This window comes from Monomorium pharaonis, chromosome 5, assembly GCF_013373865.1.
Source record: "Monomorium pharaonis isolate MP-MQ-018 chromosome 5, ASM1337386v2, whole genome shotgun sequence".
Classification (NCBI taxonomy): domain Eukaryota; kingdom Metazoa; phylum Arthropoda; class Insecta; order Hymenoptera; family Formicidae; genus Monomorium; species Monomorium pharaonis.
This window is the reverse complement of record NC_050471.1, coordinates 19,321,028-19,431,967: the sequence shown is the minus strand read 5'-3', so window position 1 is coordinate 19,431,967 and position 110,940 is coordinate 19,321,028. Positions and strand designations below refer to the sequence as shown.

Here is a 110,940-nt window from a genome sequence, read left to right as displayed (position 1 = left end):
TCAAAGAGTGGAACATACTATGGATAAGTATTTTCGCCGGCAATAACACTGAAAAATATTCCCTCTTGATGTAACGATTTCACGATAGCTTAGGCGCGATGCTACGATAATTATGCTTAAAAATTAATGTTTAATATCATGTATTGTTAATACAACGAAGGATTTTCTTTTATAACCATAGAAAACTTACAGTTTCTTCTACCTTTAATTGCATTATTAATTACGACAGATTTTCAGTGACTTATAATGTATTAACGATAGAAGAAACTCGAAGTTCTCTATCATATACAAGAGAAAATCCTTTGTAGTTAACCATACTAACGATACTTGACATAACATTGATCTCTGATTACCTATAATTACCGTAGAAGTCGCATCGAATAATTTATCCTGAAGTCCTTAGATCAAACGTGAATATTTTTCTATCGTGTTATTTTACAAAGAGTGTATATTAGGGATAGTATTTCGTGCATTTTGTAATTTTCTAATAAGATGGTTACGAAAGGAGAATGTATAAAGAATCAATCGTGATAAATCTTCGTTAATTGAATATTCCATAAAAAACGAGAGAATTTGATGCGGCAAATATTATATTATTTGCAGGTTCCATACGTTTCCATCGCTTTCTCTCTTTCGACTTTCTTATTTACAAAAGTTTATTACGATTTAAATTTGTCTTATTTTTATTAATAATTTATAATCTCGTCATGTAATCGCGAGTGTGCGTAGCAGCCATCGACGCGAGCTTAGGCGCGGTGCGGCGAGACGTGGGAACGGCGACGACGCCACGCTTCTCCTTCTTCCCCCCGCCGCCGCCGGCAGCCAATGCTTGAGACAGTAGGCCGTGCTATGGCTCGAGCGGCTCGAGCCCTTCCTTCGGCGCGCAAGGCGCGCTCTCATTCGCATAAATTAAAAAATTTATATCTTGATTATTGATAGACCTAACCAAGACTATATTGGATTTTTATGTTCATCTCGATCCCGTCTATCTTTCCATGAAGTATTGCACACCAGATTTGGGACACCCTGTATATATCGTTTTATCATCAATATTTTTCCGTCATATATATATATATATATGACGGAAAAATATTGATGATAAAACGAAGCTTAAAGAGATAGAGATAGAGATAGAGAGATAGAGAGAGAGAGAGAGAGAGAGAGAGAGAGAGAGAGAGAGAGAGAGAGAGAGAGAGAGAGAGAGAGAGAGAGAGAGAGAGATCAATTAAATGTACTTTATTGAATAATGCTCGAATATGTTTAATCATATATTGAATGATTTAATTACATCAATTTCTAATTTACTTTCATTTTTTTACATTGTCTTCTATTAGAATTAGACAATGAGCAATCATTTATAAAATAAAATACATTTTGCAATAAATTTAATGACCAATGAAATTCAAAATATCTAATGCAAATTTGTATTACATTTGGAGTAATTTTATAAAATAATCGTGTTTTTTAAATATATGTTAAGTATATTAAGTAACCAATACCTGAAACTTTAGATTAGAACAAAGTTTACACCTGTTAGATGTGTATGAAATTTTCGTTTTCGAATAAACTATTTGTTTTATGTATTAATTCATTTAAACTAATACAAATTCTTCCACTGTTTCTTCGGCAATTTGTTTAATATCGCGGATGTGGAACATTTAATGTACGAATGAAAAAACAAAATTTCTCTAATATCTTACTAATCATTATTTTATAAACAATTTTCTCAATAAACCGAGAGAGAATGATCTATGTATTGCGATCTATAATTTTTTTGTAATGCATCCGCAACTATAACATAATTTTTTTGAATTTATTATATGAAATAATGAAAAAGCATTGAATAACATACTGTGTACATTGACATTTATATTGTTGTTATTTTGCAACAAGTTAATATGGTATGGTTAATAATTAATCACAGATTGTACTTAATTGATTAAAAAATTTATAAAACTAAAATAAAAACTTGTACCATTTTCTTTATATCCCACAGTCCTTTAATATATTTCAAAAATTAAATTTATTTTAATAATTATAAAAATATTAAAACAGTGCACATTTTTACCGACCGATAACACGCTACGTACTAACTAGTACGAGGATAAACCAGGGTAAACTATTAGAAGGCGCTGAAACACTAGGACAAAAAATAGTATGGGAGTTTGAGTACACTGGTCTCTCCCCAACAGGTCACATCGCATTGTACGTTCCGAGACAACTCTCAAGATCGCATCTTCTAATTCGTTACTTCCCACCGAAATCTTCGCGGTAATCGTTCCTAATACCGACAGAGCTGATCCATTCAAGCCCTCATAATTACAATTTGTTATCTCTCTAATCGATCCCGGCGGAATAAATTTCGCTTTAATTAGACTTATTGGGCTCGTGGTATCGAGCTGCGAATTAATTACAATATTACACTTAACATCGCCATCGCCTAATAGTATCTCTGTTCGTCTTACGAATTCGTTGCTCCCGCTCCGTTGTTCTTCAGCGTTTACGATTTGCGTGTCCAAAGTCTGCTCCCCTCCACCGCTCGTCGTCGCCTTCTTCTGTGGGTAATCTCGTATATGATGTTCCGTTGATCCGCATTCGTAACAGGAGCCTCTCTCGCGCTTAGGCTTGTCGCAATTCCTCGCAATGTACCCGAATCTGCTACAGTTATAGCATTTATCTTCCCGCGGTTGTCAGCTTTCTCTCGGCGTTGTTTTGGTTCGTTGTTTGCCGTCCATCTCTCCAGTGACGGCCCTACCTCCTTCGCGCCCCAGCCGATTCTTAAATTCTTGTTTCAACGTCACTTTATCAAACGCTCGCAACAGCTGCTCTTTCCTCTGGAAGAATTGTATACGGGCTTGATTGCATAGTGCCGCTTAAAGTATGCCGTCAATCACATAATCTATCATCTCTTCTTCTTCGATGGGCACTTGATTGGTCAGTAAAACCTTGTCGTTGAAATATTCGCTAAACGTTTCGTCAGTCTTCCAAACTCTTCGCTCAAATTTCTTTCGCCAGTCAACTCTCGTCGGTCGATGGTCGTAAAGAATTTTCATGCACTCCACTAATTCGTCTACCTGTATCTCCAAATGCTCCGGTCACGAATAGAACCACTCTAAGGCTGTCTGCTTAAATTTCATTCCCACAAGGATACGTGCCAAATGGTCATCTAGCTGGTATGTTGTCCGCACCGCGGTTGGAACTGCTGTTGCCATTTCCAGAATGTATCCGCTCCCGAAAATTCGCCTAATAGCTCACTAAGAGCATTAATAGAGGGTCTCGTCGTTTGGAACGAATTCACGCTCAGTGCACGTGTTCTGGTCGGCGATCCCTTCTGCCGTAAACAATCGAGTTCTTCTCGTAAGCGATCTATCTCTTGATCATCTAAGCGCAACGCTACTCCAGCTTCCGTCCCCTACGCCGTAACGCCCGTTCGCAACAGGGGCCGATTCCCGCCCGTCGGTCGAATCTCACCTGCACCGAGTTCTTCCTCCGGGTATTCGTCCTCGAGTCCGTTCCCACGATCCTCTCCTGCCACGAATTCCCTCCATGATCCGTCCGGAACATTTTTCCAGAGCCTTTTCTCCATTTCGGCTTTGGTACCTCTTCGCGGCAAATTTAATTGCTTGAGCGTCTCCTTCAACTGCGTTACTGTGAATTTCTCACTTTCCATCATCTTGATACCACTCACACGGCAATTTATGCTCTCGTCCGATCCACCGATCACACCACGAGTCACGCTAAGTCCGTTCTCTTGTGGCCTCTATTTCCGCGTTTTCCACCGATTCACTTAATACAGGCACCTGAGTTCAATCCCACTTCTGATAATTGTAGTAAGAGGGATGAGGAGAATGAATATATGTAATGCAGAAGAGGTGCGTAAGCAGATACATAAGCGACATAAGCAAACGTAAAATATGCACAAGCAAGCACATAAAGATTTCGTATCAACTTAGTCTTTATTAAAACATGTTAACAAGTCGGGCGCTGGGAACAGACTAACCGTCTCGCTCCGCGTCTTCGCATCGTTCGTTTTTCGAACTCGGAATCGACCATCCTTGAAGTCATTGTTTATTCCAAACTTCTAAAGTATTATTTATCTTAAATATAAGAGTCTCTACCTCGCTCGGCCAACCTGGCCCTAGTCATGCTTACTACAAAACTAAAATTTTTTATGGTAAAAATATCGCAATTATATCCTTCCCATTTTTTATTTTATAGCCACTTTTTCAAGAAATGTTTTTTACGTGCCTTCGATACAAAATTTAATTGCCAACAAAAAAAGTGTCTTGTACTTTTTTCATAAAATGCAGTTTTCGAGACATATGCAATATAAGAAAATACTTTTTCTTCAAATATAACCGCAAAAACGAAAAACTAAATAATGCTTAACTTCCGTCAGGGATATCTCGGTGACTATTAATGAAAAATACTTTAACAAGTGCTCATTTTGTTCGTTATAATGTATACTTTAAGTTTTTGTAAGCGTATAATCAATTCTATTGAGGCAAATATTAGTTATAAACAAAAATGTAAAAATTAAAAATTTTTGTAAATTTTCGTTATTTATTTCCACCGTTTTTTGCTTATTTTTTTACTTTAAAAAATTGTAAAAATTTTTTTAAAATACATATCCGATGGAAAATTTAAGTTTCTACAAAAATATTTTCTAGCAATTTTTTCGTACTTGCCTTCGTTTTCGAGATATTTCAACCCACATAGAAATTAGCATCCAGTGAACGGCCAATGGATGTCCACTAAACCTCCACAGATTCATGGGACGTCCATATCCACGATGGAAGTCAGATGGACGTCCATTCAAGATCCAGTAAACTTCCATGGCTCAATTGGATGTTTACTTCCATGATGAAAGTCAGATGGACGTCCATTAGAGATCCACTAAACTTCCATAGCTCTATGGGATATTTACCTCCATGGTGACAGTCAGATAAATGATCCATCTTACTTCTATAATAAATTTCTGTCAAACTTAAAAGATATCCATTATGTACGTTACGCGGATAATTAATAGGTTTGACGGAGTCTTGATGACGACAAATGGACGTTTCGTGGATCATTAGTAGAGGCTTCACAGAGCCTCGATGGACGACTGATGGACGTTTCGTGGAATCGAAGCTCCACTACTAATGATCCACAAAACGTCTGTCAATCATCCACCGAGGTTCTGTAAAACCTTCACTATCCGCCGCTACGTGTGTTTCTTATGAATAAAATGCACTTTTTAAGTGAATAAAAGGGGCTCGTCAAGAGTGCAGAAGGAAGTAAGATTTCGCCATCGATATGTAGTACAAGACTGATGAACTATATCAGTCTATAAAAAAGATTGATAAAAATGAGGACAAAATAAAAACTTTTATTTAAAAAAATGATATGTTTAAAAAAATATTTATAAGAAACATAATAATACATTTAATCAAGAAATATTCATACTCAATTTTAAGTATAAAATATTCTTGAATAAAGGTACTTTTGCATTTTGTTAAGAATATATTTTTTCATACGTAATGATCCACGAAACATCCGTCAGACATCCATCAAGGCTCCATAAATCTTCCATCAACGATCCACACAACGTCCAGTAGACATCCTTGACGACGTCCAATGGAGGTCCAATGGACGTACGCAATGCGGAATTATGGATTTCCAGTGGCTCTGTATTGGATGTCCAATGGACGTCCACTGGATGTTTCAAACTTCCATGACAGACGTCCAATGGACGTCTACTGGAGGTTTTATTTCTATGTGGGAAATTTAGTGAAAACCTACCCTTTTTCTCTATATCTCAAAAACGTACCCCTGAATTTAATAGCATCTTGCGGCTTTTCCACTTGGTCCAATGTACCATAACAATCAAATAAAATTGCTTGAAGGAATTAGTTGTTAATTAAACCTTCCAGTCACTAGTCTATAAGCATGACAGATACTGGAGCCATGTCTTCCAATCTTTTGAAGCTTTGCAAATATCGCATGCATTGTTAATTTCCAGCAATATGTTTCGAATACGGCTGCTTTGTAGATTATATGCCATGACAATACACATTTACAACACACATAACCTTAGAAATTTATCACTAATTGTAAGTCGAAAAAAATTCTTTAGTATCGCACACTATCCTTATCCTTTTTAATTTAAAAACCACGTAAAAATAGAAGTGTTTCTCAAACAACAAAAAACGACACTGTTATCACACTTGGGTACAGCGTACCCTAGACCTGATTCTACCGACTACCAAAATCAAACCGACGCGTTTCGTGAGTTCGCAATAGGCGTTATAGAGAATACTTCAATCTTGCAACAAATAGCGTTATTAGTATCATAAGCAGGCTATAAGTAAGACTTATTGGACTTCAAAATTGATACCTTTGCCTTCGTTACCCTACTCGTATGCACGTCTCGCATACGGTAACTCTGGCAAAATTACTGATGTTTCTTCGCCATCTTGCAACACGCATACAACACGCGATACGCAATAATCAAACACTAACCTTAGATGGATCCAAAATAGTGTCAAAAAATGTTTTTGTTGTCAATTCTGGCACACGAATCTTTGAGCGTAAATCTGCATTATTACCATTGTCTTCATCAAATTTTCGTGCCCTGTAACGTTTTGAATTATCCGAACGCAATGTTCGCTGCAACAAACCTTGCGTATAATTATTTATAAAATCAACGAGAGCAAACTCGCTAAATTCATGATGCATGACGTACTGACTCTCCAACTGTAATACAAAAGAAAAAATTATAGAGAATATTACAGAAAAAACAATCTAAAAAAATATAAAAAAATTTACTGGATCAGAAATTCAACCCTTTCATATCTCTATATATCTTATTTACAAAAATTATAACTTTTAAACAAATAACCCTATTGGCTTTTACTTTTGTCTTAAAAAAAGCTCAAGCTACATGTACAAATCATTACACACTTTGAAATATTGTTTTCAATAAAATATAAACATGTGAATTTTGCGAAAAATTTAACTTTTGGATAGTGAAGAATAACGCTATATTAATCACTATATATCAGAAATTCTTTAAATTAATGGTAATTATATACTAAAGTATTATTTAATTGAAAGAAATTCAAAGAGATTAAAATATCATTATAGCAAATATTGTAACAGTTTATGTGTAATCAAACTACTCACAATTTGTCTTTCGAACTTTCGAAATACTTTTGTCGTTCTAAATATATTTTAGTTTCAAAAGTCACACACACACACACACACACACACACACACACCACACACACACACGCACGCACGCACGCACGCACGCACGCATGATGTATTAAACAATTAACTTAGCTACGTTATTCTCTGATTTAACTTTACACTGGTGTCGATGAGATAGATGAGATAATATGTAATGCAAAATTGTAGATCAATTAAATATTGTTGTAATTGTCAAGTAATTTTATTGATCAATTCAAAAATTTCCGAACAGCACATATTAATTAGCGAATAGTAAGCCAATATTGTATTAAAATTAGGTGGCACTCACTTGGACACGGTTCAAATGGCCACGATGCATTTGCACACTGTGCATTTGGACAAAAAAGAAATTTTATTAAAAGTACACCAGTTATATGCACACGTAAAATTTAACAACCGGGTATTTACACACAAAAAATGCCCACCGTTCACTTGGACACGTAAAAGTTGCACACCATTCATTTGCACACCGCTCACTTGCACACCATTCACTTGCACACCGTTCACTTGCCCACCACTCATTTGCACACTAAGAACGACTTAAATGGTGTGCAATTGAACGGTGTACAATTGAATGGTGTGCAACTGAGCGGTGTGCAAATAAACGGTGTCCAAAAGCACCGTGTCCAAATGAAAGGTGTGCAAATGATCAGTGCGCATCTTTCCGTGTGCAAATGATCAGTGTGCATCTTTTAGTGTGCAAATGATCGGTGCGCATCTTTCCGTGTGCAAATGATCAGTGTGCATCTTTCCGTGTGCAAATGATCAGTGCGCATCTTTCCGTGTGCAAATGTTCTGTGCGCATCTTTCCGTATGCAAATGATCGGTGCGCATTTCTTAGTGTGCAAATGAGTGGTGGGCAAGTGAACGGTGTGCAAGTGAATGGTGTGCAAATGAATGGTGCAACTTTTACGTATCCAAGTGAACGGTGGGCATTTTTTCGTGTGCAAATATCTGGTGGTCAAATTTTACGTGTGCATATCATTGGTGTACATTTTTAATAAAATTTCTTTTGTGTCCAATTGCACAGTGTGCAAATGCACCGTGTCCATTTGAATCATGTGCAAGTGCACCGCTCCCTTAAAATTAGCCAACAGTTGATCAATAATAGGCCCATGAACTGTGCTACTATTAGACAAACCACTCCGCCCCCTCCCTTCACCCCCATCCCTATCACCAGGACAAGGGATATATAAGGACGGTTACAATCGAAGACAGCTCAGTATCGAAGCTCCTAGCCCTGATGATGCAAACTGCAACGTTTGCGAAACGTCAGCGCAACGCTATACCAGAACGCAGCATGTATCCGGAAGCCCTTTCTATTGGAAGCAACGTCAATGGTCCTAAAAGCTTTAAATCTAAAATATTTAAGTGCTGAAAATTTTCGTTGATTTTTTTACTTTTAAATGCCATGTGGAAAATTTGGAAATGCAAAATGGCGGACCTAAAATAGCAGCCAAAACAAAGAAAAAAGCCATTATTTCTAATATAAAATAATATTTGCACATTATTTGACTTTGAAAAGGACCGATTTAGATGTGTCCTAATTTTAGGCAATGTTGTTAACTCTTAAAATACACCCTGTGTTAAAATAACCTAAAAAAAAATTAAAAAATTAAAATTTATTGATATTTATTTTGAAACAATTAAATTAATTTCAATCTTAAATGTTTAAAAAATTCACCTAATTTTTAGTTTAAAATAATTTATTTTTTCGTCGCAGTAACCATTAAAAGTGGCTTTGGGTCCTTTTTACCCAGTGTGTATTATACTTATGTGTCATACAGAAAGTGTGTATTTTAAGAGTTAAAAATAGTATAATTTTTCTAATCTATAGCCTATAAGATATAGTATTTCATATTCCATAAAATAAAAAAATATTTTGTTTTTAACAACTTTGCTCTGAGGTTACCATATATTCTATAAAATCACGGATTTGTGATTAATTCTGTCACTAAGGTACTTATAAAAAAGTACTCTAATTATAAAAATAAAGTAAAATGGTGGCCATATTGATATAAGTGATAAGTATATACGTTACGTAACCTCAAAGCAGAATTGTTAAAAACAAAATATTTTTTCATTTTTGGAATATAAAATACTATATCTTATAGGCTACAGATTAGAAAAATTATGCTATTCTTAACTCTTAAAATACAAACTTCCTGTATAAGACATAGGTATAATCATAAACTTACTATAATAGACTGCTTATGAAGGTAGTGGGGGTATAAGTCACTGAGAAAAGGATAACTCGTTAATAAGGTTCTATCTCTTTCTAATACAGATTAGTGGGGAAGCATAGCGACCAATAACGGTGTCAGAGCGAGAGCGTGTCATAGTATGCATGTTGTCGATGTGAACTTCATATAAGATCGGATGATCAAAACGGATATTTTAAGGTTAGTAAATCTAACGTGTGAATAATTTTATTAAAACAATTGAAATAATGGTGTTGAGTTGCTGCGTATGCGAAGTAGAATATAAAAAGGACCTTCCTCGCTGCTATGAAGTTACGCCCTCTAGAAAAAGATAGCAACCCATATTAACGACAGTTATCCTTTTCTCAGTGACGGATACCCACTATTTTTCACCATAAGCAATCTATTCTAATAAGTCTATGGGTATAATACATACTGGGTTAAAATAATCCAAAGTCACTTTCAATGGTTACTGCGACGAAAAAATAAATTATTTAAAATTAAAAGTTAAGTATTTTTTAAACATTCAAAATTAAGGTTAATCCAATTGTTTCAAAATAGATATCAATAAATATTAATTTTTATTTTTATTTTATAAATGTCTTTTCAGGTTATTTTAACCCTTTTATAGAATATAAAATACTACATTTTGTAAGCTACAGATTAGACAAATTTATGCTATTTATAACTCTTAAAATACACACTTCGTGTATGAGACATAGGTATAATACACACTGGGTCAAAATGACTTTTAATGGTTACTGCGACAAAAAAATAAATTATTTTAAACTAAAAATTAGGTGAATTTTTTAAACATTTAAGATTAAGATTAATCCAATTGTTTCAAAATAAATATCAATAAATTTTAATTTTATTTTTAATTTTATAAATTACTTTTCAGGTTATTTTAACCCAGAGTGTATTTTAAGGGTTAACAACACTGCCTAAAATCAGGACACATCTGAATTGGCCCTTTTCAAGGTCAAATGTGCAAATGTTATTTTATATTATAAATAATGGATTTTTTCTTTGTTTTGGCTGCCATTTTGGGTTCATCATTTTGCATTTCTAAATTTACCACACGGCATTCAAAAGTAGAAGGGTCAACAAAAATTTTCAATACTTAAATATTTATTTATCTCAAAAAATAAAATGTGCAGGGAGGGTCGTTTTTACAAAGAACCGGGATATTTTTATAGCCCAAAGCTAATTTGATTTTATCTCCTAATTTAGCAGATGAAGGAATTGACTCTGGACACTGATTTAATGACCATAATTTAATTTAAAGTCTTAAAAATCTAGAGAGACAGTAGCTGGCGTTAGAACGTTATTAGTTTCCGAGCAATACAGACATAAAGTAAAAATGGGGTACGTATACTCCAATTTTACGTTTATGTATGTATTTGTTCGGATACCGTCATACAAAATATAGTTTTTTCGTGTTTACATTTCATTTGGATGGACACTCGCTATAAAATAATCAGTACTACGGCTGCGTTTGTACGAGTTACGACGTTTGTGTATGTAAAAACCACAATGGGAACAACACAGTGGCGAATGGCATTTTGAGTTATAAAAATATTTTAATAATTTTTTTTACTTTAATAGTATATTCTACATTTAAGGGTAGAGCGCTTGGAATACGTTTTTAACTCAGTACAACATTTGATGTAGAAAAAAATATAATTATTACATTATCATATCTTTATCTTAAAATATTTTCAGATTACGTTATTCTCAAAAATTATTTATTGTTTTCTAAATTATAATATTAAACATATTAAACATTTATTATAACTGAGCTCTTTGATAAATTTTACACTGAAATTAATTATTGATGAGATAGATGACATACCGCGTGATATGGAGTTGTACATCGATTGTGTTGATGGCATTGCAACAAAGACAATGTCTCTTACCGCCTAAGTACCAGCAATTATGTATGTTGCTAGTATGGCAAAGAATAAAAACTAATATTACCAAAAACACACTTATTGAACAATTTTATTAACCCTTAACTGGCACTGTAGACTACCAGACGTCTTAACCTAGTTCACTTCCAATTTTCTCCCTCTTAAAGCGCAGAAATGGCACTTTTGCTATTATCTATTATTAGTTGAAGGAACATTCTTTCACGTGGTATACCTCACGTAATCTCAAGCGCATCGGTTCGGTTGTGGTATTCAAACGAATCGGAATGATGCCGTCAGAGACCCTAGTGTGCCAGTTGTTGTTTTGGAGGGAATTTTTTTTAAATTTTGTTTTTATCAAATTTTTCATCAGAACGTTGAAAAAAATGAGTACATTGTTTTCAAAATTTTTAATTTTTATTTTGAGGTTATGTTATTCTGGTAGATTAGAGGGCGTATAATTTACAGTCTCGGCCCATACGCCAACAACTACTCAAAGAGAATATGAGTGATCCAAACAATAGTGAATATAAGATTCAATCTGTACAGACTTCTGATTATTCAGAGAAAGAGTGGCCGCAAAAATGGACCAAAAATGGTCCCTTTTTTCGCCCTTAAATTTAGACTTCTACTTGGTACTAAAATTTAGTACCTAAATAATGGTCTATAATGAGTCATAAATCCTCAAAAAGTTTTAGGTTAAGCCGCCTTTTTATTTAAGATATGGAGGGTCAAAGTTGTTGATTTCACCAACTTGCGTATTCACTGTTTTAAAACGTTGAAATAGAAACTTACATAATAATAGGTTCAAAAAACATATTCTTTCGCTGTTATGTGATTATTTACAGGTATATGCAAATATATAGAGTGAGGAAAAGTACCGGAACCCCAAAATATTTCCAAAAATATATTTTTTATAAAAAAATGTTTTAATCAAAAATTGTAAGGTTTCAAAAAGATTATCATAAAGCAATAATAATTTTTGTTCAGGTGAAGGCGCCAAAAAGATATAACAATCACCTCCATTTTTTTTAATGGAATACCCTATTTTTTATTGCATCCTTTTCTTTTTCTAATTAATTGAAACAACTTTTGTTTAAATTATTTTTTTATTTTACTAATACTTTTTGAGGTATTCAAGAAAAACTTGGTCATTTTTAACAACTTTGACCCTCCATATCTTGAAAATAAAAAGCCGGCTTAATCTAAAACTTTCTGAGGATTCATGACTCATTATAGACCAGTGCTCGGAATTAGTTGCACATTTCGCCTCGATTCCTGAGGCACCGCCTGCTATGCCCCCACTACCGCTGTAGGCTCGACGGCCGAGCCGCCGAACGCGCGCGTGGCCTTGTGTCTCAGGAGCGTTCTACGATAGATATGCCTGGTCTATTCGCGTGATTAAAAAATTTTCTTGCGCTGTGAATAATTTTTTTATTTTTACAGACAATTAAAGTTATTAATATTATTTTTACGTTTATAAACATATTTGTATATACATATAATGAGCATAATATAACACAATGTAATAATTGCAATTTTGTCAATAGCTTTCCACATCACCCAGGAGGAAAAATATTATTAATAACTTTAATTGTCTGTAAAAATAAAAAAATTATTCACAGCGCAAGAGAATTTTTTAATCACGCGAATGGACCAGGCATATCTATCGTAGAACGCTCCTGAGACACAAGGCCACGCGCGCGATCGGCGGCTCGGCCGTCGAGCCTACAGCGGTAGTGGGGGCATAGCAGGCGGTGCCTCAGGAATCGAGGCGAAATGTGCAACTAATTCCGAGCACTGTTATAGACTATCATTTAGTACCAAGTAGAAGTCTAAATTCAAAGGCAAAAAAAAGGCCATTTTTGCGATCACTTTTTGAAATAGACGTTGATTTGGAAAATGCCACTTTAGAGCAGCGTCTTTTGGAGTCACGCGCTCATGACCGACCGAGTTCGAAACTCAAGGGCAAAGATATCATTTTCCTTTATTTAAAATGTAATATTTAGTCATATTCAATAAATTAATTTATAATAAGAAAAAAGCATTTATTGATATAAAAATCAAAATTCGTCACTTTAATTCTCAAAATAAATACCTTTTTTAAAACAATCACTATTTTACTTTTTTTTAAGTGCTATATTTCAAGAATATCCAGATAAAATTTTAGCTCTTAATATTGGAAAATGAAAAAGTTAAAAATTTTTAAGTAAAAAAGGTCATTTTTCAAGTTTCTTTATATTTTATTTTTTTTAACATAACTTAATATAACATTTCATGAAGACAACATAATTTGTTATTTAAGTTGATAATTGAAGAGTATCTAGAAATTTTGGTAAGTAAAAAAAACTCAAAAGTTCTCCTATTGCAAGCGTTTAAATGGTTGGGGTCTCAAACGGCCCAGTGTGCCAGCTATGTTATTCCCATGAAGTGTGCTAGCTAAGGGTTAATAAAGCTAATTAATAGTTATTAATATTGATTGAATTACATTTTAAGTTTTAATTACATTAGTAAAAAAAATTGCAAGTGTTACGTACGCGTGAACATATTTAAAATGATAAATTTTAATTTCAATAAATTAATTTAAAACTCAATGTTAAGCATTGGAATGCAGCAAATAGTAGAAGAATATTGATTTCTTATTTGGTTTCCAATGGTACCGGGCGCAGGTCAATATCAGAATCACAATCGATTAAGCATAGGATTACACCCTGAGACAAAACCTTCCTCCTCCACTAGAAAATAAGTTTGCGTAGGGGAAAAATGCTGGAAGAAATTAGGTATAAATAAAAGAATCAAAGCGCTTAAGCAGTAATCTGAAGTCTCTTCCGATCACCTCTGCTGAGTTTCTTATCGACTCTGTTAGTCTGCAATTAGTCTGTAGCGACAGCCAGGTCTTAAACCTTAGGGTTTGTTGTTTCAAAAATCATTTTCCAAACAAAAAGTAATTAACTCAAGTTTTCCGTTAAAGATTATTTAAAATTCCTACTTAAATTCTGCCATTTGTATGGCAAAAGATCTAAATCTAAACTCTGTCGCTGCCAAAGTGTGGAGATAGATCTTTCGAGTCCTGTCGCTGACATTAGTGTGACAACAGATCACCTGAATTTTGTCTCTGCCAAAAGCATGGCAACAAAGAATTTAAACCTAATTCCTAAATTTTAGATGCCCAAAAAGGGTATTAAATGCGAGAAAATTAAAAAATAAAAATATCAAATTAATCAAGCTATAATCTCAAATCGTAATCCGTTGTTGTTAATAGCAGAATTAGATAAACTTCTAACCCCAACTTCTAATGAAAAACCCTTTAAACTTAACAAATATAAGCTTATTAAAATTGATCTTTCAAATTCTTCAAATCAACTTAATCCGAAAATCATACATAAGCCAACTCAAGTTGGTAAACTGCAAAAAAGTTAAAATATAAACTTTAAAAAATTGACTTTCCACATTTCAAAATAATGAAGAAATCAGATCCTCGTTATCAAGTTCACAAAATTCGTTATCTTTTCGGTGAAGATTAATTAACTTCACAAACTTGTCCATCCCCGGACAAATTACTTGAATTGTATTGAGGGACAATAATATCAGTACGTGACACAAGTAATAATTAAAGAATCCCAGCTAGCAAAATGACGCAAACTTTGCGCAAAATTTGCCGCAAACTCGAGCAAACCTTTGCAACAAAATTACAAGGTGTGTCCGCATTAAGCTTAGCTTTTGTTGGCAAGTCTTGTTGTAAATAATATGACGCATATTTTATGCAAATAACAGGGTAAAATTTGCTAGTAAAGCATAATAACAAATTTGCAGCAAGAACAAGGCAAACCTTGCTGTACACAATATGATAGCAAATTTGTGGCAAGAATAGAGCAAACCTTGCTGTACATAGCATAATAGCAAATTTGTGGCAAAAACGAGGTAAATCTTGCTATGCACAATATGATAGCAAATTTGTGGCAAGAACAGGACAAATATTGTCGAAATTTAGATCAACAAAAATGATTATTAGACTGAAATATTAGACTGATTAGTCCAATATCAAATGTGAATGGTGCAATCATACTTGGTTCTCTGTTCTCGACGAGCCATTTTTATTAATCCAGTAGGTAAATCTTTTTCACGAGAAATGCGCCATCTCGAGATAGATAGTAAAGTCAGAAATAAAGTTTAAAACCCGATAATGCAACCCTGTTATTTGCATAAAATGTGCATCATACTATTTGCGACAAGCCTTGCCAACAAAAACTAAGCTGTTTACGGACACACCTTGTCGCAATTTTGTTGCGTAAGTATGCTCGGCAAGTTTTATTTTGTTCTTGCTACTAATTTGCCGTTATTATGTGCTTAACAAGATTTCCTGTTTCTGCCATAAATTTATTGTCATGTCGTGTAGCAAGGTTTGCTCTGTTATTTGCTTAAATTTTGCATTTTATCGTGTCAAAACAAATCTTGTAATTTCTATACGTAATATTTATGTACAAGTCTTTCTCTGTTATTTGCAGCATCGTGTGATGAAAACTTTTGCCGTAAATTTGCTCGAAACTTTTAGAAAACAAAGCAACAGACAATTACTTGTCATAAAATTGTTGTCAAAATTGAAACAATCCTTGCTGTAAAGCTTTCACGATATGTGATTTTAACAGGCCTGGCTAGCTGGGATATAATGGAGTAAAAAAAATCTTTTGATCTAATTCAACCTGATACGTATTTTTAAAGAATACGTTATTAAAATATTGGTTACTATGCACTGATACCAACCCAGCTAGCCAGGCCTCTTAAAATCACATATCGTGAAAGCTTTACAGCAAGGATTGTTTCAATTTTGACAACAATTTTATGACAAGTAATTGTCTGTTGCTTTGTTTTCTAAAAGTTTCGAGCAAATTTACGGCAAAAGTTTTCATCACACGATGCTGCAAATAACAGAGAAAGACTTGTACATAAATATTACGTATAGAAATTACAAGATTTGTTTCGACACGATAAAATGCAAAATTTAAGCAAATAACAGAACAAACCTTGCTACACGACATGACAATAAATTTATGGCAGAAACAGGAAATCTTGTTAAGCACAGAATAACGGCAAATTGATATCAAGAACAAAATAAAACTTGCCGAGCATACTTTCGCAACAAAATTGCGACAAGGTGTGTCCGTAAACAGCTTAGTTTTTGTTGGCAAGGCTTGTCGCAAATAGTATGACGCACATTTTATGCAAATAACAGGGTTGCATTATCGGGTTTTAAACTTTATTTCTGACTTTACTATCTATCTCGAGATGGCGCATTTCTCGTGAAAAAGATTTACCTACTGGATTAATAAAAGGGGCTCATCGAGAACAGAGAACCAAGTACGATTGCACCATTCACATTTGATGTTGGACTAATCAGTCTAATATTTTATTTTTGTTGATCTAAATTTCGACAATATTTATTTTGTTCTTGCCACAAATTTGCTATTATATTGTGCATAGCAAGGTTTGCCTTGTTTTTGCCACAAATTTGCTATCATGCTATGTACAGCAAGGTTTGCTCTATTCTTGCCACAAATTTGTTATCATATTGTGTACAGCAAGGTTTGCCTTGTTCTTGCTGCAAATTTGTTGTTATGCTTTACTAGCAAATTTTACCCTGTTATTTGCATAAAATATGTGTCATACTATTTACAACAAGCCTTGCCAGCAAAAGCTAAGCTTAATGCGGACACACCTTGTCGTAATTTTGTTGCAAAGGTTTGCTCGAGTTTGCGGCAAACTTCGCGCAAAGTTTGCGTCTTTTTGCTAGCTGGGAAGTTTATACAAACTAGAATATCTACTTTATTACTACTTTTTAGATAATATTCGTAGTTTCATCTTGTATTTATAATTTATATATTACAATTGTTTTTCGTTTATCACTGTATTATTATTTCTTTTACTACAAATCATTAAAAATAAACTTAAGACGATCTTCAATATAAGATTGAACTATGAATACCAGCTTTTGATTTGAAAATATTGATTGCTGTGCGCCCATATAAAAACTGTTATAAAAAAACTGTTGCTCCCTAATATAAAAATGAAATAAAAAAGATTATGATAAAGCAGTTGTTTTTATCGTATAAGATGCTTTACACGCATACATGATATCCAAACAAAATTATCTTTTTAAAAAAGATTAAAAAAGGTGCCAAGTGTGTGTATGCTCCTCTAAAAAAATACATCTTATACCCAAGATAAAACTTTATTTAACCTAAGTAATATCACAGACTTTCTTATTCTAACCAAAATGTAACATTAATTATTAAATTTACATATATTAATTATTAATTTACAAATTAAATATATACACATTAACGTTCTCTACAAAGTAATGATATCAAAATATTTTGTGCCAACTATAATAATGGATATTTATACAAACTAAAACATCTACTTTATTACTTTCGTGGCAGTATTCATAATATTCCAACACAAATGTCAATTTAATTATTAAACTAACAATTATTTTAAATAAAAAATTACACACACGCGCGCATACACATATAATGACTTTCTGTACAAAAATCAGGGCCGGTTCTGGATACTTGGCCGCACGTGTGCAAACCTATTTTTCGCCGCCCTGCGTTATTCCATTAAAATTATTTTTTCACATTATGTGGGGTGTGTTGTAATTATTTTTACACATTATTATCGTTTTACAAATTAGGAGACTTTGTTTCTTAATTTTTGTAAAACATTAAGACTCCGAGGGCAGCCTTCGGCCGCCTCTTAAACCGGCCGCCCGCGTGCGGGGCACGCGTTTGCCTTCTGCCAGGACCGGCACTGATAAAAATAGTAATATCAAAATATTTTGCGCCAGCTATAATAATGGATATTTATATGAACTGAAACATCTACTGTATTACTATTCTTTTGCCAGTATTTATAATTAAAATATTGGCTGCTTTACGCCCATACAAGAATGAAATAAAAAAGAATAATAATGTAAAGCAGACAAATAAATATTTTATTACAACTAAATGTTTTATTATATAGTACTTTTTCAAAAAACTTGGCGCTGCTAAATCAAAAATACACCCGCACGAGGAGGGGGGAGGGGAAATCAATATAATGACAATTAATATATTTATTCGGAGGGTTTAGCACCGCCAAGTTTTTTGAAAAGGTATTTATTTATAATAAAACATTTAATTGTAATAAAATACTTATGCGCTTTACAATATTATTCTTTTTCATTCCATCCTTGTATGAGCGCAAAGCAGCCAATATCTTAATTAAGAAACACAGTAGTGACTCGCGTCAAGTAAACGCGCAGCGCGAGCCCGACCGTGCTCTTTACGCGAGTACGCGACTTGCGAGCACCCGAGATTATCGGATCTCAGAAACTAGGCTCAATTGAAAGCTTGGGGTCAATGAAAGGGTTTACAACTATTGAAATTCGGTGTACAAGTCACCATAGAATCCTGCTGAAATCCGGCTAAAATTCATAAAATCCGACTAAAATTCATGAAATCCATAAAATCCGGCTAAAATCATGTTAAAATCTTTGAAATTCGACTAAATCCTCTGAAATCGGATTGAAATCATTGAAATCGAATTGAAATCTTAATAAAATTCTATGAAATCCGGGCCTACACAAATTTTTTTTGTTATTCTCGAAGCTCGAAGTTATCCTGCGAGATCTTTTCGGACTCTGTTGGTAAAACATTTGTTTTGCAGGCTCTGCAAAACGTTGTGTAAAGACTGTTGTGCCAATGTACCTTTGCTAATACGAACGTTTACTTCGCTCAGCACGAACGATACCCAATTTCCGGCAGCGTAGAGTCGTTGTGAGTTATAAATCACGTGAGCCAAGTGTACATCTATCAAGCCAGCATTAATTAACAAAAAGGTTAGTTAGGTTATATACCGCATTACAGCTCTGTAACCTTTTTGTTAAGCAATGCTGGCTTGATAGATATACACTTGGCTCGTCTATTTATTATTTAGGCTAAAAAACCATAGTTTAATCTAAAAATGATTTTGATTTTATTTATATCTTTATTCCAATTATACATTATGCTTTTATGTGTTAATCAAATAAAGAACTGCTGCTTATACAACTCGGAAAATGCCATCAAAGGGCTTCAGACTCTGTTTCAGACTCTATCTCCAAATGTAAAATGAAAAAAATCAATAATTAAATTTTAATTTTTTTTCTCATTTACAGCTGTTTACAATAAACACAAAACACAAAATAGAGAATACAACTGAAAAAAGCTTGGAGCAACACAGTTCAAGACAAAAGCAAAAACCAGCAAGAGAAACTAATTGAGGAAGAAAACGATCAAGAGCAAGTAGAAGAAGTAGAGAAGCCTTGCAAGGACTTTTGGGAAGTCATAGAAAAAGAAATAGATGTAGAATTGCCTGTGTCCTTGAAGAACCTATTAAATATATGACAGGATTTAACAACAATCATTGAAAGGTTTTGAAGCTTCTAAACATTTACCAGAGCTTGAAACTTTTGCACGCAATGTTATGCCAGAATACGTCAATTCAGTTTGTCCTCCTGAAAGTAAAGAAAACTATCTTGGTATTTTTGCGAAATGCTCAAAATTGTTTACAATAGCAAATGGCCATAAAATTTTACTTCAGCGAGTAAATGATGTTTGCAGGAAAAGATCAATCAGCAGGAAATGTTGATCAGGAGTAAAGTTAAAGATTCTAAATCACGGTCATCTAAATCACGGCAATCACCTATTGTGCCTGCATCCCCTGTATCCACAGCCCATCAATGTGAAAGAGACAAATTAGCAGCTACCATTTTGTCATCAATCCATCAATTAAAGGGTCTTGTTGAGATGATCAATCTGTCTTAGAGAAACCAATTTTTACCATTGCACATAAGACTGGAGAGCCTTCCAGTGCTTCAATTTGTTGTCCCATATGTAGTGTTAGAAGTTGTGCATTTAAAAAGAATTCAAATATAACCGTATATTTTAATCAGGGACAATGGCTCTTGTCTAACTATCGCCGGCATTGCTTACGCTTTCATTCGGTTGACAAAATTAAAACTGCTCCACAAATTAGCATCAAGAGTATGCTTGAAAAAGGCCTAGTTACAGGCATTTGTTCAAATAAGTGGAAATTAGAACAGTATTACCGTGCTGCCAGAAATAAGCAATCTTTAGAAGGTATCGCAAAATTATCCTTGCATTATATCATTTTTCCCTGCTTAAATAATTATAAAAAGATGTTTAAAAAAAATTCAGAAAACTTTATTAAATTTATCAGAACAGTTGGCACAGCAAAAACAAACAGAACACTTATATCTGGCATACTATCAAAAATTCTTAGTGCTCTTGTTAGAACAGCAGCAAATGCAGAAAATGCAGGAAGAAATGTGGATGGGTTTAGATAAAAAAAGAAATTGTTCCTAAATTTGCTAGTCTTGTATTTCTTGTAGGTTAGGTAGATGGCTGTATGAAGTTTTGCAAAAAAACTTCGAATTTTCTTCAATTTCAACTTTGAACAAGGTCATTAATTCTGCTACTCAGCCAGTTATAGAAGGAAAATTTCGTTTTAAGGAACTAAAAAAGACATTTTAAAGATAGTGGATATCCACCGACAGTGATCATTAGTGAAGATGAAACTCGAATTCTGAGCATGATTAGATATGATGTATCATCCAACACGATTGTTAGTTTTGTTCCTCTCACCTCTTTGACAGGACTTCCAATTACATTTCACTACAAAGCTACATCCAGCGATGTTATTCAAAATTATTTTAATTCATGTCCCAAAATCTAACGCTTATGTCTCAACCTCTCTTTCCAACAGCTCCTACATTTTGTTTGTATGTTTATGGCACAAATAACAGATTTGATTCTGATGTGGTTGCGAAACGGCGGAAATGGATGAGGGAAGAATCTTCTGTTCATGGAATTGATATTCTTGGATTCTCCTCAGATGCTGATACACGACTATTAAGTGCAATGAGATAAAATGCTATCCCAGTAGCTGTTGACAATCCACTTGAATGGTGTGATTGGTTTATCCAAGATATTAATCAGACTATTTCGTATATTCAAGACACCGTGCACATTATAACCAAATTAAAAACAAGATTTCTAAAATCTTCAATAGTTTTGTCCATGGGTAGCCATGTTGTTTCTTCGACGCAATTTGAGAATACTCATGCAGGAAGACTCCAAGCTAGAACATGGTTTAGTTGAATCTTATTTAAAAGCTAATAACAAAATAAATTTCAATGCTGCAGAGAAAATTATGTCAGTAAGAGTGTCACATCTATTGCCCAATATACCTAACGCTATAGCTACGAAGATGTATCTAGAAGTTATAATTAAGAAACATTTCTGATGCATATCTCCTAAAAAACCTTGCTGAACGCATAAGTGCCATTTGGAAAAATATATTTTTTCTTCGCATCTGGAGGCGATGGCTTCAAGAAAATGGTTACAGCACAAGTAAAAATTTCTTAACTACATATACCTATCTATGTATAGAACTTAATGCACATGCACTTGTAGTTCTAATACGAAAACTGTGAAAAGAAAGAAGACCAGAGCTTTTCCTGCCATGACTCTTCAGTTCTCAACCATGTGAAGGGTTCTTCTGTGCTATGAGGTCCTTTACAATTGTTTTTAGCACAGTTGTTAACTTTGATATGGTTGATCTCTTGTATAAAATAATAAGAATCCAACTTCATGATAAACAACCAAATTCCTTAACTTTGCCAGTATGTGAACTCCCCTGTGATAAAGATATAATTAAGTCAGTTCAGAAGGCCAAAGCATTTGCTATTTCTGAAGCTAAGGCTCTCGGCATGAAACTGAAAATAAATCAAAAAGTTCCTCCTCCTGTGCCTCTTTATCTCTATCATTTGAAACATAAAATCACTCAGGACAAACCTATTTTAAATCCCATTGTGTCAGCAAGTGAAGAAGCAGACATAGAAGAAGACATATTGCTAGCAGATATTTGTACTAGACAAGAAGCACAGTTGAATCTTCAAAAGTCCATTTATAAATTATGTCGACAACACTAAAGAAAAGAGATTGTTCTTCGTAAAACAATGCTTTGTTGGCTCCTAAGTAATAGTCACTCTAAACTTAGTTCTGATAGTATCCATAGAATAAAGCAAAAAGAAGACAATTTTAATTCTGAAAGTCATATAGAAACAATCAATAACGTGTGTCACTGTGAGAATGTTCATTTAGGTGATTGGTGTGCCTTTAAGGATTCCGACAATAATTGCAAACTTTTAATTGGACGGATCTTAAGTTTTTCTCGCCATTCCGGAAGCCAGAAGGGGATGAACGTTCTCCAGAAACTTCTATTTCGAGCTTAGTAAACAATGGAAGAGAAAATTCCAGCTAATTTCAATGGTCGAACACACAGAAAGAAAAATAACGTCCGCAAAAGATCACGTCAACCGCGTAGTTAAGGAAATAAACAAATCTAACCCGCGCTCACCCAGCGCCTGCGACTCCACTCACACGGCGCCCCATGTCCGTGCGTGGTGCCCTCGCATGCACTCACGGGGCCGTGCGAAGTTTAGAAACTCAACTCAGACCTTTGTAATCACTGACCATAGAACTGATTTTTTACACGGATTGGATTGAGAGAGAGTTCTAATTTTGGACAAAAAAAATAACTTGTCTAAGAGACTTATATCCGAAACTATTCACATAAAAAAACAAAAAAGGGCCTTAATTTACAATGTGATACGGAGTTAGTCGATCCGATTTATGATGGCTTTATTAAATAACATTTCTTAGTGATGCTTCCTATCTCCTTCGTTTCTTTCTCTCCCTCTTCTTTCCAACCCGCTCCTATTTCCTACTCGCTTTCCCTTCCTTCCTTCCCCCCACTTCTTTAACATAGACTCTCTGTGCAAGATATGTGATCAAAATCATCCTTCTTGTTTCACTCTGTTATCAACATTAAAAAGTAAGAGTCCCTACACATAATATTTCTAATCTGACTGAAATCCAGCTGGTTCTCATTGTAAGTTTTAATTTTTTGTATTTCGGTTTATCATTTATAACGACTTGTAATTCTAGTAGTTTCACTTCTGTTAACTTTACTGTTTAGTGTTTTATCATTCTGTTTGGGAAAAAAATAAATCTTCCATAAAATGATAGAACATACAATGTAAACCTGAATTCCACTGTTATTGTGTTAAAACAGCACTGAAGACTTGAATTGTGAGTCAAAATGTTTGCGTACCTTATATATATTATGTGTTAATCAAAATTATGTACAATAGTTACATCGATAAAACCACTCTTAAAATATAACACTGCACAAACACACCCAGTGCAGGCTCTTAATGGCAACATATTTTTATTTGTTTTTTTTAATTGTAGAGCCGTAAAAAATTTTTTTTATTTTTTAAAATATAACACTGTTAAAACTTACTGCAGCATCCAAGATAACAACAGTGGTTTTATTTTTCCGTTTCGAGATATCAATCCCAAGATGTTCTGCAAAATGGAAGTAATGCAAACTATCAATAGCTATCAATGCTAATGTCTTGTTAGTTTTGCACACTGATTCTTTTAAGCTGATATTGAACTGTCTTGGAGAATCTCGTGGAAATAATGATGGATGATAATCATTCCCAGCCAACCATCTTTTACAATTCTCTTTTAAAAAATCTCTTCTCACCATGGTTGCGGATCGCGAATCGTTTTCTTCCTTCAATAATGATGATTCATATTCTATATCTGCATGCAGCCTTAAAACATAATAATTTCTTTATTTTAAGCAAGTTGTTTCAAAACAATGCTTACATTTACGACATATACCTGTCGTTACGATATATACCTATAAACATATTTTACCTTTTTAATTTTGATTCTTTTTGTAATTTTATTGATACATAATTTTTGTTATAATTATATATCTGCTTTCCATGTTGTTTGATCGTAACAGGAATTGTGAATATATCAGTATCTTTGCAGACATTATCAATTTTTTTAGAAATGTCTGTGCAAATTTCTTTCTCTAATGAATTTATGTTTGTCTTGCATAGAAGACATTTATTCATTGCAACATTTGCACAACAACTGTTGTTAAGCCACTGCTGAATTAATATGCTAGCAACTGATTCCGTTATTTGCTCGGTATAAGTGTTATTTTTCTTTAGATTGGCACATTCTTGATTCCTAGAAAAGTGTCGAATCATTGCTGTACGTCGTTTTGCTTCCAGACGTGTTACTATATCTTTCACTAGCATACTATCCGCACAGTTGTAATATTGCAAACCGATCTCCCTTACCTAAAAAACAACATTTCAATATAAGACAATTATTTGTTTTAAATATACATTTTGTAAGAATATGCATTATATTTTACCATAAATATCAAATAATAAAATAATTAAAAAAAAGAGCGGCAACTACAAAATACCTAATAAAATTAGTCATAATTTATTTAAAATAGGAAATTAAGTGTATTAAAAATATAAAAACGTGAGCATGAATTTCTGCTAATTTTCACTTTAAGGGGGTAAAACACCCCTTCGGAAAAAATCGGTTTTTTGCTTTTTAGGTAAATATCTTCAAAGCTACAAAAGATAGACAAAAATTTTTTTAACCAAAGTCGAACAGTTTTAAGAGTACTTTAAAGTTATAAAACAAAATTTTATTTACTATTAATAGTAGTAACGAAATTTGTTGTCACCAGTAGTAATTAAACAATTTAGAATAATAGATTCATAGACAATCAAATTGGCGATAATTTATTCAAAATCTATAACGTATTTATAATTTTGACTCTCTATTTGAGCCCTTATCAAGTAAATAAGTCTGTGGTCTTGAATTACAACATTAATAGTATCAAAGATACAGACTTTGTTTTGTGGAATGACTCCCAAAAACTAAAAAATATCGAAAAAAATTATATCTTTTTTATATCTATTAATTACATATTAATAAGTATAAATAAGTATAAATAAAATTTGTTTTTCAAATTATTAGCATTATCAGTCCTTAAAATTAAATTTTTGCACTTTATAAATCGATGTAAAAATATACATGTAAATAAATTATATTATGTAATAATATTTATATGTGTATGTATGTATTCTTATGTATATGTATGTATGTACATAAATATAAGTATGTATATACACACGCGCACACGCACGCATGGCCGCCCGCCCGCCCAAAACAATACCAAAGTCACATTAATCGCATTCTTGTGTATACATTTATTGATTGATATCAATAACATAGTCATGGAAATATAGAAAAAATGCGAGCCGGGCACGCCAAGTTTTTGCTTCACTATAATCCCGTTGGTTAATTTTAATCATTTAATTATTTAATGTTTTTTTTAATATACTTGACTAATTGTATTGATCTTAAATTTATTTTTAAAAGTACGCGTTTATGTACTTGGTCTATCTTTTTTCAGTTTCAAGGTTGACGCATAATTTGCGCATTTACTTCATATCATTCTTTTTATAGAGAAGGTAATAAGATAATAAAACAATAAAATAATAAAACAATTTACCTAATATAATATTATATTAGGTAATTTTTTTTCTTAGAGATGCGCACACACACACACACACACACACACACACACACACACACACACACACACTTGGCGCCTTTTTTTACCTTTTTTTAAAAAAAAAATTTTGTTTGTTATAATTAACATAAATTTCAGATAGCTTTTAATTATTTAATTAAATTCAGTATGTACTTACAACTATATAAAAATTGAAACTAATTAAAACTAACTAGTGGCATGTATAAACCATAATAACAACAAACCTTACTTATTATTTCATTAGAACAATAACATTCATACATTTGTTATTTTAATAGATAATTTTGCAAATTGATAAACAGAACATTAAAACTCTATTTTAACATTAAATGACACAAAATTACGTAATGTGCTGATAACTTTATCTAACTTTATAATTTATGTAATGCGGATATGTTTAACTATTTTGTAAATTAGGAATTAAAATTCGTACAATAATAATATTCCTCATAACAATGTTTAAAACATTTGGAAATATGCTTTTCATTTTGTAAGTAACAGAACTTTACAAAATTTTAATAACTTCAGTAAGGCTACATACTAAATATTATTAAAAAATATTAAAAATAAAAGGTTTTTTTATACTTTAAAAAATTATCCATCTCCAAATTTATCATATTATTCACTTTTATAATGTATAAATTATCCATATATTATATCACTCATATCATTTTCATTATATTAATAAAGAAATATTGCGTTAAAACATTATTAAATCTAAAACAGGATGTTCAATAGAACTCCCGATTGCGCACATAAGCGATTGGATACACCGTAGTATTTCCCAATCGGTCACAGTCCCGATTGGACACAGACCCGATTGGACACAGTTCCGATTAAACACGGTCCCGATTACACACCGTCCCGATCGGACACAGACCCTATTGGACACAACAGCAATCAGACACATAACGTTTAAATTAAACACCGAATCAATTACACACAGACCCGATGGCACACGGATCCAATTGCGCACCGATGCGTTTGCACACCGACTCAATTGCACACAGACCCCATTGCACACGATACGATTCCGCATTACAGATAGTACATAGGTTAGCGACTTGGACTGAATGGGTGCGGGAGGGTGGCAAAGCCCCCTCCCTTGTCTCCCCCCCAGTGTGTGTGCGTGCGTGCATGTGTGTGTTTGTGCAAAGCATTCTCTGCACCACATGGGTTTGCGACTTTCCACGCTAAACGAGATGCTCGTAAAAGTACGTATACAGACATTTGAAATTCGCGCATTTTTTGCATGGCTTGTGCTAAACAGAACATGCGCTTGTGGCCAAGAAGCATGAAGATGTGACGCTGCGCATGCTCAAGTCATTACATTTCGTCAATGACAGATTTCATAATCTGTCAAATAGTGGACTTTAACGATTAATATCTCGTTTCGCAAGGCAGAGCAACGCTTTTTTTTGTCAGATTCGTTCGTTTGAAGCGAAAACGCGTCGAACTTATCAGCGAAAAATACGTGCCATGGAAATCCAGTCTAAATGTATCAACAGTCATAATGTATAAATATTCAAGATACGCTTGAATAAACTGTGCGCGAAAGAACCGTGCGAGATTGAACGGTGTGCGATTGAACAGTGCGCAATTGAGTGGTGTGCGAAAGAACCGTGCGCGATTAAATGATGCGCGAAAGAACCGTGCGCGAATGAACGGTGCACAATTAAATGATGTGCAATTGAACGGTACGCGAAAAAACCGTGCGCAATTGAACCGTGCGCAAAAGAACCATGTCCAACACGTAACACGTTTGTTTATTTAAATAAGTTAATAATATGCGTTGTGTCCAAAAGCAACGGTGTCCAATTGAACGATGTGTAATAGAACTGTGTCCAAACGAACTGTGCGCAAAAGACTTGTGTCCAATCGAACGGTGCGCAATGTTTCGTGTCTAATAGCACGGTGGGCAATTGCAACGTGTCCAATTGTACTGTGCGCAAATAAAGGCCTCTCTGTATCCGATCGGGACTGTGTCCAATCGAGTCCGTGTTCAATCGGAACTGTGTCCAAGTCCGTGTCCAATCGGGACTGTGTCCGATCGAGAAATACTACTGTGTCCGACCGTTTATGTGCACAATCGAGTGAGTTCCAGATGCGCACAGTAATGAATGGACACAGCAGGCTAAGTAAAACGGACACACACACACACACACATATGTGCGCGCGCGCGTTGGGGAAGGTAAAATAAAATAACCAAATTCATGCTTCGTTTGCTTTCATCAGAATCTGATGATACTGGTAATGATGGCTGTTACAAGACCATATTCAACAAGCGGAAGAATGCTTCGGAAAAACGACGCAGAATACCCTGAGGATGTGCTGAAATACATTAGAAATATTACACAAGAAAAACACGAAGGGCATAGCGACAATGATACGACTAATGTTTATATATAAATACCCCAGAAGCAAACGAACTAAATAAACGTCATTGGCATCATAAGCAAAACTATTCGGGACCATGGATACCAAAGATGCAAAAAGAATAAAAGAGCAGATGAAAATGCTGTAAAATAATCAGAGGGTAAATAACCACGTTATAAATAATCAACTGAAAATAATAAACAACTCCATAGGACACTTAAAATCACTCGAACAAACATTAAGTTATAACGAGAATCGGCTGGCTAACATCTTGATCCAAATCCGTCAAGGAGTGTCAGAAGCAAACCGACACTCTACTACAAAAGGAAATCAACGAATATTTAACCCTTATCAATGCTATAATAACAGATTTAACCAGTGACATAGAAGACTCATCGAGCATCACACACTCACGGGATGCAACAATCATGACGCACTTACTACTCGTCGATCAAAGAATTGGACGAGGCCACCCTACAATTGGCAAAAAAAAAAACATTTTCCTTTCAAGGTAGAGCTCAAGAATTGGCGAACTATCCTGAAATACGTAAAAACAAGCGCATATTCCGACAGCTCCTTCGTGTATACGATCCCAATAATTACTCAGCCAGAGTAGGAAATCGTCAACGTGATACCGCTACCTACACGTGGCAACGTGTTCACAATAGTAAAAATCGCACATCCGAAGCTGGGTATCGATAAAGAAAACCACCACTATCTCGTGTTGAATGAACGCGAACTAAGCACATGTGTACGGGAACGTGATATTTACACGTGCGACCAGGGTCAACCCATATATCACATGCAAGAAAACGCACCTTACGAAGTGCAGACATACATACATAGAAATGCACGACAAAAATTGCAAAACCCGACATCTCGTAACGAACAAAATAGTTTGGATAACGCTAACAGAACCAAGGGCCTGACTATTTTCTACTGCAAAGGAATAATACGTAACAATAACCTGCACAGATCAAGAAGAAAAAAAATACAGCCTAAACCGATCTAAGAAATTAACATTAAACGCTAGATGCTTTTTAACTACAAAATTCGTCGCGCTACGGGCTGCAGAACAAGATATAACACAACAGATCACAACACACGTGCCAAGCTACAATCTCGCGACTTCGCAAAGAAGATTAAAATAAAAACTGTACCATCCAACTAACAAGAGAACCTCGCGAACTCGAAAATTCATATTTTAATGAAACTTGGCATGAATGTAGAGGGGATAAATACATGAATTTAGAAATTTTTACTGTTATCGAAAACAACTAGGACTATTTCGGAGATTTAATTACATGTGTTTCATCTAAAGTTATATAAAAAAACATTTTTATTTAATCACGTTAATAAAATTTACAAGAAATAAACTTCTTTTTGGTATTTCCCATATAAAAGAATTTTTGGGTGACATATGGAAAAATTTTCAGACATCGAAACCTAATAGGAGTATGGTTTCTATCCCTAAAATATGGTGTAATTATTTTTTTTAAGAATACCGTAATTGTAAATACTACGAAATGTAAGAATTGTTCGTAAGTAACAAATTTCTTATTTAAATAATTATAATGTTTATTAGTAGTGTTTGTAATAATTTAAATGTTTTTTTATACATTATAGACAAACTCTATGTATAAATCGTAAGATGAAAGGACAGATAGAAAGACTTTTTCCAGAATATTATGCAATATATCCAAAGTCCTTCCCGAGCATGCTGAAAGTACACCACCGCGGACATTTTAGGGATGGAAATCATACTCCTATCAGGAATCGACAGTCTCTGAAAATTTTTCCATGTGTCACCTAAAAAATTCCTTTTTATGGGAAATACCAAAAGAAAGTTTATTTCTTGTAAATTTTTTTAACGTGATTAAATAAAATTTTTTTATATAACTTTAGATAAAACACACATGTAATTAGGTCCCCGAAATAGTCCTACTTGTTTCCGGTGACAGTATGTTGTCCCTTTGTGTTTTTGTTCATCCAAGCGGTGGGTTTTTTAATGGATCCCACATACCCCTATGGACCGACCATGGGAGATACACAATGCATTTTTCCCATTCATGAAAAAAAACATGTAATTAGATAAACAAACGAATTTATAAATTTTCAAATGCCGATCAAAAGCGATCTAAAGGATGAAACTACTCCTGATGTATAGAGCAGATTTTTGCTTTTTTCGGTATATTTCAAAAAGTATTGGAGATATCAAAAAATGTTTTATACCAAAGTTTTATGGCAAAAATATTTCTAACTACATTAATAGAATTTAAAAAAAAAAAATTTTTTTCTAAAATTAAAAAAAATTTAAAAAATTTTTTTTCCAAAATTTTATTACTGTAGTTAGATAGAAGTACTTTTATAGTAAAACTTTTGTATAAAACATTTTTTTTTATTTTGTTTAGTTTACGAGATCAAAAAAACGCAAAAATGTCTCAACTTTGAAGGATGGTTTCACCCCTTTAAACTGTTTTTGGGCCGCTACTAAAAATTTCTAAATTCATGTATTTATCCTCTCTACATTTATGCCAAGTTTCATTAAAATCTGAATTTTCGGGTTCGGCAGGTTTCCTTGTAAGAAAGGTAATAACAGATCCCAAGAAATTAGTAGTGTTTAGCCAAAGTTTATACGAAATGATGTCTCACGCAGATGATATTAATCTAATAGAAACTTTTGCATACTCGACAGGATCGTCAATGTTAATAACCATAATAATTATCATTATTGTAATCGTAGTCTATAAATGTAGAAAAACAAAATTTATAAATAACTCAATACATATGATGACGCGATATATAATTATAAGCAAAAATTAAGTATAAACAAAAACTCAGTCCCCTGGTTTTCTTTTTATCAAGGGATAGAAATATTGTGAGTGAGATACTCACACTGCAAAGATAAGGTGCAAACTTCCCGTGACACTGCGACATGAAAAATACATTGTTTTAATAATCCTATCTTAAAGTACTCGAAAAGTATTAAAGTTCCCGATACATTTTAACAATAATACCAACCGCGTAATATTTTGAAAAATTATTGAAATATGGGGATGACACCGCAAAATGAAAAATTATTGTTTTAATAATCCTATCTGAAAGTACTCAAAGAGTACTAGAATACTTAATACATTTTAATAATAATACCAACTTATAAATACTAAAAAAAAATTTTTGAAGATTACAGCTGGCACCTCATCTTTCATAAAAGTGACTGTAACTCCTTTGCCTTATGTTTCGTACCAGCTTTGTACCTTAATAACTTTCGAAAATACTCGCTGGGGTGCCAAAAGCATTCCAGTTAAAACCCCCGGAATTGTGAAAAAATTTTATCTCTCTCAGGAGGACTGACTGTATCTAAAAATAATGGTAACTCCTTTACCTTAAGTTTCACAGCTTTGTACCTTGATAACTTTCAAAAGCACTCGCTGAGATGCCAAAGTACTCCAGTTAAAACATCGGAATTGTGAAAAAATTTTATCTCTCTCTAGTAGACTGACTGTATCTAAAAGTGGCCGTAACTTCTTGTCTTAATAACTTTCGAAAGTACTCGTTGAGGTGCTACAAGTACTGTAGTTAAAACGCCCAAATTTCTTTATTTTATAAAACAAATTTTCTATAAAAACAAATTAACATTTAACTTTCTACAAAGTCAAATTAAAAAGTAAATCTCTTTATAGTTGCTTTGTGTAATACATGAAAAGATAAACTTTTAAAATTTAATACATATATATGCATAAATACAAGTTTTTGGGAAAATAGACTGATATATGACATGCAATTTGTCGGCCCTTTAAAAGTCAAGGTACAAAGCTATGAAATCAAAAGCAAAAAAGTTACGGCCACTTTTATTTATGTTAAGTCTTTAAAAAATACAAAATTTTTTCGCAATTCCGGCATTTTAACCAGGTGCTTTAAGGAGGTACTTTTGGTATCTCAACGAGTATTTTTAAAAGTTATTAAGGCACAAAGCTGTGAAACTTAACGCAAAGGAGTTACGGCCACTTTTATGAAAGATGAGGTTGTAATCTTCAAAATTTTTTTTTAGTATTTATCAATTGGTACTATTATTGAAATGTATCAAGTACTGTAGTACTCTTCAATTACTTTTAGATAGGACCATTAAAATAATAATTTTTTCATTTCGCGGTCCCTGTTCAGAATCGCTCTGAATCCCTGTAGCATGATAAACCGTTCTAAGCGTGACGTGCTCCTCATGGTTCGCTCGTGAGAATCGTCATGCGAACCCGATTCTCGGGCATGACGCCTGGCGTGGAAATCACGTTCTGCGCTTCGCGTCTCCTCGGATTCGATGCCGCCGGCGGATCGCTCCGGGATCGGCGCGACAGACTTGCAAAATCCGTCAAGCGAGAATCATATCGTAAATTAGTACGAGTGCGAAAAGGAGCGAACGATCTGACTCCTTAAAGCGATCAGTGCGTGAGTGCCGAAATCCACGATTCGGTCACGCGATTATTTTCAAGCGTGCTATCGAGGCTCGCGTCTGTTATTCACTCGGTTAATTAACTGTGTTTGAAGAATTATGTGACTAATAAATGAAACGAAATGTGAATGTTATTCAAGTGAATCAGAATCTAACAACTTTCCCTTCGGAGATCTCACGTTCCAATTGTAATCACATTCTTCGCACTCGCTCGCTTATTTCCTATCAATCCCTCGTGCTTGCGCTGTCTTCTCCCACCCACCCTCATCCCTCCCTCACCTGTCTTCTCCCTCCTCCCTCCTCCTCCTCCCTCCCTCCTCCCTCCTCCCTCCTCCCCCTCCCTCCCTCCCTCCCTCCCTCCCTCCCTCCCTCCCTCCTCCTCCCTCCCTCCCTCCCTCCTCCCTCCATCCCCTCCCTCCTCCCGCCTCCCTCCCCCCTCCCTCCTCCCTCCTCCCTCAATCCGCCCTACCTGCCCTCCCTCCCTCCTCCCTCCCCCCCCCTCCCTCCCTCCCTCCCTCCCTCCCTCCCTCTCTCTATCATCTCCTCTCCTCGTCTCTCTCTCTCTCTCTCTCTCTCTCTCTCTCTCTCTCTCTCTCTCCTATCCTGTCGCCAGTCGCATCGTTTGCGTCTCTTAAGACTCTCGATCTCCGCTTCTTCCATCCACGCCCTAAGTCCCCAAGCCTTCTCATTGAGACCTCGCGGTTCTCAATAGTCATTCGAGGTTCGCAGTGATTTTCATCATCGAACGCGAACAGTCCCTAAATTTCAATAATTTTTCAAAATATTTGACGACTGGTACTATTGTTAAAATGTATTAGGAACTTTAGTATTTTTCGAGTACTTTAAGATAGGATCATCAAAACAATATATTTTTCATGTCGCGGTGCCACGGGAAGTTAGCACCTCATATTTTCAAATTGCCATTTCTCTAAGTATTTCGGCAGTACTCTTGCTAATACTTATCAGGAACTCTAGAACACTTCGGGATCCAAATAATACTCTTGATAAAACTACCAATTTTGGAAGATGCGGTGTTAACTTCACACAGACTTTGAGTGGCGCATTATTGTTTGAGACCTACTTCGTTTCTTAATGTTGTATCTAGACATTTTTGGAATCGCTGATTACGAATTTGAAATCAAATTTTCAAAATAGCGGATTCAATATAGCAGTCAAAAATTCATAAATTTATTCGATTTAAGGGGGGCAAGTCATGTAACGCGCTGAAAATTGAGTGATTTTTTGGAATTTTGTTTGAGGAAATTATACAACCAATTCTTTTGAAATTTTCAGGGTATGTTATTGTAATATTCAACTACTAAAAAATTTTTTGACAGAAAAATAATATGTATTTTATAAATAATAATAATGTAAATCTAATGCGTCGACGTTAAAGTCATTTGTCGGCATGCAATGTAGCGCTGCTTGTATTCATCTGAAACAAAAAAACCAAATAGATTTATTTTTTGTACGGTTTGCGTTATCGATTGAACCTATTGTTAAAGAAAATAATGCAAAATTGTACAAATGGCGACACGTAGAAAAAAAAGTATTGATTTTTACGAAAAATTTTCGTGTTAATTATGCAATAAAAATAATTTATTTAAACAATACAATTACAAATAAAGGTTCAATTTATGAAGAAAGTATTTATCTAAATGTATGCACAAGGAGAACTCAATCGGATAAATAGTTTTTGAGTTATCTTGCACGCCAATTTTAAAAAAGCAGTTTGGAGAAAAACGCGTTTAAAAAATTATAATTTATTTTAACTTACCGCAGTTTTTTGCTAATCTGCGATTCCAGGGCCATAGAGCAGATCTTTCTGTTTTTTGAACATTATTCTAACACAGCCAAGTTAACATTTATTACAGAGGGATCGAAAGACTGAGTTTCCGACTCGTCTACATGAGTAGACTCTACATGAGTATACTCCGCCCAATTCGACCGTTCACTTTTCGACGAAATTAACATAGAAGGAACTCTCAAATCGGTTTCTACTATTTTTTTTTTCATATTCTACGGAAAATTTCCTATAAATTTAAGCAAGAAAAAAAAATTGCTAAAAAATTTCGATTTACATGACTTGCCCCCCTTAAGCGGGAATCTGTAATAAGAGTTTTTCGGGGCGGCTGATTACAAAGTCTGATTTAAAAAATTTAAGATGGCGGATGCAATATAATTATTTATCCAAAATCGCTTATGAGGGATTTTTATTAAAATATAATAAAATTACGATGTTTTCTCCGTCACATTGAATCCGCCATTCTAAATTTCGAAAATCTAATTTCAGACTCATATATAATCAGCATAAACCGAAAACCCCTTGTTACAGATCCTCGCGTAAATTAAATACATTTTTTAATTTTCGTCTGCCATATTAGATCCACCATTTTAAATTTTGAAAATCTGGCTCCAGATTTTACAATCCAACAAACATAAAAAAAAATTCATATACATTTCAAAAATATATTTATAAGGCTTTTTTCCACAACTAAATTATTTTACGTAAATTGACATATTTTTCAACTCATTTATTTAGTACAATAAAAATGATAAACATATCAATTCCTAATACTCAAAATATCAATTTTGAACTTTTAGCCACTCGAAAAAGTAAAAAACCGCAAAAAGGGTTAAAAATTGAGAAAATCGATGATAAAAAGGTGGGACAAATACTGGCACACAAACGGTTAAAGTAAAAAATAACATTGTTTGTTAACTTTATGTATTTTTATTTATTTTGCACTAAATAATAATATTGTGCACTAAACTACGAAAAAACAGTTAAAATTATTTTTACGCAAAATTTTATTTTAATACTAATACTACAGTTTTATGACGTTTCGTACTAACTGGGTGATAAATGCCCGAGCGAAGAATTGTGATGCTTGCCCTTCTATTCCTAAAGGCACAGTGGCTCCACTAAGCGGTGGACTAATGCTTGGAATCTCAAAGTTTTTTCCTCCGCATCTCAGTTACTATTAATATTTATTGGTAATTTTTATTATACAGTAAATTGTAATTAAAGAGGCATTAAATATTTTGAAATTTTTTGAAATAATTTAATTCTATTAAGTATAAGAAAAATAAAATAGTGGATATTAATAAAAGAGAAAAATAGAGATTATATGTAATTTATTCTATCAAAATAATCCTTTATTCAGGCATATCATTAGGTAGAAGAAAGAAGAATAAGTTTGGATAAATTTAAATAAAAAAAATTTTTCTATTTTTAAAGTATGAGTCTAATAGCTTTATTTAAATTACTTATTTATAAAAAGTTTAAATTTTACGTATTAAAAAAAATTGTTATTAAAAATATAAATAGTAAATGATAGGAGGAAAATGGGGCGGAGCGCAATAATTAAAGGGAGCGTATATATGTAATATATAACATAAATTTTAATTTAGTAAGAATAGTTTACATTGAAAAGATTTTAAAGTTTAAAAAATTTATTAATATAAATGAATTTAAAAAAATAGTTAATATTAACAAAAAAAATTAATAAATGGGAAATATGTATTAAAAAATAATAAATTTATATCTACAGTAATTCTTCCGAACCACGGCTCCACTTCCAAATGGGCTAAAATTATTTGTAATAGTTTTTCATTAGAATTAATGTAAACTGTAAATAATAAATTTTGGTCGAAAAAGTCCCCCAAAAAGTTATAAACAAAAAAGATTTAAAAATGTACTATTATTTTCTGATTAATGTAGAATAAAATTCGTCCTTTCAGGGGTACACACACACACACAAGTGAGAGGATAGGTGTGAGAAAAGAGAAGTAGAAGAGCGAAAGACCGAGCTGCGTGCATGGGAGAAGAAAAATGGAAAGCCCAATCGGCCGAAGGGAGACGAAAAGGAGATGGTAACATATGGCGTGCGTGTACATGGAAATGGGTCGATATGTCAAAATATTGACTGACGAGATCTAAGAGGAAGAATAGGTAGATGGAATAGAGCACGCAAAAACAGAATTAGGAGATAGAAAGCAAAAGCGAGTGGAAGAATAAGTGTGAGTTTTTTGTAGAGCGAAAGAAGTAAAAGCAAAAGGGGATAAAGAAGAAAAGGAGATGGAGAAGCTGAAAAAAAACAATGAGAGAGATGAGGCAATGCTTAGAGAAGATAGTGGATCTGTTAAAAGGATTATGCAAGAAAGTGAGTGGAGAAAGAAATGGTAGAAGCAAGAATTTACTGGAGAACCAAAAGAGAACGAAGAAAAAAGATGGAAGAGAAGAGAAGAAAGTGGAAAAAGGTGCAGGCGTAGAGGAAAGAGATAGTGTCCGGAAATGAAAGACGGAGATCGACAGAAAAAGGTTGGTGGTCAGAAGAGATTCCAAGAAGGTGAAAAGGAGGGAAAAGAAAAGGAGGTTGGAGGAGACGGTGATAGAGAAGAGGAGGTCGCGAGGAGGGAGAGGAAGAGGGGGCGTGGAGTTTACAAATAGAAAGAGGGAAGAAAGTAAAACTGTGATAAAAGAGAGAAGAGATGAAGAGAGGAGAACAAAGATGAGAGCAAAGAGTTAAAGGGACTACGGGTAGATAGAAGAGAAAGAAGGGGTCCTAAGAGAGAGGAAAAGAAGAAATAAATGGAGTGCAGGGGGGAGATAGAAGTTTTGAGGAGGGAGAGGGGCTTTAGATGGGCGTGGAGGGGAGAATAGGCAACTGTATGTAAAGCTGCACAATGGCCAGGTCGTAAGAAGAATGGTATATATGTTTGTTATTTTTCAACTTGCTCTCCTGCTTCTCGTTCTTCTACTTTCCTTTCTCCAATGTCTGGGAGTGGGCTTCCACTCACATCTCGCTTTCTCTGCCTCCACTTTGCAACTTTCCTCGGCCAGTATTTCACCTCCTCTTCCCACAAAACTCCGGGATCAAAGGTCCTACCTGTTTACCACTAGCCACGATATTCTATCTCCAAAAAACATTTATTTAAATTATAATTAAATAAAGAAAAAATGATATTAGTAAAATAATTTATTAGTAGATATGTGTAATAATAAAGAGGATTTAAGTTAAGGAATTAGGCAAAATTCAGATTGACTTGTTAATAAAAACATGTTTTTATTATAATAAAAGATTGATTAATGATAGTTATAATTGTTTTAGTTGGTATTGCATTTTTAACTTTATTAGAGCGTAAGACTTTGAGGTATTTTGTTCAGTTACGTAAGGGTCCTAATAAAGTTAGGGTTGGGGGATATTTTCCAACTATTTAGAGATGCTGTTAAGTTATTTACTAAAAAATTTTTTTTTTTATTATAAAGTCTAATAATTATTTGTATTTATATTTGTCCTGTTTTATTATTTTTATTTATATTATGTAATTGATTAGTGAGTGAGTTTATTACTAATATTTATTTTATAAATTATACTTTATTAATTATAATTATTATTTTAACTATGAGAAGTTATATATTTTTAATAATAGTTTGGTCTTCAAATTCCTTATATTCATTAATTGGGACAATACGAGCAATTTCTCAGGTGTTATCTTATAAAGTTAGATTTATTATAATTATTTTAATTTTGATAATTTTAAATGAGAGATATTCATTTACTGATCTTATAAAGTAACAAAGTTCTCATAAGATATTTATTAATATTAATTCCTTTATTTTTAGTTTATTTTATTCGAATTTTGGTTGAATTAAATCGAACTCCTATAGATTTTATTAAGGGACTGTCAGAGTTGGTATCTGGATTTAATATTGAGTATTTTAGTGGAAGGTCTGCTTTGATTTTTATAGCAGAGTATGGTATAATTGCTTTTTTTGTAGATATTTAAATGTATTATTTACAGATTTAATTTATTCTTTAAGAATATATGTATATATTAATATTATGTTGAGATTAGTAATTTTTATGCGACGTCTGTTGCCTCGAATACGGTATGATGCGTTAATGGGTTGAAAATTTATTTTATTTTTATTTTAAATTATATAATTTTTATTGTAAAATTTAAATTTATATTTTTTAATTTATTATAGTAGAAAATTAGTAGAAAATTAATTTTAAATGTAATTATTATAAAATTAGAATATTTCGTAATTGTAATAAAAATGGTTTTACTGATGGTTTTATATTTATTGAGAAGCAGAGGGACAACAGGAGGACAGAGGCAGAAGATTTGGAATCTGGTGACAAGGAGGAGATTTGCAGGAGAAGCAGGTGGTGAGAGAGAAGAGAAAGGAGGAAGGTAAAGGGTGGAGGAGAAAAGTTTGATAGAAAGTTAGGTATTGAAAAGCAAAGGGAAGAGGCGGAGAGAATAGAAGTGTTGGAAGAAGACAGAGTAGACAACAAGGAAAAAGTATTGTCGAAGAAAAAAGAGAAGGTCTGGAGAGACGGAGAAGAATAGAAGAAAGGGCTGAGACAGAGCATGAACAGACGGGAGAGTAGATAGACAGCAGGAGCGGAGAGGCTGGAGAAAGAAAAGAGAGAGGGAGAACAAAGAGAAGGAGCTGATTGAGAAGACAGGGGAAAAAGTAGAGAAGGCTAAAAAGAAAGCGAAGATGATGATGGAGTAGTGGAGCGTGATTGAGAAGGAGAAAGAGGGTAAGTGGGAGGAAAAGCGGAGAAAGAGGGTCAGGAGGAGGAGGGAGGGAGAGTGGCGGAGAGAGCAGAAAAGATAAAAGGTAAGAAGCAAATTAAATGGAGGGAGATGCAGAGGAAAAATAAACAGAGGGAGGCCGATAAAGCAGCGGGGTGGAAAGTGGAAAAGAAAGAAGAGAAATGTGGGAGAAGTGAGGAGAAAATGGAGAAGAATGGCAGGAGGGAGCTGGAGGAAAGGACAAGAAGAGGAACACAGAAGCGAGAGTGAGAGAGAGAGGGGGGGGAGGGGGAGAGAGAGAGAGAGAGAGAGAGAGAGAGAGAGAGAGAGAGAGAGAGAGAGAGAGTACTAAAAAGAGACAGAGAAAGAGGGAAAAAAGGGTGAAAGAAAAGAGAAGAAGGAAAAGGAACATTATATGGAGAGGGGTGGATAATGACAACGCAGAAGAAAGAAAAGGATGCATAGAAGAGTATGTGGTGAAGAAAGTATTAGGAAGGAAAGTGAGGATGGAGGAAATAGAGGAAAAGAAGGGGCAGGCAAGAAGATGAGTTTTAATAACAAAGATGGAAAGAAAAGAGGATAGGGAGGAGATATTAGGAAAAGGGAGAGTGTTTCTGTCGCTCTGTAATAGTCGGCACCGTTATTATTATTCTGGGATAATCCGATGCAAGAGTGACGTTGAGTAGCCCCTGAAGGAGCGGGAGCAAATTGTTAAAGCGGTCGATCCTCCCTCGAGTGATTATGGTGATTGTCGCGCCGGGATCTGTCACGCGCGGAGCGCGTGATCACGTTGCGGTTCTCAGCAAATGTGCCCGTTACGCGAGTGAGGAGCGTAAAGAATAGAGAGGAGCAAGACAAGAGAGAAACTGACCTGTGGCTGCGCGTTGAAATATACAAGCAATGCAGATGCACCGTTCAAAAAATTAGCCACCCAGTGTTAGTTTTACCATGCAAGCCACGCGCGATGCATGTGAGCGTGCGGCGCTCGTAAGCAAACCCGTTCCACATTACGCAGCGAATTAGCGTAGGCGATAATGAAAAAGACGAACCCCGATATGGACCAGAGATATTACGCATGTGAGAAGAACTATAGTAAAAAGCGCACCGTCTTAGAGTTCAATCACCCGAAACGTACAAAGCGATTAACATCTCGAAAAATAGAGTTCGATGCTATCGCACAGAGACCTTCTGTAAAAGTGATATCCGCGTCGCGCTCTTCGAGAGCGGACCCATAGAGAAGAAACGCGAGTTGTATAAATTTTGGAAGCCCGGAAGGTGCTGCCGCGAACTAGCTATGCGGATAAGGGTAGTAGTTGGCGGATCACACTTTCAACGGCAGTGCCGTTCGGTTTTATACGTAACAGAGAGAGATAGGGAGAGTTTGGAGAATAAAAGTGTATGAGGACCTCTCGATGGAAGAAAGAAGGAGAGAATGGAGGCGGCTAGAAGGGAGAGAGCAAAGGGGAGAAAGATGGAAGCGACAAATATGGAATTATGGGTAAAGGATAGGAGATGGAGTTAAGACGGGGAGAGGAATAGATGGAGAGAATGAAGAAGAGAGATGGTGAGGGAGGAAGGGGAGAGATAGCTTAAAAAGGATGACAGGTGACAGTGGGAGGAGGTAGGAGATGGGAAAAAGGGACAAGAGGAAAGAAGGGAATGGAGGGAGAGTTGGTAGAAGGACGTGGAGGGGAGGGCGGATAAATATATGTTAACCTGCACAATGGCCAGGGCGCGAAAAGAATTAAAAGACTTTTATTTACATAGGTATGTATTATGTTTTGTATTCGACGATAGTGAGAAGAATGTAAAAGGTTTGGTGGTCCCCATGAAAACACCCCGTTACCCCCAAGGGGAATACAGAATAAATTATCTAAACTATCTACTTATTAATTACATTATTTGTTGTAATTACAATTTGTTCTATTCAATCAAAATCGTTGCAAAAATTAAACTAGTAGATTGATATAATTGATTATAAATAAAGTTGTAAAAATAATAAACAAGTCATTATTAAAGTTACCTACTCCTGTAAATATTTCTTATTGATAAAATTTTTTTAGGGTCTTTATTAGGGTGTTTTTGTTTGAGCAAATTGTGAGAGGATTTTTTTTATCAATACATTATTGTCCTAATGTTAAGATAGCTCTTAATAGTATTATTCATATTATACAAAATGTAAGGGGCGGTTGAATAATGCATACCATAATATTCATATTAATGGGGCTACTTTTTTTGTATGTATATATATTCATATGGCACGTAGAATTTATTATGGATCTTTTAAGTTAGTTCATACTTGAATAGAGAGGGTTAGGATCTTTTTATTTCTATGGTTACTGTTTTTTTGGAGTATGTGCTACCCTGGGAGCAAATGTCATTTTGAGGTGCTACAGTAGTTATTACAAATTTGGTTTCTACTATTCCTTATATTGGTAATATAATTGTAATATAAATATGAAGGGGATTTTCAATTAATAATTCGACTTTAAATTGATTTTTTCTTTGCATTTTATTTTACCTTTTGTGATTATAATAATAGTAATTTTGCATTTGTATTTTTTTACATTTTAGTGAGTCATCTAATCCTTTGGATTTAAATAGGAATTATAGAAAAATTTCTTTTCACATTTATTTTACTTTTGAGATTTTATTAGATATTGTTATTATAGTAGAAGTATTTATAATTATTATTTTACAGTATCCTTATATGTTTGGTGATCCTGATAATTTTTTGTAGTATTATATTTTTATCTTTATATAAGTCTTTATTCAATCACTAAGATTTTATCCTTTTAGTCAAGTTGTTTATTGAATGTTTATTTTTATTTTGTTAACTTGAGCTGAGGCTTAGATTATTGAGGTTCCTTACGTGGTTATTATATCCCACCCCTCAGTTTCAAAACGGTGCGCATTTCAAAATTTGCTTGGGTTACACTAACCCAGTTAGTATCCTGAAGGTTAACACCCTCCTTTATGTTTTTTCTGACAAAAGTATCATTTTTAGTATAAAATAAAGTTTCTCGCATTGTGAGGCGCAAAAATATTGCCAGCAGCAGTACGAAGTTGACATAGCGAGGTAGCGGCGCGGCGGAGCGCTTACGCACACTCAAGCGCCCGACTCGCTGATTTACGTGCATTTAAACTTCGGCGCTGATTTAGCTTTCAGTAATTACCGTTTCATCACAAAAAAAAATAATTCAAGACTTCCGCTAATTTCAAATCTGATGTCGAAAATGCGGATACAAAATGGCGGATCTAAAATATCTATAATAAAAAAAGTTATTTTAACCAAGAAGTGCGTTTTAATCGAAATATATCGCATGCATTATCAGCGTTTTATCTCATGTCCGATTCAAAGATCGCAGATTACGGCCCCGGTAACATACAGTCGCATGGGGAGGGGATGAAGAACTAAGGGCAAGGATCAATTATATTAAAGAATAAGTGAGTGCTCAGTATGATTGATTCTTCCCCTTAGTTCTTTATCTCCTCCCCATACAACCGTATGCTACCAAAATCTGCGATTTTTAGTCTGATTGGCTGTCTAGAGTTTGCAGTGAAGTTGTAACGAATCCGTGCGGGCGAGTTTCGCGGCAATAGTGCGCAGCAGGCGCGCGCTGCGTGCTAGTTCATATATAAGCATAGAATCAAATTTTACACAAAAACCTTCTTTTAAGGGTTTTTGGGGTTGCTAATTACGAATTTAATGCCAAAAATGCAAATTCAAAATGGTAAACCTAAAATATTCATATAAACGTAAAATCGCAGAATGTAAAAATTTTACACAAAAACTTTTTTTTAAAAGTTTCTGAGGTCGCTAATTACGAATTTTCTGACTTAAAATTCAAAATAGCGCATTTGAAATAATCCATATTCTGTTGTATCACGAACTGCGGCGGAAACGCAGAGGGCTTGTGGTTTTGTTTTCCGGTTTTCTTGTTTTTATATTTGTTTATTTTCATAGTGTTTTAAAATTCCTTTTATTACTGTTTTTTTTATTTTGACATTTGACGAATAAGTTCGTAATTAGCGACTCCTTAAATAAATGTTTTTATGTATAATTTTTAATGATTTTACGTTAATATAAATATTTAAGGTCCGTCATTTTAAATCCGTCATTGAGAATTTGACATTTTCGACATCAGATTCAAAATCTGCGTTCTTTAAAACCCTTGTATGCAAATCTTGATATTAAATGCATAAAAGCTATTCAATTTATAGCTGTTTATCATTGGAGTTCTCTAAAAACCCCACTCCGTCAACGACAAAATTAGAGTCCCGTATTAAAAAGGAAGTAAAATCAACATCGGAATTTCTAATTGGTTAATGCATTGACGCCATGTTAAGCCCGTAAATTAACGGAGTTTTAAACATTAAGAAGCTGTTAATTTAACAAAATAAATAAGGAATTATTAAATAAATTAAATAGAAACACTATTTTAGTTTAAATATAAACACTAATATAAACTACTGGACAAAATTAGAAGAATAAAAGTTTGAAATAGCAAGTTTATAAAAGTTGAGCAAAAATCTGAATTTTTTATGTAGCCCAAAGTGTTGACTTGATCCGTGCAAAGTCTCCCCGCTGTGGGTCTAGTAGTTTTGAAGTTACGCCTCTCGAAGCAACCCCCGGTCAAAAGTTGCAAAATTGCAATTTGGAAGGTACAGAAAAATCTGATGCGGAGAAAGAATGCAAACAAGATAGCTGAAAAAAGAACAAGAATTTTTTTAGTCTTAAATGCAAGTTGTGCCCTGAAGCAACCGAATAGGCTAGTGCAACTGCGACTCACTGTTTCCGCTGTCTGACCAAGGGTGGCAAGTAGAGGTTAAAAGGGGTGGGTTTCGTGCATAATCAGGGAGAAGTGTTAAAGATCTCTATGCGGTTTGGCCCATTTCCGAATTTTTCGGGGCCGTTTTCCGCATCAGATTTCCCTGTACTTTCCAAACTGCAACTGTGCAACTTTTGTTTTTAACAGGGGATTGCTTCGAAAAGCGTAACTACTAGACCCACAGCAGGGAAACTTTGAAGGAGTCAAGTCAACACTTCGAGCTACATTCACTTTGTAAAAAAGAGATGTTACCATTGTATTGTTGCCGCTTTTCCGCGATGCTGATTGGTTCTTTCGCTGCGCTTACTTTGTGTTGCAAGAATAACTGTCATTGCGATTGAACAGCAATTGACAGTTGTCAAATTTGTATAAATGTTTATCTATACAATTATCGTTGTAGTTGATTTTTAAAAAGCAAAAAAATTAAATAGCGCACGCGAAGCGCGCGTCTGTGGTGTCTAGTCATATAAAAAATAAAGATTTTTTGCTCAACTTTTACAAACTTGGCGCTAGTTCAAACTTTTGTTCCTCTAATTTTGTCCAATAGTTTACTATTGAAATTGAACACATATTTGTATACCTAAAATCTACTTCTAAATAAATTTCATTAATCTATCATCACATATTTTCATCTATAATTAATATATCTTTAAGACGCATCGAATGCTTCTATCTGATCCTATTTCCGAAAAAATTAGGTAATATTACAAATTAAATGCTTCTTATAGATATAAATTAAATTGTTTTCAAAGTAATAAAAAAACTAATATTACAAAATAATGACGCACCAGATTATAAATGTAATTTTCTGTATGAAGTGGATTTCGTGGTGTAAACAGAAATAAAACTGGTCCTTCACGAAGATAAGGTGCGAGAGTAAGCGCCTTGATTCCAGGAGGCTGTAGCCAGAGAGATGGCTGATGTACGGAACTGCTAATCCAGTTTAAGATGTTCTCGGAAGTCCACTCATTGCCTTCTGGATAACTCTAAGTGTTTTTAAAGCTGATGTATTATGTAAAATAGAGTAGAAAGATTTGCGTGCTGTATACTTACTAAAGATTCATTCCACATAAGCAAACTTGCTGATGGAAATTTGTAAACTCCGTAATGCAGTTTGCTAGATGACGCACTAGTCACTATAGCAAACACCAATTCTCTATTAGGATCTCTTTCCAATGATCGTATTGCGGCCTTGTAAAACTCCCTGTATCCAGGAGTTCTATCCAATCGTGTAAAATTAAAATACCCAACGACTACTGCCTGCAAGTTACCATTAATATAATTATTAGAATGCAAATTTGTGCATATTCTCATGTCATGCGCAGAAAACCGCTGCTGGGTGTAAGTTTTGTGCTTGTTAAAATAAGACAATAGTTTTCGAAAAGCGTTAACACCTGTCGAGATCGTGTGAATAGACCAGATACAGTCGGCGATAGCCGATAAATGTTTTGATTAAAATAATGGTCTATATTTTTAAATTCACTCCAGAAGACTAAAAGATCGAGAATCAACGTCACTGATGAATCGAGTAGGAATCAAACGGATTTCTTATTAATAAATTACTTACATCTTTTATTTGAAAAAATAAAAAATCAATCTTTAAACAATGATAAAAAACCCAAAAAATTTTTCAAAAATATTTATCCACTTTCGTAAAAAAAAAATCTTAAAAACTTCCTAAAAAATCAAGGCAATAAGTAGAAAACTCTCTTAAGATAAATTAAAATTTTACTTAGAATAACGATTAATACTTACATTTATGTAATATTTATATAAATAAAATTAAAACATTTAAGAACAAATATTACCTTTTTTCTCTCTTAAATAAAAGACTCCTGTTATTTCGTTTACAGAAAATAAACTAAATTTTAAAGGACCGCAAAAAAACTTAGTAAATAATAGTTTTCGGTAAATTCAGCTATAATTTTGTTATTTTGTAGTTCAAATGATTCTAATCGATAGTTATCATTGACACATCAATTATATGAGCTCTTTTTTATAGAATGTTAAAGGTTGATAATAAGATTCTGTGAGACTCGCTCTTCGAATTAAGTCTGGAACAATTCAGAATCTAACAATGAGACACCGAAATGTAATAATAATCAATTTAGAATCAAATTATTTTAATCAAAACACTTATCGGCTATCGCCGACAGTATCTGGTTGATAGAATAAGTTTCATCTAAATTTTAGATGAAACTTCTTCTATCGATATATTATCATGTCAAGTATTGGTAAAAACATAATCGGCAATACTCAACTGTTTGCGAGAAAATTGCAAGTAAAAATTACGTACGCCATATTAACCCAAAAAAGAAAATCTTTCAGCGAGAGGCACGTAGCACAGCAGCAACGTGCTAGAATCGTAATTTTGATATTGCGGTTTTAACTCTCGAGCAACTTTTTTTTCTTAAATAAAACTTTTTTAATGACATACGATTTTTTTAAATTAATTATATTAAAAAATGTTTTAATTATTTATTTCATAAAAGTGCATTTTCTTCTATACTGCCTTTTCTACACTACTTCTGTCTCCTCTCACAACTAACAACAAAATGAACCAAATCTCTGTCGCTTAATAACGAAAATTTCCTTACCCTTCTAATTCTTTATTCTATTGTTAGCTTACTGACTTTTTTTACCTGCTTCAATAATATAATGTACGTTATAAAGGGACACTAATTTTTACTGATTCACAAAAACGTTTCAAATTTATTTACGTTGTGTATATTTTATTGCTGTCATTACTGTTTAAAAATACAAATATGTCTATTAATTTCCAATCATTTTATAGAATATATAACAAATTTACCAAATAAAAAAAAATGCACATATAAAATAAATAATTAAAATGTATTAATTATATTAATTTTTTGTTAAAAAATGGTATGTCATTTAAAAAAACTTTTTATTCAAGAAAAAAAGTTGATCATCGAGACTTGAACCCGCAATGTCAAAATTATGAATCTAGCATACTACGCGCTTCTTGCTGAAAGGTTCTCTTCTTTGAGTTGATATGGCGCTCATAACTTTTACTCGCAATTTTCTCGTGAACAATTAAGTATTGCCGATTATCCTTTTACCAAGTAATAATACTTGACATAATAATATATCGATAGAATAAGTTTCATTCAAATCAATTAAGAAACACGGTAGTGGCTCGCGCCAAGTGAACGCGCAGCGCGAGCCTGACCGTGCTCTTTACGCGATTTGCGAGCAGCCGAGATTATCGGATCTTAGAAACGGCTAAACCGATCGAGTTTTAACTAGGCTCAATCGAAAGCTTGAGGTCGATTTATATAACAAACTTTTTTTATTTTTCCTCTACATGCCCTATAAATGGTAATATCGCGTAAAATTCGAAACGTCAAAATTTTATTTTAAGATGCGTCGTCATCGTCATTATTGTGGCCAACCTTGTAGGTATTTCTACGGGTGCCGGCATGAAGGACAAAATTCCATCTCGCGTATCCGTTACTATGTGACGTTCGCATCGTCACTATAGCACCGTGTATAAGTCACGTGGGTAGTGTGGTTCTCAAGAGCAGGATTTAAACCATATCTTTTGGTCCTGTCCATTATTACACGCTAGCAGAATTCATTTTTTATCAGCCCTTTCTGCTTATGGCTTGCAATTTCCACTTTCTATGAATTATTTAATAGCAAATATGAAAACAAAAATATTGCTAAGCTAATTATAAAATTTATTACAGATAATAAATTAAATTTTTGACCCCAATTAAATATTTAATATTAACATATTATCGAAATACATTTCACTGGATCTCTCCATACTGACGGCAAGCCGGAAAGATCGATAAATGTGGTCCCTACATACACTACAATTAATACTTGATTAGTTGCAAGAAGCAACAGAAATCTTCATCAATATATAACCCAATTGCCCCACCCAGTGAGAAACGATAATGAATTCGACATCAATTCGACGTCGAATCGACATTGAAATGATGATTTCGATGTCGAATCGATGTCGATTCGATGTACTATTTCTCACTGGGCAGGGGTTAGTTTTGGGTCGTAGAACCAGTTAACGCATGGTACTGTGACCCTTAATTGGGTCGGAAATCCATCAGGGATTTTTTAAGAAGAAAAAGAAGTCACGTGGGTCGCCAGTGGCTCGCTCGCGCCACGCGTCAGTTTGCATGTGATGTGCAATGTGAGGTTATGTTATGAATGACAGTTTCGTGAAGTAGTGCATTGTTATACGTTTGATGTGTCTTTCAACAATAATTTTAATTGTAATTTTCTTATGTGAAAAATCTAAATTGTGATAAATTTCGGGAGATTCGCTGTAAGTGACGCGCAGCGTAAAATTATTAATTCGCTGTAAGTGACTCACAGCGTGAGGTTACGAGACGGTTTTGTAAATTATGCTTTATTATTATTGATAATCGTGTCGATGGTAAAACCCCGAGAGAAAAGGAGAGAGGGAGGGGGGAGGGAGGGAGAGAGAGGGAGGGGGGGAGGGAGGGAGAGAGAGGGAGGGGGGAGGGAGAGAGAGAGAGAGAGAGAGAGAGAGAGAGAGAGAGAGAGAGAGAGAGAGAGAGAACGTAGAAAATGGACAGCAGAAAGAGCCGGGACGGGAAAGAGTGGAAGATGAACAATTATATATGAGGTACTCAAACTTTTTTACACATGTTTATATGGTCTGCGTAATATAAAAAATGTGTATGATAGCTCTGACACTGATTATTTTGTATTATATAATATATCATATCTACACTTATATTAATAAACATATGTTTATTAATAAAGTGTAGTAATGTAGAAAAAAAAGAAGTCCTACATAATCATGAGATCAAGAATCATGGTAGTGACTCGTGCCAAGTTATGACTATTCATATCAATTTTTTATTGATTATTCTCAGATTGTTATATTATATATGTATTAAACAAATAACTGAGGTACATTACTCTGTGATTCAACTTTACACTGGTGTCGATGAGATAGATGAGATGCTATGTGATATAGAATTGTGTATCAGTTAAATGTTGCTATAACTGTCAAGTTCAAATTATTATATAAATTTATTATAGATATATTAAACATTTAATTGAGCTATGTTACTCTCTGATTCAACTTCACACTGCTGTCAATAATACATAAAATGCTGTGTAATATAGAATTGTGCATCAGTTAAACGTTGCTGTAATTGTCAATCAATATTAACAACTATTAATTAGCTTTAATAAAACTTTAAATGTTTTTAATAATACTAATTTTTATTCTTTGCTTTATTAGTAACGTATATAATTGTTGGCACCTTGGTGATAAAAGAGAGTCCTTATCTTTACAACATTATTAGTATTTAACTGATGCACAACTCTAAACTCAGATCAACATTACACCTTATTTTTTTTAATCATAAACACCAATGTAAAATAAATTAAATAGATAGTAACATAACTCAAATTTTACAGTGGTGTTGATGATTGATAGATATTATACTTTATAGAGTAATAAGTACAACATGTCTTAAGAAAAACTTCAGTCTATTTTAAATATAAAAATTAAACATTAGTTAGAATAAATCTAAAAATCAACCATCATATCTGATATAAAATTAATGACTTTTTATCATCTTGGGGATATTTCAAAAACATTGAACTTAAAATATCTTAATAGTGACTATTATTGCTACGCAACAGATATTCTGACATATAGATATATTTAATATATTTCTGTTATATATTTTGTTGCGTTGAAATGTTTTCTTTGTCTATTGTAAAAGTTTGTAAATATTATCCATACAGTAAACTACATTTGAGATATAATAATCATATATTTTTGTATTTCCAGTTTTAAATCAATTTTAAAGTATCTTATTATCAAGTACTCATCAAGTAATATTTTGCAGGACATTATTTAATATAACATATTGTTTATCCTTTTACTCCTACCGAATAATAAAAAAATATTTGATATAACGTATTGTTTACCCTTTTACTCCTACCGAATAATAAAAAAATATTTCATATTACGTATTGTCTACAAAAGGATATTTCTGGAACATTTGTTTCAAGTTTATTTTGAGATATTTTGTAACCAATAAGATACAACATATTTTAAGATAAATTTTTACCTATTTTAAATATGAGAACTTAAGATCGGAATAAATATAAAAGCCAAATTTAAGATAAAATTGATATGACTGTTTATCATCTTGAAAATATTTCAAGAAAATTCTTAAAATATTTTGATACTGACTGTTGCTATGTACAACAGATATTCCGACATATACATATCTTCAATATATTCTTAAAATATTTTAATACTGACTGTTGCTATGCAACAAATATTCTGATATATAGATATCTTCGAGATATTTCTGACTGTGCGGGATTTTCGGTTAGCTTATTGAATTAAATTTCGGCATTAAGCACTTTATGTATTATTTATCTGCTTTGTAGTCAAGACATTCCGTCGGAAATCATTGTGTTAACACGCGTACCACGTTCCGACATTCCTGCGCAGCGACGGAATTTGAGCGGAATTCTGCGCTAAAGCGAGGAGCCGACGGCCTAGCAGATCATTCTCAACCGCCGATCGAGTAACTCATTTTTGACAATTCAGTACGTAACGATATTATACGAGCATTTAATCATATTCGGCTATTACCGCGCAGCTCTATGGCGCGCTTTCTAGTCGCGACCTCTGCCGCGTGCATTAACTGGTGTGCTTAAAGTCCACAATCTGCGACTGCTTCGTGCATCGTAATCAATCTGATTTGCGCTTCCTGAAGAAGTGTTGCATAAGTGAATTAAATATTATTTTCGAAACTGATGGACTTAAATTATTTGAGACCCGCTTAACCGTCAAACCTTCTAACAAGGTTGTTCCGGCGATTCTCTAATTAATCACTACACGAAACACTGACACATTTTGCTGTATGGAATATCTTTAAGTTATTTAGGTGATATATTTTGCTGTGTGGAAACGTTCTCTTCTACTTTCTTGTAATTTTGAATGTATATTTGTGTATTTTTATGCAAAGAATATATTTTGAGAACAAAAATTGTTAATTTTTATCTTGGTATTACGAAAAATGATAATCCTTATAACTTGTGACGTGACGTTTTTCGTCCATCACAAGGGCCGGAAAGCCCGATTGGGAAGGGTCATTTGGGGCCGCTTCCTACACTGAGGGGGAGGGCGGTCTCTCCTTTTTGTGTTAAATAGCGTTATAAAGTATTTAGGAATCCGACGAGCGAGAATCGCGATTCGTGGGAGAAGTGGTGTGCCGGAAAGATCCCATGTAATAAGGGAGCAGCCATCGAGGGACAACGAGAGCAGTTACAGGAGCGGCTGAGCAGCGGGATCCCGGACCATCGTAAAGAACTTCGGCAAGTATACCATCAACATTATCGCAGCAGGAATGGAGGATCGCGAGGCGGTATATCGCTGTCTTGCAGAAACCGGAAAAGCGAGCAGGAGAGGAGCGCTCCTGAGAACGACGCCGAGGAGAATTAGTGTGCGTCTCGCATCCCGTGGAGCCGGGTGGAGGATCCCCGCCGGAGCGGTCAACGGAGGTCAAGGCCGATCTCGGGAAGGCCGGGGCCTGATCAACCCCAAGCCAACCCCGCCAGGAGAGGAGGATCTGGCAGCAAGCCATCGGCCCGTAAAAACCAGCGGCCTTCAAATTGCGCGGCGTTGTGACCGGAGACGCCCTCGCCTTGCAGGAGCGCCAGGAAAGAAGCGACACCCTATTAGCGCGCGAGTCGATATGCGGATCGATACGCGAGGACAATGCGCAGATCGTGATCGATGTCGGCGGTGTCCCCGCTCGCTCACGCCGTCTCACTGTTCAGCGAGACTACGAAGAGAGCGGTTCAGCGGTCCCCGACGATGTCACACAGACTGTAAGGCCACCACTTCGACCATGCGGTAAGGACGGAGACGGCCGGTCCTGCATTTCGCGAGAGATTATTAAATAACTACCCTACCGAGCGTGTCGATCTCCGTCTCCTAGGTATAATACTTCGCCTATCGTTTCCTTCCTCGGGGAAAATGTCGAACCGACAGTCAAATTGTAGAGCATAGAGTATAGCGGGATAGTACGCAGGGCGATATTGCCCGGACTCACTCGCCGTGAGCATACCGAGAGTACACGAGTCATGCGCTTTTTACCGAGGCGAGCTTCCGTAGACGAGAGTTTCTATGAAAAATGCGCGTATTGAGTCGAAAGTCTATCCCGGACGCCGTTAAAGTCAAAAGCGTTGTACCGATAATAGAGTTGTAGTTAGATTTCAAGCGTAGCTTTAGCGTGTAATTTCCCGTATATTGTGAATGTCGAGTTACAAAGCAGTCACAAGCTAGAATAATGTTGGTGGCTATCATGTATCCTTCATTTATATGTGTTAACATTCGACTTGCAATATATTATTCTTATATTTATTAATGACATCTCCTCTCCTGTTCCGCGAAACGAAAGAACCTCGCCCCTCTGCCACTTCGTGTGGAGACGGGCTAGCAGGCATTTAGCCGTCGTGTACCGAGTGTTTTGTGAGTTTTGTGCGGCGCGGATCTCCGCGCCTGGTGCCCAACTAAGAGTTAACAAAAAATTAGAGCACGACGAAGTTGTTGACGCGATCGAAATTCACGTCGCACACTTATCAATATTTATCAGATGCACAACTCTACGTCACACTTTATCTATTTAAACATTAACACCAATGTAAAATTAATTAATCAGAGAGTAACATAACTCAGATTTTACACTGGTGTCGATGAGATAGATAAGCTGTTGTGTGATCAGTTACATGTTGCTGTAATTGTCCATCAATATTAACTATTAATTAGCTTGAATAAAACTTTAAATAAATGTTTTTAATAATACTAATTTTTATTCTTTGGTTTACTAGTGACATATATAATTGCTAGTATCTTGGTGACAAAAGATGGTCCTTATCCTTACAACATTATCAATACTTAACCAATGCACAATGCTCTATACATCACACCTTATCTATTTAATCATCAACACCAATGTAAAATTAAAACAAAATTACCTTTTTAAAAAAGGTAAAAAAGCACGCTAAGTGTGCAGTTTTTCTTTAGGATTAAGGAAAAAAATTACAAAATTTAAGATAATACTTTTGATCATATCAAATTCAACTTAAGTGATATATAATCTGTAAATACTACAAAATGCATGATATCCAAACCAAATTATTTTTTACAAAAGGTAAAAAAGCACGCCAAATGTGTGGTTTTTCTTTAAGGAAAAAAACCACAAAATCTAAGAATACTTTTGATAAATTCAATCTAAGTGATATTTTTTTAAAACGAAAAAATCACAAATCCAAGATAAAACTTTTAATCAAATTCAACCTAAATAATATACATTCCTGAAATAGCATAACTTTGATTATTAAAGTGACAATTATTTTAAATAAAAAATTATTGTATTCACAAACACAAATTAATTTCTCTACAAAAATAATGATATGTAAATATTTTGCGCCAATTAAGAATAAACATTACAAAATGAGAATATTAAGTTTTTTCTCTACAAAAATAATGATATGAAGAAATATGCGCCAATCTATAATAATAGATGTTTATTTTTTGGTTGGCATAGTTTGATTTTTCATTAAGCTTGTATCGGACTAGAGATTGATATTAGAATTGAATTGAAATGTAATCAATTAGGAACAAAACCAATATTCTTTAACTTTGCTCTGAATGATCAAATTCCAATTAAATATAAATTTAAGAAAATTTTAAATACAAGATCAAATAAAAATAATTGTCAGGAAGCATATTAGCAAGAAATAAAGGACATAATATTGAGCTGACAAATAAATATTTTAATACAAATAAATTACAAATATTAAAAATAAATATTTTACTACAAAACTTGGCGTCGCTAAACCGAATAATTTGCCAGCGCTCTTTCTTTTTCTTTTGTACGTGCATCTTAATATGTGCGTGCGTGCGTGCGTGCGTGCGTGCATGTATGCAAATGTATTTAGGTGATATATGTAAGAAGAATGTTATATAACACGAATGAAATAAGATGTGACAGTAGGATTACAACATGTATTAATCTGCGTAGAATTTAGCATTTTGTCTTGTTTTCTTTTTTTTCTTTATAGTTTATTAGAAGTTTTATTGTTTTATAGACTGATGTAAATATGGTTACAGACAAGACGTACCAGGTGATATTAGATTTAGTTTAGATTTAAGTAAGGTTCTGTGATTTAAATGATGGATGGATGGATGGATGGAAGAACAAATGGATAATTTTTATTGTAAACCAAGTCTCTTTCTTGGCGTTATGTAATGCTGAAGAGAAATAAATTATTATTATTATTATTATTATACTTACGTCATAAGTAACCAATAATTCCATTAGTTGTTCTTTATGCGTTATTCTAATAATAGGATTCATAAGCGCATCAAGAAAACGAATCATATACGGTGCCGTACGTATTCCTCTATAATTAATACCAGAATCTCTGGATGGATATAACATTAACACTGGATAACCATGAATTTTATTATATTGAGCTCTGCATTCTGACTCAGGATGCCAACAATTAATGGCTGCAAAAAATATCTAAGAACACACATAATATTTAAATGCTTATGAATACATAAGAGACAACATTAAAATCTTAAATATGATTTGTTACCTGCGGATAATAAAACTGAGCAACACTTTCAAATTCATGTCGAAGCACCTGACTTTCTGCATCCCAAGGCGCATAATACATAACAAAACTAAAATCTGCTTGCGTTATCCTCTCAATCATTGCATCCAGATGACCCTTATAGAAGTCTAATATCACAGAGTTCTGATCAAAAAAAGGTTTTGCTGTAGGAGGCCTGGAGAGTTTAGGTGGTCTGCAAAATTCATGGTATAAACATGTATATATTTGAAAACACTTTAAAAATAAAATATATATACACTTATATATAATATACAGGGTGAGTTTTAATGGCTGTCCCAACTTTTTACCATGAGAGATAGAATTACCGACTGCAATCTTAGTACACACATGTACGGCATTTGCACATGTACTAAGATTGCAGTCGGTAATTCCATCTCTCATAGTAAAAAGTTGGGACAGCCATTAAAACTCACCCTGTATAAGCGCGCGCGTGTGCATGTGATGTTTCAAATCTTAATGATCATCAATCAGTATTTTACAGATAACATTGGAGAACAAAAAAAAAGTTGGGCCAATGGCTATAACCAATTTTGATAAATTTTTCTCTTAGAATCCAAATCTGAACACAAAAATAGTAAATTGGGTATAGTTTTTAAACAAAATAAAGTCAAAAGTAAAAAAAAATGTTTTAGGCCATTGTTGAATATCTATAGAAAAACGAGAAGTCTTAGAATTTTCTAATTGGGATAATATAAAAATCTAAATTTTGCACTTTTAAGTTATATATAGATTGAACCATTTACTCCTTTGTTATAAATAACGCATATATGTGCAAAAAAGACGTGCCACCAGTGTGGATAACATATATGTGCATCTAAAAAAAATTGTGCAAGTAAAAACTTGCATATTGCTTCCTCATAGCTTTTAAGTATGAAAGTAGATTTGCATATTGCTTTTTCATAATTTTTAAGTATACAATTTCGATATTTGCAAATGTTACTTTTTTGGCTTCCTCATAGAAGAAGCTTTATATATTGTCAACAAACATTTCTTTATCCAATTTTGTCTGCATTCTACATACAATTTTCAATATATCCAAAATAGTATATTTTATTTTTTATGGGCTACGTTTCAAGTCTCAATAATTAAAACTTTTCTCCAAATGTTTTATCTGTTTTTTATTAATAGCAATTTTTCTAAATCTATTAAAATCTTCAGTCTTTTCTACCCGTATTTCAAATAAATTTCGTAAAAATGATAAATTTTGACACCAGTTGCAAAAGGATTAGACCACAAATGATGGAGTAGTTCGCGGGGATACAGACATCAGTCATTTATACGTATATTTTTGCCTATCATTTTTGAAACCTGTTTTTGAAAATCTGAGTCCATAGTAGCCATCCCCAGAAAAAATGCTAAATTTTAAAACCAGTTGCAAGAGGATCGGATCACAAATGACGGAGGAATTCGAGGGAATACAGACTTCAGTCATTAAAACGTATATTTTTGCCCATCATTTTTGAAATAACCTGTTTTTGAAAAATTCGAACCTATAGTAACCATCCCCGGAAAATTTGCTAAATTTTGACACCAGTGGCATTAAGATCAGACCACAAATAACGAAGTAGTCCGCGGACATACAGACATCGTGACTTGTATATATAGATATATGTAACATTAGGGTGATTTTTATTTGAATTATTGAATTATTCTTATTGGATTATTTTCAAATTATGATGAGTACGCCTCTTAGATTTGTTCCACATAATTTTTAAAAAATCCTCGCAAAAGTACTCCACTATATCACAATATTCACATATGCCTCCAGCCCTCTACTTTTTCTTTTTGATTAACATGGAGTTTTTGTCGACTTTTGTTCATAATTATGTAACACAAGTAATAAACACAAGAAAAATATTATTCCTGTACAGTTTCCTTGAGAAATTTATCTACTTTCTTACTAAATTTTTATTTTTTAAAAATTCAAAATAGCAGACATAATATGGCAGCTAGAAAAATCAAAATTCGTCAAATTGGCAAAAAATTGTATCAAAACCCACTGTTTTCGCTGAATTCAAATTTGGTATTAAAAATATCATGCAAGTCGTTGGTTTGTATTAAAAATATTTCCCTAATGATAACAAAGAAATAACGAGTGAGGCCCGATTGTGCACATAAGTGATTGGACACAGTAGTATCTCCTGATTTGACACAGACCCAATTGGACACGGACCCGATTGCATACCGACCCGATTGCACACCGACCCGATTGCACACAGTCCCAATTGGACACAGACTCGATTCCGCACCGACCCGTTTGCACACGGACCCGATTGCACAGGATACGATTCCGCATCGCAGAATGCAAAAACAACCTAGATAACACAGAAAATTTAGCACAAATTTTCATAAATATTTTACGAATTTATTTTTAAAAAATATTTTTTAAGTTATATAATCATTTTTCATAAACCATTTAGAAATAATACAAAAATTATTATTAACAATTATATAAAATATATTTTTAAAATGTACTAAAAAATATTTATGGTATATAAACTCGAAATATTTTTTATATTTTTGAATTATAATATATTTATTTTTAATATTTTCATAAATATTTATTGTAATTTTTTTACACCTCAAACTCAGAGGTAAAAATATGTACAAAATTTTTATTATAAATATTTTTCTTTCTTATACATATTTTATAGTTACAAACTCATGTTGTGCAGAAAATGCTTTGTACGCACGCGCGCACGCAAACACGCACGCACGCACACATACGCGTGGGTGCAAGGGGGGCTTCGCCCCCCCCCCTCCCGCACCCACTCCGTCCAAGTCGCTAACCCACGTACTATCTGCAATGCGGAATCGTATCGTGTACAATTAGGTCCGTGTGCAAACGGGTCGGTGCGCAATCGAATCCGTGTGCAATCGGGTCGGTGCGCAATCGGGTCCGTGTGCAAACAGGTCAGTGCGCAATCGGGTCCGTGTGCAATCAGATCGGTGTGCAATCAGGTCCGTGTCGTATCGAATCCGTGACCAATCGGAACTGTGTCCGATCGGGACTGTGTCCAATCGTTTATGTGCGCAATCGGGACAGTCCCGAAATAACTATAAAAGAATTGGAATTTTACATCTAATTTTGATATTTTTATGTTTTAGAGGCATCAATAAAGAGATAATTTTCAATATACTTCATTGTTTTTTATTATACATAATCTTGATAATTGGGGTATTTACATGCTTCGTATAACAAGAGATTATAAGGTTATAAATGAGCTTAAATTTCATATTTTTAACAGTAAATTTCAATATAATGTATTCAAGAATCCATTTTAGCCAACAAATGTCCAGCGATCTTTAATGAATTTGATTATTTCGGTCCCCATACATGTTCTGCTATTGTAAACACAATGTTTTGGAATCTAAATCTCATATAAAACAAAAAATGAGCAAATTTAAACAATTTTAATTTTTTTAGGCGCCATAATAAGTTCACCATTTTAAATTGTATATTTTCAATACCTAATTTGAACTCAGCAATCCGAAAACTTATATACAACAAGTTTTGATATAATCTTTTGTCAATTTAACGAATTTCGATTTTTCTAGCTGCCATATTAGATCCGCCAGTTTAAATTTTTGAAAAATAAAAATTTTGATAAAAAAGTAAATATATTTTTCAAAAAAACTATACAAAAATCATGTTTTTCTCGTGTTTATTACTTGTGCCACATAATTGTGAACAAAAGTAGACAAAAATCCTATGCTAATCAAATGGGAAAAAGTAGAGGGCTGGAGGCACGTGTTAATATGGAGATACAGCAAAGTAATTTTGCGACGATTTTTTTTAATTACTTGGAACTAATCTATGCGGCGTACTCATCAAAATTTAAAAATAATCCAAATAAGAGCCACTCTAGTATACATATAAATGTATGCTCACACGCATATACAATGTTTGTTTGCATTACTTGCATCTTCGACGTTATTACGCTAAATGTTCTTTTAAGATCATAAAAACCGAAAAATTGAAGTTCCTTGACCACAATGATAATAATACTCTTAAACTTTCGTCTTCGGTGAAGGTTACTTTTGAAGCCACCCTATTACCAGAATTCATTTATCTATATAAGGTCAAGCACAGAATTTTTCCATTCATCAATAAAATTAAAAAGTGTTTTAATTGCTGTCATTGGGGCCATTCCTCGAAATTTTGTAGAGGGAAGTCAAGATGCCTGAAATGTGGAGATGACCACCCCAGTGAGAATTGTAGAAGTAACATTCTTAAATGTATCAATTGTGGAGACCCTCATGTCTCTTTTGATAACTCATGCCCTTCGGTTCAATATCACACCCTCATAAATCATGTTATGGCTTTTGTAAATTGTTCATCTTTCAAGGCTAAGAGATTAATAAACAACAGAGAGATTACGAACATTTTCCAAATGAGCAAAATGTTTAAATCACACTTCTACGCAGGTTGGAGTTCTCAAATGGATTTGAGCTCAGTTCTCAACTTTAACAAACGCGCCCAAAACGGAAGGCAATTGAGTTTGGATGCATTCAACAAGGCTGCTGCCCCTGAATCATGTTATCAAAAAAAAAACTGTGGTCCACTTGATCTAACTCAAGAGATTATGCTCCCTCCTCGGCAGAGAGATCTGCTTAGAATCCAGGGTAGAAGGATATCTGACTCCTCGATGACTCCTTCTCATAAGACAGGATGGGACCCGTTCCCTCCAAAACTCAGAACTTGATTATCCTTTCTCAAGGTGATGCTCCCTGTACGGATCATAACTCTGATAACCTAATTAATTTGTCGCAGTGTTGCCCCCAAAGGGGATTTTAACTCCGATGATAATCTCATATTAATAGCCTGTTAAACTCCTATAGATCGTCTGAAAAAAGGTTGAGTGATATCCGACGCTTCTTGTTTACTGCAAAAAATTTAGTAACAGTATGTATAATTCTTCCTCTATTAGTCATTCAGGGACATAATGGGGGAAAAAAACAAGAATTTTCTAATTTAATTTTGAATTTTGATCTAGTATGCCTTCAAGAAATATGACTTCACGAAAGAACTTTAATTTTAGTAATTTTATTACGTTTAGAGGAGATAGAGAAGGTAATAGAGTAGGAGGAGATACGGCTATCCTTGTCAATAGAAGTTTCGATTCAATTCGTTTTGACTTGAACCATCCTAATGATCTGGGGCTTGAGTATACTGCTGTTATTTCAAAAAGAGAAAAAGAATTAAGAAGGATCATCCTAATCTCCTTATATAGACCTACTGATATAGTATTAAATAAACCCAAATGACTGAATTTCTTCCGGAGGGTGTCGGATCTACCTGATAGATTTGATGTATGTGTTTGTGGTGATCTGAATGCTCAGAATGAGATTTGGGGATCCTCTCGAACTAATACTTCGGGGAGATGTCTGGCAGAATGTATTGATGATTTCCCTTTTTTAATTCTTAATGATGGTTCTTTAACCAGACTTTCAGCTAATGTGATCCAAATCTTAACAATATTACATTCTCGGAAGTATTATCGTTCCTTAAAAATAAATATGAACTTTTGGATACAAAAGTCATTGACAAAATTAATATTAATACCGAAAATTGCTATATGAGTAACCTCTCAGAATGGAATATTTCCTGTATATCCAAATTCAGAATGCCTAGACATCATTCTTGTATCCTTCCCCGTATCATCACTGGATTTCCTTACACAAAAGCGATTAAATTTGAGTGTGGTTAAAGAGATGCTCCTGATTGTGACTGTGGCTGTCCCTACCAGGATATCAATCATATTTGTTGGGAGTGTCCTAATCTCAGCAATTACAGAACTATTCTTTATAGCAAACTATTTGAGCAGAAGTTCTATGTCCCTTTTACGGTAGAATTTCTTATTTCTGTTTTGAACAGGTCAATTGCTGGAGCGATGGTCAAGTTTGTGTTGGATAGCAATATTAGAGTTTAAAACTTAATATAATCTAGTATAACTCCTCTTGTTGAGTGGCGTGCCGAGAGATTGTCCTTACAGATCGAAGAGAGAAGAGGATCTTCCCAAGAAAGTGGGAAGAAGAACCAGCAAACTGACTTGATGCCCTGTCCCGGGGGATCTACCTGATTGTCATTCGGAGAGAGGAGTAACTTTTTTCTCCTTCAAAAAAAAGTTACTTTTTCGGAAAATAAAAGGGCGCAGTCTCACCCCCTCGGCTGTGATCCTAACAAAGTGTTAAATCGTGGTACTATGTCCCTGATGGGACGGAAATCCATTGGATAAAAAAAGAAAAAGAAGACGTTATTACACTTAAATGCTGTATACAATGCTGCTGTATAAATGCTGTATACAATGCTGTTGACGTTTCATTATCAAGAAGACGTACATGCGTATGTTTGGTGCCATATTTTCTTATATTTTCTCATCCAAATTCATAATTTTTTCCTAAGAAATTAATATTAATTTTAAAATGATAATATGAATAATGATTTTTGTAACCAAGTCCGAATATTGTATCTGCTTCAGAATTAAATAGTTTATAAATTTTATAAGACTTATTTTTAAATAGTCTCACAACACTTGTTTAATTACGTCAAGAACTTCTAGTAGAAATTTACAAATTGTGCAGACTGCAACTCTAAAAAGCAGTTCTAAGGATTGGTAAGAGTCCCCTGTGGCTAAATATCTAAGAGTTATTTCCAATTTAGTCCGAGATGAAATAGCAGGCCGCATTAGAGTATCCTTTTTTTGAATAAGTAAATGTATTTTCTTCAAAAGCTCTTCAAATTTCTTGCACGTTAATCGTAATGTTTTACGGTACGCGATTGAATCTTCCAATGCTAATTTCCTTGATTGTTTGAAGCACCCTGAACTAATCTATTTAACCATTTTCGTACCCACATTCTTTTTTTTTTTCTTTTTTATAGCACAATTAGTAATTTCAATTTGAAAAGCTCGAGCACAAAACACAACAGCGGCTTGAAGTAAGTCATCCCATGACGCCATGATTGTAAAACTGGTCGTCTCTATAACATTTTCGCCCAAACGCTTTGCGACTTTATTTGTTTCATCAGCAATGTGTAAATGTAAATACATGATTTAAAGCTAACAACTTTGTCAGTTAGAAATTCGCTTTGGGAGAGCGAAAAGCTGGCGATTAAAGAAGCCAGCGACAAGCGTCAAAAGCAGCATCGCATAGAGCACCCTTTAATGTCTGTTGCATAATAAACAATGAGCATTAAGTGTAAAAAGGACGTGTAAGCAAGACAAATAAATTTACGGTCTTTCTAAAATTTATTTATAAAAGTTTCGGTTTTCAGTTTCAAAACTAAAAAAATAGTTTCGGTCAAATTCTACAAAAACTTCTTACATATTAACCCTAGAACATCGTACCGGAGTAATTTTGTAGTTTAATGCAAATTTGATTTTATCTACTAATTTAGCAGATGAAGAGATCGATTCGGGACACAGGCCATAATTCAAAGTCTTAAAAATCGAGAGAGAACTAACTAGCGTCGGAACATCATTGCTTCCGAGCAGTCATAAAGTGAAAATGCAACCCCTATTGAGTTAGCCCCTCCACCATGCAAAAATAAAAAAACAAATAATACAAAATGTTAAACAAACAAAAAATTTTAAATTTGTACTGAGAATAAGCTAAAAAATTTTAATTTGTGGCATGTAAAAGCTCATAAATAGCTTATAATTCTGCATTTATTTTTTTTGCTTGGTGGGGGGGACAAGCTCAACAGGTGTAAAAATGGGGCACATTTATACCCCAATCTGACATTTATGTATGCATCTTGTTTAGATACTATACGAAACATCGTTTTTTAGTGTTTACATTCCGTTCGGACAGACACACGCTATAAAAGATTAGTAGTGCGGCGTTTGTGCAAGCTGCAACGTTTTTGTGTGAAAATCACAGAACAATACAGTGTAGCGAGTGCCGTTTTAAAACATGAAAATATTTTAATAATTTTTTTTATTTTAATAATATATTTTATACACATATATATAATGTGTGATACACATATATATATATAATGCGTGATACACACACACACACACACACACACACACACACACACACACACACACACACACACACACACACACATAACCTATATAATATACATTTATTATACAAATATATATGTGTATATATATATATATATATATATATATATATACACACACACATACATATATATATATATAATATATATATATATATATATATATATATATATATATTATTTATATATATATATATATACAAGAATGAAAGTTACTTTTTAAAGGTAACTAGTTACCATTATTTAAAAAATAACGATTCGTTACTCTTTCCGTTACTTTTTAATACTAACACTTCGCATACATACTGGGTGGTTACCACCCACTAAAACTTCTGCGCTCTGTGCCTTTTAAGTACCGTAATAAATGAAAAAAGAACTCAGAAACTACAAAAAATAATTTTCTTTAATCGCAAAATATAATTTTTTAAATATAAAATTTAAATTTTAATACCGAAAGTGTGTAAATATTTTCTATAAACATTAAAGTTGATTTATAAATCTTTTCAGAATTTTAACATAAATACTTTTAAAAATACAGCTTTGGAAATTGTCATGAGTGACAACTACCCAGTGTGTATGCAAAGGTTTGAAAAAATAAGTGTGTATTCAAAGGGTTAAAAATAGATTAAATAAAAAATTTGTTTGTAAAATATTTTTTATTTAAAATGTTAATAAAAAATAAAATTAAAAATAGAATACAAAAATAATAAGCACAAAATACAAAAAAAAAAAGAATCAATCGCATTCTTATTGTTCCAAGTTTCGGCAGAGAATGTGAAAAGGTCAATAAAAGATTAAATTATTTTAGTTTTTTTAAATTATGGCATAATAATATTATCTAATAGTTAAATCAATTCACTCTTTTTGTTGAATAGTATTGTAAAACAATGGTTTAAGTAGTTAAACATACACAAAACAGGTTCCCTATTTCTCTCTTTAATCCTTCTCTTCAAACATGCCTTCTATTTTAGTGGATACATTTTTATGATAATCCTTTCATTCAATTTTATATAATTTATCCAAGTTTCTTCTCTCTTCGCACTCAATTGCTTACATCTTTCATACACATATAAAATATATCTTATCCCTTACTTTTTTCTCCTAAAAAATTCAAATGGATGTGTTTTGTTCGTACATTTAAATTTCTATAAATATTATATCGTGTTCTCGCCCAATTTTTAAAAACACTGTTCCTTTAATACTTTCACTTGTAATTTTTATAAAAATATAATACTGGGCAGTATTAAATAAGCAATAATTATTACTTATTTTAAGTATTAAAAGTATTAACAATAGTGCTTTTAATACTTATGAGTATTAATTACTGATCAATTTAATACTGCCTAATATTTTTATAAGGAAAGAGCCAAAATCGTTACCATTCTTTTCTTTTTTTTTAACATCTTAAAAAATACAGCTACCGTAAAATTTATGTTTTTGTAGACCCAATTTATGTTTAATGCAATAATTTTGAACTTACAAGTGTTCTTAAAATGTATAAAGTTACAACAAGAATCATCCAGATCAGAATTATCTAAATTACAAAATACAAATTTATTATAAATTTTATCAATATCCTTTATTAATTTTTAATAAATTTGGCACTCTATTATATAGTATTTTTTATACATAGATTTAATTCTCCTAAAGAAAATTATAATTATTAAAAAATTTGGGGATAAATTACACATCATATAGATTACTGGAAGGTAAAGACAATACAGAATTACCAATATTAAATAATCTTTTAATAAATCCATTGCTTGGTAAAGCTATATTAAAGAGTGACCGCAAAAACAGGCCTAAAATCGCCCGTTTCGTAGACATCAAAGTTTAAATTGATTTTAGCGGTAAATAATTGTACATTAATCCTCTGAAACATCAATCCTCTGAAAATTTCAGATTGAGCATACCTTTTATTATTGAGATATAAGGGGTTAAATTGGTATACACCAATAAAGGGTATGCCATTTTATCCATTCAACAAAAAAATCTTGAGGTTATTTCTCATATAAAAAAATGTTTCAGATAAGATTCGTTTATCTGTTAGAAAACTAATTTATCGTGACCTCAAATCAACGTTTAAGCCAGAAATGTGAATGTCATTTAGAGGTCAACTTACGATTTTCAGGAAAATGTTTTTTAACTGATGTCGGATACCTATCTCTGCGGTCTCGGAACGAGTACATGTATATATGGAAGTATTTAATTAACATTATTTTATGTCAACACGGTTTTATCTTGTCTTATATTGTATAAATCCGACCTTATAACAATATTTCAAATATAGGTACCACCAATTTCTGAAATACGGTGGTAAATACTTACTATAATTTTTCTAATAGTTTTAGTAGTGGTAGCTTTTTCACTGAGATATTTTACAAATTGCAGAATTGTATTGAGCTACAAGAAATTGTTAACAAAAGTAGTATTACGTGATTTTTTTTATTAAACGTATCGTTTTTAAGTTCATGAATAATATCAACTTTAACCTTTTATATCTCAGCAATAAAAGGTATGCTCAATTAGAAATTTTTAGACGATAAATGTTCGATGATATACAATCATTTACCATCAAAATCGTATCAAAACTCGATGTCCACGAAACGGGCGATTTTTACGATCACTCTTTAATATATATCTTTTTTAATTTCGGAAAATCTTACAATATAACTAAAGACTTATAATAACTAAAGACTGAATATAAATTACATGTCATAAATATGAAATTTAATCCTCTGCCTACACACCTTATTTTTCTCCCGATTCCTACACACAGGGGTCACGCTAACCCCAAATTTTCGTTGACTTATATCTCCAAATGTATTTAATCAATTTTAACTTTTTTTTTCAATCAAAAGGAAAAAATCTCAGAATTATGATGGTCTTGGCTGAAAAGTCAAAGATATTAAAAGAAAAGAGATTTTTTGAAAAGAATGAGAAAGAAACGAAAAATTTTTGTAAAAATTTGCCTTTTTTCAAACGCCCGTATTTATTAGAAAAAAATAGATAAAGTAATTAAAATGGTGATCAATGGAAAGGGGAAGAGTTGTACTTTAAGAATCTATCGTCAGTTTTTTTATTCTGTTCAAAAGATATTTATTTCGTAATATGAATTTAGTAAAAAATGAATGCAGTTTAAACACAATAGTAGAAGAAAATAGTAATATTTATTAAAAAAACATAATTATTAATACACAAAAACATAATTATTAATACAAAAAATATTTATTACAAAATATTTTGTTATAAAAGTTTTAATTTGTAATGCTACAATTGCAGCATATTTAATATATATAAGTACTGTATTAATATATATAAGTACTATATGTGTAAATGATACGTAATAAACAAAATAGTAATTTTCACTTACCCTTCAAATTTGGAACTTTTCCATTTTTTGTTACGTTCCCTACACATGGGGTAACTGTAACCCAAACATACACTAGGTTTGTTTTTTATTCCTGCACTGCTGCACTGGTGCAATAAGTTAGAATAAGACAAATATATTTTTTCTCATTCTAACTTATTGCACTAGTGCAGCATTGCAGAAATAACAAACAAACCTACTTTCGATGATCCTACTTCTATTGTTTTCAGAACATTGACAAGACCCAAAGAGAAATAAGTAGAGCACAGGTCAAACTTTTCCCCCAGTCCCAGGGTCCCCTTGCTAAATACTTTTAAGCAGCTGGCATTTCAAAATCGATTGGGGTTACCGTAACCCCATGTGTAGGCAGAGGGTTAATTTAAATCACAAAAAGTAACAATAAAAGTAACCATTAAGTTTGTTACCATTACTAAAAAAATGTAATTATGTTACCGTTACAGTTATAGAAAAAAAAGTAACGCCGTTATCAATCCGTTATAAAAACAAAGTAACTGTAACGGCGTTACAAATAACGCATTGCTTCCAACCCTGTATGTATGATGTGTGTGTGTGTGTGTGTGTGTGTGTGTGTGTGTGTGTGTGTGTGTGTGTGTGTGTGTGTGTGTGTGTGTGTGTGTGTGTGTGTGTGTGTGTGTGTGTGTGTGTGTGTGGTGTGTGTGTGTGTATTTATATTTATATAACCTAAAACTTACGAGCTATGCAGAGCAGCCATAGCGGTAAAAGTAATAGCAAAGAGAAAACAAATAATTTCGTAAGAAAACATTTTAGCATCCAGTCGTTCTTCTATCGCTATCCTCTCTTTGGCCACGTCGTTATTCTTTGACGTGGATGTTGACGTAATTTCGCGCGGTAGAGTATCGGCATTTCTCGGCAAGTTCGTCTCGCGTTCCTCGCTGCACACTCGCCCGGCCATTGCCTGTCATCAGTATTTACCGCATCGCTCTTGTCGTGCTTCAAGCTCTTTTCTCTCCCTGCCGAAATTATTCTTAACTACTTTTTACAAAAACGATCAGTTATAACCTTTTAACTGTCACTTGCCGTCCACTGACTGTTTCTACCATAGACTACGTTTACACGTCAGGTTTAACAACATCGAAGTTATAAAACTGGCCAACTACAGCCATTCCTCGGAAGAATGGAATGGTTATGATTGGCCAGCTCTAGAAGTATCGATGTTATTAAACCTGTGGTCTATTCTTTCTATATAGCTACACTGTTGCACCGGTGCAATAAGTTAAAGTAAAAAGATGCAATTTCATGCGAGCGAAGCAAAGCTGGCTTTTACCCTCTTTCCATCGATTTTCGTCAAAATGGCTGTTTTAGCGCATTTCAGCGAAGGCAAGCTCAAAGTTCAACACGGTCGAACTTACAGCAAAACATCGCTACAAAGTGCCGCATGCATCAAACATAAAACTGTATTGTGCTGCATTTTCTACAATTAAGTAGAAAAATTATAAGTTATGGCTGAAGAGACCGATACAGCGCCAGAAAATATAAACGACGTTAGTATATATTATATGATAATATAAGTATACTTATAGGTTAAGTTGCTTTTTATTTTTTTTAATTAATGTTATATTGATTGATTTGTTATATTGTGTTAATTTGTATATTTCTTATATTATAGGAAACTCCATTAATCTCGTATACATGCGGTATATGCGAGACTATTTGTTCGGAAAATGAGTTATACGGTCATCCTTGCGTGGAAGGATATACGCATTTTCATTTGGATGAAAATTTATATTTTTATCCTCAAACCGGTGAGTATTATAATGATATTTTTTTATTAGAATTTTTGTAAGTAACATTAATGAATGCTTATAATGTGTAGAAGATGGACAAATTATCCGCAAGAGTTTGGTGGATGGTGCGGAGATGATTGTTATGGAGACTCCTCGAGAAATCTCCAACCAAAAAACCAATGATTGGCAAAATAAAAAAATTATGGACGAGGAACGTCTCATCGAAGAGGTTTACAAACGTCCGGCATTATGGAATTTCAAGCTTCCTTTGGGTGAACGAACTCTGGCAAAAAAAAATGCTGTGGGACGAAATTTTTGTATCAGTGAATGGTATACAGTTTATAAAAATAACTACTAGAATAAATTTCACTAATGCTATTAAACATTTTTGGGAGCATCCAGTTTGATCATGTTGCGATTGATGACCACAGTCATCACAGCGATCAATGTTTGAACTTTTTCTACTGAACCATCTGTTCAGAAAATTTTATTTTAAATTAGCCAATTAGCGACATGGGCAATTGGGTCCTATTCAACATTTTTTTTTTCAGGTATTTTCACAGACTTTCTCACAATGAAAAAAAAATGGAAATCGTTAAGCGATTCTTTTAGAATCTACAATAATAAACAATATCAACCGAGTGGCTCAGCAGGGAAAAGAAAATGTAACTGGGTGCACTTTGAGCAGATGCAATTTCTGAACGATGTGCAGCTTGATACCGAGTACGTATATACGAAATTACGAGCGTACAAACAAGATTTACTGCAACAGTACAATTTAATTTTTATTGATCACAGTTAATTTTAATGCAAAACTGCTTCATGTTACAGAACTACAACCAACATTTCGATCGAAAATACCGCCGAAGAATCAGATTGCAGCATTATTGACAGCAATAGCAGTGGTCGTCAATCACGTATGTAAACTTATTAGTTATTTTCTTATGAAGGATACTGAAAAATAAAAAATCAAAATCAATAAGTTTTTGTTAAATATTACTTTTTAACACAAAATTTTCAAATTTTTATTTTTCAAAAGTCAGCCCTTGATCAATCCTATTAAGATAAAAAAATGAATATTATTACAGGTCATAACAAGAGATGCTTGAGTGATTCTGGTGAGGGATCTTTGGATCGATTATCAGAAGCTCTCAGGGAACCAATTACAGTTAACCTACCACCGTTCATACTTCCTGTGTCACCACCGCTTGACAAATCAGCATTATTTGGTAATCTCATTGCTGCCCAACTTCGAGATGTGGATCCTAATTTTTTGGACGACACTATGTTACAAATAATGCAACTTGTAAATAATGCAAAGCGAAGGAAACAATAATTTTTCCATTTTTTTAATTATTTCTTTTTATTTAAAATAAACTGTTTTTTACAATTTTTCCTTGTTTATCTCATATTAATAAATAAAATTCAAAATATCCAAATATCTTACTATACAGAACCTTCGACAAATATTTGAAGAGTTTCAAACATCAGCTTGTCCGATGACGTTTGACTCAAGGTTTTCGGACCACTGAAGAATTATTATCTATCAATGTGTGCCAATTGTTTGCCAGACGTCGAGTCTCATAATTTTTTTCTATTTTATTTTGTTCTGTTAGTTTATACTATTATTAATAATGATTATTAATAATCATAGTTTATACTTTAAAGAGGCAAACTCCGTCATTTCAATCGTTTACAACAGTCATGGACAAAATTTTTTGAAGTTTTCTACTATAAAAAGTCAATAGTCGATGAAAAAATTTATATCAACTTTGAGCCGCCATATTTAATTTCCAATAGAAAATTTTGAAATTTTGACCCCGGAATCTGAAAGAGCAACTTTTTTTTACGTAAAAGAGCATATTTTGTTTTAAGTTTTCATGTGATATCATCACTTTTCTGAGCCAAAAACCAATCGACTATAAAATGTCCGCTTGGGAAGTAATGGGTTAAGCTGGGTATACACTTAGGCCGGTATTCATAGTCAAATCTTATTTCAAGATCGTCTCAAGCAATGTCTTAAGATGCTAATACGGCTCTGTGATTGGTTGATGGCATCTTAAGACAGTACTTAAGATGATCTTAAATATAAGATCCGACTATGAATACCGGCCTTAGGACGGGATTCATAGGCCGGTATTCATAGTCGAATCTTATTTCAAGATCGTCTCAAGCAATATCTTAAGATGCTAATACAGCTCTGTGATTGGCTGATGGCATCTTAAGACAGTACTTAAGATGATCTTAAATATAAGATCCGACTATGAATACTGGCCATAGACCGATCTTAAGTTCAAGCATTGTCTTAAGTCTAGTTTCGAGCCGACTTGAGACTTACTTAACCAATGAAATAACAGCATTGACGTCTCAAGATCGTGCTTAAGTTGGAACTTGAATAAGATTCGACTATGAATTCCGGCCTTAGGACGGGATTCATAGACCAATCTTAAGCTCAAGCATTGTCTTAAGTCTAGCTTCGAGCCGACTTGAGACTTACTTAACCAATGAAATAACAGCATTGACGTCTCAAGATCGTGCTTAAGCTGGAACTTGAATAAGATTCGACTATAAATTCCGGCCTTATGCTAGCGCCACATTATGGGTACGTTCGGGGAGACGCTATTAGCGCTACCAGCATCAGTCCATCTTCATTACTCATTAAAAGTAGAACAAGGATAAACTGATGCTAATAGCGCTAATATTAGCGTCTCACCGAACGCACCCTATGCGCGTATTCGCGATTCGTATGATTCGTAATTCGTAATTCGCGATTTATCTGACGTTCATGAATAGTGTGGAGAAAAAATTCGTTAATTCATCATGCGCGATTCGTCATTCGCACTGATTCGCTGGTCGAGTGGTCAGATAAATCGCGAATTATGAATTACGAATCGCAAATACGCGCATAGTGTGACGCTAGCATTAGCGAACGAACACCGAATGAACAGCGAACGCGAACGTTCGTTGTTATGCATTGTTATGGTATATCCACACACAAACTTGCATAAACGCATAAGCATTATAAGGTCCTTCTTGTCGCTAGTAATAAATATCAAATAATTAAAACAATTAATGGTCGAGTCAACTGGCACTTTATTATAAACTTTATTATAAACTTTATTATAAACTTAAATGGACATTCACGTGATAATTATTTATAATAAAGTGCCAGTTAAGTCGACTATTTTATTTATGGCCATTTTATTTATATTTGTAATTTATTTAATATTGTGATTAAATAAAATTGTGATGTTAAACTGTAATTTGCTTTTATTTCTGAAATTTTTGTTCAAATTTTCCGCATTTCCACTTATTATTGATTGGTTCCGCCATTCAGTATCAAGCCAATCAAAAGTTGGCCCACTTATGTCAGTCTCCCCTTTCTGGACCTCTAATCCAAACACAACAGTAGCGCCGGTGTCCATGCACGTTCCAATATTATTATATTTCAATGGTTTCACAAGGCTCATCTTCTGTATGTCGCGTGATTCATGGTGGTGCGTGTACTGTGCCGCTGACAATGAGCCGCGACGGTGACTGTGATAAGTGATCTGATATAAACCTATCCTTGTCGCCCAACGCGAGCAGTGGCAGTGGAGAAAGATCGCACGTTGGCCGCTGTTAGAGCACATCTCTTGATGACTCGCGCTTTACGTGGGCCGCAGGCAAGCCGGAGCTCGCAATTATGTTCGATGTACCGCAGAAATTCTACGAGCTGTGTCGCCTTTGTTTATCCCTGGACGGTGCCAAGTATCACATATTCGAGGTGGGCGATGACCAGCATAATCTTGCCGAGAAGATATCGGCATGCCTGTCAATCACGGTAAGTGCGCGTCGGCGATTTGCGATTTATTCCGCATTTTATCAAGTCTACGACCATCTGTAGTTACTTTGGTGTGGTCTCCGTCTATGCATCTCTCCGTCTGCGTCGTTCTCATTGTCGCCTTTTCTCTCCCTCTTCGCGCACTCGCTCGCTTGCTCACTTGTGGCTTTAGAGCGCGCACTCTATCGCACGATTCGGAGTCGCTCCTATTTGCCGTTTCTCTCTAGCGCTCGTGTTCTCGCACTCGCACTTGCACTCGCACGCGTACTCGGCCGACGCGTCACCGCATGCGCGAGTATGTGTGTATATACATGCGCGTGCCATGAGAGAAAGTTTGGCAAGAGATGTGTCCGCGAGATAAGCCGACGAGCAGCAACGGCATTTAAAATGGCAGTGATAAGCCTCGCGCAAGAACGTGGCAGGCGGAACTACGGTTGCGCGAATTGGGAGGGGGGGGGGGGAGATAAGCTGTGGCTCCTTATTTGGGTGGCCTGTTATCATGTTTCACATGCGAAAGTTCTCTTGTCACGCCGCGTGTTATCTGCGTCATTCGGTTATCGACGCGCTCCTTAACGTCCTATTAATTCATCAAAGGCATTCGGCCGAGATGCCAAGTGAGAAATCACGATCGTATTTGTGGGTTTTTTATTATAAAACTGGAGATGGATTGTCCTTGCCTCCCTTCCTCCTCTCCCTAGTCACAATTCTTACATAAACGCAAAACCTAAATCCATCAAATGTTATCCCTTTTCTAAACTAAAAATATTTTTTATATAAATTTGAATATAATCTATCAGACATGGTTAGTTGAACTTCAGTTTTAAATTAAACTATGAAACCAGGAAACTCCTAAGGGTTTGACCAAACTCCAATTAGCTTAATTGTTGATTAATTCCATTGTAACTGATACAATTGTTTATTTACAGGTTACAACGTTTAGTTAATTGGAGTTTGGTCAAAATAACCCTTAAAAAATCTTTGAAAAAAATATACTTGAAAAAATATTTCTTAAAAAATATATCAAGATTGCTCAAAGGCAGAAATATTACATCATATAATTAACCAAGTATTTGAATAGACATAAAGGTTTATACATAAATTTTTTGCATAAATTACTGAAGTGTATACAAATGTTTAACACAAAATGGTTTAAAGTGATTGCAATGTCCAACAGGATTGTAGTGAACTAAAAATTTAGTGAATCTGATGCACATTGTAATATAATTATATTTCTGTAAACATATTTATAATGTTAATATAATCCAGTATCTTAAAAATATAGAAATATGGGAATCATGTGTTGAGAGTATACTTTCAGTTCTTTATATTAATATTTTATTTGGTAGAATATTAGTATATATTTATTATATAATTTATTTGTATAATATAGATATAATATTGCTACATGACAATGTATAGGATGTTATTAATGTAAGTCTTAAAGATTTACATCAATCAGATTCTTGCTGATAAAATTTTATTAGACATTAGTGAATTTTTATTATGAATCTCTCTATTACAGTTTGCATATTCTCAATTTTTTTAAAACAGAGGCCTTAAAAATAGTAAATGTTAACTAGCTTGTATTAAGCAAAGCAAAATTGAAAACATTTATAACAACTGTTATATATTGTATTTATTATTAATAATTTTCATAATATGAAATTAAACTGAAAAAATAAAGATGTACAATATGTTGATAAAGTTTTAAACTTAATAAGTAAAATAATCTAATCATAATGGATGGTCATTATCAAAATAAGAGCTGTCTATGATCTATTTCTCATTTTGAAACAAAATGGTTTAAGTCAGAGGTAATAAAATCTAGTCATGTAGATTAAAGATACAAAGATACACATAAAGGTGATACGTCAATAATGAATTCAGAATAAAATTAATTTATAAAATATATGATTATTGTGTGTGTAATAAAAACCATATAATATTCTAGAAATAAAATTAGAATTGACAATTTTACATTTTTTTATTAAAGTTTAAATCAGTAGTCCAAATCCATTTTTACTGATATTTTTTTAAAGAAACCAGAAAAAAATTGATTTTTTTGGTTAAAATAATTCACTATACAAAAAATATAGGAATTTTTTAAATAAAGGAGTTTGTCTCCACCTTCTATATTTCGGAAATTATTTAAAATTATTTTAAAAATCCATGAAACATGTTTGATCATTTCGAGAGATTATTCTTTTAAGGGGGAGAGAAGAGATAAAGTATTAGATAATGAATATATGGTAAACACAGATTAGATTTAATATTTTATTTTATTACTATTATGTTTTTTTATTAAATTATAAATTAATATATAATTTATTAACACTACTATGCAAAGTTTTTTTTTCAAATGTAAAGAAACTTCATGAGTGTACTACTACTTTGTTTTTGGATAGTATTTTTTAAACAAAAGCTAAAAATAAAAGTTTAAAAACATGAATACAAACTAGAAATTGTTTTCAGATAATACTAGTTGTTATAATAATGTTGTGTGTTTTGTAGTAATTAATGTTTTTGCAAAGTAACCCGAAAAAAAGCATCTGAACCACAAGTTAGTCTAATGATAGAAATCTTATAATTTAAATCCTCTGAGTGAGTCAGGCAATAGTAGCAAAATTTATGTCAATTTAAACATAGCATTGTATTGGAAGAGTTTTTAAGTATATATAATTACAAAATAAATTTAAAAATTAAGTAATAAAATATATTTTTTAATGTATTAAACAACAAAGATTATAAAATAAAAATGGTAGAATTGAATATATTTTTAAAATAAAAGTAATTTAAGGATTATAAATAAAAAATAGACAGTTTGTTTAAAAAATAGACAACTGAAATGAAATACCTATATTAAAGAAACTGAAGAAAATACATGCTTTGACAATCACAGTGTTGCACATATAATATATGCACGGAAGTAGCTCAGTGTAGAGGGTACAATTTTATGAGAAAAATACAAAAAAGAAAAATATTAATAAAACAGTTTTAGGAAGCTACAAACATGTAAAATGATGTAATATTATCAATAATATATTGACTATTGTTTAGACTATATAATTTGCAAGAGAAAATAGGGGAAATTTTATTTTCATATTTTTAAAGATTTTAGTTCTTATTTGAAGCGTGCATCTAAAGCTTAATGCATCTAAAGATGTTAATATGCTTTTTTGGTCATTCTATCCCTGTTTTATGTCTAATAAATGATAAATACAGAAAATCTTTTGATAAAAAAGCACCCTTTATAATTATGTTTTGTATATGAGTTTTTATTTTTAGTAGATTTTATATAGAAAAAAATTATAAATGTATGAACTATGAGTTTTTGTTTCTTCAATTATCTCAGCAGATCGTAATATTATAAGTCCGAGATAGCACAAAATATTTATAAAATATTTATAAGAAGGAAAAATATTTACGATAAATATTTTGTACATATTTTTATGTCCGAGTTTGTCGGGTGTGTGAAGTTGGCACCCCTATGGTACAAAATCGTAGTTCTGTTAAGAGTTCTGGATTATTCAGAACTAAAGGAAGAGTTCCTGATAGGTTTAAAAAAGAGTTCCGTTCGTTATAACATGGAACTCACACTTTGAAAAATGGGGGTGCCAACTTCACACCTAAAATCAGCACCGAATAGTTCTAAATAATTCATTTGATTTCTTTTGACGAGTACTAGAGTTCCTGATATAAAAATTTTTTTTTCCATTTTTCAAAAAAATTACAAAAAATAAAAAAAAATTAATATTAAGCAGGAATAGTTCTGAATAGTGTATTTGATTCCTTTCGACGAGTTCTAGAGTTCCTGATAAATAAAAAACATCAAATCTTTATAATTGTTTAAAAAATCACCATCGAAAGTTATAACATCATTAGCAGTGGCAAACCTTCAAGTTCGAATAATTCCTTAATTACTGTTTGGATCGTCTCCACCCATAATAATTTCTTGTAGAACTCTTAGAATATCGTCCAGAACTGCCGTCAGAACTACTGGAACTTAAAAAAAATTTTTATCTGCACTTAGTCGATTTTCGCGCGAGTCGCACCTTCGAGATCGAATAATTCTTTAATTAGTGTTCTAATTGTCTCCGCCCATAATAATTTCTTGTAGTATTCTTAGAATACTGTCTAGAACTGCCGTCAGAACTACTGGAACTATTAAAAAAAAATTCGTCGGCACTTAGTCGATTTTCGCGCGAGTCGCACCTTCGAGGTCGAATAACTCCTTAATTAATGTTCGGATCGTCTCCGCCCATAATAATTTTTTATAGAACTCTTAGAATACTGTCTAGAACTGCCGTCAGAACTACTGGAACTCTTAAAAAAAAATTCGTCGGCACTTAGTCGATTTTCGCGCGAGTGGCACCTTCGAGGTCGAATAACTTCTTAATTAATATTCGGATCGTCTCCGCCCATAATAATTTCTTGTATAACTCTTAGAATACTGTCTAGAACTGCCGTCAGAACTACTAGAACTATTAAAAAAAAATTCGTCGGCACTTAGTCGATTTTCGCGCGAGTCGCACCTTCGAGGTCGAATAACTCCTTAATTAATGTTCGGATCGTCTCCGCCCATAATAATTTTTTATAGAACTCTTAGAATACTGTCTAGAACTGCCGTCAGAACTACTGGAACTCTTAAAAAAAAATTCGTCGGCACTTAGTCGATTTTCGCGCGAGTCGCACCTTCGAGGTCGAATAACTCCTTAATTAATGTTCGGATCGTCTCCGCCCATAATAATTTTTTATAGAACTCTTAGAATACTGTCTAGAACTGCCGTCAGAACTACTGGAACTCTTAAAAAAAAATTCGTCGGCACTTAGTCGATTTTCGCGCGAGTCGCACCTTCGAGGTCGAATAACTCCTTAATTAATGTTCGGATCGTCTCCGCCCATAATAATTTTTTGTAGAACTCTTAGAATACTGTCTAGAACTGCCGTCAGAACTACTGGAACTATTAAAAAAAAATTCGTCGGCACTTAGTCGATTTTCGCGCGAGTCGCACCTTCGAGGTCGAATAACTTCTTAATTAATATTCGGATCGTCTCCGCCCATAATAATTTCTTGTAGAACTCTTAGAATACTGTCTAGAACTGCCGTCGGAACTACTGGAACTCTTAAAAAAAAAATTCGTCGGCACTTAGTCGATTTTCGCGCGAGTCGCACCTTCGAGGTCGAATAACTCCTTAATTAATATTCAGATCGTCTCCGCCCATAATAATTTTTTGTAGAACTCTTAGAATACTGTCTAGAACTGCCGTCAGAACTACTGGAACTCTTAAAAAAAAAAATTCGTCGGCACTTAGTCGATTTTCGCGCGAGTCGTATTTTTGAAGTCGAATAATTTCTTAATTAATGTTCGGATCGTCTCCGCCCATAATAATTTCTTGTAAAACTCTTAGAATACTGTCTAGAACTGCTGTCAGACAAACCGCGGATTATTATCAAGATCGCGGCATATGAATCAATAAAGTCGTAAAGCTTTGACGGAACGCGATCAATCGCAGTGCGGCCATTAAAAAGGGCCGCGACTTTCTGTGGTGTCTCCGCGGTGTCTCTGCGGTGTCTCCGCGGTGTCTCGATTTGAAGTGTCGGCTAACTTTCATATTGTGTAGGGCGGAAAATTTAAAAAAGCCGCGATTTTCTGCGATGTTTCCGCCCTACACAATATAAAAGTTAGCCGACACTTCAAATCGAGACACCGCAGACACCGCGGAGACACCACAGAAAGTCGCGGTCCTTTTTAATGACCGTATTGCGATTGATCGCGTTCCGTCAAAGGTTCGCGGCTTTATTGATCCATATGCCGCGATCTTGATAATAATCCGCGGTTTGTCTGATCCTAAGACAGCCAATAAGATTTTAAGAAGGAACCTATATAAAAGCTGTTGCGAATATTTTAACGGATCAGTTCTATCGTCTTTCTCGACGTGTGAAGTTCTGTACTTGACATTTTGTGAAAAGTGGAGTTATAATTGCAGCAATCTAGTAATATCGTTTTTGTCTAGTGCACGACGGTGAAGCTCTATATATAACATATTGTGAAAAGCGGAATTAAATTGCAGCAAACTGGTAAGCAAAATTAAGAATGTAACTTAAGAGAATTAAATTAAAAACAATTATTATACATCCAATCGTATATTGTGTACACTTAAATACGATTAAATTAGAAATATATATCGAATAATGCCATTAGGAGCCAACACTGGATATTCATTTGTAAAGAAATTATTGCGAAAAATGACATCTTAAGATTCGAACTTAGATCTTCTTACAATATGTAGATGTCCAATTCTTTTTTATAACACATTTATATTAACACGTTTTATTTATGCACATTGCGCATATTGACAAATACTTTAGACGCAGATATTAAAATAGTTTGTCTAAAGTCATATATTATTATACGTGGGAATGGTATATTATAGCTATAAAATTTTTTAAACCATCTTATAGTTGCGTCCTGTTTCACCGAAAGCCAGTTGGAATATTAGCATACTTCCATATGATGTTATAATTATGTACTGATACAATTATGCGCTGAAAAGTGATGTGATTTGATTTACTGTAGATATTCAATTTATTTGTAATGTAGCATTGCAGAAAGAATGATTATCATTATAAATAATTTTATATGAAAGTTTTTGCTATTCTGTCCAGTAGTAATAGTAAAATTATTCGATATATATTTTTGATTTCATTTTTCCGAGCCTAATTTCTTGTCGATATATCTTTATAGAGTTAATTGTTTGTCTATAAGTTCTATTATATTTAATTTTTTTTTATTTTATTGTGTGTGAAGTTGGTGTCTCATTTTGTGGAAACTCAAAAATAATTAAGATTTCTGGCTTTATTTACAATAATTCTATAGTTCCTGATAGGTTAAATACATGTTCGTTAAAGCGAAAAAAATCGCTTAGTGCAAACTGAGACGCCAACTTCACGCAGCGTCTCACTTTGTCCTACGACATTTTCCGTATCAGAAATTATCAGAAATAAATAAATCCATAGTTCTACCTAAGTTCTAAAGGTAAAAATGTTAATTAAATTAAAATAAAGAAAATCGGATAACTATATCTATAGATGTCGAGGGGAGACGCCGATTTTCAACAGTTCTGCTTATTCTAAAGCAATTCTCGTATAGTTCTGAACTTGTGCATTAAGTTTCTGAAGAGTTCTGATAGTAAAAACAATTAGACATTTTTTAAATTAATTTTTTTGTCATGCATTTTTGATACGGAAAATGTCGTAGGACAAAGGGAGACGCTGCGTGAAGTTGGCGTTTCACTTTGCATTAAGCGATTTTTTCGCTTTAACAAGCAGAACTATGTGTTTAATCTATTATATTATATCTATCAGGAACTATAAAACTATTGTAAATAAAGCCAGAACTCTTAATTATTTATGAGTTTGCACAAAATGAGACGCAACGTCACACATACTGCTAATACCTACTGCACTACGTAGTGCAATATTGTGTACTAGACTTGGCGTTACAATGTATGATTTTCAATTATTTCTACATGGTGTTATGTGAGCGCACATTATTGTTGGATCGTGCTTCATATCTTGTTTTCATCAGATATTAATTGATATTTGAGAAAAAGAATAGGAGAAAAGTAAATTAATTGTTTGGTATGTCAAATTATGAATAATATTTAATTATTTGTTCAAGTCAAATCAGACAATCATCTACTCATCTTGAAGTTTTTCTCAACACTGCAATTTTTTCGATTTGACTTTACAAAGCGCTCGTGTACAAGTACAGCGAACTAAACTGAGTCCTGTATTATTTTTCAATTTTTGCAATAGTGGCCGAATATCCAAAAATTCACATTTGCTGTTCATTGTTTATTCGCTCGTTCATTATTCATTTGTTAGACTCATTTCAAGAAAAATTGCTATTTTGTATTCATTTAAATACCTACAGATATATTTTTAGAATAAAAAAGCTTTTATGTCGTTATGGAAAACTTAACGAATTAAATATATTGTTTTTCAGAATTTTATTAACAATAGCTTTTTAAATTAAAGGGAAAAAAAAGATAATTTATTTGCGAAGGTTAAGTTTAGTACTATAACTGTAATAAATTTAAAACAACTCTAAAAGCTACATTTGGAAAGTGTTAAGTTAGAGTAAATTTGATGTGTGTTCAGATTTTCTAGAAATAATTTTAATCGATTTTGAAAAGTAGATTATTTTATTTTACTTGGAATTGTCATATAACTATACAAATAATTAATGCTATCAACTAATTATTTCAAAACACTTCATAGGTATTTACAAAAAGTAGTAAAGAATATGTACGACATAGAAAAATTGCTAACGATATTGACGAATCCCACTTATAGAGTGATCGACGAAAATGGAGAACCTTTTTTTCCTTCCAACAAAGTTTATGCATCAATTGCAACAGCTATGAATGGTGAAATGACAGCAAAACATGTTTATTCCGTCGTGAAAAATGATAGAAACAAAATTCATACCGCTCTTTTGCGTGCATTTTCAATCCCCCCGAGAACAAATGAAACTGCGACAACTGCAACTGCGGACGAATCTTTTAATCCGAACATCTCAGCTACTACTACAACTGTAGATAAATTTAATATAATAATATCAAAAACAGAATGGCTTTCGATAAAACCACAAGAACATATTTATAATGACAATAAAAGATATGTTACTTTAAAACCTGGATGGACAGACCTGTTTGCTGCGAAAATTTGGGAGAAATCACGAATTCCTTGTGCCTGGACGTTCAAATATGCTAAAGGATCTATTAAAAAAAGAAAAAAGAATGCATCTATTAAACTAAAAGGAAAATGTAAAGAGTGTGATGCAAAAATAGTCGGTTTAATTGAAAACTATTCAATTAAAAACAGTGATATTCTGTCACAAATCATAATCAAAAACTACAAGGCCGATTTCATTCATAAAAAAAGGCGACAGTTAGCAGGGAATCGAAGATTAAATGTAGCGAGTAATCTTGTTGACACAAAAACGGATGCGATTACCTATGTACGAAATGAAGGAAAAACTTTGATTCGATTTGGCGATCCTTATCCTCCTATTTTACCAAAAACTGATGTTTTACGTAAAGCAAAGAGTGAAATACAAGAAAAACGTCTAGGTATCACAGGTAATTTATAAATTTTCACGTGCATACTACTCTTTAATAAAAAGTACTATAAACTATTAATATATGTCAAAATTAAAATCCTTTACAAAACTGTAAAAATTATTAAATTGCAGGGATAAAGAGTCTATAGTTAATTAACGCTACATAAAAGCTACATAAGTTTTAATTAACACAAATAAAAATTTCTTTATTTATTTAAACAATATTAATTATATATAAAAATGTTTTATTATTGATATATTGAGAAAATAATTCTATTTACTTAATAATTGAAATTTTTGAAAAATTTGTAAACTATTATGTTAATTCTACTATATTAATTTTGAATGTAAGAAAATCTTTTCAAAATATTTTTTTCAAGTTTATCAGCTATTTTTACACAAAATGATACTATTGCATTGATCAAATTTATAAATTTATTGTTTTATTCGAGATCTAGCGATAATTAACGATAATTCTCTATTTGTCATATTCTAAATTTTTAGGATCATTACCAATAAGTAATTTAGTTGATGCGGAAAGTACTACACACGCAGGAATCATAAAAAAGATTGGAGCATTACCATTTTTCTGTTATTATTGGACGAAGGAGCAGAAATTACTTTACAAACTAAACTCGAAAACAGACGATTCATCGTTCATGACAATTGATGCTACAGGATCGATAGCGAAAAAAATAAAATATACACACGTAAAATCAAAATATATATTTTTATATCAATGTATGAGCGTTTCGTCTGTAGGGAGTGTACCTGTTTTCCAAATGCTATCTGCCGATCATACTGCGATTGCAATAACAACTTGGCTTTTAACAATTTTAAGTGACAATGTCGCGATTCCTAAAATGGTTGTATGCGATTTTAGCATGGCACTGTTGATATCTATTGCAATAGCATTTGGAAAAAAAGCTGATTTAAAAGATTATATGAATACTTGCTTTGAAATTATAATGAACAAAAAAAAAACACTCCTTGCAACATATATTCGTATAGACGTCAGTCATCTGGTGGCAATAGTATCTAGATGGACCTGTATTAAAAAGCATCCATTTGCAAAAGTGCGTCAATTTTTTATAAGATCGATTTGTCATGCATATCAAATGCAAACAATTGAAAACTTAGAGTATTTTCTTGAGTCAATTTTAGTAGTAGCACTCAGTCATACATTAACTTTTGATTCTGGCAAATCACTCCAATCCCAGACACGATTTGAATACGTAAATTCCATTATCAAAGGGATGCCAATTGCTAAAATTGAGAATAATGATAAAGAAATAAATCAAACGGAAATATGTGAAAATGAGAAAATTGAAGATAACTATAAAGATTTTAAGCAACAACATTCTCAAGCATGGGTAAAATGGTCTACAAAAATTTACGAACAAGCTGCAAGCATTGCATCGCAATGCCTTGATGGTGAAACATTAAATGCATATTATAATGTTGAAGCGGCTGAAAATATAAAACATTTAATGTATTATCTTCCTCTTTGGACTGGTATTATGATACCGCTTTTTGGCATAGGAAATCGCGTTGCAACATCTTCCAGCGTTGAAGCGGAATTCGCTAACATTAAAACACGAGCTTTTAAAAACGAATTGCCTCAAAGAGCCGATAAATTTGTTTTTCGTCACGTAGATTATTTAGATGGTCGTGTTAAAGAAGCTTCAGCAAAATGTACATCAAAAACTGAGTCAGTTAGAGAAGAAGTAAAGGCTATTCTGAAGGAATCTACGAACCAGAATGTTGACATAAATAATACTGAAATTAATGATATATCATTGGAAACCAGTATATCACAAAGCAACTCTCTAGTCGATCTATCGTTGAGTAAAATTGATGCTTGCAGTAATGTTCAAGATATTAGTATGGAAAATGTAGACAACATGCTTGAGGAAAGTATGAAAATGGATAAAGTGAACGAATCGGACTTAGAGTTGAAAAATAATCCCCTTAATGCTAACGAAAATTGGGGCGGAAAAATTACATCAAATAAAAAAATAAAACGTCCAACTTATATGGATCCTTTTCCAGACTGGGATTTTGTACAATCGCATAAATTCGTGAATATACCAATATTAAAAAATGGAAATTTATGCGAAAGCATTAAATTTAAAAATAAATATGTAAGTGTTAAAAATACGTGTGCCTTCGATTCTTTTGTACAAATGTTAGCACATGCGATAGGCAAAGAGAAGTTTTATAAAAACTGCATCCAAGATTGTCAGCATCTAATAATAAAATTAGCGCAACAAATTTTAATCCTTGGAAAAGTTACAGCCAATGATTATAAAACTCGTCTTGAAATCTTACAAAATACAAATTTATGTAAAATTTCAGGTACTAGATATGTACAATTCCTTGATGCAAATTGCAATATTGATCATATAATACAAATAATATTTACAGATTTACCAAGTGTGATTAGATATACGAAATGCTCTAGCTGTAATTACATGCAATGTAGAAATTTACCCACTTTATGTATTAACGTAGAAATATTATTTAAAAAAGGATTTAACTGTGTACAAGAAGCTATTGACGATACGGAAAATTTAAACATTAGGCAAGCGTTATGCAAAAAATGTAGTGCTCATTTAGAGAGAACACACGATTATGGTCCTCACATATTTCTCGATACAAGCGTAATTTCAGATCCAAATTATAATGTAGACAAAAGAAATGTATCACTTGAAAGTATCACGAAGATTATCAAACTTGGGGAAAAAAATTATACATTAAGCGGTATAATAGATTACAAAGGAAATGAAAGCAAATCTTTTGAAACGATAGGTCATTATACAGCCGTAGCGTATACAGGATTTTCGTGGTATGAATACGATAGTCTTAGACCAAAAAAAAATTATGTTTCACCTCAAACAATGGTTACACCACACACAATAATGTACGTACAAAATAAATAATATTTTCTAGTTTTTACAAATAAAAGCTATTCGTTTTTCATTATTTTCCATGTTTTATTGAGTATATTTCGGAACTAATATATTTTATACAAATTCGTAATTTTCGAAGCACTTCGTAAAGTACTTCCGAAGTATTAATCAGTCAAAAAATAATTTCTCGTTGAACTTAGAATACAGTCCAGAGCTGCTGCTAGAACTATTGGAATTTTTAAATAGCAACAGTTTTATAAATATGTCGTTTGAAATTAATGCCTAATTAAAATTCTCTGAAAATTTGAAAGAGTTCTGGCGGCAATTTTAGATCTCTTTAGATTTACAACTCTGAGTTCTACGAAAAATTATTATAGGCGGAGACGATCCGAACATTAATTAAGGAGTTATTCGACCTCGAAGGTGCGACTCGCGCGAAAATCGACTAAGTGCCGACGAATTTTTTTTTAATAGTTCCAGTAATTCTGACGGCAGTTCTAGACAGTATTCTAAGAGTTCTACAAAAAATTATTATGGGCGGAGACGATCCGAACATTAATTAAGAAATTATTCGACTTCAAAAATACGACTCGCGCGAAAATCGACTAAGTGCCGACGAATTTTTTTTTTAAGAGTTCCAGTAGTTCTGACGGCAGTTCTAGACAGTATTCTAAGAGTTCTACAAAAAATTATTATGGGCGGAGACGATCTGAATATTAATTAAAAAGTTATTCGACCTCGAAGGTGCGACTCGCGCGAAAATCGACTAAGTGCCGACGAATTTTTTTTTAATAGTTCCAGTAGTTCTGACGGCAGTTCTAGACAGTATTCTAAGAGTTCTACAAAAAATTATTATGGGCGGAGACGATCCGAACATTAATTAAGAAATTATTCGACTTCAAAAATACGACTCGCGCGAAAATCGACTAAGTGCCGACGAATTTTTTTTTTAAGAGTTCCAGTAGTTCTGACGGCAGTTCTAGACAGTATTCTAAGAGTTCTACAAAAAATTATTATGGGCGGAGACGATCTGAATATTAATTAAAAAGTTATTCGACCTCGAAGGTGCGACTCGCGCGAAAATCGACTAAGTGCCGACGAATTTTTTTTTAATAGTTCCAGTAGTTCTGACGGCAGTTCTAGACAGTATTCTAAGAGTTCTACAAGAAATTATTATGGGCGGAGACGATCCGAACATTAATTAAGGAGTTATTCGACCTCGAAGGTGCGACTCGCGCGAAAATCGACTAAGTGCCGACGAATTTTTTTTTAATAGTTCCAGTAGTTCTGACGGCAGTTCTAGACAGTATTCTAAGAGTTCTACAAAAAATTATTATGGGCGGAGACGATCCGAACATTAATTAAGGAGTTATTCGACCTCGAAGGTGCGACTCGCGCGAAAATCGACTAAGTGCCGACGAATTTTTTTTTAATAGTTCCAGTAGTTCTGACGGCAGTTCTAGACAGTATTCTAAGAGTTCTACAAGAAATTATTATGGGCGGAGACGATCCGAACATTAATTAAGGAGTTATTCGACCTCGAAGGTGCGACTCGCGCGAAAATCGACTAAGTGCCGACGAATTTTTTTTTAATAGTTCCAGTAGTTCTGACGGCAGTTCTAGACAGTATTCTAAGAGTTCTACAAGAAATTATTATGGGCGGAGACGATCCGAACATTAATTAAGGAGTTATTCGACCTCGAAGGTGCGACTCGCGCGAAAATCGACTAAGTGCCGACGAATTTTTTTTTAATAGTTCCAGTAGTTCTGACGGCAGTTCTAGACAGTATTCTAAGAGTTCTACAAGAAATTATTATGGGCGGAGACGATCCGAACATTAATTAAGGAGTTATTCGACCTCGAAGGTGCGACTCGCGCGAAAATCGACTAAGTGCCGACGAATTTTTTTTTAATAGTTCCAGTAGTTCTGACGGCAGTTCTAGACAGTATTCTAAGAGTTCTACAAGAAATTATTATGGGCGGAGACGATCCGAACATTAATTAAGGAGTTATTCGACCTCGAAGGTGCGACTCGCGCGAAAATCGACTAAGTGCCGACGAATTTTTTTTTAATAGTTCCAGTAGTTCTGACGGCAGTTCTAGACAGTATTCTAAGAGTTCTACAAGAAATTATTATGGGCGGAGACGATCCGAACATTAATTAAGGAGTTATTCGACCTCGAAGGTGCGACTCGCGCGAAAATCGACTAAGTGCCGACGAATTTTTTTTTAATAGTTCCAGTAGTTCTGACGGCAGTTCTAGACAGTATTCTAAGAGTTCTACAAAAAATTATTATGGGCGGAGACGATCCGAACATTAATTAAGAAATTATTCGACTTCAAAAATACGACTCGCGCGAAAATCGACTAAGTGCCGACGAATTTTTTTTTTAAGAGTTCCAGTAGTTCTGACGGCAGTTCTAGACAGTATTCTAAGAGTTCTACAAAAAATTATTATGGGCGGAGACGATCTGAATATTAATTAAAAAGTTATTCGACCTCGAAGGTGCGACTCGCGCGAAAATCGACTAAGTGCCGACGAATTTTTTTTTAATAGTTCCAGTAGTTCTGACGGCAGTTCTAGACAGTATTCTAAGAGTTCTACAAGAAATTATTATGGGCGGAGACGATCCGAACATTAATTAAGGAGTTATTCGACCTCGAAGGTGCGACTCGCGCGAAAATCGACTAAGTGCCGACGAATTTTTTTTTAATAGTTCCAGTAGTTCTGACGGCAGTTCTAGACAGTATTCTAAGAGTTCTACAAGAAATTATTATGGGCGGAGACGATCCGAACATTAATTAAGGAGTTATTCGACCTCGAAGGTGCGACTCGCGCGAAAATCGACTAAGTGCCGACGAATTTTTTTTTAATAGTTCCAGTAGTTCTGACGGCAGTTCTAGACAGTATTCTAAGAGTTCTACAAGAAATTATTATGGGCGGAGACGATCCGAACATTAATTAAGGAGTTATTCGACCTCGAAGGTGCGACTCGCGCGAAAATCGACTAAGTGCCGACGAATTTTTTTTAATAGTTCCAGTAGTTCTGACGGCAGTTCTAGACAGTATTCTAAGAGTTCTACAAGAAATTATTATGGGCGGAGACGATCCGAACATTAATTAAGGAGTTATTCGACCTCGAAGGTGCGACTCGCGCGAAAATCGACTAAGTGCCGACGAATTTTTTTTTAATAGTTCCAGTAGTTCTGACGGCAGTTCTAGACAGTATTCTAAGAGTTCTACAAGAAATTATTATGGGCGGAGACGATCCGAACATTAATTAAGGAGTTATTCGACCTCGAAGGTGCGACTCGCGCGAAAATCGACTAAGTGCCGACGAATTTTTTTTTAATAGTTCCAGTAGTTCTGACGGCAGTTCTAGACAGTATTCTAAGAGTTCTACAAGAAATTATTATGGGCGGAGACGATCCGAACATTAATTAAGGAGTTATTCGACCTCGAAGGTGCGACTCGCGCGAAAATCGACTAAGTGCCGACGAATTTTTTTTTAATAGTTCCAGTAGTTCTGACGGCAGTTCTAGACAGTATTCTAAGAGTTCTACAAGAAATTATTATGGGCGGAGACGATCCGAACATTAATTAAGGAGTTATTCGACCTCGAAGGTGCGACTCGCGCGAAAATCGACTAAGTGCCGACGAATTTTTTTTTAATAGTTCCAGTAGTTCTGACGGCAGTTCTAGACAGTATTCTAAGAGTTCTACAAGAAATTATTATGGGCGGAGACGATCCGAACATTAATTAAGGAGTTATTCGACCTCGAAGGTGCGACTCGCGCGAAAATCGACTAAGTGCCGACGAATTTTTTTTTAATAGTTCCAGTAGTTCTGACGGCAGTTCTAGACAGTATTCTAAGAGTTCTACAAGAAATTATTATGGGCGGAGACGATCCGAACATTAATTAAGGAGTTATTCGACCTCGAAGGTGCGACTCGCGCGAAAATCGACTAAGTGCCGACGAATTTTTTTTTAATAGTTCCAGTAGTTCTGACGGCAGTTCTAGACAGTATTCTAAGAGTTCTACAAGAAATTATTATGGGCGGAGACGATCCGAACATTAATTAAGGAGTTATTCGACCTCGAAGGTGCGACTCGCGCGAAAATCGACTAAGTGCCGACGAATTTTTTTTTAATAGTTCCAGTAGTTCTGACGGCAGTTCTAGACAGTATTCTAAGAGTTCTACAAGAAATTATTATGGGCGGAGACGATCCGAACATTAATTAAGGAGTTATTCGACCTCGAAGGTGCGACTCGCGCGAAAATCGACTAAGTGCCGACGAATTTTTTTTTAATAGTTCCAGTAGTTCTGACGGCAGTTCTAGACAGTATTCTAAGAATACTACAAGAAATTATTATGGGCGGAGACAATTAGAACACTAATTAAAGAATTATTCGATCTCGAAGGTGCGACTCGCGCGAAAATCGACTAAGTGCCGACGAATTTTTTTTTAATAGTTCCAGTAGTTCTGACGGCAGTTCTAGACAGTATTCTAAGAGTTCTACAAGAAATTATTATGGGCGGAGACGATCCGAACATTAATTAAGGAATTATTCGAATTCGAAGGTTTGCCACTGCTAATGATGTTATAACTTTCGATGGTGATTTTTTAAACAATTATAAAGATTTGATGTTTTTTATTTATCAGGAACTCTAGAACTCGTCGAAAGGAATCAAATACACTATTCAGAACTATTCCTGCTTAATATTAATTTTTTTTTATTTTTTGTAATTTTTTTGAAAAATGGAAAAAAAAAATTTTATATCAGGAACTCTAGTACTCGTCAAAAGAAATCAAATGAATCATTTAGAACTATTCGGTGCTGATTTTAGGTGTGAAGTTGGCACCCCCATTTTTCAAAGTGTGAGTTCCATGTTATAATGAACGGAACTCTTTTTTAAACCTATCAGGAACTCTTCCTTTAGTTCTGAATAATCCAGAACTCTTAACAGAACTACGATTTTGTACCATAGGGGTGCCAACTTCACACACCCGAGTTTGTCAGGTATAAAAAAAATTGATAAACATTTATGAAAATATTTAAAATAAATATTTATACCATTATTATTAAAGAATATAAAAAATATTTAAAGTTTATATACCATAAATATTTTTCAGTACATTTAAAAAACATTCTATATATTGTTGATAATAATTTTTGTATCATTTCTAAATGGTTTATGAAAATAATTATATAATCTTTAAAAAATATTTTTTGAAAATAAATTTGTAAAATATTTATAAATATTTATGATAATATTTTGTGCTATCTGGGGTATTTATGTAGTCCCTTTTTTATAGTTTCTGATAAGGGGTGCTTACTTAAGAAGACTGACTTACTAGGTGATTTTCTTCTTTTTCACGTATTAATTTGAATGAATAAAGCTTTATTATTGTAAAGTTTTGTTATTGGTTAATTGGATCTTTTTTAAACTATAGCGATTAGTATGATTTGAAAATTAAACCAAAAACATTTCTTTGCATAAAGTATATTTTTATATTAGTTACTTAGTTTTTGTCAGTTTATTGTCTTGAATAAAGTCTGGGATAGTAAAAACTGGAATTATAATCATTTAATATCATAATTTTTTCACTTATTGAACTTTTCTGGCCAATCCTAAATGAAATTAACAGTTATTGTTTTTGATGATTTGTTCTTGAGCTTCTGTTTGATATGAAATCTAATGATTTGTTTTTTTAGTTGCATAATTTTTCTTTTTTCTTTTTTTCAACATGGAGAAAAATAGAGAAAAGATGAACTGTGCAAGAAATTAACTAAGGAAAAACAGACATTGAGTGACTGACCCACAACCTTTTTATTACAAAGATTAATGATTGTGTTATATATAATGTATCTTTAAAATATTTGTTGCTTTTATCATTCAATTTGCGTGATTTTTTGATAGGTAAAAAATGGTGATTCATTACCACCAATTATCTGTCAGCGGTGCGTATACAATTTAAATACGTTGGACAACTTTCGCGAAGTGTCTCAAAAGTCCGACGTTTTACTCAAACAGTACCTGGAATATACCAAGCAACAGTCTCATGACGAGCAGGTATTGGATTTGAATTGTTTTGAGGTTAAGTAGCTAATAGCGCATTGTTTTGTAAATCTATATTTGATCAAGAAGTAAGTTATGTATGTCTTTTTTTATGATTATAGAAAGAGTCTTTCTCCACTGCCAAAGTAGCGGGCGAAAGTAGCCCTCTGCAATCGTTCCTTGTGTTGAATAGGAAGTTATTCAACGAGGAGCCTAACTCCAAACCGGCCAGCATTAATCAAAACACAATACCTCAAACTCAAACGCATCATCTAGAGTTACAGAGCAGTGATATGCAAGAACATGATAACATTAAGTGTGAGCCAGATGACGACGATAGTTCCAACAGTTCTGATCCCGAACGACTGGAGATCGAAGATCGCGACGAGCACGAGATTGAAGGTGAGGAGAATGGTTACGATATGACTGTCAGTAAGAAGATCCGAGTCGAGAATAACTATGATGGCTCCGAGTCCAATACGGCGAATTGTAGTCCAGTTAATAGAATGGATACCCCAGAGAGCAACTGCTCTGACACTAACATTGATCAGGAAACGACGAAGCTGTGGCAAGCTTTAGCTAAGTAAGTAAGCCAAATTCGTTTATTCAACAAATATTTGTTCGCTTGCTATTTGATTGGTAACTAAAATGTACAAATATATTTTGTGTGAATTGCTTACAGATAAGTAACATTGTGTAATTAATCTTTTAATAATGAAAACATTGTTACATTAATCTATTATTACATAAATTACATTAAATATTTTGCATTACAGTTTATTTCTCACAACAAATATAACAAAAAGCCATTATTTTTTAGTTGTTTGCAAAGAAAAGAAAATTCTGATGAAAATTCAATACACTTCAATACAAATAAAAAGTTAATGATAATTTTTTCTGTCTCTGTAATCAGTATAAATTGTTTCACCAAATTGTTACACCAAATTGTTACACCAAAATAGTATTTGAAGATAATATTACTAAATTGATTTGTGCTACACTTGATATTATATTTTTAAAACATGTATGTATATATATATATATATATATATATATATACACACATATATATATAGTATTTTTATATATTACGTAATTGATTTGTGTCATATTTGATATTACATTCTCTAAGTTTTTATATATATATTATATATACATATATATACGTTTATATATATAAGAAACTTAGAAATATAATATCAAATATGACACAAACCAATTACGAAATACATAAGAACACAAAAAATTATATATGAATAACATAAACATACAGTTACTTTGTATTAATAATAAGTTATATAATAAACAAATTTATATTATAAGCAAAACATTCATCAAAATGGATAACTTTTGTTTAAAAATTTTTATTGAAAATAATTATTAACATATGAGATATCTTGAAAATCTTTATTAATGTTTTTTAAGTCCACTCATTTCAAATCTGTATTTGTAATTGGAATTTTTTAAACTGATGCATGACTGTTAAGAAAAATGTTGAATTCAAATTGTAATAAAACTTTATACATTATTTAATTTTTACATTATTAAATTTTGACTTTTGAGATTTACAAAGGTCAGCGACTCTAAAAATCTCCATATATTAAAATTCAGCAAAATATGTTTAACGAAAAAATTTGTCTAACAAAGTGTTAAATTAACTTGATAAATTAATAAAGTTAAACTATTTCAGTTTTATTATCCCTTTATTGAAGTAGATTCTGTTATCAACATTATTTTTATACCAACAATCTTATAAATAAGTTATTAAGTCTAATTTAATTGCTTCCTAATACATATTGTAAAATCTAGTGATAAAATTGGAATTATATGAGTACCGCTATAATATTTATGTATAAAGATTTCTGTTTATATTTATTATAAATCAAACTGGTAATAAATATTATAAGCTAGATTTTTATACTATCAGTATTAAAATTATACAATTACACTTGTCTACTTGTATCTTATTACTGCAGCAACAGAAGCTTGGAAATTACGCGAACAAATGGTGATAAACTGAACAATGGGTTCACCGGCGAAGCGACTAATTTGTTGCGCTCTTTGATCAATAACAGACAGATCGGTATTACTGCCATTGATGCGGACAAGATATCTCCACAAATCAGATTTTATAGGGATACTCAAGGGACAGCTACTGAGCGTTCGTTAGCCGATTTTCCTGTGCTCGGTAATCGTACCAATATAGGAAGCTTTGAAAATAAGGTGAGTGAGATTTGATTAAAATGAAATATTTTTATAAACATTATTTTATAGACCAAATTAAAAGTTTGGAAACGCTTAAGATTTTCTTGCATTTAATAAAATGTTAAGCATAAAAAAGTTTTAATTGTTTAAATTAATGCGAATTAAGTACGTTATAACCAACATTTATTTTCTTTTTTTCCATAAATTTGTTATTTAAAGTTATTATAAAAAACATTTTGTAAGAAATAAAGTCTTGTACCAAAAGTTCGATATTTATCATTGTATTAATTTTAAAAAACATTTAAAAGCTTAGAAAAAGTCTGTTTTAAAATCATTTTTTGTTAATTTTTGCTCAATAATATTTTATTAATTACAGCACTTTAAATTTAAAAAATATCAAGTTTTAATTTTATGTAATTATCAGGATTATATATGTAATTTAGAAATTTTAGACGAAACTAAAAGATAAATTAAAAATACGATATTTTTTATTTATTTTTGGACTTTTATTATTTTATTAATATTTTATTAATTTTTTATATTGTATTTATTTTATTTATTTTGTTCTAAGATTTATTTTCTACCATATAATAACTTTTTGTAAGAAAATTGAAAATTTCCAAATTTTGGCTGATTCTGTACGTAAATAAAAAGAGAAATCAAGATAAAAATATAGATAGATGGATACGCGCGCGCGCGCGCGCGCGCGTGTGTGTGTGTGTGTGTGTGTGTGTGAAATTTGCAAATATTTGATCAAATAGACAGATAAAGAAAGAGATAAATAGAGGAATAAATTTATGAATTTGAATTAGAAAGAGAGAAAAATTTGCAGACATGTTTGCATTTTTGTGAATTGATCCTATGATTTCTTTTTGCGTAGTAAGAGTAGTAACCTTGTACTACCTCCTAAGCAGACAAAACATTTCTTGAAAAGTGTATCGCCAAATGCGAACATCTGTACGTCTGATAAATAGAAAGAAAAGGTCCAGGTAGTGATGGCGGAAAAACTCAGGTCATCGGTTAAGCCGTCAGTCAGCCTATTGGTCGATCGAAAATTCTTTTAAACCTATTCAGAACACATTTCAGGTAGAATTTCGTAAATAATAGATAATCGAGAATTTTGGGAAACTCGCTTTCTGTTAAACAGATCAAGATATATAGCTTGGAAATATTCTATCATATTAATTGTAAAATAGTGTTAAAAATTTGTTTTTCATTTTTTAAATTGTTTTTGTATATTTTCTTGAGTAATTGCATCAAATATTTTTATAATTATATCAATTTTTTCTTAATATCTTTATATTTTAATAAAAAAACAAATTTTATAAGAATTATAAAGATTATATATTTTATAAACATATAGATAAAAAAGTATAGAACTATAATAATTTGTTTACATATATTTATAATTATAAGAGTATCTAAGCTCAAATTTTGCAAAGCAAATATACAATAGGTGGGTCTACAGAATGAGTATAAAGATTTTAAAATTATAAATATAGATCTAATTTATTAATAAACAACAAATAGGATTACATTCCAGATTATTCAAAACGCTTTAACAATTTGAATATTAATTATATTTATCAATAAATTAAATTTATATTTATAATTCTAAAATTCTATTTATGCTTATTCTGTTGATCCTTATTACATATTTATAATTATAGCAATATAATACCGTTTCCATTTTTGTTTTAATAAAAAAATTGCAATTTATGGTAAAATATATTTCAAAAATTGATATGGCACTATTAAGATCTAAGAAATAGTAAACAAATTTTTTAGGTGAACTTATATATTGACAAAATACGGAAATTAAATAATTTGTAATAAATATATACGTGTTTATTATAAATTATTAATTTTATAATTATTATTTTTATTTTACCAACATAGATGATATCTTTGATTTTAAAATGCTTAATAGTATAATTTTTTGGTCTGATAAATTTGCGAACCAAGTTGCTGGCCCCCCCCCCCCCCTATAATATTGTCTCTTTGTGCTGATAACAGGCAATTTATAAATAGATTTTGTACTCTTTTGAAAAATAACTTTTGTGATCGAGAAACTTTTTGCTAAGACAAAATGCATTCTCTTTTTATAATACTGTATTTATCATTAATTATTTTTTTAAAATTAATGTCAACACATTAATATTTTCTAATGGTTCATGTTGAATTTGATACTGATATCATCATTAATTTCGAACTCTCTAACATTATTTATGGTTACAACTAAAATTCTATCATAAAAAGTTAATTTATCTATTCAATAAAATTTACACTTTATCTTTTCTCATGTCTCACAGGATATTATTATCAATTGATATAAGATTGAACAAGTATAAAATGTTGTATATAAACCCAAAAATAATTTTAAAAAGTTTAATGTAAAATTTAAGTAAAATAGTGTTGTATTCAGTCTGTACAGAGTGCTTTGATGGACAGTAATCCATCTAGCCCTGCCAGCATTGGTCGTAAAGAGATGGCGACAACGACGAAAGGTCGAAGAAAACAGAGCTATCCCAGTAAAGCTCCAGCAAGTCCGGACATTATTGCCAGTTACCAACATGAGCATAATAACGAGGAGCAAGCTCATGATTTTACCACATGGTCGAGCAAGATAAAGAATAAAGTATATTTTTTTCGTTACTCATACATTATTATTATTTATTCATAATAATCAGTTCTAAATAATCAATTAGTTATTTCAGATGGACGACCAAAAACAACAGTATGATCAACAGAGCGGTAACGTGGCGAAAAAGGTTGATATGTCTTGTACAAATTGTGGCACCATGACAACAACTATTTGGAGAAGGAACATGAAGGGTGAAATGGTGTGCAATGCTTGTGGGTTGTATTACAAACTGCATGGTGTCAATCGCCCAGTTACTATGCGAAGGGACACTATACATACGCGCAGACGTAGACCCAAAGGCGAGAAACCATCTAGGCATAGAAGTAAGAGAAGTTTTCAGCAATTATACATTTAGTAAATGGTACATATTTTTGCAGTAACTGCTGAAAATTGTACATATAAGATAGAGTGGTCTAATTCCAAATTTTTAAGATATATTTTTATTTTCTGAACACAACAAGCGAACATTTAAACTTTTAATTTTTCAAAAAAATAAAATTGAATAAAAAGTTAATTTTTTAAAAATACGATTGTGATAATGACCGTGGATATTATTGATAAATTATTTAGGGCTCTGAAAGAAATAATTATTGATACTAAAACCATTGATGTAGAAGATAATAATGGGTGACATTGTCTTTAAAAAATCTGGAAAAATATGGCAAATTCAAATAAATAGTTTGAATAATACCTCTTATAATAATGTTCAGTTTTTTCACTAAATTGTAATTTAAGATCAGGAAACCCTAATGTACTAATTTTCATGAAAATAAAAAAAAATTAATTATTGATCTGCTATATTGGATTAACCATTTTAATGAATTAAAAAATTCTGATATATTTTTCATAATTAGTAAAAAAAGTTAACCAGGAACAAAACGAAGAACAAAAAAAAATTATGAGTAAAACATTCGTGTTGTAACATAAAAAAAAATTTGTACATTTAACCTTTATTTACCTCACCTTCAAATAATTTCACAATTACCCTTGGATGTGTGACATCCCAACGATTTTAAACGAATATCACGCTTCATCTATTAACTATTTTAACTCTAAAAAATTACTGAATGTTTTCTGAACTTATTAAAATAAAGCAGCATAATTTTTTAGGAAATTATAATTTTAAATTATAATGAAACAAATTTACGCAAAATTTACGCCCGAAATTTCGCTGGGTTGTGATATACTCTTAGGTATAAATAAAGGTTAATTTAAATATACCAACACTTTCAATATTATTCTCAATATTAATCATTATATTATATAATCAATTGCGATTTCAAATAGCTTTGCAATTGTTAAAGTTAATAGGAAATTAAACTAAAGAATATATTTTATAAAAATAATGTATTTTAGAAAAAGGAGACACAGTCTTAGCGTCTCAGTCGACAAGAGAACAAATGGATGCTGAGAGTGCGGATATGCTGAATGCTCTTCGACAACAAATTCATCCTCAGCTGATGATGCATGCAGCGTTAACACCTACGCGCATACCCAGCGGCCATCCGCCTCCGTCAGTTGCTTATTCAATACCTTTGTCTAGTTACATGATTCATGTAAGCTACTTTTTGTTATATGCTCAAATATTGAAATAAGAAGTTTTTATATAAAAAATTAAATATTACAAAAAATTAGAAAAAAAAATTTTTTTTAATAATTTTATTAACGTTTGCTAAATGTTTTATTAAGCTTACAGCGCTTTAAAGTAAAAAAAAATATTGAATAAAAATTGTAACTTTATTATAGGAACAAAATATCATAAATAAAATTAAAAGACAAAAAACTATCTTTTTTAAAAATGCATTTTTCAAAATCTTTTTATGATATTTTTCATCAAAATATTTAATTTTTTATGCTACGAGAAAATCTCAAGCGTACTGACACTTTGAATAGCACAGGAGTTAGTGCGCAATTTTCTATATTTTACATCTGGACTTTGATTCAATTTGAATCATTTTCAACAATTTGTTAAATTTGCAGCAACATGTGAAAAACGAGGAGCGTATGCAACGGCACTTATCCGTGGATGAGGAAGTAGACGAAGGCGATGAAGAGAATGTCTCCGACGTTCCCCTCAACTTAGTAGCAACTTCACTCTCCGAAGAAACGCATTAAGAAAAATCTGGTTTGGCGTTTAGGTATGCTTTCTCGACCGGCATAGTCTGTTCGGATGTGATGTTATCCTGAGATGGATTTTTAATGTCCGTTTTGGCAGATTTCATCAGTGTTTTTCGCTAAGAGATCATTCGCACCGAGGACTATGACGACGTTCCGTAGAGAATTAGAATCAGGCTCACGCCGCGGTGTAATGCGCACGATGAAACGAGATGATATTAATTACTCAGTATTAATTATTCAAGATGTACATATATAAATATTCACATACATACGGGGAATACATACACACATGTACACGTACATACATACATACATACATACATAAAAACATACGCATATGAGAAAATATTTTTATACAAAATTTTATATGTGCTCGCCCATTGTACATAAACGTACCGCGGATCCAACTGTGGTGCCGCTCGGAAATGCTCGTCGTTGTCGTCAAAATTGTCTTATTTTACATTGTGCTATCTTGATCAGATTGATCTTATGGAGATGGTGACAGCGACAGCATCTCTAACGGTGTACCTGTAACGTCGTTATGGCTTTCGACATTCAATTGTATTATGCTTCAAATTTTAAGGTCCTTATAAACTTTTATACGTTGCGTTATGAATGTTGGGTTTTTCACTTTATTTGAACGAAATTAAAACAAAAAATAAAATATTTATAAAAATAGTAAATATTACAAATAAAATTTTCAAATAATTTATTTTGTAGACAATCTAATGAATGAAGAAACATGTATATCTTAGACATTAATTATATTATTTAAACTTTTTTGTCAATATAATTATATTATTTTGACAAAATAAATTTTGTCAAAATATCTGATTAGGAAGCAATAATTGACAATAATTTTATTATTTTATATATTTGAATTAAAATTTTATATTTCTGTAAAAAAATATTATTAATCGAAACAATATTTATTATAACTTTGCTAAATAAATTATTTTTATTTTTATCTTTAAATAGTAAAATTATATGAATAAGAAAAAATAACTTTGTCAACAAAATAGATTTAAATGCCTAAAATAATTTGCAAAAGAATCGTTTTTCAAATATCGAGTAAAGAGGATTTATATAAATTGCCATTAACAAGAAATGCCATTAATAAAATTAATTATTAATTATATTTTATTCTAATATTAGATATAATTATATTTAATTATAAATATAACCTAAAATATAATTTATAAATCGTAATGATTATGGAGTTTCCAATTGGTTAACACATCTTGACACATATATATCCAAATATGCACGAAATGTAATAATGTGCATAGAACTTAATTAGAACAAAGTGTATATAAAAGTAGGATTATTTTATTTTTCAGTATCATGCCTCTTGACATTTTTTAATAGTAACTGCATTTTTATCCGTTCAATCTCATTTATTGCCGCCATGGTTAATAACTATTTAATTGTTACCACATATAGCCAATTAGCTTACATAGTTTTCAAACCGAGTACAGATTGTTGGCAATTGAAACGCAATTTGTACAGCCGTGTGCACAAAAGTATCTAGGAATATTGCAATTAGAAAGCATTGTAATTTTTAAAGTAATTTTTTAATCTTATAATTTAATATTGTAATCTGTATTTCATGCCTTTTTTACGCGAGGAATTGTATCACTTACCATTATTTATTTTATTACGAAAGAATTATATAAATTCGGTGAAAGATTCCACATTTTATAACGCAACATTTTAATGACAATTTGTTTAACGACGAGAAATTTTGAGCAATTGACAATAAAAGGTATTATAAAAAGATTGGCGAAACAGGGGACACATCGGGGCCTGAATAAAAAGCGGAATGCTAGCAACTACGTCACAATTCGACGGTGCCACCTCTTTCGTCTATGTTGATTAGAGGTGACACTTGCGGAGCCTTAAATTAGAGACCTGTAGATGCTAATTGTATTTACGAGACTGCTGGAACTGTGCGCGAAGATTAATATTTCTAAATTTCTACCCTCTCGGTAAAGACTTGTACTTAATATCTCGGTCCGCGCAAATACTCGCACGTAATTATAAGATAAGACTCTGGAAGCAATAAGAAACGTATATATGACCATTGTTGTCATTATTACGTTTATCACGGATACTCAGTTGCGCGCTCTCTTCTTCCCTTTTGTCTATCTATCTATATTAGTAAGCAAGAAACATGTGAGAATTTAAGAAAGTAATAGTTAGATAACGTTTGCTCGTAACTCAGATATAGTAAACATGACAAATTTTCTGACTCCACTGCTGCTGCGTAGTTAGTTTTAAAATTGGGTGATGGGAGAGGGAGGCTTTGCTTTAATAGAGTAAGTCTAAATGGAAAGAAAGCTAATAAGTTTCTATATCTACCTCCTGTATACATTTATATTAGCTTAATAAGCGTAAATTTTTTCATTTTATAAAGTTGAGCTAGATCTGGATAAAAGATTTAATTACAGTCTTTCCTATCATCGATAAAAACAAGTGTGGAGCAGACAAAATAGATCAGTAAGTGCTTAGTGTGATTCTTTATTATGATTAGTTCCTACTTCTAGATCCAGCGAAAAACTAAAGGCAAGAACCAATTATATTAGAAATCATTGAGCGCGTACTGATTCGTTTTATCTGTTGAATGCACCTAATATTCCAACATATAGGTCCATTTTCATAATATGTAGGAACTAAGAGGTTAGGTCATCTATAATTTCTAAGGGCCAGTTTCACAAACGTTGGTTAACTGCTAACGGGAGGTTAATAGATTTTCTGTCTCTCCTTAGGTAGTAATATAGAGAAAGATAGGTAGTCGATTAACCTCCCGTAGCAGTTAACCGACGTTTGTGAAACTGGCCCTAAGTTAACTAATATACTTTCATAAACTTAAACCAAAAATTATGACTATATGTCATAATTTTTAATTAAAAGTTTAATCTTTAGAGGGCTGGCATTTTTCCATTGAAATTTTGTACTTTTTTTTTGTTAAATTTATACCAACATTTTTCACACAATTTTCAAGTTTATTGCTAGCTTATGTATGAGCCACCCTGGTCCAGTATGGTATGGAAATTTTCAAAATTTAAATTCTGATGTTTCTAGGGGTTTTTAATGTCACTAATCACGATTTTGAGATTAGATTATTGAAATTTTACACAAAAACACTATCGCTACTATAAAACGCTACTATAAAATAAATAACAGCAGTTAACATTATTATGTACAACTTTCCTTTTGTGTTACCCAGAGCTAATGACGTGGACGTAGAAAATTTTGTAGCTCTGGTTGATTTTCTTTTTTTTTTTTTTTTTTTTTTGCTTTTAAACTATATATATTTATCTTGTAATATTGTGCATAGCACTTGTTTTGAGATATTTTATACGAAGAAAACATTACCATAAATTCAAATTTAAATGTATAAATTAATTTGTCCTTTATATTTTATTTTCGTAAACAGACAAAAATGGAAACAAAATTTTTTAAATTTATAAAACAAAGAAAAGCAAGAAGCTACAAAACTTTCTACATCCACGTCATTAGCTCAGGGGCTCAATTCTGTAGCGCCTACCGACAACTATCGATGTTTTTTATACGCAGATATTTTATATGGCAAAAAACTTGTGCAACGACGCCAATAGTTGTCGATAGGCGGTACAGAATTGACCACCAGGGTAACGCAAAAGTTGTGTATAAGGGTGAGGTCCCATGGAGCGGATTTCGCGGAAGTGGAACAAGCGGATCACCAATCACGGAACCGTTTGACGGAATTATTAAAAGGGTTCTATCAGAACGATCTCATGATTGGTGATCCGCTCGTTCCGCTTTGGCGTAATCCGCTCCATGAGACCTTGCCCTAAGAATATAACTGCTGTTGATTTAGAGTTATGGTGGTAGTACTGATTTTGTGTAAAATTTTGATAATCTCTAAATTGTGATCGAGAACATCAAAAACCTTTAGAAATATCAGTTTAAATGAGAAAAATTTCCGATGTCTGTCATACTGTATCGGATTGGGTGGTTTATATGAGCCAGCAACAAGCCTAAAAACAACATAAGTTATAAATTTTACATGGAAAAAATTTAAAATTTTAATAGAAAAATGTCGATCTTTTAAAATAAAAGTATCTAGTTTAGTGGCTAGGTGTCCCACATATAATGGGACACCCTGGCCCTCTAAAAATTAAGAAAATGTTATCAGCTATTTCATTATTCTATCTTTTTAGTTCATTAGATCTAATTGTAAACAAAGATAAAATTTATTAGCGTTGATAGCGTGTTCTTCGAACACGTATACATGTAACCTTTAATTTATTTAATTTTAAAATTCTAATCAATCTTAATTTTTAGTTAATCATATATATTATGAAAACGGACCATAGAGACTACGTGATTTAATTTCGCCTTGATTCAATTTGGGCTTGATCCAAAATATGAATTTTATTCTTTTACTAATTTTACTATTTTATTTTTGTTACGTGTGCGTAGAAAGTCGTCTATTAAGCCAGCGATACACGATGCTTGTTTTCATGCTGGTTTGTTTGCTGGATGGAAATACTCTGTCTTGATTGGTGCATATACATCTATCTTCAGAAATGCACCAATCAGGACAGAGTATTTCCATCTAGCAAGTAATCCTGTACGAAAACAAGCAACGTGTATCGCAGGCTTTAATTGTTTCTTTTCTGTTCGAAAAATCACTAATTTTCTATGAAATAGTTATTTCACACAAATAGTTCACTATTTTTGTTCTGCTAATAGATGGCGTGAACAGTACATTAATATTTTTAATATTAGATAAAAGATTCTATAATAAGAGTTGCGACAATCGGATTCCAACGATTGGTCTGATAACTTTGATCTAGTCGGTACATTTCGGAAAGCTTTGTGCACTACGCTTCAATGATTCGTTCCATCCCCCTAGCGAGTTTACATAGGATATGTAATATATCCTATGTAAACTCGTTAGAGGAATGGAACGAATCATTGAAGCGTAGTGTACATTTTTGGAAAATAAGCATGTTCTTTTTTGCTGCACTTCTGAACTAGTGCAATAAGTTAGAATGAAATAAATACACTTAGGCCGGTATTCATAGTCGGATCTTATATTTAAGATCATCTTAAGTACTGTCTTAAGATGCCATCAACCAATCACAGAGCCGTATTAGCATCTTAAGGGGATGCTGGACTGCTTTTCAAACTTGATTGGGGTCGATAATGTAGAGTCATTCGTGCACATCATTAATAAAATTTCGTATATATTTCTTTTATAGATTTGGAAATTTTTTTCTAGAATTAAAGTACACATATTAATATCAATCTGTGAATTGGATTTTATATCAAGAAACAAAAATTTTTTTTTATATTACTCTACTTACCGACTTTTTCCGAATCCGCACTCACACATACATACAAGATTTTCATTAAAAGAAATCATTATACTGAAGCGTCTAGGCTCATTTCTAAAAGCACAGAATTGTTCTTTCTTTTAATGCAATGTGCGAGGCACGCTTGTTTTGAACGTACAAAGTCTAAAACTTTTATATGTAGTAAATATTTTCACGAGTCGACTACAGGAATCGATCACAAAACTGTAATTTTTTAATTTTTTTCGTTTTTCATATAAACTTGTGTACTGCGCACTCCGTTAGTGTCTATATTTTAATTCTGGAGAAGGATTTTTAATTCTGTGTAATCAACAAAAAGATTTTTTAGAAAAACAATAATCGCGTTTAATTGGTAAAACAGACCCATCTCCAGCATCCCCTTAAGACATTGCTTGAGACGATCTTGAAATAAGATTTGACTATGAATACCGGCCTTAATCTCACCTCACATAAATGTATGTTGTCAGTTGGTGTCTAATTTTCATGTTCTTAATCCATTAGGCTCGACGCACCGGATCTTTTGGAAAAACTTTAAATATATATTCATCTGTAGATTTATTATTGCAGAAAGGAGTTGAATATCCGGTTATTTCCAAACTTTTATTATTATATTTTGCTATATTGGCCTGTGTCACGTATCCCGTTCTTTCTACGCATGCATTTATGCAACAAACATTGCTTATCTCTTTTTATCCGCCATTTTTTATTTGGATTGTCGCAACTCTTATTATAGGATCTCTAATTAATACATTTCCGTATACTTCTCTCGTTTTTTGCATGCTTGCCTTCATTATTACACTCACGGTACGCATATAGTAATGTATACGAACTTTTACAGAATTAGCGACGCTTCGTCGCTTTTGCAAACCAAATTTTAGCTAACCTATCAATTCGTGTTAATTTACTCAACAAAGACATCAGTCACATCATCGATATAAAGAAGCACTCTAAATATCAACAATAATTGACATTCATAATTATGATAAATTTATTGCATTTCTTAAAAGACAATCACAAGAATTTCAAAGCAAAAAATCAAAAGTTTTGGTGACAGAAGCAATTTTAAAAATCCTTGACAAAGCTCTTGATCATACATATTTACAAAGATAAATATTAAACAATTTTTTATTTGTTACAAAACTATTTAAAAATAAAGTTTTTTTATTTGCAGAGAATCACCCTAAACCCGCCTGCCTTTCTTTCCTTCGTACCTTTCTTTCGCCTTTACCACTTTTTACACACTTGTAATAAAAATAGTATATTGTGTTACAAGTGAAGAAAATCTGCTATTTCTCAATACTGAATACATTTATCCGTACGAGAAATAGCTGATTCATACCAGTTGCACATACTATTTTTTGTTATGAGTGCATAGAAAATGGAGGCGAGAAGGGGTTTGGAGCAAAAGATGGAGGGTTTAAAATTGAGAGCGAGGGGTCTGTGGGGGACGAAGCTCTCCGCAAATGAAAAAAACTACTTCTATATAATTATAAATAAAATATTTTAGTAATAAATAAAAAATTATTTAGGAAATTAATTTTTTATTTTTATGAACTATATATATAAGGCATTTCTTAATGGCTGTCCTAACTTTTTGTTATAACAGATGGGATTACCGACCGCAACCTTAATACACACATGTACGGCCTGTGCACAGACATATGTCGTACATGTGTATACTAAGGTTGCAGTAGATAATCCATCTCCCATAGTAAAAAGTTGGGACAGTCATTAAGAAACATCCTATATATTAAGTATAAAGCTGGGTATACACTTAGCGAATGAACACCGAACGAACAATGAATGCGAACTTTTGTTATTGTCATTCGCGCATGAACTCTCTTTGATGTACCGCCTCATGAGGGAATCGAGCTGAACGCGAATCGAACATTCTATTCGCATTCGCTTTGGCGTATACATTTGCCGAATAACAATAACGAACGTTCGCGTTCGCTGTTCGTTCGGTGTTTGTTCGCTAAGTGTATACCCAGCTTAAGAATAATAATAATACTAAAGCTATCGTTAAAATTTTCGACTTTTTGTTTAAAAATTCTTGTGCTTGCTTTTTGAGAAATGCAATGAATTTTTCATATTTATGAATGTTAATGTTGTAATATAAATGCTGTTTTCCATTTACATCAAAACTCGGATAATTCTCACTTGTGACGTCATAACTCATCAGTTAAATGCACGTTCCTTTTGCAATTTCACAAGTGAGATTCAACTGAGTTTTTTCCTACAATCTGAGCAATTTCACCGTGTGCTTTACTGAGTCTCGCATACTCACTTTAGAAGTGAGTTTATATATTGAGATAATTTTGTCATTAAAATAAGCGTGATCATTTGCATGTTTCTTTAAATCACTGAGTATGACGTCACTATCTGAGTATAAAATACTCACATTACTGAGTGACTCAGTCTCACTTTCAGACAAATGGAAAGCAACAAAAGTCGATAATACGTGAGTTTGTAATATTTTCGTAAAATATGTCATATGCAATGCCCAGCATTGCATTTTCAGAGAGTGATTTAATTTTGTTTTCAGCTTTTTAGTCTATAAACTTGTTGTAAACATTTAAATATTTATATTTATCTTTTGATTTCTGTGGCAAAATATTCTCTGTACTTTCTTTCGTTGTTTGGATGATGTCTGAAGATGTAAGTTTGCTGTCACTTGTGGGAGTTTCAGATGTTATGATTATTTTGGTATTCATTTTTACTTTTACTATGCTCAAATTTAATGCGGCTTTGATATGATGACATGATGTTTGATGTTTGTGCGACACGAATTGATAAGTTATCTAGGCTTAGGTTTGCGAAAGCAATAAAGCGTTGAGAATTGCTGTATTCGTGTTGCGAAATGACGTGCCTGTGATACGATATGAGTGTGGGAATGAAGGGGCAGATGTGCAACAATAATTAAGCGTGCGGGAATAATTGTACGAAAACGATTTCTGCACGATTATTCCCGTACGCTTGATTATTGTTGTTTACTCACCGATTGGTGAAGAAATCTGTGCGAGAAAACTATCTGTGAACAATTGGCTTTGCGGCCGGTAGAGGGTCACGAAAAGAATCACTTTCGACGCACATGTAACAAAAAATAATATGTGCAACTCGTGCGGCTCGATTATTGTTCACTCATGTGAGTGAACGCACTCGCCTTCAATTCGTGCGTCCATTCCTCGCACTCGTGAGCAATAGTCTTTTTCCCGCAAATATTATATTAATAACTTTGATAATTTTGCCTGTTAATATTTTCTCTTAAAAGAACAATTTTTTTAGAGTTTTTTTTATTTAATATGATGACTGTACATACATTAAATTCGAACAAAACAACGGAGTTAAATAATTGAAAATTACGCGTACATTTCGGTTACAGTATTTTCAGGACATTATGTGTAGGTTTTAACTTGTTTTTTTTTTTATTCTCTAATCCGGATCCGCATGTGTAGTGAAATAACGAAAGTGTAATAGGCCGGGGTCTCCGCCGTTTTTCCAGAACTGTACAGATAACTACGTTCAAGAGACGGGTATTAAGCGACCTTACGTAGCGCATAATACTATGGCCAGTGCATCAACCTATGGTAATCGTAATATTTAACGTGTCGTATACCTAATCAACATTGCCAAAAATAGATTTAGTCTACGTACATAGGATAGTTAAGAACGTACACAAAAAATTTATAGCATTCCTTATTCTATTCTCTCACGTCCATTTTCTACACACTCTCTCCCAGTCTTTCTCTTTATTATTTTCCTCTCGTTCTTTTCTCTGCTATTTGTTGTGTACACATATACATTGTCCATTTCTCTCTTTTTTTTCTTCAAAATTTTATTTTCTATTATTTTCTTTTAATCCTTCTCCTTCTCTTCCTGTTGCGGAGACCTTCGGAACATTCTCGTCAGATTTTGGAAAAAACAGCTTGCAGCAGCCCACGGAGTATCTTAGAATTAGTTATCGTCACAGGAGCCTTATAAACAAATGCTTTTCCTTGTTGGAAACGCCGTTTTTCTCGGCTATGAAGTATTTCATCGATCTCTATAAAAATATCAATAATTTACAAGATGACGAACGTAAAATTTAAAGCAAAGAGTTTTAAAAAGTTGTTTGATAAATGTATTTTATTTAAAAACAAAAAAACGCGTTGAAAAACAAAATTTACCACAAAATTTTATTGGATTTTTTCTAATAACCGTAACTTTTAAAATAATAATTAGATTAGAACGGCGTTAATATTCGGAAATTAACCCTTCGGTACACGATACGATTTTTCATGCTAGATTGCATACGAGACATATCAATACGTGTCCTGATTGGCTCGAATGATTATGTCACCAATCGTAATCCAATGAGGATAATAAGACGCCTTGTATGCGATCTAGCATGAAAAATCGTATCGTGTGTCGAAGGCTTTATTCTGTAACTATACTTATGTTGAGAGAGAATAGAGCTTGAAATTTCCTTAAATATTTCATGAAAACTACCCTTAATGAATGTTTTCGTGCATTTTGTTAAATTCAATCAGTGTGTATTAATATGTTCTGCACATTAGTCATTACGAATTTTAACCAGTTCACTAGTAATGACGCATATATGTGCACTATGAATATTTCTTCCAATTTTCAACGGATTTGCATAAAGCTCAAAAAATTCCTTGCAAATAAACTATTGTGTAAAATACATAATTATTAGCCAGTAAACCGGTTAAACGTAAGTTTTTATATTATTAACATAAAATAAATCAGTTTTGTGTATAAAAATATTTTATACTAATAACAGTGTTATAAACATTTTGTTATTTTTTTTTTATATATTTCAAAAGATAAATGAAAAGCAAATTAAATTCACAAACAATCGTATATTTATATGATTATGAAATGGGATAAATTCTTAATTATGTAATGCTTTTTACATAAACTTTTATAATTATTTCAATTTTTCATTGTTTACGCTTTACATGTAGAAGCGGAAAATTTAATTTATTGTTTATATGTATTAATATGATTTTGAAATAATACTATTTTGGTGAAACTTCCGAAAACGCCCATGTTTCGATTTAATTTTAATTTAAAAAATAGGTTTCTTTTAGATAAAAAAACATTTAAAAATTTGAATTAAACAAATTGGAGCATGGACGTTTTTGGAAGTATAGCCACTGACAAAATTTTGTTTAAATAATATTACAATATACAATATTACAATATTAACATATAGACTCATAAATTGCTCTTATATATTGTTTTATAATATATTATACTCTTCGCAGCAAAAGATGCCTCTCGGAGCGCGTATAAGCAGGGCAGAGTGGGGAGAGCGTAACATTTTATGCCATACACATGGCATGCTCGGGTTCATAAGTACTATGAGTGCTTTTTGGCAAGCGACACAATTGACACAATGTAACACAGTGTTGCTTTTCTATTACATAACACGATACATTTCGACACAGCTGCTTAGCATAATTTCCAGCAACGTACACAGGCGACACTGTAGCTGCTTTCCATTTACATCAAAACTCAGATAATTCTGACTTGTGATGTCATAACTCAGTTGAATGCACGTTCTTTTTTTATTTTGACGAGTGAGATTTAACTGAGTTTTTTTCCTACAATTTGAGCAATTTCTGGACTGTGTGCTTTACTGAATTTTGCATACTCACTTCAAAAGTGAAGTTATGTATGCGATAACTTTGTCATCAAAATAAGCGTGATCACTTGCATGTTTTTTAAATCACTGAGAAATAACGTCACTATCTGAGTATAAATACTCACATTACTGAGTGACTCAGTTTAACATAAATGGAAAGCAGCTTGTGTAACACAGTGTACGACACAGTGCTTTCCAACTGTTTCTGATTATGACAGAAGTTGACATAATTGTACACAGCATTTTAGTCATGTGTTACACGGTGTCGTCTGTATATGTTGCTGAAAAGTAACCTCAGTAGCTCTGTTGAAATTTGTTATATTGGGCGCGTTCAGCAGACGGAGCGGATCAGTGAGCGCTTCGTGATTTTCTAATATGATTCGTTCTTGCCTTTAGTTCTTCGTTGGATTTAGAAGCAGAAACCAATATCATAGTGAAGAATCACTGAACACTCTCTGATCCGCTTTATTTACCGAACGTGTCCAATGGCTGCGTTCAGCGGAAAAAAAATGCTCAGTGAGCACTTTATACTGCGCTCCCAACAGTTTGCAATTTCTTTTGAACGCACTTTTATCATAAAACGATGCCATCGTCAAGGCACCGACCATAATGCACATTCATAACCTGTAAACAGTGATATTGTTCTAAAAAGAGCATATTTTTAGTATGATGAAAAAAATGGTGACTGTTTAGCAAACATAAAAGTATGAGCCGCTACGTAGCGTTCAGTAGAAAACCTTACAACAGTTTCCACCACTACTCGGTTGAACGCAACCATTGTGTGGTAATATGAAAGCATATACAACGACACTGTATTATTTATATATCAACTGTGTTTGGGAAATATCCTATCTCTTGTCAGATTAAGTATTATACACATACTGTATATCATATTCCATTTAACTATGGCAAATTATATTAGAGTATGACAACCTATGTGATGTGTGTCTCATAAAAAGAAAGCAGGCAATATTTATTTGTTATTACTTATCGTTTATTTTTCTTCGTTTGTTTTTCTTCAAAGGTGATAACAGTGCTTCCGAACATTCGACAATATTCTATGCTTCTGTCATCATAAAACTGTAAAACTTTATGAATATTAGCAGGAAAATGCACTCGTAACGTGATAATCCGTTTAATGCGTATTTTGACTTCTATCAATATTTCGCGTCATTTGTTGCTGGCAAGATCCATTGATGAAGAGCGTTAGTAAGGTCTTCGCATGGTCAGTCATTTTTGGTCCATTGATTAGTACACGTCGTAACACGGATCATATCTGTAGTTGCGTGCGTGCGTGCGTGTGTGTGTGTAAATTACAGCCTTAGACCATATACTACTGAATCGCACATTGCCTATGAAAACTATTACTGAGTAAAGGAAAAGAGGCAGCGCTTTAGTGACATATAGAGTGTATCTAAACTGGCGCGAGATTTTTTAATAATAAATTTTTTGTAACAAGTTGAGAAGAAAATTTTAATACAAAAATGTCGAAGTTGTAATAATTTTCAAATAAGAGTTTAAAGATTACGAATGACAGGGCTAGAATTTCGTGCGCTCAGGGATATGGTAGTGATAAAGGTGCTTTCAAGTGCATTTGACAATAACATCTTTGTTCAATAAATTATTAAACGAATATGCCATAAAAGTTTCATTAAGAAACCAATTTTGTTCATTCATAATAAATTTGTTATAAAAACAATTCAAAATGTTTTTATTAAAAATTTTAATATATATATACTATGTATCGATATCAATATTTATTTTCTTATAAAAAATATTATTAAACTTGCGAAAAACTATTAAAAATTTAACAATTTTTTTGAATTTGATATTGTATACAATATCAAAAGTATCAATATCACAATAAAACAGTTTTAACGTTTTCTTCGTGTAATTAATAATATTTTTTCAGAAGGTTAACTGTCACTACATTTATTTGGTTCATATGATAAATCTCTACGGCAATGGATAAAAATATTTTTATGATTGAGATTGAATTTGTCGATAAAATAACATCTATATCAATTACTTATTCAATCTCGTTATACATTAATTAAACTGCATCAAAATTTTTTTCTAAAAATCTTATAATTTTTCTAAAAAAATTATAAGAGAATTTAGAGAGAAAAGGAAGAAATTACTATAAAAATAGAAGAAAATAATAATAAATAAATTGAAACAGGCGTACTGCTTTAAAATTCATGAAGATTAAAGAAATATTTTAAATATTTAATACATATTTTGTGAATGTTGTTAAACTTTACTAATATTAAAAATTATTTATTTACAAATAAACAAACGATTTAATAAAATTAACATAAACGTAGCGATGTAATAATATAATTTTATTGTTTTGCAAATTATTACTATCATTTCTTCTTCGGGGTAATTCCATTAATTACATTTTTTAATATTGACAATACAAATAAATCCAAATAAAAACAAACAAATCCAACAGTATTAAGAAAGACATTTCCCAGACAGCATACAATATTTATAAAATATTTACAAAATATTTATAATATTTATTAGAATATTCTATAAATATTTATCCAAATATTTTATAAATATTTTTGTGGTCTTAGATTTGACAGATTATAAAGATTTATTACAAACATTATAAAAATATTTTTGAAATATTTATTTATAAATATTTACAAAATATTACTACAAATCTTTATTTCTTATTTATCATAAATATTGTATAAAATATTTAGTCTATATTTTAATAATACGTTGAATAAAAATTTTTTCTTTATGTATATAAAATATGTATAAAATATTTATATATTTTATACATATTTTATATACATTTTATTTCTATTTTTTTAAATTTTTTCTTTATGTATATAAAATATGTATAAAATATATAAATATTTTATACATATTTTATATACATAAAGAAAAAATTTAAAAAAATAGAAATAAATATTTATAAATATTTATCATAAATATTGTGTGCTGTCTGGGTTGTATTAGTCATTAACCGTTTATAATGTTTTTGTCGACTGCCATAGAGATTATATGAATTAAATAAATGTAATGACAGTTAATCTT

The 110,940-nt window shown here is 32.8% G+C and overlaps 2 protein-coding genes, 1 long non-coding RNA gene and 1 pseudogene across 12 annotated transcripts; 2 read left to right on the top strand and 2 right to left on the bottom strand.

Moving 5' to 3' along the window:
- Window positions 1-4,621: 4,621 nt before the first annotated feature.
- LOC105839210 (thioredoxin domain-containing protein 11) lies at window positions 4,622-67,276 on the bottom strand. 6 transcript variants are annotated; one of them, XM_036286773.1, is made up of 9 exons: window positions 66,921-67,276; window positions 54,764-54,974; window positions 54,457-54,687; window positions 45,158-45,364; window positions 44,893-45,090; window positions 24,178-24,614; window positions 23,753-24,071; window positions 6,505-6,738; window positions 4,622-4,986 (listed from the first exon to the last, which is right to left on the bottom strand). In XM_036286773.1, the coding sequence occupies exons 1-9, from the start codon at window positions 67,139-67,141 to the stop codon at window positions 4,966-4,968; spliced, it is 2,079 nt and encodes a 692-aa protein (XP_036142666.1). In that variant the 5' UTR covers window positions 67,142-67,276; the 3' UTR covers window positions 4,622-4,965. The 6 variants fall into 6 exon arrangements, 4 of the variants coding, with proteins under 4 accessions (XP_036142666.1, XP_036142668.1, XP_036142667.1 ...); XM_036286775.1 differs by lacking the exon at window positions 4,622-4,986 and adding an exon at window positions 19,818-19,877 and having other exon boundaries at window positions 6,606-6,738; window positions 66,921-67,141; XR_004963237.1 differs by lacking the exons at window positions 4,622-4,986; window positions 6,505-6,738 and adding exons at window positions 19,350-19,877; window positions 19,959-20,182 and having other exon boundaries at window positions 66,921-67,141.
- Window positions 67,277-67,441: 165 nt separating this feature from the next.
- On the top strand, window positions 67,442-69,406 carry LOC118645526 (annotated as a pseudogene).
- A 1,954-nt stretch (window positions 69,407-71,360) lies between these two features.
- Window positions 71,361-97,531, top strand: LOC105834385 (transcriptional regulatory protein GAT1). Of its 5 annotated transcripts, none has more exons than XM_028189528.2 (8): window positions 71,361-71,796; window positions 89,763-89,939; window positions 90,023-90,483; window positions 91,976-92,123; window positions 94,531-94,743; window positions 94,814-95,072; window positions 96,106-96,305; window positions 96,730-96,870. In XM_028189528.2, the coding sequence occupies exons 1-8, from the start codon at window positions 71,659-71,661 to the stop codon at window positions 96,862-96,864; spliced, it is 1,731 nt and encodes a 576-aa protein (XP_028045329.1). In that variant the 5' UTR covers window positions 71,361-71,658; the 3' UTR covers window positions 96,865-96,870. The 5 variants fall into 5 exon arrangements, with proteins under 5 accessions (XP_028045329.1, XP_028045327.1, XP_028045328.1 ...); XM_028189526.2 differs by having other exon boundaries at window positions 71,366-71,796; window positions 91,877-92,123; window positions 96,730-97,531; XM_028189527.2 differs by having other exon boundaries at window positions 71,366-71,796; window positions 91,877-92,123; window positions 94,823-95,072.
- Window positions 97,532-102,451: 4,920 nt separating this feature from the next.
- Window positions 102,452-110,465, bottom strand: LOC118645495. Its single transcript, XR_004963196.1, has 2 exons — window positions 105,208-110,465; window positions 102,452-105,102 (listed from the first exon to the last, which is right to left on the bottom strand). It is a non-coding gene; the product is annotated as an uncharacterized LOC118645495 (long non-coding RNA).
- Between the last annotated feature and the right edge of the window lie 475 nt (window positions 110,466-110,940).

Coding starts and splice junctions, on each gene's coding strand:
- LOC105839210 (XM_036286773.1), bottom strand. CDS start 67,141: ATGGCCGGGCGAGTGTGCAGCGAGGAACGCGAGACGAACTTGCCGAGA. Junction 45,091..45,157: donor TTATGTGGAATGAATCTTTA/GTAAGTATACAG, acceptor AAAAACACTTAG/AGTTATCCAGAAGGCAATGA. Junction 24,615..44,892: donor AAAATTACATTTATAATCTG/GTGCGTCATTAT, acceptor GTTGTTTTTTAG/GTAAGGGAGATCGGTTTGCA.
- LOC105834385 (XM_028189526.2), top strand. CDS start 71,659: ATGTTCGATGTACCGCAGAAATTCTACGAGCTGTGTCGCCTTTGTTTA. Junction 71,797..89,762: donor CGGCATGCCTGTCAATCACG/GTAAGTGCGCGT, acceptor ATTTTTTGATAG/GTAAAAAATGGTGATTCATT. Junction 95,073..96,105: donor GAAACCATCTAGGCATAGAA/GTAAGAGAAGTT, acceptor AATGTATTTTAG/AAAAAGGAGACACAGTCTTA.